Source organism: Oncorhynchus kisutch, linkage group LG26 (assembly GCF_002021735.2).
Source record: "Oncorhynchus kisutch isolate 150728-3 linkage group LG26, Okis_V2, whole genome shotgun sequence".
Lineage (NCBI taxonomy): Eukaryota > Metazoa > Chordata > Actinopteri > Salmoniformes > Salmonidae > Oncorhynchus > Oncorhynchus kisutch.
The window spans coordinates 24,819,615-24,963,793 of NC_034199.2; the positions used below are offsets into that span (position 1 = coordinate 24,819,615).

The 144,179-nt window shown below is 42.7% G+C and overlaps 1 protein-coding gene across 1 annotated transcript; it reads right to left on the minus strand.

The window, feature by feature from the left end:
* Positions 1 to 258: 258 nt before the first annotated feature.
* LOC109870918 (follistatin-related protein 1-like) lies at positions 259 to 62,467 on the minus strand. Its single transcript, XM_020461622.2, has 11 exons — positions 62,289 to 62,467; positions 62,108 to 62,164; positions 35,921 to 36,022; positions 24,386 to 24,515; positions 21,097 to 21,129; positions 20,442 to 20,572; positions 8,054 to 8,172; positions 5,931 to 6,043; positions 2,839 to 2,949; positions 2,588 to 2,682; positions 259 to 1,730 (listed from the first exon to the last, which is right to left on the minus strand). The coding sequence occupies exons 1-11, from the start codon at positions 62,289 to 62,291 to the stop codon at positions 1,689 to 1,691; spliced, it is 936 nt and encodes a 311-aa protein (XP_020317211.1). The 5' UTR covers positions 62,292 to 62,467; the 3' UTR covers positions 259 to 1,688.
* Positions 62,468 to 144,179: the final 81,712 nt, after the last annotated feature.

Sequence of the window (144,179 nt, forward strand, 5' to 3'; positions counted from 1 at the left end):
GTTTGCAATGTTAAGTGACGTTTAAAAAGGATTATCATATTACAGCCACAATATGGACCAGATGGCATTGGAACACTGCCTCTTGGACCAATACAAATGGAATGTAGGCTAGATTTTCTGTAGAAAACCACACCAGCAACATTTCTCAGATAGACAGCTCTGATGCAAAAATGTGATTCTTTTCTATTTTTTGTGTCTTAAGATTTGTATTTATTACAGTTTGAACATAAAAGATAAACACACAGGTTGAGACATTTGTAGTACTGTATGGGTTGTCTTTTATTGGCATATATACTCCTTATACACTCTGCATTCCTTTTAGAATAAAAAGTTATTAACCAAACTAGTTATGGAACTTTTACACAAACATTTAACAAGGACTAAACCACATAGCTCTAAGGTTACTATAAACATTCTGCCAATTATAGTCTTGCCCATTGCAATTGTGGTTTAAAGCTTGCTGGACACAAGGCCTCGACAGTGTGTGTCTGCAGGCCTATGTTTGGGTGTTAAAGGCACTGATTTAACCACAAATAATTCTCAGGATGAGTGGGATTTTGACAAATAAAACATAAAACAAATATGACACTCACCGCCACACACTAGTAGCTCACACTCTCTCAAAAAACACTCCCTCATCACACACACACACATTATCGGACAGGTGCATTCCCTCTGAGTTAGAGATGCATCTAAGTTATGTTAGCTGACAGCAAGGCTAATCCTTATAACTGATCTTTGATAAGCACAGGTATAGTGTTGTTGCTGGGTCCAGAGTAATGCTTTACCTGGAGGGGTTCGTACAGCATTTCATCATCATAGTCATCATCAGGCTTTGGTTTCAGTTCTCTCCCTGCTGTACTCAGTTCAGCTCTGTGCTTGGTGCTTTCATTCTATATTCTACTTGGGGTTTCACATCTAGATGACTATTGCTTTGATGTTTCTGAAACAAGCACCAGAGAGCGCTGATTGAATACAGCACAGGAGCCATTGTGACCACATGATCTCCAACTCAAGCATATAACAAATTGTACATAGGAGCAAGTGTATTTGTCAAAAAGCAGGGCATACTAACTAAATGGGATGATTCACTAAGGCCTGAAACTATGCTGCTAGTCACAGAGGGGGAAGTGCATTGGTCAAGTAGTATCATGGCAGTTCTGTAAGCAAATAAGCTTAAAGTCAAGTGTATGACATACCACTACCTTCCCCTACAATAGGTCACTGACATTGTCTTGCTCTACACTTCTAACACATCTTGAAGTACTTTCAAGATGATTTTGTTTCCTTGATGAAGAAAGTTGTCCCAACAGCTCACTCCTAACATCTGTCATCTTTCTCATTCCAAACAATTACTGCTTGCTATTTTACTAACAAGAGCCATACTGTATCTATATTGTATACATAGGAAGAAGAAGAAAACTGTAACAGTAAAAAATGGCCCCATTCCTAGTGCAGGGTGCAGTAATACAATCACAAATAAAGACAGTACTTAACACAAGGAACTCCTAAAATAATACTCCAGACTGCCCTTGCATCTAACAAACATCAACAAAAAGACAGTAAAAAAGCTATAATATTTAACATATGAGTAAATTCAGCAATAGCACAGGGCCTCAAGGTACATCAAGTATAGAGGAAGAGTGACTCTCTCGCACTCTCTCTCAAGCCCTTCTTCTTTGGGCCTCTTAGGCCTCCTTTGTGCTGACCTTCATCTTCTCCACTGTTTCCTGTGTTTAAAAGAGGGAGGGGGGGGGGGGTAGAGGGAGAGAGAGAGATGGTGTGAGAGGAGAATATTATACATTGTCATGAGAAGAGCAATATACTGTATGCCATGTAGCTCTGATTAGATAGTAACAGATTCAATACCCAAAATTCCTCTACCCAGTGTTGTAGATATTTGGTAGTAGAGTAGTGGCCTGAGGGCACACACTTAATGTGCTGTGAAATCTATTGTTAAATGTACTGTAATGTTTTTTAAATTATGTAACTTCCTTAATGTTGCTGGACCCCAGGAAAAGTAGTTGCTGCCTTGGCAGCCGATAATGGGTCGCATGATCTGTACAAGGTTAGTCATCAATAAAGAACAACTCTGCCACTGTTTCTTTCTCAGGACAACTAAACATGCTGTATTGGCATGACAAAGCATATCTCCCACTCCTGATGGTCTAGGTCAGGGTTCCAACCCTAATCTAGTGCACCTGATTCTAATAATTAACTGGTTGATAAGCTATATTAGATGCGTTACAACTGGAAATGGAGCAAAAACCTACTGGAGGGTAGCTCTCCAAGAACAGGTTTGGAGAGCCCTGGTCTAGGTACACTATTTGCATAGTCATGACTGTTCAAACCACCCTTAATGTTGTGAGATATGCAGAATAGTTACTCATGGGCTATAGTACACATCTTTCAAGGGGTGAAACAGGTGTGATAAACTCATTTGTTCTAAACTTTCAATAATATTGCAGCTAGTTGATAACTCTGTCTAGACAAATTCCAGAGCTACCCATCTGTCTGGGGAGATTGGAGAGCGGCCTGGTCTGTCCGTTGAACTTTGACCAACTGTTTCCTTTGGTGACAGGCTGACCTGGTGCTTGTTAAGCTCGGTCACACGGAGACTCCATTCCTCCTCGGTCATCTCCTGCCCCGCCTCCCCGGTCTCCTTGACAACCGCTGTCTTGTCTGAGAAAGAGATGCAAAGGATGAAAGAATTACAGGAACAATTGGAGAGAGAGAAGAACAGGTGTTGAGTCCTTATCTGTTGTGCTATATGTGGTTCAGATGACTTGTAGATGAGTCAGTGTGTCTATACAGGTGTGCTGGTGTGTCTTTCCTCACCAGTGCAGGTCATGGCAGTGCAGACCCAGTTGCCACAGGCACACACACAGCGGTTACACTCCACCTGTGTCTCGGCCCCATCTTCATAGGTCTCATCCTCCAGGGCACACTCTGCAGGGGGGGCACATAGAATTCAGATTAAAAATAGATAGAGTACAGCAGATATGGTGCCTCTCATACACCCCACATCTAACAAAGAGATATACAATTCTGTGTTTTTAAGTTAAATCAATTTATTCTGTCTAAATAGGACCATGGCAATGCAGTTGAGTAGTGATGAGTTTATACATAGTCCACAGCAGAAAGAGAGCAACAGAGCCCTGATGCCCTCTGTTAAAACACTGTACTGGGCCATTTGAAATAGCATACTGTCACGGTCGTGGTATGGAGGAGACCAAGGCGCAGCGTGGTAAACATACATCCAGAAAGAACACTGAACAAACTATCAAAACGAACCGTGAAGCTAATATGCGTAGTGCAGACAGGCAACTAAACATAGACCAAGAACCCACAAAATACCCAAGGAATATGGCTACCTAAATATGGTCCCCAATCAGAGACAACGATAAACAGCTGCCTCTGTATGAGAACCAATCTAGGCAACCATAGACATAAACACCTAGCCTTACAAAAAACCCTAGACATACAAAAAAAAACTAGACAATACAAAAACTAACAAACCACCCTCGTCACACCCTGACCTAACCAAAAATAAAGAAAACAAAGATAACTAAGGTCAGGGCATGACACATACAGTGGATTTGGAAAGTATTCAGACCCCTTAACTTTATCCACATTATGTTACGTTACAGCCTTATTCTAAAATGGATAAAATCGTTTTTCCCCCTCATCAATATACTCACAATACCCCATAATGACAAAGCAAAAACAGTTTAGAAATTTTTGCAAATGTATTAAAGATAAAAACGGAAATATCAGATTTACATAAGTATTCAGACACCTTTTACTCAGTGTTGAAGCACATTTGGCAGCGATTACAGCCTCGAGTCTTCTTGGGTATGACGCTACAAGCTGGGCACAGCTGTATTTGGGGAGTTTCTTCCATTCTTCTCTGCAGATCCTCTCAAGCGGTCAGGTTGGATAGAGAGAGTCGCTGCACAGCTATTTTCAGGTCTCTCCAGAGAGGTTCAATCGGGTTCAAGTCCGGGCTCTGGCTGGGCCACTCAAGAACATTCAGAGACTTGTCCCAAAGCCACTCCTGCGTTGTCTTGTGTGCTCAGGGTCGTTGTCCTGTTGGAAGGTGAACCTTCGCCCCAGTCTGAGGTCCTGAGCGCTCTGGAGCAGGTTTCATCAAGGATCTCTGTACTTTGCTCCGTTCTTCTTTCCCTCGATCCTGACTAGTCTCCCAGTCCCTGACACTGAAAAACATCCCCAAGGTATGATGCTGCCACCACCATGCTTCACCGTAGGGATGGTGCCAGGTTTCCTCCAGACATAACACTTGGCATTCAGGCCAAAGAGTTCAATCTTGGTTTCATCAGACCAGAGAATATTGTTTCTCATGGTCTGAGAGTCTTTAGGCGCCTTTTTCCAAGCGGACTGTTCCATGCGGACTGTTGTGTGCCTTTTACTGAAGAATGGCATGCGTCTGGCCACTCTACCATAAAGGCCTGATTGGTGGAGTGCTGCAGAGATGGTTGTCCTTCTGGAAGGTTCTCCCATCTCCACAGAGGAACTCTGGAGCTCTGTCAGAGTGACCATCGAGTTCTTGGTCACCTCCCTGACCAAGGCCCTTCTGAATGCTCATTCCCCTGAATGCTCATTTTGGCCAGGCGGCCAGCTCTAGGAAGAGTCTTGGTGGTTCCAAACTTCTTCCATTTAAGAATGATGGAGGCCACTGTGTTGTTGGGGACCTTCAATGCTGCAGAAATGTTTTGGTACCCTTCCCCAGATCTGTGCCTTGACCGACGCCTGTCCAGGAGCTCTACGGACAATTCCTTCAACCTCATGGCTTGGTTTTTGCACTGTCAACTGTGGAACCTTACATAGACAGGTGTGTGCCTTTCCAAATCATGTCCAATCAATTTAATTTACCACAGGTGGAGTCCAATCAAGTTCTAGAAACATCTCAAGGATGATCAATGGAAACAGGATGCACCTGAGCTCAATTTCAAGTCTTATAGCAAAGGCTCTGAAGACTTACATAAATAAGGTATTCCTGTTATATAATTTTTATCAATTTGCCAAAATGTCATTAAGGGATATTGTGTGTAGATTGCTGAGATTTTTTTAAATCACATTTTTAAGGCTGTTACGTAACAACATGTGGAATAAGTCAAGGGGTCTGAATACTTTCCAAATGCACTGTAAATGTTAAATTAAATATACGTCTTTCAAACTTTCTTAGGTCCATCCTACACACAAAATAATGTATAATTTATATGTAGAAAAAAGGAAATATATACAGTAATTGTAAGCCAAAATTAATGTTTCCTTCATAGACATCCAAATTAATTTCAAACCGAGCTATTCTTTCTCGTTCCTCAATAGACCGACAAAGTGTCAGGGAGGCCCAACACCACCAAATATGTTCATGATTGGATGAATAATAAAAACATTTACATTACTTTTGGTGAACAGTGTGCAGGTCGCTATTATGGGTTATGCTAGCTTCCTTATTATGCTAGCTTCCTTTCTAGTAGCTATAGCTAGCTAACTAAAATATTTATGAAAATTATGAAAAATAATATTTGATTGTCCCTGCGGGACAGGGTGTTATAACAGGTTCACAGCCTCTGCTCAACTCAGTACAGTACAACAGACTGAGGAAAAATGATCTTGTCTGTAAATAAATCATATTTAGCTGTTTTGCTTCAATGAATTTCAAGAATGTTAGGGTGAGTTACAGTAGATATGCTTGTGGTTGTGGTGAATAAGTTTGCTATTTTGATTAACATAATGTAAATCCCATGCACTTTAAATGCATACTGCAATTTACTGCATGTATTGGAGAGGTTGATATAGAGGTATTTGTGTAATGAACTGAGAAAAAAACATGTGATGTCAGCAGTAGTGTGCAATGTTGTCATCATAGAGTAATGGGGTCAAAGGTCATGTGTCTATGAGCTCACTCTTCTCGGGTGGGTTGAAGCCAGGCTTCAGGCAGTTGAGGAACTCATCGAAGCTAAGCTTCCAGTCAGCGTTCTCATCTGACAGCTCGAACAGGGCGTCCACACACAGGCTTCTGGGAACAGGACAAAGAAACACACACACAAGTTCACATCCACTGCCTGTACTCATAGTTATGTATAGCTGTTGAGATGGTTATTGGGCATAGCTTCTGACTGATAAAAAAGTTAGTGGCTGATTTTGCATAGAGAATCTTCCTACACTGTAAACAAATCTGTTGTTTCAACTTATTATTATTAAGTAACTGGTTCCACAATTTTTTTTTTTGTTTACTCAAATGTTCAGTTCAAGTGTTACCTTAACCATCTCAAAAAGTTGCCTCAAATTTAGCTCCAACTTAAGAAAAAAAACATCTACTTAAGATGTGTCACACCCTGGCCATAGAGAGGCCAGGGTGTGACTAGGGTGGGCATTCTATGTTCTTTTTTCTATGTTTTTGTATTTCTTTGTTTTTGGCCAGGTATGGTTCTCAATCAGGGACAGCTGTCTATCGTTGTCTCTGATTGGGAACCATACTTAGGTAGCTCTTGCCCACATGGGTTTTGTGGGTAGTTATTTTCTGTTTTGTATGTCTGCACCAGACAGAACTGGTTAGTTTGTGCCACTTTGTTCTTTTTTGTTCTAGTGTTCAGTTTTATTAAAAATCATGAACACATACCATGCTGCACCTCGGTCCTCTTCTTCAAACAGCCGTTACAAAATGATGTCTTTGCTCAGAAATGGTCTCATAATTTATGTTCATTCAACTAAAAATTTGTATTTGGGCATCTTAACAATAAATGGCTGTGCAACTGGTCACACACACAATGTTTTTAACATACAATATTTGACACACATTAACATTGTGCATATTCTCTTATACAGTAATTACGATTCAACATGTCCTCACTTGAGATTTGAATTCACAACCTCTTGGTTTCACGGCATTCCAGTCTTCCTGGTAGGCCACCATGTCTGTGTCGAAGACTGATTTTACCTGTATTGCTACACTTTGCACTTCAAAGTAAAATCTCAGCTTTGTTAAAAGTACACTCAATAAAAACTATTTTATTTATCATAGTGATTCAGGACTAACATTAAAACAGAATAATATGCGCCAACAACAGACAACTACACAGAAAAAACTACAATTGCTGAAATAAGTAAATCAAATCAATGATGAGAGAATAATCAGATTAACTTATAAATGACCCAGACGTGGAGACATAGCAGGAAGATCAGAATGCCATGAACCAAGAGGTTGCGAATTCAAATCCCAGGTGAAGACATGTTGAATAATAATGACTGTATCAATGCACAATGTAATCACAAATGTCAAATATGTAAGTTAAAAGCATTGTTTGTGTGTGTAACCAGTTGCACAAACTTTTTTAGTTTGAAAAATAACAATTTATAGTTGAATGAACATATGTGACAACTTGAAAAAACACATTTTAAATTGACTGGATTTTGCCTACGTTTTCTCAAGTTGGAGCTAAGTTTGGCCCAACAATTTTTTATTTTTTCCAGGTAGCATTTGGACCAAAAAAGTTGAGTAAACTAAAAGGATGTGACACCAGTGACACCAGTTACTTAACAATAATTAGTTGAAACAAATACATTTGTTTTTACAGTGTATCCATCCTTCATTTGCAAGGCCAAGAGTTTTCCCTAGTCAAGTCACATGGCCAGGAATTACTCAGGGGCCTACTCATGTGTGGGCAATATAAGCGGCTTATTTAATCAGTTTATTTTCTCCAAACCTGAAGAAGCATTGCAGCACTGCTCCAGTGAGCAGCACAGTGGAAACCCAGGCTCTGATAATGCACAGAACAGATGTCTGTGAGGGTAATAGCCACAGGAGGCCCCCGGTACAGTTTAGACTGGGTCACACAGGGTTTAAGGCTCAGAGAGAGGGAAAGTAGGGCTTAATATAGCACCAGCTCCTCAGAAGCCCTCTACTGTACAGCTGAGGATAAGATATAGATACTGTAGAGGTTTTCATAAACACTACACCAGAAATAGATAAGCTTTTTAAAGATGAAATAGCACGCAAGTACACACTCACTCACACACGCACACTGACCTGAGCAGCCTGTTGCTCTCTTGGTCTGCGTATGACTGCATGTCCACGTTGGAGTCATTATGTTGGATGAACTTGAGGAGCTCTGAGGAGTCCAGCGTGGAGTCACCATTGTCGTAGTTCTGTGTACACGCGCACGCACGCACGCACACACACACACACACACACACACACACACACACACACACACACACACACACACACACACACACACACACACACACACAGAGTTAGTAGGAGGAGAGAAGAGTTTCTCTATCAATCACTCTCTAACAATATCTCCCTTTAACTGATAAAACACCTGCTTCTAGTCTGCTAATCCAGAGAGAGGGGGGACAAATGGAAATGGAACTCTATAACAGCTATAGAGTTCTATTCTATAAAGATTGACAGACAGACATGGTGAATAGGGAGAGAAAGTGAGACAGTCTCCAGAAAGAGAGGGGGAGGGGTGCGATGGCCCTGCCAGATAAGGGGATTGAGGGGTTTGGATGCAGGGACATGTTGCCTTGGAAATAGATATGGTCTTTAATCCACGGGGGTTTCCCCACGGGGGTCCCCCAGGTTGAACCTCTATATTGCGGTGGAGGGAAACTTAAAGTCTCCATTATATCTTTAGTGCGTAGATGTGGTGGTATGTGGGACTATACTAAAGCCTCCATTTTACGTGTGGCTGTGCGTTTTGTTGCCAACCTGACTTTGCTACCTGACAACTTTACGGTTTTTACTTTTTAATTATTGTTTATATTTTTAGTTTTTCCCTCACTCAACTTTTTATCATTAAACTTTTTCACTCCGGACGCTTTATCTGGACGTGGTTCGTCAGGACCTCCAACTTCTAATTGCAGTCGCTGTACTCATAATATATAGGAGAATCGGCAGGGTAGCTGTGCTGCAAGCCCAGCTTCAGACGCAATCGTTAGGCAAGGGTCATTTCAGTGTAGGAAAGGAAACAGCGTCTGTGCCACCAGTAAGTACAGATAGTAACGTTAGTATAAATCCCCTCGCACGGTCCCCGCAGCCGGACAACTTTCTCATGGCTTCTGGAGGGAAATGCTGTAGGAATGCTCAATCGGTGTCGCTCATTCAGCCGACAGAAACTTTCAACCGGTTTTCCCCATTAAGCAGCGAGTCGGAGTCTGAGGCCGAGCCTTCTCTTGTCTCTACTCCTCCCGTTACGGGGTCTGAGACGCCGAAGCTTCCCACCATTAGCTCTGACAAATTGAAAACCCTAGTCATTGGCGACTCCATTACCCGCAGTATTAGACTTCAAACTAATCATCCAGCGATCATACACTGTTTATCAGGGGGCAGGGCTACCGACATTAAGGCTAATCTGAAGATGGTGCTGGCTAAAGCTAAAACTGGCGAGTGTAGAGAGTATAGAGATATTGTTATCCACGTCGGCACCAACGATGTTAGGATGAAACAGTCAGAGGTCACCAAGCGCAACATAGCTTCAGCGTGTAAATCAGCTAGAAAGATGTGTCGGCATCGAGTAATTGTCTCTGGCCCCCTCCCAGTTAGGGGGAGTGATGAGCTCTACAGCAGAGTCTCACAACTCAATCGCTGGTTGAAAACTGTTTTCTACCCCTCCCAAAATATATAATTTGTAGATAATTGGCCCTCTTTCTGGGACCAAGCCTGGCCTGCTGAGGAGTGACGGACTCCATCCTAGCTGGAGGGGTGCTCTCATCTTATCTACCAGGGCTCTAACTCCTCTAGCTCCACAATGAAATAGAGTGCAGGCCAGGCAGCAGGCTGTTAGCCAGCCTGCCAGCTTAGTGGAGTCTGCCACTAGCACAGTCAGTGTAGTCAGCTCAGCTATCCCCATTGAGACTGTGTCTGTGCCTCGACCTAGGTTGGGCAAAACTAAAAATGGCGGTGTTCGCCTAAGCAATCCCACTAGGATAAAGACCTCCTCCATTCCTGCCATTATTGAAAAAGATCGTGATACCTCACATCTCAAAATAGGACTACTTAAAGTTAGATCCCTCACTTCAAAGGCAGTTATAGTCAATTAACTAATCACTGATCATAATCTTGATGTGATTGGCCTGACTGAAACATGGCTTAAGCCTGATGAATTTACTGTGTTAAATGAGGCCTCAACTCCTGGTTACACTAGTGACCATATCCCCTGTGCATCCCGCAAAGGCGGAGGTGTTGCTAACATTTACGATAGCACATTTCAATTTACAAAATAAATATGAAGTTTTCGTCTTTTGAGCTTCTAGTCATGAAATCTATGCAGCCTACTCAATCACTTTTTATAGCTACTGTTTACAGGCCTCCTGGGCCATATACAGCGTTCCTCATTGAGTTCCCTGAATTCCTATCGGACCTTGTAGTCATAGCAGATAATATTATAATTTTTGGTGACTTTAATATTCACATGGAAAAGTCCACAGACCCACTCCAAAAGGGTTTCGGAGCCATCATCGACTAAGTGGGTTTTGTACAAGATGTCTCTGGACCTACTCACTGTCACAGTCATACTCTGGACCGAGTTTTGTCCCATGGAATAAATGTTGCGGATCTTAATGTTTTTCCTCATAATCCTGGACTATCGGACCACCATTTTATTACGTTTGCAATTGCAACAAATAATCTGCTCAGACCCCAACCAAGGAGCATCAAAAGTCGTTCTATAAATTCATAGACAACACAACGATTCCTTGATGCCCTTCCAGAATCCCTCTGCTTACCCAAGGACGTCAGTGGACAAAAATCAGTTAACCACCTAACTGAGGAACTCAATTGAACCTTGCGCAATACCCTAGATGCAGTTGCACCCCTAAAAACTAAAAACATTTCTGATAAGAAACTAGCTCCCTGATTTACAGAAAATACCTGAGCTCTGAAGCAAGGTTCCAGAAAATTGGAATGGAAATGGCGCCACACCAAACTGGAAGTCTTCCGACTAGCTTGGAAAGACAGTACCGTGCAGTATCGAAGAGTCCTCACTGCTGCTTGATCATCCTATTTTTCCAATTTAATTGAGGAAAATAAGAACAATCCTAAATTTATTTTTGATACTGTCACAAAGCTAACTCAAAAGCAGCATTCCCCAAGTGAGGATGGCTTTCCCTTCAGCAGTAATAAATTCATGAACTTCTTTGAGGAAAAGATCATGATTATTAGAAAGCAAATTACGGACTCCTCTTTAAATCTGCGAATTCCTCCAAAGCTCAGTTGTCCTGAGTCTGCACAACTCTGCCAGGACCTAGGATCAAGAGAGACACTCAAGTGTTTTAGTACTATATCTCTTGACACAAAGATGAAAATAATCATGGCCTCTAAACCTTCAAGCTGCATACTGGACCCTATTCCAACTAAACTACTGAAAGAGCTGCTTCCTGTGCTTGTTCCTCCTATGTTGAACATAATAAACGGCTCTCTACCCACTGGATGTGTACCAAACTCACTAAAAGTGGCAGTAATAAAGCCTCTCTTGAAAAAGCCAAACCTTGATCCAGAAAATATAAAAAAGTGTCGGCCTATATTGAATCTTCCATTCCTCTCAAATATTTAGAAAAGGCTGTTGCGCAGCAACTCACTGCCTTCCTGAAGAAAAACAATATATACGAAATGCTTCAGTCTGGTTTTAGACCCCATCATAGCACTGAGACTGCACTTGTGAAAGTGGTAAATTACTTTTTAATGGCATCAGACCGAGGCTCTGAATCTGTCCTCGTGCTCCTAGACCTTAGTGCTGCTTTTGATACCATCGATCACCACATTCTTTTGGCGATATTGGAAACCCAAATTGATCTACACGGACAAGTTCTGGCCTGGTTTAGATCTTATCTGTCGGAAAGATATCAGTTTGTCTCTGTGAATGGTTTGTCCTCTGACAAATCAACTGTAAATTTTGGTGTTCCTCAAGATTCGTTTTAGGACCACTATTGTTTTCCCTATATATATTATTTTATATATAATGTATATATAATGAAAGAAAACATAATGTTAACTTTCACTGCTATGCGGATGACACACAGCTGTAAATGTCAATGAAACATGGTGAAGCCCCAAAATTGCCCTCGCTAGAAGTCTATGTTTCAGACATAAGGCAGTGGATGGCTGCAAACTTTCTACTTTTAAACTCGGACAAAACCTAGATGCTTGTTCTAGGTCCCAAGAAACAAAGAGATCTTCTGTTGAATCTGACAATTAATCTTAATGTTTGTACAGTCGACTCAAATAAAACTGTGAAGGACCTTGGCGTTACTCTGGACCCTGATATCTCTTTTTATTATATATATATATATATATATATATATATAAAATAAAATAATTTTTTTTATTAAACACACACAAGAATGGTGTATAGGTATACAAGACAGGTATACAATTCTTATCTAAACATAAAAGCGCATTCAGGAACAACAAGACCCAGAGCCCTGGATGAAAAACAAATAATACAAAACACGACATACAAAACAAGGACACGTAGAAAGAAAGAGGGAAGATGCCCCCCCACTTATTCCCCCCCCCCCAGAATAGCTGGGATACTAGCCTGGGGTTCTGCTACATAGAGGAGGATGTCATCTGCGTATAGGGAAATCTTATTTAGAGTATCTTTAGTATTATAGCCGTGTATTGCTGCATGAGATCTAATCGTCTGAGCCAGGGGTTCGATAATTAGGGCGAAGAGCATAGGCGACAGCACACAAACCTGCCTTGTCCCCCTGACAAGGTTAAATCGGGGCGACAATGATTGGTTAGTGAATATTCAGGCACAGGGGTTCCTATATAAAAGCTGATTCCAATTTATGAACTCATCTCCAATATTACATTTCTGTAGGACCTTGAATAGATAGGGCCACTCAACTTGGTCAAAGGCCTTTTCGGCGTCAAGAGATATGACGGCAAGGTCCACGTTGGGTAACCTCTGAGAATACATAATATTGAAGAGGCGCCTGAGATTGAAGAATGAGTTTCTGTTAGCGATAAAGCCGGTCTGATCCGAATGGACCAATTTGCCAATTAAAGTGCTAAGCCTGTTAGCCAGAGTTTTTGCTAAAGTCTTTTGGTCTGTATTAAGGAGAGATATTGGTCTGTATGACCCTACCTCTTCTGGATCTTTACCCTTCTTATGTATAACTGGAATGAACGCTTCGTCCAAAGTAGAAGGGAGAGCTCCATCCTCATTGGCCTGAACCAACATTTTGTGCAGGTAGGGAGAGAGCATGTTGCTGAATGTTTTATAGAATTCACCAGGGTATCCATCTGGGCCCGGGGTCTTGCCACTCTTTAGAGATTTAATTGTTTCTCGGATTTCATCAAGAGATATTTCCTTATTCAGGAAGTTAGAATCTTCCTGGTTCAGGGCAGGAAGATTACAGTCCTCCAAAAATGTTTGCATAATTAAGGGGTTAGGATCCGCTTTAGATGTATATAGAGTCTCATAAAACTGCCGGAATCTGTCATTTATGTCTTTGGGGGAAGAGAGTAATTCCCTTAGATGCAGATTTAACTTTGTGAATCATTCGGTCACCCACATTTTTTCGAAGTTGTCTGGCGAGTAATTTGTGTGGTTTGTCACCAAACTCAAAATATTTTTGCTTGGCATAGAGAAAAGATTTAGCAATTTTAGCTGAGAGAATCTGATTATATTCAAATTTTAAAGAGGTCATTTTTTAAATGTTTCTCCATAGATGGATGGCTAGCATTCTCCCTATCCAGTAAGTGAATTTGTCCCTCCAGTTCTTCCAGTTTTCCTCTGTTTCGCCTACTCCTGGCAGCCTGAAAGGAGATGATACAGCCTCTCAGATAAGCCTTCAGTGTTTCCCACAATAATGCTGGGGAGGTCTCTGTGTTGTCGTTGGTATCAAAGAAAAATGTAATTTGGTCTTTAAGATATTCACAGAATGTTGGTTCTGTGAGGAGCTGAGGATTCAACCTCCAGACCCTCTCATTTGGTACAATGTCACCCAATCTCAGGGAGAAGGTGAGTGGACTGTGGTCCGAGATTATAATATCATGATACCTCACATTACAGGTATAGGGGAGTAGTCTAGCATCCAACAAAAAGTAGTCAATTCGAGTATAAACCTTGTGAACATGAGAGTAAAAGGAGTATTCCCTACCCGTAGGGTTAGCCATCCTCCATATATCAAATCAGTTTGAATTTTTTATGTAGGTATTCAAGAATTCGCTTGAATAGGAGGTAGGGGTTCGCCAGGTAGAGGATCTATCCAAATACTGGTCTAGCACACAGTTAAGGTCCCCTCCAATGACCAGGTTAGTATGGGAGATATCTGGAATCAGGGCAAGGACTCTTTTGAAAAAAGAGGGGTTATCAATGTTTGGCCCATAGATATTTAGTAGAGTTACTGAGGTAGAGTGGATTTCTCCTATTACGATCACATACCGACCCTCTTTATCCGCAAGGGTGGTTTTATGTAGAAAGGGAATTCCTTTCCGTACCAGAATCGCTGTGCCTCTCGTTTTGGCAGAGAAGTTAGAGTGATACACTTGCCCCACCCACCTACACTTAAGTCTGCTATGAGAGTTATTCTTCAGATGGGTTTCTTGCAAAAATATAATATCAGACGAGAGTGCTTTCAGGTGGGCTAGGACCTTGCCCCTCTTAATTGGTTCCTTTAAACCCTTGACATTCCAGGAAGTGATTGTAAGCCCCGCCTTCCTCTCGTTTGTAGTTCCTATGGTGGCCTGCATACCATGTAACTTGATAAAAAGTTAAGAAAGCGCACCAAACCATCAAGATCAGCATATGTAGCATCTACACCCGAGCAGTATCCAACCCACCCCTCCCACCCTGCAAGCACCTTTACTTCCCACCCTGTTCCCCTAATTTCCCCAACACTTACCCCCCCCCCCCCCCTATTTAACAGGCATGCACAAGCAGGAGTAAAAAAAGGAAAAATAAAAATAATAAACACATTGTCTGGCCGATGCCAAAAAAGCACGGCGCGACCTCGAACAAGAGGAAAAACAAAAATAAAATCCCAACTATACGTTCACCTCTCACTATCCTAGAACTTCTACTAACATATGAACTGAGGAGGCTCCCGCGAATAAAGTGTTCAGTTGGCATCTAATAAACCTAAATATGTTGCAACTTAAACATATTGCGCATTTAAGCGTCATCCTGGGTCAATCCCAGAGATAAGCAAGATATAGCCTCAAGATTATATTGCTAAGCACTCCTGGTCAAAAAATAAACCATCCGCAACCGACATAGTCAGCCGTACCTTTACATACTGTGGGTCAGGACATCGGAACAAGGATTTGCTAAATTAAACGTTCCCCCCATTAAACATTAAAAAAAAAAATATATATATATATATATACATACATACACATACACACATGCATACACACATACACATACATACATATATATACACATACACACATACACACACACACACACACACACATACACACATACATACATACATACCCACACAAAAAAAATCACATATAAAAATATATATTTAAAGAATATGTATATACATCCATATGCACATATACACATACAAACATGCATACCCCAGTATAACAATCTACACTGATTTAAAATATACACATACATAATACTAAAATGCTAAGAGAAAATAGTAATAAAGTACAAATAGTAATTATATGTACGCACACCTACACAGCCATATAAGCACTACAGAGGGCTGGTGGAACTCTAGTAATAGTAATTATATGTACTCACACCTACACAGCCATATAAGCACTACAGAGGGCTGGTGGGACTCTAGTCGGGAGAGCGGCCCAAGGCTAGCCAAAGGCAGAACGGCACAAAACATCAACTTGCTAACCAGGTGTCTGCGTCTGCCCCTTCCCAACCATCACCCCCAGTCCCCTGCAAGCAATAAATAAATGGTATGGTAGTAAGAATAATGTAAGGATTGTAAAATAAATAACGAAACACAACAAAAGTGGGGGAATATAAGTATATCCGTCCGAAGGTGTCAGTGATCAAACCTGGAAGTAAAAATATGCATCGCTCTGAGCACAGCCGGGATGAAAGTGAATTTAACGTTAAATGAGAGCTCTGACCGCCATCCATGTTCGGTAGCCCTTGTTGAGCCTGTTTAATACAGTTTCACCCAATATGGTATAGTATGGATTCGAGTCCATGGGCAGGCCCTAACACGCAATGACAAGGCACTCTAATCTGTACGGGGGATTGGTGTATATCCCCGGATAAACTTCTCTGCGTCCAAAACCGAGGAGAGCCAAATCTTCTCACCGGAAGGCGGGGTAATTCTTAGTCTTGCAGGGAAGAGTAAGGCTGGGCGAAGATGGAGTTTGTAGAGTTTGGTCATAACATCTCTGTAGTAGGCGCGATGCTTTGCCACATCGGGCGCATAATCCTCATATACACGGAATGGATGCCCTTTATGTGACAGGTTGCCCCTCATTCGAGCTTCACGCAGGATAAGGTCCTTGGTCTTGAAACTGTGACAACAGATGATTACTGGGCGAGGATGTTGGCCCGGTCCAGGCACTGGGACAAGGGAGCGATGTGCACGGTCCAGCTGGGGATCCGAATCCAAAACATCCGATCCCATTGCATCCTTCAATAGCTTGGCGAAGAAGTCGGTGGGGCGAGAGCCCGCCTCTACCCCCTCTGCCAGACCAACAACGCGAAGGTTATTACGTCTGGATCGGCCCTCCAGGTCCACCACTTTCACAGAAAGCTTCTGCACACTATCCTGCAATGACGTGCATAGCTTCTCTAACTCGTCGATCCTACCAGCGTTGAATTCAGAAGCTTTCTCAAGGTTCACAATACTCTGGCCATGCGAAGCGACCGTTCGAATGATGCTCTCGATTTTGGTGTCCAGTTCAGCAATAGTGGCCTTAAGATCCTCAGCTATAGCAACACATAGCTCCCCCAAAGCCCGGGTAAGTTCTGTAAGTGTCACGTTGTTGCAGGTGCCTCCCGCCATGTCTGTCTCGTTGTTTAGTGGGGAGTAGGCCTCCGCTGTGGATTTATTGTCCTTTGGTCGCTTATTACTCTGCATTTTCATATAAAAAGTTACAATCTTGTATTAGAAAGAAACGTTTGTTGTAAAAAGTGCCATAAAGTAGGTTAAATTAGAATATTTCGCAAAAAAGTTGCAGGAGCCTCTCACGCACAGCCGTTCACTCCAACATGCTAGCTCCGCCCTCCCTGATATCTCTTTTGACGAACATATCAAGACTGTTTCAAGGACAGCTTTTTTCAATCTATGTAACATTGCAAAAATCAGAAACTTTCTGTCCAAAAATTATGCAGAAAAATTTATCCATGCTTTTGTTACTTCTAGGTTAGACTACTGCAATGCTCTACTTTCCGGCTACCTGGATAAAGCACTAAATAAACTTCAGTTAGTGCTAAATATGGCTGCTAGAATCCTGACTAGAACCAAAACAATTGATCATACTACTCCAGTGCTAGCCTCCCTACACTGGCTTCCTGTTAAGGCAAGGGCTGATTTCAAGGTTTTACTGCTAACCTACAAAGCATTACATGGGCTTTCTCCTACCTATCTCTCTGATTTGGTCCTGCCGTACATACCTACTCATACGCTACGGCCATAAGGCGCAGGCCTCCTAATTGTCCCTAGAATTTCTAAGCAAACAGCTGGAGGCAGGGCTTTCTCCTATAGAGCTCCATTTTTATGGAATGGTCTGCCTACCTATGTGAGAGACGCAGACTCTGTCTCAACCTTTAAGTCTTTACTGAAGACTCATCTCTTCAGTGGGTCATATGATTGAGTGTAGTCTGGCCCAGGAGCTTGAAGGTGAACGGAAAGGCTCTGGAGCAACGAACCGCCCTTGCTGTCTCTGCATGGCTGGTTCCCCTCTCTCCACTGGGATTCTTTGCCTCTAACCCTATTACAGGGGCTGAGTCACTGGCTTACTGGTCTTCTTCCATGCCGTCCCTGGGAGGGGTGTGTCACTTGAGTGGGTTGAGTCACTGATGTGATCTTCCTGTCCGGGTTGGCACCCCACCTTGGGTTGTGCCGTGGCGGAGATCTTTGTGGGCTATACTCGGACTTGTCTCAGGATGGTAAGTTGGTGGTTGAAGATATCCCTCTAGTGGTGTGGGGGCTGTGCTTTGGCAAAGTGGGTGGGGTTATATCCTGCCTGTTCGGCCCTGTCCGGGGGTATCATCGGATGGGGCCACAGTGTCTCCTGACCCCTCCTGTCTCAGCCTCCAGAATTTATGCTTCAGTAGTTTGTGTTGGGGGGCTAGGGTCAGTTTGTTATATCTGGAGTACTTCTCCTGTCTTATCCGGTGTCCTGTGTGAATTTAAGTATGCTCTCTCTAATTCTCTCTTTCTTTCTTTCTCTCTCTTGGAGGACCTGAGCCCTAGGACCATGCCTCAGGACTACCTGGCATGAGGACTCCTTGCTGTCCCCAGTCCACCTGACCGTGCTTCTGCTCCAGTTTCAACTGTTCTGCCTGCGGCTATGGAATCCTGACCTGTTCACCGGACGTGCTACCTGTCCCAGACGTGCTGTTTTCAACTCTCTAGAGACAGCAGGAGCGGTAGAGATACTCTTAATGATCAGCTATGAAAAGCCAACTGACATTTACTCCTGAGGTGCTGACTTGCTGCACCCTCGACAACTACTGTGATTATCATTATTTGACCATGCTGGTCATTTATGAACATTTGAACATCTTGGCCATGTTCTGTTATAATCTCCACCCGGCACAGCCAGAAGAGGACTGGCCACTTGTCATACCCTGGTTCCTCTCTAGGTTTCTTCCTAGGTCTTGGCCTTTCTAGGGAGTTTTTCCTAGCCACCGTGCTTCTACACCTGCATTGCTTGCTGTTTGGGGTTTTAGGCTGGGTTTCTGTACAGCACTTTGAGTTAATGAAACTCTCAGACACAAGGCACATAGAGGAGATTGGAAGAGACACGAGAATAATGGTCTTTTGATTTCGAATGAATCTCTCTCATGTTTTCATGTGTGTGGAAGAAACTGTAACTAGTGGGGGAATAAATCACAGAGTTATATAGAGATCGCAACGTTGAATCTGTCCTATTATGGCGTCTGTGAGAGCACGGACAGCGCCATTGAGGCCATCTCCATATTCTTATTCTACTACTTCTGGTTGGTAAACAAACTGTAAGGGTGCATACTGCCACCTGGAGTGTGTTGTTTGAACAGGTATAAAGCCAAGGTTGGTGATATACTGCCATATAGAGTTATGGAATGTTTACTCATGAGTATAATTAATTGGCTAATTCCTCCTGTGATCCTTCCTTAACCCATAGGAAGTCCCATCAAGTTGACTACTTAAAAAAAAGTATTCAATGGTGTTGTCCATGCTAAAACAGACTTCTGGGCCCTAAAGTCCTCCAAACAACTCTCAGTCCCCGTCTCTGAAAAACATCCCCACAGCATGATGCTGCCACCACCATGCTTCACCGCAGGGATGGTGCCAGGTTTCCTCCTGACGAGAAGCTTGGCATTCAGGTCAAAGGAATCAACCTTGGTTTCATCAGACCAGAGAATCTTGTTTCTCATGGTCTGAGAGTCCTTTAGGTGCCTTTTGGCAAACTCCAAGTGGGCTGTCATGTGCCTTTTACTGAGGAGTGGCTTCTGTCTGGTTACTCTACCATAAAGGCCTGATTTGTGGGTTCGCCCATCTCCACAGAGGAACTCTGGAGCTCTGTCAGAGTGACCATCGAGTTCTTGGTCACCTCCCTGACTAAGGCCCTACTGCCCCGATTGCTCAGTTTGGCCGGGTGGCCAGCTCTAGGAAGAGTCTCGGCTGTTCCAAACTTCTTCCATTTAAGAATGATGGAGGCCACTGTGTTCTTGGGGACATTCAATGCAGCAGAAATATTTTGGTACCCTTCCCCAGATCTGTGCCTTAACACATTCCTGTCTCAGCGCTCTATGGACAATTCCTTCGACCTCATGGCTTGGTTTTTGCTCTGACATGCACTGTCAAACTGTGGAACCTTATATAGACAGGTGTGCCTTTCCAAATCATGTTCAATCAATTTAATTTACCACAGGTGGATTCCAATCAAGTTGTAGAAACATCTCAAGGATGATCAATGGAAACAGGACTCACCTGAGCTCATATTCGAGTCTCATAGCAAAGGGTCTGAATACTTATGTAAATGAGGTATTTCTGCTGTTTTTTTTACATTTATATATGGGGTATTGTGTGTAGGTTGATGAGGAAATTGTTTTTTATTGAATCAATTTCTGAATGTAACGTAACAAAATGTGGGAAAAGTCAAGGGGTACTTTCTGAATGCACTGTATGTGAGAGGTAAAAACTGCTTACTATTTTGTAACATTTTTTACATGTGGTCCATAGTTTTGGACTTCATAGAACCAATATCACAACTGGAACACACACACACACACACAGACAGACACACACACCTTGAAGTATTTGAGCAGGATGTCGGTAAAATTGGAGCCCTTGACAAACCAGCCGTCTGGGACCACCTCAGTCTGCAGCCACTGGATCACACGATGCCTCAACTCATTACGGTCTGCTACGTAACACACCACTGGAGAGAGGAATGACAGAGAGAGAGACAGTGGGTGTGATTGAGCGAGACAGAGAGGGAGAGCGAGAGAGAGAATGTGACACAGTCAAAACCCACAATCTAGCAGGTACTCTAGTCTTTCTGACACTCTCTAGGATGGACAAGAGAATCCACATAATCCCTGTTCTGCCCAGAGCACATCAGTACCTCCCCGCTCAGTATGAGGTCAAATGTACTGTCCTAACCCCTAACACCTGGCACTCCCTTTCAGTTAAGTATAGTGATAGGGAGTGGATAAGGTTAGAACACCTTTAAAGAAGTGTGCTTGTTACTAGAGCACTGAGAGATCAGTAGAGCACTGAGAGATCAGTAGAGCACTGAGAGATCAGTAGAGCACTGAGAGATCAGTAGAGCACTGAAAGGGCACTACGAGAGGTGTACTCTGTCTGATAAAGCCCCATTAGGACTAGAGGAGATAAGAGCAGAGAGATACAGAGCTCTGATTGGCCCAAAGCCCACAGATTCACTGTGTCACAATCACTCACCTGGGCTGGCAGCTGCTTGCTCTGCTTTCTTCTCTGCAGATGACAAAGAAAGAGAGAGCAACTTGAATTCATTATGCTTCACAGTATCTAGCATTTCTCCCTATCTAGTGTTTTTCACCATGTCATTGTCACATTGCCACAATAACAATTAATGCCCAAGGACACTGTGACATGATGGCCTCTTTGTGACACTCATACAACAACAGAGGAGTAACCGATTTATCATCAACCTGATCAATGTCCAGGCCAACAGACAGACACGAAGAGGTCATTGGGTGTACAGGTTCAAAGTTCAACACTAGGAGATAATCAGTCAGGTAAATTAAAGATGCGTATGGGACCATATGTGTCGCCTGTCGGTTCGCACATAGACTGACTGTCATGCCAACCAGAGTATATAGGCATCAGATAGAAATAGAGGTCAGTCGTGTGCTATACACCAGACCTGGGATAACTATAGTTTTAAATACGCTTGTTGGAAAGTAACCAATAGCTACATTTGAGGTGACTACAACTATTTGAATACAGATCTGAAAAGCAACTACTTAAAAAAAGACATATATTTGAATACAGATCTCAGAAAGCGACTACATTAAAAACATATTTGAATACAGATCTTAAGAAGTGACTACAATTCAGTAACTATTGGATTTGCTGCCTTCAACTAATGGCAGGCCTGTATCTGGAACAGCATGTTGCAGATAGAAATGTGATGAATAAAGCACACATTATGTCCTATACTAATCCAATCTATCTGACAGACATTTGATCTACACAATACACTTCTATCTGAACATTCTGTAAATGTCCATTCTCCTGAACAGGTCCCAGGTGTAGATAATAAAGTCAAACCAATCAACCAATGATATTGTGTACAGATAAGTATAAATACGTTGTGACAATATACTGCACAGCAAATTCTCCAGTGTAATTTAAAAACAATTATTAACACTGACAGTGTTGAGTCTGTGGACCCAAATAAACACTGGAATAGTGTTACATTAACACACTGCTTAGTGTAAAGCCTTATTCCATTATTTTAGAGAGTGTTTTTCTAGTAAATTGTAGAGTTACCACCCATGACTGTAACACTGCTTAGTGTAAAGCCTTATTCCATTATTTTAGAAAGTGCTTTTCTAGTAAATTGTAGAGTTACCACCCATGACTGTATTTGTTAAGGACAGAGGCTGTTGCATTCATCCATTTTTGGTCCTATGGACTTCACCAAGTGAGATCCGAAGCAAATATTTTATCATTATTTTTTTAAATGATTAACAAAATACCATACATGCAGTATTTCATAAGGCCCATGAAATATTTGGCAGCCATCAAATAAATATATTTTTTTGTTTCAAATAACTTGCATATATTCAAATAGCTTCAAATATTATTTGTTTTTTCTGAGAGGTATTCAAAATAAATTCAAATAGTATTAGTTTCTCTGAGACCTGTATTTGAATTTTAAAGGAAATACACTGAACAAAAATATAAACACAGTATGCAAGAATTTCAAAGTGTTCCTTAGTTACTGTTCATATAAGGAAATCAGTCAATTAAAATAAATGAATTAGGCCCTAATCTATGGATTTCACATGATTGGGAATATCACGATGGGGCGGCAGGGGAGCCTAGAGGTTAGAGCGTTGAACTAGTTACTGGAAGGTTGCAAGTTCAAACCCCTGAGCTGACAAGGTACAAATCTGTTGTTCTTCCCCTGAACAGGCAGTTAACCCACTGTACCTAGGTCATCATTGAAAATAAGAATTTGTTCTTAACTGACTTGCCTAGTTAAATAAATAAAGGTAAAAAATTCAGATATGAATCTGTTAGTAGCAGACACCTTCAAAAAAAGTTAGGGGAATGGATCAGAAAACCAGTCAGTATCTGGTGTGACTACCATTTGACTACTATCATGCAGCCTGACATATCTCCTTTGCATAGAGTTGATCAGACTGTTGATTTTGGCCTGTGGAATGTTGTCCCACTCCTCTTCAATGGCTGTGCGAAGTTGCTGGGTATTGGCGGGAACTGGAACATGCCGTTCTACATGTTGATTCAGAGCATCCCAAACATGCTCAATGGGTGACATGTCTGGTGAGTATCCAGGCCATGGAAGAACTGGGACATTTTCAGCCTCCAGGAATTGTGTACAGATCCTTGCGACATGGAGCTGTGCATTATCATGCTGAAACATGAGGTGATGGCGGCGGATGAATGGCACGACAATCGGCCTCTGGATCTCATCACGGTATCTCTGTGCATTCAAATTGTCTGTAGCTTATGCCTTCCCATATCATAACCCCACTGCCATCATGGGGCACTTTGTTCACAACTTTGATATAAGCAAGGTGATCATTTGCCCGCTGAAGTGGGTTACAATGCCGAACTGCAGTCAGGTCTAGACCCTGGTGAGGACGACGAGCACGCAGATGAGCTTCCCTGAGACAGTTTCTAGCAGTTTGTGCAGAAATTATTCGGTTGTCAGCTGTCTGGGTGTATCGTATCAGACGGGGTGAAGAAGCCAGATGTGGAGGTCCTGGGCTGGCGTGGTTACATGTGGTCTGCAGTTGTGAGGCTGGTTGGACGTACTGCCAAATTCTCTAAAACGACGTTGGCGGCTTATGGCAGAGAAATGAACGTTCAATTATCTGGCAACAGCACTGGTGAACATTCCTGCAGTCAGTATACCAATTGCACGCTCCCTAAAAACTTGAGACATCTGTGGCCTTGTATGACAAAACTTCACATTTTAGAGTGGCCTTTTATTGTCCTCAGCACAATGTGAACCTGTGTAATGATCATGCTGTTTAATCAACTTCTTCATATGCCACATCTGTCAGGTGGATGGATTATCTTGGCAAAGGTGAAATGCTCACTAACAGTGAACAGATTCGTTCACAACATTTGAGAAACAAGCTTTTTTGTGTGTATGGAAAATTCCTGGGATCTTTAATTTCAGCTCATGAAACATGGGGCCAACACTTTACATGTTGCTTTTATATTTTTGTTCAGTGTAGTCGCCAATAGTTTCCTTTACTGTATTCTCTATATTCGACTACCTTGAGTATTTGAAAAGTTGGTATTTTCAAATAAACAACAAAAGACAACTATTTTATGCCCAGGTCTGCTATACACACACAAAGTAAACAAGAAAGTGTGTGTGTGTGTGTGTGTGTGTGTGTGTGTGTGTGTGTGTGTGTGTGTGTGTGTGTGTGTGTGTGTGTGTGTGTGTGTGTGTGTGTGTGTGTGTGTGTGTGTGTGTGTGTGTGTGTGTGTGTGTTTTCCACACCCTGGCAGTGTCCATCATGAGCCACCTGGATCTTGAGGCCGGTGAGACAGGCATCTCGGTGGAGCTCACAGTGGTTGCGGTACGTCTTACTGTTACTGCCACACACTGATCGCTTGTGGGGCTTACAGCTCTGGAAAAGGAGAGGGAGAGATGTTTTAGCTACATAAATATATCATCTTGACTCTCTTAAAGCAGCAATCAGCAGTAGAAAGAATAACAAAGTACTTTCCCCGCCCTTGTTCCGTAAAAAGCTGATTGTTGGGTCTGGAGATGTACTACTCTAAAATTCATAGACAGAGCTATGGATGCAAGGACTGAGCATCCATGATATAAAAATAATCGTTTTAACCATGTTTGAGGCTATATAGTGTTTGTTTACATTTAATTTGGTTACAAACATTGGAGTAAAACAAACTTATATTTTGGGTTTTGATTAGGTATGGCAATTGAAAAAAGCTTATGAGGCATAAGGTGTATTCTTCAAGAATCAATGGGTACAATGATTGCCCCTTTAACGGTCACACTAACCATGTTCCTATCCACAGTTTTTATGCGAGTAAAGTTATACCATATAAAAAAAATCATGACAGCTGTGATGAAAACAGGACGTTAAGGAACAATTTTATCAATGCAGACAGATCATTTGTTGGTTCGACATGGTGGGATCTTTTTGTGTCTGTAAAATGTATTATGTGAGAAATGGCAATGGAAACGCCTTTATGTGTAAATATTTATATAATAACCATTATATCAAAGTAAACTTGGAATCCCACTACGACTCAGGAAACAATGCAGTTTAAATTAGGCTACAAAATAACGAAGTTATGATGAACTTCACAGGGTGGTGAAAGTGCAAGGTGATGATCTTGATGCTCCTTTCCAATAAATGTTGAGGGTCTTAATCTGGTGACATGATGATCAATGCTTGACTGCAGTTTTGACAAATAATTATCCATGATCTCTTCATGTAGACTAGCCTACCCGCACTGTCTCTATGAGCAATTGGCTGGAGCGCTGATGCCAAAACAAGAGTAGGCACATTTGCTATTTAACACAACAGTTTTTGTGACAAAACTATCAGTAGAGTTGAACATTAGATGGCAATAGATTGCAGATTTTTATCTGCATCAAGTCCACTGATTGGGAAAATGCGCATATTTTCTTTATGCAGATTTTTGAATATTTGCATGAAAAGCTGTCATTTGAAATACACTGGGCTGATCTAGACTCCAATGTATTTTCAAAATACTGTAATTTGTATTATCAAAATACCTATACCATTGTTTACAGCAGTTCAAATTTTGTGGCTCCACTTTCACCCTGCATTGATATCAGAAGTCTGATAGCACTATGGTGTGGTAAGAGGGTCTGCTAAATGAACTAAATATAAATGTTTTTGTAAAAATGTTGATAAATACTTTGTTGAGGGAAAATGTACTTAATATGATTGTGATATGTTGTCTCACCTACCTATATTAACATGAATGCAGTAATTATACGTCGCTCTGGATAAGAGCACCTGCTAAATGACTAAAATGTAAATCTAAAAATGAACAATTGCAAAGCATGCAGAGTATTATTCTAATAATCTATGCCCTGAAACAGGGCCAATAATAATATCCAGCGTGCGTTGCAGTTCATTTTGGTGTGTTCATTTTCACATATACATTTACATTTTGGTGATTTAGCAGACACTCTTATCCAGAGTGACTTGCTCAACATATCACAGTCATAGTATTTTGTAGTTTATTTCAATACATTGATTTTTATGGTATTTTGCCCATCCCTGCCTATGGAGCTAGTTAGAAACCATCAATAAATTACACATTGTATAGTGGCTTGCAAAAGTATTCATCACCCTTGGTATTTTTCCTATTTTAAAATTAGATTTGGGGGGGGGTTGTATAATTTGATTTACACAACATGCCTACCACTTTGAAAATGCAAAATATTTTTTATTGTGAATAAACTTGGCACATCTAGCCACTTGGATTTTTGCCCATTCTTCAAGGTAAAACTGCCCCAGCTCCTTCAAGTTGGATGGGTTCCACTGGTGTACAGAAATCTTTAAGTGTACAGTGTACAGCAATCTGTCACAGTCATACTCTGGACCTAGTTTTGTCCCATGGAATACATTTTGTGGCTCTTAAAGTTTTTCCTCATAATCCTGGACTATCGGACCACCAATTTATTACGTTTGCAATCACAACAAATAATCTACTCAGACCCCAACCAAGGAGCATCAAAAGTCGTGCTATAAATTCAAAAATCAGTTAACCATCTAACTGAGGAAATCCATTGAACCTTGTGCAATACCCTAGATGCAGTTGCACCCCTAAAAACTAAAAACATTTATCATAAGAAACTAGCTCCCTGGTATACAGAAAATACCCGAGCTCTGAAGCAAGCTTCCAGAAAATTGGAACGGAAATGGCGCCACACCAAACTGGAAGTCTTCCGACTAGCTTGGAAAGACAGTACCGTGCAGTATCGAAGAGCCCTCACTGCTGCTCGATCATCCTATTTTTCCAACTTAATTGAGGAAAATAAGAACAATCCGAAATGTCTTTTTGATACTGTCGCAAAGCTAACTAAAAAGCAGCATTCCCCAAGAGAGGATGGCTTTCACTTCAGCAGTAATACATTCATGAACTTCTTTGAGGAAAAGATCATGATTATTAGAAAGCAAATTACGGACTCCTCTTTAAATCTGCGTATTCCTCCAAAGCTCAGTTGTCCTGAGTCTGCACAACTCTGCCAGGACCTAGGATCAAGAGAGACACTCAAGTGTTTTAGTACTATATCTTTTGACACAATGATGAAAATAATCATGGCCTCTAAACCTTCAAGCTGCATACTGGACCGTCTTCCAACTAAACTACTGAAAGAGCTGCTTCCTGTGCTTGGCCCTCCTATGTTGAACATAATAAACGGCTCTCTATCCACCGGATGTGTACCAAACTCACTAAAAGTGGCAGTAATAAAACCTCTATTGAAAAAGCCAAACCTTGACCAAGAAAATATAAAAACTATCGGCCTAAATCGAATCTTCCATTCCTCTCAAAAATGTTAGAAAAAGCTGTCGCGCAGCAACTCACTGCATCCCTGAAGACAAACAATGTATACGAAATGCTTCGGTCTGGTTTTAGACCCCATCATAGCACTGAGACTGCACTTGTGAACTACCTTTTAATGGCGTCAGACCGAGGCTCTGCATCTGTCCTTGTGGTCCTAGACCTTAGTGCTGCTTTTGATACCATCGATCACCACATTCTTTTGGAGAGATTGGAAACCTAAATTGGTCTACACGGAGAAGTTCTGGCCTGGTTTAGATCTTATCTGTCGGAAAGATATCAGTTTGTCTCGATGAATGGTTTGTCCTCTGACAAATCAACTGTAAATTTCGGTTTTCCTCAAGGTCCGTTTTAGGACCACTATCGCTTCCACTATATATTTTACTTCTTTACCTATTTTACCGCTCCATTTTTATGGAATGGTCTGCCTACCCATGTGCGAGACGCAGACTCTGTCTCAACCTTTAAGTCTTTACTGAAGACTCATCTCTTCAGTGGGTCATATGATTGAGTGTAGTCTGGCCCAGGAGCTTGAAGGTGAACGGAAAGGCTCTGGAGCAACGACCCGCCCTTGCTATCTCTGCATGGCTGGTTCCCCTCTCTCTCCTGGGATTCTCTGCCTCTAACCCTATTACAGGGGCTGAGTCACTGGCTTACTGGTGCTCTTCCATGCTGTCCATAGGAGGGGTGTGTCACTTGAGTGGGTTGAGTCACTGACGTGAACTTCCTGTCTGGGTTGCCCCCCCCCCCCTTGTGTTGTGCCGTGGCGGAGATCTTTGTGGGCTATACTTGGCCTTGTCTCAGGATGGTAAGTTGGTGGTTGAAGATATCCCTCTAGTGGTGTGGGGACTGTGCTTTGGCAAAGTGGGTGGGGTTATATCCTGCCTGTTTGGCCCTGTCCGGGGGTATCATCGGATGGGGCCACAGTGTCTCCTGACCCCTCCTGTCTCAGCCTCCAGAATTTATGCTTCAGTAGTTTGTGTTGGGGGGCTAGGGTCAGTCTGTTATATCTGGAGTACCTCTCCTGTCTTATCTGGTGTCCTGTGTGAATTTAAGTATGCTCTCTCTAATTCTCTCTTTCTCTCTCTTGGAGGACCTGAGCTCTAGGACCATGCCTCAGGACTACCTGACATGATGACTCCTTGCTGTCCCCAGTCCACCTGGCCGTGCTCCTGCTCCATTTTTAACTGTTCTGCCTGCGGCTATGGAACCCTGACCAGTTAACCGGACGTGCTACCTGTCCCAGACCTGCTGTTTTCAACTCTCTAGAGACAGCAGGAGCGGTAGAGATACTCTTAATGATCGGCTAAAAAAAGCCAACTCACATTTACTCCTGAGGTGCTGACTTGCTGCACCTTCGACAACTACTGTGATTATTATTATTTGACCATGCTGGTCATTTATGAACATTTGAACATCTTGGCCATGTTCTGTTATAATCTCCACCTGGCACAGCCAGAAGAGGACTGGCCACCCCTCATAGCCTGGTTCCTCTCTAGGTTTCTTCCTAGGTTTTGGCCTTTCTAGAGAGTTTTTCCTAGCCACGTGCTTCTACACCTGCATTGCTTGCTGTTTGGGGTTTTAGGCCAAGTTTCTGTACAGCACTTTGAGATATCAGCTGATGTAAGAAGGGCTATATAAATAATTTTGATTTGATTTTGATTTGATTTAAGTCATACCACAGATTCTATATTGTATTTAGGTCCGGCCTTTGACTAGGCCATTACAAGACATTTAACCTGTTAGGGATAGGGGGCAGCATTTTCACTTTGGATGAATTGCGAATGAATACGAATTATTTCGTATTTCTGTTGACTCCAACATGGCGGAGAAATATTGTTACGTCTTAGCGCCGTTTTAGATTATTGCATGGTATGCTTTTTTCGTAAAGTTTTTGTGACACAGCGGTTGCATTAAGAACCAGTGTATCTTTAATTATATGTAAAACATGTATTTTTCGTCAACATTTATGATGAGTATTTCTGTTATCTGGCATAGCTCGCTGTAATTACTCCGGATATTTTGGAGGCATTTCTGAACATGGCGTCAATGTAATCCGAGATTTGTGGATATAAATATGCATATTATCGAACAAAACATAAATGTATTGTGTAACATGATGTCATATGAGTGTCATCGGATGAAGATTATCAAAGGTTAGTGATTCATTTTATCTCAAAGTCTGCTTTTGTGACTATCTTAGGCTGGGAAAAATGGCTGTGTGTTCTTTTGGATTTGGTGGTGATCTAACATAAATATATGTTGTCAAATATTTTAAAAATCGGACACGATGTGTAGATTAAAAAGATGTTTATCTTTCATTTGCTGTATTGGACTTGTCAAAAAAAAATATATATATTTTTGAATATCCCGTGCTGCCTTTTCAGCAGAATGTTGGGGGGGGGGGGGGGTTACGCTGGTGGAATACATGCAGTATAGAGAGAGGGTTTCACAGTAGAACAAATTCACTTCTTTTGACATCACAGAACTTGAAAACTATCCATGTTTTGGAGAATGTGTAAACAGTCGGTGGAGTAGCCAGCTACGACCCAGTCCGTTTTGTTTCATTTTGTGACATCATGAAAGACAATACAGCCACATAACCATAACTCATAAGGTTTGAGTCTAATTATTGTATAAAATGAAGGAGTAAAGATGAAACTATTTGTGAAATTATGTAAGGTGATGTTGAACCATTAATGTGACAGAATTGTATTCCCTCCAAAGTTTAACTTAGTCACTGGCCCGCCCCGTGAGAACAGACATGATCTGGCTAATGGGACAGCCCTTTTCTACTGTTCCGAACAAATCCCCCACCTGGAGAGATCCTCTTGAACCATGTGTACCTCGACCATCGAGGGGGCGAAGGTTTGATTAGAGACCACAAAACCTCAGTATAAGCTAAGGTTGTAATGGTTGTTGAATTCCTAACCAAACCACGTGGAGTATTGGCTACACGGCGGGAAATGGTTAAACTCTGAGACTATCGATACCGACAGAATAAGAGCAAATCTTCGATACTAATTACTAGTCTGCAGCTAGGAATTATGTTGACCTGGAATGCGAAGACCAACAACTGCCGAAACAACTATTCTATAAGAACATTTCTGAATGGGACTCTGACGTATCCATTCTAACCACGAGAGACTTCTTGGAAGCAGATGGAGAGACGAGCCAATGAACTTTCCAACAGAAAGCCATTCTGCCACAACTTTGGAAGTATGCTTGGGGTCATTGTCCATTTGGAAGACCCATTTTGTAACTTCCTGATGTCTTAAGATGTTGCTTCAAAATATCCACATAATTTTCCAGACTCATGATGCCATCTAGTTTGTGAAGTGCACCAATCCCTCCTGCAGCAAAGCACCCCCACAACATGATGCTGCCACCCACGTGCTTAACGGTTGGGGCGGTGTTCTTCAGCTTGCAAGCCTCCCTCACCCTTTTTCCTCCAAACATAATGATGGTCATTATGGCCAAACAGTTCTATTTTTGTTTCATCAGACCAGAGGACATTTCTCCAAAAAGTACAATATTTTCCCCATGTGCAGTTGCAAACTGTAGTCTTGCTTTTTTATGGCGATTTTAGAGCAGTGGCTTCTTCCTTGCTGAGCGGCCTTTCAGGTTATGTCGATATAGGACTCATTTTACTGTGGATATAGATACTTTTGTACCTGTTTCCTCCAGCATCTTCACAATATCCTTTGCTGTTGTTCTGGGATTGATTTGCACTTTTTGCACCAAAGTACGTTCATCTCTAGAAGACAGAATGTGTCTCCTTCTGGAGTGGTATGACAGATGCGTGGTCACATGGTGTTCATACTTGTATACTATTGTTTGTACAGATGAACATGGTACCTTCAGGCATTTGGAAGTTGCTCCCAAGGATTAACCAGATTTGTGGAAGTCTACAATTTATTTTCTGAGGTCTTGGCTGATTTCTTTTGATTTTCCCATGATGTCAAGCAAAGAGGCACTGAGTTTGACGGTAGGCCATGAAATACATCCACAGGTACACCTCCAATTGACTCAAATGATGTCAATTAGCCTAACAGAAGCTTCTAAAGCCATGACATAATTTTCTGGAATTTTCCAAGCTGTTTAAAGGCACAGCCAACTTAGTGTATGTAAACTTCTGACTAACTGGAATTGCGATACATTTAATTGTAAGTGAAATAATCTGTCTGTAGACAATTGTTGGAAAAATTACTTGTGTCATGTACAAAGTAGATGTCCTAAAAAACTTGCCAAAATTATAGTTTGTTAACAAGAAATTTGTGGAGAGGTTGAAAAACAAGTTTTAATGACTCCCACCTAAGCGTATGTAAACTTCAACTGTATAAAAGGTTCCACAGTTGACAGTGAATGTCAGCGCAAAACCCAAGCCATGAGGTCGAAGAAATTGTCCGTGGAGCTCTGATACAGGATTGTGTCGAGGCACAGATCTGGGGAAGCGTACCAAAACATTTCTGCAGCGTTGATGGTCCCCAAAAACAGTTTGTAACCACCAAGACTTAGACAGGGCTCTAGAGTTCCTCTGTGGAGACAACAAAGGAGTGGCAGGTAGTTTGCCCCCGGTGATGCGTTGTGCAGACCGCACCACCCTCTGCGGTTGTGGGTGGTGTAGTTGCCATACCAGGCAGTGATACATCCTGACAGGATGCTCCCAATTGTGCATCTGTAAAAGTTTGTGAGGGTTTTAGGTGACAAGCCACATTTCTTCAGCATTCTGAGGTTGAAGAGCGCTGTTGAGTTTTCTTCACCACGCTGTCTGAGTGGTTGGACCATTTCAGTTTGTCCGTGATGTGTACGCCAAGAAACTTAAAACTTTCCACATTCTCCACTGCGTTCCATCAATGTGGATAGAGGGGTGCTCCCTCTGCTGTTTCCTGAAGTCCACGATCATTGCCTTAGTTTCGTTGACTTTGAGTGAGAAGTTATTTTCCTGCACCACACTCCCAGAGCCCTCACCTCCTACCTGTAGGCTGTCTCATCGTTGTTGGTAATGAAGCATACTACTGTTGTGTTGTCTGCAAACTTGATGATCGAGTTGGAGGCGTGCATGGCCACGCAGTCATGGGTGAACAGGGAGTACAGGAGGGGGCTGAGCGCACACACTTTTGGCCCCCTGTGTTGAGATTCAGCAAAGTGGAGATGTTGTCAATGAACAGCATTCTTACATAAGTATTTCTCTTGTCCAGATGGGATAGGGCAGTGTGCATTGTGAAGGCGATTGCATGATCTGTGGACCCATTGGGGTGGTATGCAAATTGAATTGGGTTTAGGGTGACAGGTAAGGTGGAGGTGATATGATGCTTGACTAGTCTCTCAAAGTACTTCATGATGACAGAAGTGAGTGCTACGTCACGATAGTCATTAAGTTCAGTTACCTTTGCCTTCTTGGGTACAGCAACAATGGTGGCCATCATGAAGCATGTGGGGACAGCAGACTGAGATAGGGAGAGATTGAATATGTATGTAAACACACCAGCCAGCTGGTCTGCGCATGCTCTGAGGACGCGGCTAGGGATGCCGTCTGGGCCGGCAGCCCTGCGAGGGTTAACACGTTTAAGCGTCTTACTCACGCCGGCCACGGAAAAAGGAGAGCCCACAGTCGGTGGCACTGTATTATCCTCAAAGAGGGCAAAGAAGGTGTTTAGTTTGTCTGGAAGCAAGACGTCGGTGTCCGTGACATGGCTGGTTTTCTTTTTGTAGTCCGTGATGGTCTGTAGACTCTACCACATACGTCTTGTGTCTGAGCCGTTGAATTGCGACTCCACTTTGTCTCTATACTGACATTTTGCTTGTTTGATTGACTTACAGGGGGGAATAACTACACTGTTTGTATTCGGTCATATTCCCAGTCACCTTTCCATGGTTAAATGCGGTGGTTCGCACTTTCAGTTTTGCTCGAATGCCACCATCTATCCACAGTTTCTGGTTTTAATAGTCACAGTGGGTACATCTCCTGTGCACTTCCTTATAAACTCACTCACCGAATCAGCATATAAATCAATATTATTCTCTGAGGCTACACGGAACATGTCCCAGTCCGCGTGATCAAAACAATCTTGAAGCCTGGATTCCGATTGGTCAGACCAGCGTTGAATAGTCCTCATCACGGGTACATCCTGTTTGAGTTTTTGCCAATAGGAAGGGAGAAGCAAAATGGAGTCGTGGTCAGATTTGCTGAAAGGAGAGCAAGGGAGGGCCTTGTATGCATCGTGGAAGTAGCAGAGTAGCAGTGATCCAGTGTTTTGCCAGCGCGAGTACTCCAATCAATATGCTGATAGAATTTAAGTAGCCTTGTTCTCAAATTTGCTTTGTTAAAATCCCCAGCTACAATACATGCAGCCTCAGGATATATGGTTTCCATTTTGCATAAAGTCCAGTGAAATACCTTGAGGGCCATCGTGGTATTGGCTTGAGGTGGGATATACACGGCTGTGACAATAACCAACGAGAATTCTCTTGGGAGATAATACAGTCCGCATTTGATTGTGAGGAATTCTAGGTAAGGTGAACAAAAAAAACGTAGAATACCTTTTTTGTTGTTACAATTACACCATGAGTTGTTAATCATGAAACATACACCTCCGCCCTTCTTCTTCCCGGAGAGATGTTTATTTCTGTCGGTGAGACACACAAAAAATCACAGGGTCTGTACTGACTCCGACAGCATATCCCGAGAGAGCCATGTTTACGTGAAACAGAGTATGTTATAATCCTTGATGTCTCTCTGGAAAGCAACCCTTGCCCTAATTTCGTCTACCTTGTTATCTAGAGACTGGACATTAGCGAGTAATATACTCCTAAGCAGTGGGTGGTGTTGCGCCTCCGAAGTCTGACCAGAAGGTCACTGCACCTGTACATAGCTCATCTGTAAACAGCCCAACCAATCTACCTCATCCCCATACTGTATTTATTTATTTATCTTGCTCCTTTGCACCCCAGTATCTCAACTTGCACATTCATCTTCTGCACATCCTACCATTCCAGTGTTTAATTGCTATATAGTAATTACTTCGCCACCATGGCCTATTTATTGCCTTACCTCCCTTATCCTACCTCATTTGCACATGCTGTATATAGATTTTTCTATATACAGCATTTCTTATTATTGATTGTATGCTTGTTTATTCCATGTGTAACTCTGTGTTGTTGTATGTGTCGAACTGCTTTGCTTTATCTTGGCCAGGTCGCAGTTGCAAATGAGAACTTATTCTCAACTAGCCTACCTGGTTAAATAAAGGTTAAATAAAAAATACAAAAATAAAGAAGGCCACTCCATCCTCCTCTTCTGCGGCCAGGTTTTTTTGGGTCAGCCTCTGGAATCAGTTCAAATGCCCTGGGTGGTTCGGTCAAAGGATCCGCTTCGGGAAAGTCGTATTCCTGGTCGTAGTGATGGTAAGTTGGCATCGCTTTGATATCCAATAGTTCTTCCCGGCTGTATGTAATAACACTTAAGATTTTATAGGCTAACAATGTAAGAAATAATACATTAAAAAAACTCAATACTGCAAAGTTTCCTAAGGATTAGAAGTGAGGAGGCCCTCTCTGTCGCTGCCATCTTGCCTTTTGTTTATTTTCAGTAATAAGGCCTGAACTTATCCTCTGTAGCAGAGGTAACTCTGGGTCTTCCTTTCCTGTGGCGGTCCTCATGAGAGCCAGTTTCATCATAGCGCTTTATGGTATTTGCCACTGCACATGTAGAAACTTTAAAAGTTCTTGAAATTTTCTGGATTGACTGACCTTCATGTCTTAAAGTAATGATGGACTGTCGTTTCTCTTTGCTTATTTGAGCTGTTCTTGCCATAATAGGGCTATCTTCTGTATTCCATTCCTACCTTGTCACAACACAACTGATTGGCTCAAACACATTAAGAAAGAAAATAATTCCACAAACAAACTTTTAAGAAGGCAGGCACACCTGTTAATTGAAATGCATTCCAGTTGAATACCACATGAAACTGGTTGAGAGAATGCCAAGAGTGTGCAAAGCTGTCAAGGCAAAAGGTGGCTACTTTGAAGAATCTCAAATATAAAATATATTTGGATTTGTTTAATACTTTGGTTACTACATGATTCCATATGTGTTATTTCATTGTTTTGATGTCTTCACTATTATTATACAATGTAGAAAATAGTAAAATAAAGAAATACCCTTGAATGAGTAGGTGTGTCCAAACTTTTGACTGCTACTGTGTATATTTAACATAATATATGGGGGATTGGAAAATATGCAGACAATTACACTGATAGAAGCCACAATCTATTTGCAATATTAAAGCTGATCTAACCCTTTAAAAAAATGTTGAGCTTAGTGCCACTGTTGATGAGAGTCACATGAAAAAGGTCCTGACTTTTCAAACATTTTCTTGGTTTCCTACATTGCCGGGACATTCTGGTGACTTGTGGTCCTGATAATGAACACACACACACTCACACACACACGCCTCACCTCTATACACAAGCAGCTGGGCTCTCCCTTCTCAGCGACGACACACTCTCTTCCTGCTCCACAAAACACATTGGCACACACTTTACTCTTACTCTGCACCTCCTGAGGAAAGAGAAAACACACATTGTTAGTGCTGAAAACAAACACACAGCTTCGGCACATGAGCACACTGTCAGCACAAACACACACAGATGGGTAGTACTTCTGTTACATGTATTTTAAATAGGTATTATAATTACTTCTGAGTATTCTGTATGTTGTATTGCACTGGGCTGAACTTACATTCCAATGTATTTTATAAGAAGATACATTGGAATGCTGTACTTTGTATCCTATTTCTTTATAGCTAACTAAATATAAATATATTTGTAAAAATGTATAATTTCAAAGAATGCTGTGTATTACTCGAATGATCTCCACCCCAAAACAAGGCCAATGACAATACCCAGTGTGCTTTGTAATTTTCACATATACATTTAGGTAATTTAGCAGATGCTCTTATCCAGAGTGAAAACTCATTCAACTAAGGTATATAAATAACAACATATCACAGTCATAGAAAGTAAGAAGTTTCTGAAACCGTTAATGAGAATGTTGTTGCTGTTCTACAAAATACATGTATAGTAATTAAGTACAATACTTTGCAGAAGTATATTATATTTAATTTTGATACATTGGTCTTTAGGGGCATTTGCAGTTGTATTTTGTTGTATATGCATGCACACACCCCCACAAACACACACACAGGAAAAAATATGGCATTTACATGTCTCAGACACAAGGCGTCACTGTTGCCCCATTCTCAGAAGAGCCAGTGTTCTTCAGAATAGAATGAGTGGTTTCACATGTAGGGTTTGTAGGAGTTTCAGTGGGCTCCTATCACACTCCCTATCAGGATACTATCAGTTTCGCTGGCGCAATCACATGAAAGAGACAGCATAACTCAGAACCCCTCAGGAACCACAACAAAACATTCAGCAAACACACACACGCGCACAAAAACAAGCACACAAACGCACACACGCACACACTGTAACAAATTGCTTGTGAATTTACAGCCAAAAATTTACAGCTATCTACTGTAATTATATATTAATGTACAGTACTGTAAAGAGCAACACATTATGGGGGCTCAACGGCATTCCACTACACTGCTATACAATTTTACAGTAAAGCACAGTATTACCTGTTCTGCTGTATATTCACAGCAACATACTGTGCATTATGGTGTATTTTGGTAAAATGTTGTTGGAAGGGAAAGAATCGCTGGCTCCTTAACATATTTAGAGCCATGCCTTGTAAGGGGCTATATTTGTTGCACCTGTTCGTGAGAATACTGTACTAATTGAACTGATATGTGGTATTACTGGCCTAATAGTGGCAAACAAATATACAAACATGCATGCTGATAACTGCCTTACTAGAGGGGCACAATTTTTGTTACAAACTCCCAGAAGACACGGTGGCTATCTCATTGCCATGACAACGGGTAATTGTCCTTAAATGGGGCCAAAGCAGTTCCCTTCCAACAGAGCACAGACAGGTTCTCTCTATCTCTACCTGAGTGAAGGTCTCTCACATTAATTCCTGTTTGTGGCAGCTGTTAGTTACCATGTCAACTACGTCATGCTCACCTCAAGAAACGACATAGTGTAAACAGGAAGTGGCCTGTAGTAAAAGCCTTAGCCAACACAATGTGGTGATAGAGACAATTCTTATATTAGTAATAAGTCAGTTAAGAACAAATTCTTATTTACAATGACAGCCTACAAGAGCCAAACCTGGACCAATTGTTTGCCACCCTATGGGACTCCCAATCACAGCTGGTTGTGATACAGCCTGGATTGGAACCAGGGTGTCTGTAGTGACGCCTCTAGCACTGAGATGCAGTGCCTAAGACCGCTGCGCAACTCGGGAACTTGAGTGTAGTGTACTGATTCGTGATGGCATCGCTGTGGGGACCGAAATTCTCCAAAAGTCCCCACAAGGATAGTTAAACAAGGAAAATGTCTCCCTTGTGGGGCCATTTCCCACATCCCCATGAGGACAAAGGCTATTTTAAGCTGATGGGTTAGGCTTAGGTTTAAAATTAGGGTTAGAAATAACATAAGGGTAAGGGGTTAGTGGTTAGGTTTGGGTTACGGTTAGGGGTTTGGGGTTAGGGACAATATGATCTTTAATGTAAATACATTCTAGGTCACCACAAGGATAGAAGAGCTGTGTGTGTGAATAGTAGGAAAATACGAACTGTATATGTATTCTGTGGAGAAGATATGACCTCATACAGAACACACACAAACAGTCTTTGGTTTTGTTCATTCTCTTTATACTTGTAAATGTTTCTATTGCTCTTTCTTTCCATTGTTTCTCTATTTCTGTGCCTTTGTCTCTCCTGAAACAAGGGCAGTATACTTGCCAAGTCCAGTTCATTATGAGCAACAGGCCAGCCAATCACCAGCTGCCAAGCACAGCTCTGGGAGTAGCCTTACAGCCCTCCCAACTACCCCCTCCCTCCCCATTTTCACTGTGTGTGTGTGAGTGTGTGTGTGTTTAAAACAGGGTGTATCCACATCTGGAGTCTGAGCTGTGTTTTCCTTTGGGTCCGTTCCCATGGTCTATGTAATTCTTACCCCACCCCCTCCTCGGGTACCCTGTTCTTCGCTCTCCTCCCTCCCCTGTGTGTTGTGTTAGCGCGTGCGTGTGGGTGAGTCATGGAATGTGGGAGAAATCCCTGAAGGCTCCTGTGACCTGCCATCTCTCCAATCAGCCTTTAGGAAGCTAATGACAGGCTAACATGGAGGTCATATGGGGGCAATACAGCCTGTTGTAGTGTACCAACTACTGACCCTTACCTGAGAGAGAGAGAGAGGAGGGGGCTAAACAGCCTATTGTAATGTACCAACTACTGACCCTTACCTGAGAGAGAGAGGAGGGGGCTAAACAGCATATTGTAATGTACCAACTACTGACCCTTACCTGAGAGAGAGAGAGAGAGGAGGGGGCTAAACAGCCTATTGTAATGTACCAACTACTGACCCTTACCTGAGAGAGAGAGGAGGGGGCTAAACAGCATATTGTAATGTACCAACTACTGACCCTTACCTGAGAGAGAGAGGAGGGGGCTAAACAGCCTATTGTAATGTACTAACTACTGACCCTTACCTGAGAGAGAGAGGAGGGGGCTAAACAGCATATTGTAATGTACCAACTACTGACCCTTACCTGAGAGAGAGAGGAGGGGGCTAAACAGCCTATTGTAATGTACTAATGTACTAACTACTGACCCTTACCTGAGAGACAACCATTTGGTGGAAAGGCATATACACACACACACACACACACACACAACCCTGTTTGGTGTAAAAGTTAAAACACACTCACACATCCCCCTTCCACACAAACCACAGCTGAGGTCATACTATAATACTTCTTCAAATGCCTCCCTGAGGGTTGGTGGAGTAGTGGTCCATTCAGACAGTTAGCTACAGATGGCCAGAGACCAGAGAGAGGAGCCTGTTGAAACCTGCAGTCTATCTCTCTCTGATAACCCTAGCAGAGTAATGGATGTGCTGATGTTGCTTAGTTTAGTCTAGCTCCAGCTACACCTCTCCAAATATCGCCTGCAGGACCACCTTTCATTTTAGCTAAGAGAGAGCAGTTTTTGTTCCACCAGCTCTGAATGGGTAGTTTCTATGGTGACAGGGGATGTGAGGCTCAGAGAGACGCATGTCTTACTGTCCTATTGACAGGGAGAAGGTCAAGCATCACCTAGGATTACAGTCATACCAGAAATATATACATTCATATACACAACTAGCATACACATGCATGCATGCACACACACACTGAGGCTCTTAAAATATTGAGTTAAGTAATGGCCTTTGTTTATTTGAACTGATAACGTAAAACACAATCTGTCCAATCTGAGCCAATAGCAGCCAAGAGCTGTCTGGGTGATTAATGATTGGCCAATAATAAACCCCCAACTGAGCCAATCGGAAATCAGAGCTGTCTGAGTGTGATTAATGATTTGCTTATGAATGTATATTGATCAGCCTTTAAACATTTTGAGGCACTACAATCTCACTAGTCCCTTCCTTCATATCTCCTTTCTATCTCCAGGTGAGGGAAGTGTATTCAGACATCACAGCTCTTCTCTACCATTCTCCGTCACTCTAAGCCATGTAATACATTTTTATTAGAAATGAAAAGCTGAAATGTCTGGAGTCAGTAAGTATTAAACCCATTTGTTATGGCAAGCCTAAAACAAATTAGGACTAAATATTTGCTTAACAAGTCAAATAATAACTCACACCTATTTATCCTGATTTTTTAATGACTACCTCATCTTTGTACCCAACATGTACATTTATTTACACATAAAATATTGACACGGTCTCTCAGTCGAGCAGTGGTTTTTTAAATATATCTTTCTCCCCAATTTCGTGATATCCAATTACGATCTTTTCTCATTGCTGCAACTCCCCAACGGGCTCAGGAGAGGCGAAGGTTGAGCCAAGCATTCCTCGAAACACCAAACCGCTCTTTTGAACACCCGCCCGCTTAACCCGGAAGCCAGCCGCACCAATGTGTCGGAGGAAACACTGTTCAACTGACGACCGGTATCAGCCTGCAGGCGTCCGGCCCGCCACAAGGAGTCGCTAGAGCGCGATGAGCCAAGTAAAGCCCCCACAGCCAAACCCTAACCCGGACGGTGCTGGGCCAATTGTGTGCCGCCCTATGGGACTCTCGGTCATGACTGATTGTGACACTGCCCGGGATCGGACAAAGTTTCAACCACGAAGACCATGGAGTTTTTCCAATGCCTCACAAAGAAGGGCACCTATTGGTGGATGGGTAAAAATAAAACAAAATCAGACATAGAATATTCCTTTGAACATGGTGAAGTTATTAATTACACCTTGCATGGTGTACCAAAACAACCAGTCACTACAAAGATACAGGCATCCTTCCTAACGAAGTTGCCGGAGAGGAAGAAAACCTCTCAGGGATTTCACCATGAGGCCAATGGTGACTTAAAAATATAATGCCTGTGATAGGCAAAAACTGAGGATGGATCAACAACATTGTAGTTACTTCACAATACTAGTCTAATTGACAGATTGAAAAAAATGACGACTGTACAGAATAAGAATATTCCAAAACATGCATCCTGTTTGCAATTAACACCAAAGTAAAACTATAAAAAATGTGGCAAAGAAATGTACTTTATGTCTTGAATACAGAATACAAAGTGTTATGTTTAGGACAAATCCAACACAACACATCACTGAGTGCCACTCTTCATAGGAAGAAAATTACTGATGGGAGAAGGAGAGGACAGAGAGGGAGAAATGATAGGAATTGAGCCGTAGAAAAAGAGTCAGAAACTGGAAGAAAAAGTGGGGATGGGTGAGAGGTCTGAACTTGACTTTATGTCCTGAACACAAAGAGTTACGTTTGGGGCAAATCCAATATGTCACAGAGTACCACTCTTCATATTTTCAAGCATGGTGGTGGCTGCATCATGTTATGGGTATTTTTTTAAATTAACTAGGCAAGTCAGTTAAGAATAAATTCTTATTTTCAATGACAGCCTAGGAACAGTGGGTTAACTGTCTTGTTCAGGGGCAGAATGACAGATTTTTACCTTGTCAACTCAGGGATTCAATCTTGCAACCTTTCGGTTACTAGTCCAACACTCTAACCACTAGGCTACCTGCCACCCCATGCTTGTCATCGGCAAGGACTAGGGAGTGTTTTTAGGATAAAAAGAAACAGAATAGAGCTAAGCACAGGTAAAATCCTAGAGGAAAACCTGGTACAGTTGGCTTTTCAACAGACATTGAGAGACAAATTCACCTTTCAGCAGGGCAATAACCTAAAACACAAGGCTAAATATACACTGGAGTTACATACCAAGACAACATTGAATGTTCCTGAGTGGCCTAGTTACAGTTTTGACTTATACTGAAACTCTATGGCAAGACTTGAAAAAAAAAATGCTGATATTGTACAATCCAGGTGTGGAAATCTCTTAGAGACTTATCCAGAAAGACTCACCTGCTGTATTCACTGCCAAAGCCCATTCTAACATGTAAGTACTCAGGGGTGTGAAAACTTATGTAAATTAATTATGCTGTATTTCATTTTCAATACATTTGCAGAAATGTCTAAAAACATGTTTTCACTTCGTCACTATGGGTTATTGTGTGTAGATGTGTGAGAAAAAAAATATTGAATACATTTTGAATTCAGGTTGTCATGTAATAAAATGTGGAATACGTTGAGGGGTATGAATACTTTCTGAAGGCACCGTATGCCCATATAAAACATATAAGTAATATACATACAGTACCAGTCAAAGTTTGGAAACACCTACTCATTCCAGAGTTTTTCTTTAGTTTGACTATTTTCTACATTGTAGAATAATAGTGAAGACATCAAAACTATGAAATAACACATATGGAGTCATGCAGTAACCCCAAAAATGTTAAACAAATCTAAATATATTTTATATTTGAGATTCTTCAAAGGAGCCACCCTTTGTGGGGCATCAGTCTTCATAATAATGTTCATTGATGAAATGTGCAACCCCATGAATAGCAAGTGTTGATGTGTGAAGAGGTCATCTCTGTAGTAATGTTAATGCATGTATGAATTAATAATGAATATTAACATTTACTCTTCTCATTCCAGTTGTGGATTTTCTTCTTTTTTTGCAGAGTTCACAACCTACTACACTTGTGAGAAACAAGTTTTGGTTTATTTAATAAATAAATAAATACATGTTAATTGTCTTATATTTGGAGTGCTCAGTGTGAGCAATGAGACTCTGTCTGGTTTCTCTGATAATGTTGAGGGAGCACGCTCCTGAGCATGTGTCTGATTTCTCTGTCCTGATAAAGTTGAGGGAGCGCGCTCCTGAGCACGCATAGCAGTACCTGGCAAACTGCTCGGAAAATGTTTGTTTTTTAACATCCATAGCGAATTATAATATATTATAATTAGAGTTCCTCACAGTAAGCTATTTAAAAATAATATGAAAAAAAACAACCATTCAGTTTTCAAACAATTAAGTATGTTTTCAAAATGCATTTGGCTTCAAGCTCACATTGTAAAGTGGTGGGTAATGCGCTGATAGTCTGTTGCATGCACTTGAATGGTGAACGAGCCAGGCTTCAATTACCAGTTGAGAAATAACAATAGTAGGCCTAGCTTTTTTTAACCGTGCACCAAAACAGTTTTCTAACACAATTGCATTCAGAATGGTTGCCAATGAATGAGCTTATAAAAGCACATCTTTTATTCCAGCAGCAACAAGCTGAGGAGCTGCAGGAGAAATCCAGCTCAAAATAGGCTCTGTATGCTGTGCACATGTGATAGTTGTGTTGGATCAATGATACATGATGACTAACGAAAATACACACAGGCCAATTTTATTACAATATATTATGCAAATTGACCTATAGATCGATAAGCATGATGGTCAAATGTATTTACATCGACTGGTATTTACATCGATGAATAAAAAGCATTATTTTGCATTGGGATTTATTTTTCACCTGGTCATTTTTTGGCCGGCAACAGTTTTATTTATCGGCTAAAAATGTTTTTCTCTAAAAGCCAGCAATTGCCGGCTAACGGAAACCCTGGCGGCCTGCGAGCCTGCAAACACAGATCATTAGAGCAGGAAGTATGATATAACGTAGCACCATAATAGCACCGTATATGGAATGGGAGGTGACATAGTTAGAAGAAACCAGTGTACACCCACACTTCACAGTGGGGGTTTAATTTCATAAAATGGGATTACTTCTGCAACTGGTTTACTTTCTCGTTGGACGCGTGCTTCCACGTGCACATTTGTGTGTAATGATCCACTTAGTCAGCAGTTCGATTGATGCTTCCTGTTGTGGGGTCACTTTCCCACCTCCATTAGTCCCTTCCCAGGATGCACCACTGCACTCATTAGCATACAGAACATTGATAGCCAGTTTAAAGCAAGGATAAAACCCATCCCCCGACTCCTTCTCTGCTCTCTCTCTTTTCACCTGCAACAGAATCTGTAACTACCTTTAAAACAACAGTATTGCTAACCGCAACCACAGTAAAAGGCCAGTGAGATTAGTGTTAATCAATGCTATACTTAAGCAATAAGGCATGACGGGGTGTGGTATATATGGCCAATATACCACGGCTAAAGGCTGTTCTTACGAACAATGCAACGCGGAGTGCCTGGATACAGCAGTTAGTCGTGGTACTGTACATTGGCCATATACCACAAACCCCCAAGGTGCCTTATTGCTATTATAAACTGGTTACCATCGTAATTAGAGCAGTAAAAATAAATGTTTTGTCATACCCATGGTATACGGTCTGATATACCACGGCTGTCAGCCAATCAGCATTCAGTGCTCAAACCACCCAGTTTATAATTTGAATTAACAAACCAATGCCCATACACATACACCCCTTTACAGAAATGTGTAAGGGGAGTTTAAACATAATGGCTCACAGACTCTCTACAGCCCATGGATGACATCATGCCTATACACCCCTCCCAATGAAACATTCATAGCTCTCAGACACATGTTTCTTATTAAACTCCAACAGGGGGGAGGGGGGTGGAAAGGAGAGCGAGGGGAAAAAAGAGCATGAAGGAAAGGTACTGTACATACTGTAGGGAACAAGAGAGGGTAAGAATATGAATAAAAGGGAGCGTGGCAAAATAATCTGAAGAGAGAGGGAGAAAGAGGAAGGGAGGGAGGAAAAGAGTCAGACCAAGAGGGGAAGAGAGAACAAGTAGAAATTGGTTGGGTGCTCAACTGTGCCTCTGTCAATGTCTATTGGGGTTTCTCCGGAGCCAAAATCTCATAAATATCTGGGTAAGAGGGACGTTCCCCCAAACTCCCTCCTCCGTCCCCGTTTCCTATATCCCTCCCCTCCCTGCTTCTCTACACAACTCCCAGCCTCCCCAGGGTTGTCCTAGCCTATGCACACAACTCAGACCCAGTCCAAACCAGGCCAGAGAGAGAGAGAGAGAAGAGAGGAGAGGACCTCTGCTCGGCTAAGGGACACATTGGAGGATAGCCCAGAGGAAAAAATACTTTACAGTTTTAATTAGAACGTTTTATAATCATTTGGAGGAATATTTGTTTTCAACGACAGCTCCTTAATTTCTAAATGTCTACTTATAATTATCCTGAAACTGACCTGTATCCTACAAAGACTGCATATCGATCTTCACACTTTTGAGCCTAAGTTCCAACTAATCAGGCTTTCATCATACCTTTACTCCACTGAGTTCTTTTTAAAGGAGTTATGGAGGGAACCCCTGCTGAGCGACCAGTAGTGAACTGAAATGACTTGCAGTGCATTAGACACCACACTACAGCATGACAGGGATTTCTCATCCTCCTCTGAGATGAAACGCCTGGTTCCTATTCCATGCATTTATATTGGAGTGAGAGAGGAGTGATGTAGCTGTGATGAGGAAACAGGGTAATATAGGAAACAGCTACAGAGAGAAATGACATCCATACACACAGGCTCTCTGGTCGTCTTTGTTCCATACACATTGGCCGTGTCTGAATACTTGTACTTGCGTTCTAAATAGCAGGCATTTTGGGTATCTGAAATAAAACATTTGAAATGAAATGCATTTTTTTCAGTATGTGTCACGTCTACTCCCGCTCCTCCCCTCTGGTAGTCGATCTCCATCGGTACTGGCATCCATCATTACGCGCACCTGCACGTCATCATGAGGCACACCTGGACTCCGTTTCCTCACTTATTAATGTCCCTATATCTGGCACACCCTTAGGTTCTCTCCCCATTCAGTATTGTGTCTGTGTCTAGGTTAAGACGCCACTACGATGTTGTTTTGGTCCATGTTTGTTGGTTTATTAAACCTGCTTCTCGACTCTTAGCGTCTTCTTTACAATACGCTTTAAATACCAGGATGTCATACTCATTTAGGCTTTTCAGCTAGTAGAATTCACTGGACATTATTGAGGAAGGGAATTGTCTTTCCAGACCCACATGTTTTACAACAGCTGATTATCTGATTATCTTAAAAAAAAACAGAATGCCAGGAATCAACGCAATTGCACAATTGACTACACATCTCAGTATGTATGAGACAGTATGTTGACATTTTTTTGCTTACTGCATTCGTTTTTACTAAACAATACATTCTAAATAGTATGCAGTACGATTAGTACATAGTATGTCATTTTAGGAAGTAGTAGGCGAGACAGACTTCGGACATGGCCACAGACCGGTGTTTGTGTCTGGTTCTCTGGCCAAATGGAGCGAGAGAAAATACCATCGTGTATTGATCTGTATTTGTTTCTTGGAGATGTTGTTTTCTTATGCACGTATCTGGAATGGAATCCTGTGTGATGTCATTATAAAGCTGCACATTCCATATCCCTTAAGTCCATGAGATTCAAGATCGTGTCAAAAAGGAACAGAAAACAAAGACAAATGGAGAGAGAGGGTGAGATGGGGGAAAGAGAGAAAGGGTGAGAGAGGTAGGGTGAGAGAGCAAGAGGGAGGGAGAGAGAGCAAGAGGGAGGGAGAGAGAGAAACAGAGCAAGGGTGAAAGAGAGAAAGGGTGAGAGAGGTAGGGTGAGAGAGCAAGAGGGAGGGAGAGAGAGAAAGAGGGAGGGAGAGAGAATGCGAGAGAGATGAAATCAGGGAGAGAGAGCTGTAGAAAGGGATAGAGAAAAAGAAATAGCAAACGAAACACTGAGAAGAAAAGAGTGAAAGAAAAAAAATAATGAAAGCTGTTAGTCAGGAAGTTGTCATGGCCTGAGCTTATAGGCACATCTGCTGGCTGTTACAATGTCACCAAGAAAATAAAGTCCCTAGAACAGAGTGCCACCAATTGGCCCATCGTCGTCCGGGTTAGGGGAGGGTTTGGCCGGCAGGGATGTCCTTGTCCCATCTCGCACCAGCGACTCCTGTGGCAGACCAGGCGCAGTGCATGCTGACACGGTTGCCAGCTGTATGGTGTTTCCTCCGACACATTGGTGCGGCTGGCTTCCGGGTTAAGTGGGCATTGTGTCAAGAAGCAGTGTGGCTTGGTTGGGTTGTGTTTCGGAGGACGCAAGGCTCTCGACCTTCGCCTCTCCCGAGTCCGTACGGGAGTTGCAGCGATGAGACAAGACTGTAATTACCAATTGGATACCACGAAATTAGGCAGAAAAACAAAATCAGAGTGCCACCACTGCCCAACCTAACCCAGTGGGCACATGGCACAGTCAGGACAATGACACCTCTGTCCTGTTGCCTCCATTTCCATTGCTAAATCCAAGGAGGAGGCTTCTCTTTCTTTCTCTGTCCATCTCTCTTGTGCTGATTTTGTGTCGAACTTTCATTATCCATACCCTCACCTTTCCTTCTTTCCTGTCTCCCTCTTTATGTGAAAATCTCTTATTTTTGTTGTAAATTATCCTTTCTCTCCTTCCCAGCCCCCCACCTTGCCCCTCTCTCCCTTATCCTCCCTTCTCAATCCCTCTCTCTCTCCCCTTCTCTCCACCACACTTCTCTCCCTGCCTGTTCTTGGCAGCCCTCCAGTCTGTCTGGGTGGGAGGGCTCAGACCCAGGCCCAGACCAGAGGAATTGGTAGTTTCCCTGCCCCAGACACTACTCCCTCCATGGGGCCACAGTCAGGGCCAGTGGCTGAAAGTGTGTTTGGCAAAGGAAGTGGGCCTGTTTGCAGACCTCTACAGTATAGGTTGGAATATGTAGAATGGACAGCCATTTTGGGGACTGGAATGTTCAGATGCATGTTGGAGACCACGGTTATCATCAAAGTTCAATACACTGTGTCAATTCAAGTGTTCCGCCGAGTCGGATAGGTCCGTGTTCATTTTCTACATTGAAGTATTGTGTCATAAACCATTTCATATTGAAGCTGCACTGAAATTAGGCTGTGTGTGTCTCCCAGGGCTCTGCTTGGTATTAATTGCCCGCCAATTTGGGCCCGATGTTTGGGCATGCTGCCAAGTGCTATCTTTGTGCCTGGTCCTATCCCACGACACACACACGAGATGGAGATAGCTACAGAAAAGAGAGGCTGGAGAGAGAGAGAGAGAGGATGGTGTTATAAAGCAACCATAGGAGGCAGTGAGGCATGACGTCTTTGTACCGCGTGTGTTTCTGTGTCTCTGATGAGGATAAGAGAGCAGTACAGCTGGTTAATGAGGATTCCTTTCATGACTAGACAAGAGTGAGGAGATCACACAACATGGCCATAAAACACTGGCACACACTCTGTCTCTCTCAATTCAATTCAAAGGGCTTTATTGGCATGGGAAACATACGTTTACATTGCCAAAGCAAGTGAAATAGATATCAAACGAAAGAGAAATAAACAATAAAAAATGAACAGTAAACATTACACTTACAAAAGTTTCAAAGGAATATTATGTCTATGTACAGTGTTGTAACGATGTGCTAACGTGACCCGATTCAGGAAACTAGGCATATGTCGCAAGTCATGACTTCACAGGAGAGCTGTTTGAACATAAAACATTTATTTTTATCAAAATGTGTTTCTTGGCAGAAATGCCTTCTCGAACATGTGAAGTTCATGTGCCTTAATATCAAACTTGTATTCCATCTGTAAATACAAATACAATTGTTAAATTACGAGCCTAGTTAGTTTAGTTTCAGATATGACACATTTCTAATTTTGACAGAACGTGGCCTAATTTCAAGTGTACTGTTAGCTAGCTAACGTTAGCTGGCTGGGTCGCTAGGTAACGTTGTGTATGATCTTATTCTTCGTATCTCAGACACATTTGCTTGACTAGTTATAGCCATAGAACCTAAATGCAGATTCAGGTAGGGTAGTAACATCAAAGGGTAGTAACGTCAAGAGTTGTGATCATGGTCCATTGTTTAGCTAGCTAGCTACATGTCTTAACAAAAGACATGAACGCTCAACACCAGTTGAATATTTATTTGCAAGTTGAGAACAAGTTCTCATTTACAATTGCGACCTGGCCAAGATAAAGCAAAGCAGTTCGACACATACAACAACACAGAGTTACACATGGAGTAAAACAAACATACAGTCAATAATACATTAGAAAAATAAGTCTATATATAATGTGAGCAAGTGAGGTGAGATAAGGGAGGTAAAGGCAAAAAAAGGCCATGGTGGCGAAGTAAATACAATATAGCAAGTAAAATACTGGAATGGTAGATTTGCAGTGGAAGAATGTGCAAAGTAAAGTTAGAAATAATGGGGTGCAAAGGAGCAAAATAAATAAATGCCGTAGGGAAAGAGGTAGTTGTTTGGGCTAAATTATAGATGGGCTATGTACAGGTGCAGTAATCTGTCAGCTGCACTGACAGCTGGTGCTTAAAGCTAGTGAGGGAGATAAGTGTTTCCAGTTTCAGAGATTTTTGTAGTTCGTTCCAGTCATTGGCAGCAGAGAACTGGAAGGAGAGGCGGCAAAAGGAAGAATTGGTTTTGGGGGTGACCAGAGAGATATACCTGCTGGAGCGCGTGCTACAGGTGGGTGCTGCTATGGGGACCAGAGATAAGAGACCAGCTGAGATAAGGGGGGACTTTACCTAGCAGGGTCTTGTAGATGCGCTGGAGCCAGTGGGTTTGGCGACGAGTATGAAGCGAGGGCCAGCCAACGAGAGCGTACAGGTCGCAGTGGTGGGTAGTATATGGGGCTTTGGTGACAAAACGGATGACACTGTGATAGACTGCATCCAATTTATTGAGTAGGGTATTGGAGGTTATTTTGTAAATTACATCGCCGAAGTCGAGGATCGGTAGGATGGTCAGTTTTACAAGGGTATGTTTGGCAGCATGAGTGAAGGATGCTTTGTTGCGACATAGGAAGCCAATTCTAGATTTAACTTTGGATTGGAGATGTTTGATGTGAGTCTTGAAGGAGAGTTTACAGTCTAACCAGACACCTAGGTATTTGTAGTTGTTCACATATTCTAAGTCAGAGCCATCCAGAGTAGTGATGTTGGACAGGCGGGCAGGTGCAGGCAGTGATCAGTTGAAGAGCATGCATTTAGTTTTACTTGTATTCAAAAGCAATTGGAGGCCACAGAAGGAGAGTTGTATGGCATTGAAGCTCGCCTGGAGGGTTGTTAACACAGTGTCCAAAGAAGGGCCAGAAGTATACAGAATAGTGTCGTCTGCGTAGAGGTGGATCAGAGACTCACCAGCAGCAAGAGCAACATCATTAATGTATACCGAGAAGAGAGTCGGTCCAAGAATTGAACCCTGTGGCACACCCATAGAGACTGCCAGAGGCCCAGACAACAGACCCTCCGATTTGACACACTGAACTCTATCAGAGAAGTACAGTGCCTTGCGAAAGTATTCGGCCCCCTTGAACTTTGCGACCTTTTGCCACATTTCAGGCTTCAAACATAAAGATATAAAACTGTATTTTTTTTGTGAAGAATCAACAACAAGTGGGACACAATCATGAAGTGGAACGACATTTATTGGATATTTCAAACTTTTTTAACAAATCAAAAACGGAAAACTTGGGCGTGCAAAATTATTCAGCCGCCTTAAGTTAATACTTTGTAGCGCCACCTTTTGCTGCGATTACAGCTGTAAGTCGCTTGGGGTATGTCTCTATCAGTTTTGCACATCGAGGGGCTGAATTTTGTCCCCATTCCTCCTTGCAAAACAGCTTGAGCTCAGTGAGGTTGGATGGAGAGCATTTGTGAACAGCAGTTTTCAGTTTTTTCCACAGATTCTCGATTGGATTCAGGTCTGGACTTTGACTTGGCCATTCTAACACCTGGATATGTTTATTTTTGAACCATTCCATTGTAGATTTTGCTTTATGTTTTGGATCATTGTCTTGTTGGAAGACAAATCTATCCGTCCCAGTCTCAGGTCTTTTGCAGACTCCATCAGGTTTTCTTCCAGAATGGTCCTGTATTTGGCTCCATCCATCTTTCCATCAATTTTAACCATCTTCCCTGTCCCTGCTGAAGAAAAGCAGGCCCAAACCATGATGCTGCCACCACCATGTTTGACAGTGGGGATGGAGTGTTCAGGGTGATGAGCTGTGTTGCTTTTACGCCAAACATAACGTTTTGCATTGTTGCCAAAAAGTTCAATTTTGGTTTCATCTGACCAGAGCACCTTCTTCCACATGTTTGGTGTGTCTCCCAGGTGGCTTGTGGCAAACTTTAAACAACACTTTTTATGGATGTCTTTAAGAAATGGCTTTCTTCTTGCCATTCTTCCATAAAGGCCAGATTTGTGCAATATACGACTGATTGTTGTCCTATGGACAGAGTCTCCCACCTCAGCTGTAGATCTCTGCAGTTCATCCAGAGTGATCATGGGCCTCTTGGCTGCATCTCTGATCAGTCTTCTCCTTGTATGAGCTGAAAGTTTAGAGGGACGGCCAGGTCTTGGTAGATTTGCAGTGGTCTGATACTCCTTCCATTTCAATATTATCGCTTGCACAGTGCTCCTTGGGATGTTTAAAGCTTGGGAAATCTTTTTGTATCCAAATCCGGCTTTAAACTTCTTCACAACAGTATCTCGGACCTGCCTGGTGTGTTCCTTGTTCTTCATGATGCTCTCTGCGCTTTTAACGGACCTCTGAGACTATCACAGTGCAGGTGCATTTATACGGAGACTTGATTACACATAGGTGGATTGTATTTATCATCATTAGTCATTTAGGTCAACATTGGATCATTCAGAGATCCTCACTGAACTTCTGGAGAGAGTTTCCTGCACTGAAACTAAAGGGGCTGAATAATTTTGCACGCCCAATTTTTCAGTTTTTGATTTGTTAAAAAAGTTTGAAATATCCAATAAATGTCGTTCCACTTCATGATTGTGTCCCACTTGTTGTTGATTCTTCACAAAAAAATACAGTTTTATATCTTTATGTTTGAAGCCTGAAATGTGGCAAAAGGTCGCAAAGTTCAAGGGGGCCGAATACTTTCGCAAGGCACTGTAGTTGGTGAACCAGACGAGGCAATCATTTGAGAAACCAAGGCTGTCAAGTCTGCCGATGAAGATGTGGTGATTGACAGAGTCGAGAGCCTTGGCCAGGTCAATGAATACGGCTGCACAGTACTGTTTCTTATTGATGGCGGTTAAGATATCGTTTAGGACCTTGAGCGTGGCTGAGGTGCACCCATGACCAGCTCTGAAACCAGATTGCATAGCGGAGAAGGTATGGTGGGATTAGAAATGGTCGGTAATCTGTTTGTTGATTTGGCTTTCGAGGAACTTAGAAAGGCAGGGTAGGATAGATATAGGTCTGTAGCAGTTTGGGTCAAGAGTGTCCCCCCCTTGAAGAGGGGGATGACCGCAGCTGCTTTCCAATCTTTGGGAATCTCAGACAACACGAAAGAGAGAACCAAGGGCTATATCTGTTCCTGGTTCTAAATTTCTTGAATGGGGCATGCTTATTTAACAAAAGGCTAAACTGTGTTTCACTATATTTCACTTGTGATTTCATGAATATGAATATTTTCTAGTAATATTTTTGGGCCGTTGCGCTATGCTAATTAGTGTAGTTGATGACAATTCTCCCGGATCCGGGATGGGTAGTTCTAAGAGGTTTTAAGCATGTCCCAGTTTAGGTCGCCTAGCAGCATGAGCTCTGAAGATAGATGGGGGGGGCAATCAGTTCACATATGGTGTCCAGAGCACAGCTGGGGGCAGAGGGTGGTCTATAGCAGGCGGCAACGGTGAGAGACTTGTTTTTAGAGAGGTGGATTTCAAATTGTTTGGGTACAATACTTATTTTCCTCCATAATTTGCAAATTAATTAATTAAAAATCCTACAATGTGATTTTCTGGATTTTTTTTTCTCATTTTGTCTGTCATAGTTGAAGTGTACCTATGATGAAAATTACAGGCCTCTCTCATCTTTTTAAGTGGGAGAACTTGCACAATTGGTGGCTGACTAAATACTTTTTGCCCCACTATATATTCTTAATCCATTCCTTACTTAGATTTACGTGTATTTTGGGTATATGTTGTGAAACTGTTAGATATTACTTGTTAGATAAAACTGCACTGTCAGAGCTTGAAGCACAAGCATTTCGCTACACCCGCAATAACATCTGCTAAACATGTGTATGTGACCAATACATTTGATTTGGAAGGAGGTTAGGAAGTGCAGCTCTCTCTCTCTCTCCATGTGTGTGTCTTTGCGTGCATGCCTTCCTGCGTGTGTTTGTGTGGGTGTGTGTGTGAATGTAGAACTAGAACAATTAGAGCATTCCTGAGTAAAAATGACAGAGGACAGGCTGTACTGTACCCCATGTTCCAGCTCTGTTCACTCCTCCTTGGCATGGTATTTATAGCCCAGGCAGCACCTTCCAATGAGAGAACAGTCATCAACAGCTACACAGCATGGTGACATGGAGGCAGCCACTGTCAGCTCTAGTAAGGATATTACAGCTTGTGAGGCAGTTCCTCTACTTCGACTATAAAGTAGCCTGCTAAATGTAGTTTTGCACATTGCTAGTCACTAACATTCGTTAAGTGATTCTATGACCAATAAACACAAGAACATGTATTTGTTTATACAGTAGATCAAGTGAAAAACTAATTGCAAACCATCAGTATTCTAACATTTTGATCCTATGTCCTACATCATGTCCTTCAACTTTGAGAGTACACACTAAGAAAAGAGGATTCGTCAAGGGTTCTTTGGGAATTTGAGCCCTTCAATGGTTCTTTGCAGTTCACAAAAGGGTTCTTTGCTCTTTTAGTGATAATTAAAATATAGGGACGGCTGCTCATTGGAATAATTTGGGCCGTGTTTAGCACAAAGCTAAAAAAGCTTTTTGTGCAACCGTGATTGCGAGTGTCATTCCAGTTTATCTAATCTGTTATGTTATGTGATTGCATGCTATATATGACAATATATAGAGATGGTGTCTTGGGTAATACTCATGTATGGCCTTGTGTTAATTGAGAATGGTTGACAATATCAATGGTTCTCAATTCTCTCCTCGGGAATCTCCAGCAGTTCAAGATTTAGCACACCTGATTGAACTTGTACATTGCCATAACAATACCTATGGAATTTTAACAACATAATATGGATAACCAGCCCAAAAAAATGTGGGATCTTCAAAAGGATCTATAAAGAACCTTTGATATTGAGAATGGTTCTATAAAGAACCTTTGATATTGAGAATGGTTCTATAAAGAACTTTTCTTGCTAAAGAACCCAAAAGGGGTTGTAACCATAGCGGAACCCTTATTGGTGCTATTTAAACTCAGCAAATAAAGAACGTCCCTTTTTCAGGACCCTGTCTTTCAAAGATAATTGGTAAAAATCAAAATAACTTCACAGCTCTTCATTGTAAAGGGTTTAAACACTGTTTCCCATGCTTGTTCAATGAACCATAAACAATTAATGAACATGCACCTGTGGAACGGTCATTAAGACACTAACAGCTTACAAATGGTAGGCAATTAAGGTCATAGTTATGAAAACTTAGGACACTAAAGAGGCCTTTCTACTGACTCTGAAAAACACCAAAAGAAAGATGCCCAGGATCCCTGATCATCTGAGTGAATGTGCTTTAGGCGCTAAAGGGAGACAGGACGGACAGCTGATCATCCTCGCAGTGGCAGACCACGTGTAACAACACCTGCACAGGATCGGTACATCCGAACATCACACCTGCGGGACAGGTACAGGATGGCAACAATAACTGCCCGAGCTACACCAGAAACACACAATCCCTCCATCAGTGCTCAGACTGTCCACAATAGGCTGAGAGAGGCTGGACTGAGGGCTTGTAGACTGTTGTAAGGCAGGTCCTCACCAGTCATTACTGGCAAAAATATTGCCTATGGGCACAAACCCACCGTCGCTGGACCAGACAGGATTGGCAAAAAGTGCTCTTCGCTGACGAGTCGCAGCTTTGTCTCACCAGGGGTGATGGTCGGATTCGCATTTATCGTCGAAGGAAAGAGCGTTACACCGAGACCTGTACTCTAGAGCGGGATCGATTTGGAACTGGAGGGCCCATCATGGTCTGGGGAGGTGTGTCACAGCATCATCGGTCTGAGCTTGTTGTCATTGCAGGCAATCTCAACGCTGTGCGCTACAGGGAAAATATGCTCCTCCCTCATGTAGTACCCTTCCTGCAGGCTCATCCTGACATGACCCTCCAGCATGACAATGCCACCAGCCATACTGCTCGTTCTGTGTGTGATTTCCTACAAGACAGGAATGTCAGTGTTCTGCCATGGCCAGCGAAGAGCCCGGATCTCAATCCCATTGAGCACGTCTGGGACCTGCTGAATTGGAGGGTGAGAGCTAGGGCCATTCAGAAATGTCCGGGAACTTGCAGGTGCCTTGGTGGAAGAGTGGGGTAACATCTCACAGAAATAAATGGAAAATCTGGTGCAGTCCATGAGGAGGAGATGCACTGCAGTACTTAATGCAGCTGGTGGCCAAAACAGATACTGACTGTTACTTTTGATTTTGACCCCCCATTTGTTCAGGGACACATTATTCAATTTCTGTTAGTCACATGTCTGTGGAACTTGTTCAGTTTATGTCTCAGTTGTTGAATCTTGTTATGTTCATACAAATATTTACACATGCTACGTTTGCTGAAAATAAACGCAGTTGACAGTGAGAGGACGTTTCATTTTTTAGGACCTTTTTAATGGTTCTTTATAGCACCATACCTGTTCCATTTAGAACCTTATGAGCGTGGTTCTTTATATAACCTTCAAAAACATGTTATATATATAGCACCAAAAAGGGATTCACTGTGGTTACCAGTCAAATAGCCCTTATTTGGCATTAGACAGAACCATTTATTTTTTCCACTTTGTTGGGTTACAGCCTTATTCTAAAAATGTATTAAATTGTTTCTCCCCTCATCAATCTACACACAATACCCCATAATGACAAAGCAAAAACTGTTTTGAAATGGTTGCAAATGTAAAAAAAAAGAAAAAAAAATGAAATATCACATTTACATAAGTATTCAGACCCTTTCTTCAGTTGTTGGAGCACCTTTGGCAGCCTCAAGTATTTTTGGGGTATAACGCTACAAGCTCGGCACACCAGTATTTGGGGAGTTTCTTCCATTCTTCTCTGCAGATCCTTTCAAGCTCTGTCAGGTTGGATGGGAAACATTGTTGCACAACTGTTTTCAGGTCTCTACAGGTTCAAGTCCGGGCTCTGGCTGGGCCACTCAAGGACATCCAGAAACTTGTCCCAAAGCCACTCCTGCGTTGTCTTGTCTGTGTGCTTAGGGTCGTTGTCCTGTTGGAAGGTGAATCTTCGCCCCAGTCTGAGGTCCTGAGCACTCTGGAGCAGGTTTTCATCAAGGATCTCTCTACACTTTGCTCCGTTCATCTTTCCCTCATTTCAATCTTGGTTTCATCAGACCAGAGAATCTTTTTTCTCATGCTCTGAGAATCCTTAGGTGCCTTTTGGCAAACTCCAAGCGGGCTGTCATGTGACTTTTACTGAGGAGTGGCTTCCGTCTGGCCACGCTGCCATAAAGGCCTGATTGGTGGAGTGCTGCAAAGATGGGTGGCCTTCTCCACAGAGGAAATCTGGAGCTCTGTCAGTGTACATCAGGTTCTTGGTCACCTCCATGACCAAGGCCATTCTCCCCCGATTGCTCAGTTTGGCCGGTCGGCCAGCTCTAGGAAGAGTCTTGGTTGTTCTAAACTTCTTTCCATTTAAGAATGATGGAGGCCACTATGTTCTTGGGGACATTCAATGCTGCAGAATTTATTATAGTATCCTTCCCCAGATCTGTGCCTCAACACAATCCAGTCTCTGAGCTCTACGGACAATTCCTTTGACCTCATGGCTTGGTTTTTGCTCTGACAGCACTGTCAACTTATTATATAGACAGGTGTGTGCCTTTCCAAATCATGTCCAATCAATTGAATTTACCACAGGTGGACTCCAATCAAGTTGTAGAAACATCTCAAGGATGATCAATGGAAACAGGATGCATTTGAGCTCAATTTCGAGTCTTATAGCAAAGGGTCTGAATACGAATGTAAATAAGTTATATATGTTTGTTATTTTTAGAAATACATTTGCAAACATTTCTAAACACTTGTTTTCGCTTTGTCATTATGGGTTATTGTGTGTAGATTGATGAGGAAAACTTTTATTTCATACATTTTAGATAAAGCCTGTAATGTGGAAAAAGTCAAGGGGTCTGATTACTTTCCGAATGCACTGTATTTCGACTGTGTGTGAGTACAGAGGTTGTCTATCCACTGTGTGTGAGTACAGAGGTTGTCTATCCACTGTGTGTGAGTACAGAGGTTGTCTATCCACTGTGTGTGAGTACAGAGGTTGTCTATCCACTGTGTGTGAGTACAGAGGTTGTCTATCCACTGTGTGTGAGTACAGAGGTTGTCTATCCACTGTGTGTGTATAGAGAGGTTGTCTATCCACTGTGTGGGTATAGGGAGGTAGTATATCCACTGTGTGTGAGTAGAGAGTTAGTATATCCATTGTGTGTGAGTAGAGAGGTTGTCTATCCACTGTGTGTGAGTAGAGAGGTTGTCTATCCACTGTGTGTGAGTAGAGAGGTTGTCTATCCACGGTGTGTGTATAGGGAGGTAGTATATCCACTGTGTGTGTATAGGGAGGTAGTATATCCACTGTGTGGGTATAGGGAGGTAGTATATCCACTGTGTGTGTATAGGGAGGTAGTATATCCACTGTGTGTGTATAGGGAGGTAGTATATCCACTGTGTGGGTATAGGGAGGTAGTATATCCACTATGTGTGAGTAGAGAGGTAGTATATCCACGGTGTGCGAGTAGAGAGGTTGTATATCCACGGTGTGTGAGTAGAGAGGTAGTATATCCACGGTGTGCGAGTAGAGAGGTTGTATATCCACGGTGTGTGAGTAGAGAGGTAGTATATCCACTGTGTGTATTGGGAGGTAGTATATCCACGGTGTGGGTATAGGGAGGTAGTATATCCACTGTGTGTGAGTAGAGAGGTTGTCTATCCACTGTGTGTGTATAGGGAGGTAGTATATCCACGGTGTGTGAGTAGAGAGGTTGTCTATCCACTGTGTGTGAGTAGAGAGGTTGTATACTGTGTGTGGCGTTGAGCGCCATTGTTCGGTTTCTTTCCTGTATTTTCAAAGCCCGATCCAGCCGTGTTTCTAATAACTGAATGATCTACTGTGTTATTACACCGGCCAACATGGGTAATGCAATAACACAGGATGCCTGGAGAACAGAAAAGTGTGAGCGTGTGTGTGCCCCCACACACAGCCTTCGCATCTCACTCTCACAGTGTGTGTGTGTGTGTGGGAAACGTCCACATCATATTCACCAGATGCATCTCTCTCCTCAGTCTTCACATAGCCAGAGAGAATAGCCGTGAGCCCAGCCGTACTATATGCAAACACAGCCATTTCTTGCCTTAGGAAGTACCCAGAGGCATTCTCTCCTTCATAATAAATCTGGAGCCAGCTTTCACATTTTAATATCTTAGCATTCATATGTCAGCAATATAAAGAGCCATCAAACAGCAACACACACACACACACACTCTCACACTCGCACACACAAAACACATACACCTGAGGTACAGTATCCGCAGCTAAACTAACTAAACAATAGGGATTGAGACTTGAAATAATCAGTGAAGACCGCCATGCAGTGCAACATTTTAGTCTGCCTTCAAGGCACTGCATGGTCAATCTGACATCTGCATTCATACTAATTGCGCTTCACGGAGCAGCGTATAGCTGTTGAGGAGAGCTGTTGTGAAGGAAGTTGTCAAGGAAATGAATGTGTTTATACAAACTGCCCCCACCTACCAACAACCAATCATGTCAATGCGGAGCTATGCGGAGCCCTCTGCATTGTTAAAACATTTGGGAGGCGCAAGGCAATGCGGTACAGAGCTCAATTTGGCCTCTGCATGTCCCCGGAGGCGCTTCAATTGTGTCACACCCTCTATACAGAGCCTTCCGATCACATTTTCAGATCAAGCATAAATTGGTCTATAGTAAACTTTAAACTATATACAATACCAACACATTGTATAACTAAACAATCCTGAAGACCGCCTTAAGACGGTGTACTAGCAGGCCACTTTAACATTCCTACTGGGTCTGTCAATAGGCTGTATATTAGCAGGGTAATTACCCTTAAATTATATATGTCTTTATAATGCCTCTCCCACATATTCCACAGCCACATTCCACAAACTCTGGCCTGTACTCAGTCTTCTCAGTGCCAGATGTCACCAATGAGAGAGGTCACAGATCCAATAAAGACCCACACAAAGGGCCTTTTATCAGCAGGCAATGACAGGGGCAGCACTCGGAGGTCAGCAGAGGGCCTGGAGGTAGTAGCGCTGGTACTGATAGTGATGACTGTCTGGACATGTAATGCCAATGAGTAGAGGCTGACTTAGTTCACCCTGCAATCTCCCGCAAGTCTAGAGACAGAAATACAAAGAAACCTCAACCCAAAAGCTAACCTCTCCCAAACCTTGACCTATAATCTTAATCCAGAAATGAGGGTATTCCTGAAAAGCAAAGTAATTCCAAAGTAGCCTAATTCCTGAAAATCCTTGGAATTCCACAGTAATTCCTGAACATATTTGGAAATTCCAAAGTGTTTTCCACAATCTAACCCCGAAGCCCACAAGTGTTTGTCAGGGTTGGTGACAATTCTAATTGGTGTCAACTCAGGAAGATTTTTTTGTTATTCTTTTACATGAATAAATATATTTTGAATTTATTGAGAAGTCATTGAAAATAGACAACCTGTGTGCATGTGTGTGTGACAGTTCTAACTGTGTGGTTTCAAGAGACCTCACCTCCAACCACTTTAGGTTCAGTGTTTACTCAGGCATTACTTAGCACCACAGTGTGTGAGACCCACCCGGGTGAGTGACACACACACACACACACACACACACACACACACACACACACACACACACACACACACACACACACTGACCACCCAAACCCAACCCCAGCACAGCGAAAAGTCTTCCTGATCCCTGTATAGTTAGCTCAGCTGTCTATTAACCCTCTACACTCATACCCATATACGGTTGAAAGTTGCAGATTTGGACACTGATAAGTGCCTAAATTGGAATGTAGTGGCTGTATAGTAACATGCTAAGGGTGTCCGCTTCACAGGTCTGTATGAGTTTTGACTGATAGACATTCTGAACTTGAGCCCCTCACGCGACAAGAAGTTGCACCATCCCTCCCGATAATTGTGCAACTTTTTTGTTTTCTGAGTTAGGGAATTGCTGTAAATTACGAGGACTAGATATATTTTGAAAGATGAGACATTGAGGATTATAATAAATATCGCTTTGATGTCATACAAGCAAGTCAAACACCCGAGAGTCCAAAAGTGCACCGCACATTTCCATATCATCAAACTCATGTAATATACCGTGTCAACGTTTATGATCACTATGCTGGATGTCCAGTTACAAGACGACATGGCGTCATACCCTCGGTTGTCCTGTATTATGAAGAAAATTTGCCACGGACCACGCAAAATTACGATCTGCTTCTCCGAATTGCCTTGGGAATATTCGTATCATGTTACTGAATGCATAGTCAATGTAAATGCACATAACTTTTCTACAAACTGTTCCCCTTTACACTGAATAAAAATATAAACACGACGTGTAAATTGTTGGTCCCATGTTTCTTGAGCTGAAATAAAAGATCCCAGAAATGTTTCATATGCACAAAAAGCATATTTCTCTCATATTCTATGCAATATAGAATATCCCTGTTAGTAAGCATTTCTCCTTTGAAAAGATAATCCATCCACCTGACAGGTGTGGCACATCAAGAAGCTGATTAAACAGCATGATCATTACACAGGTGCACCTTGAGTGCTGGGCCACTCTAAAATGTGCAGTATTGTCACACAACACAATGCCACAGATGTTTTGAGGAGCGTGATTCCCTTATATGAACTGTAACTCAGTAAAATATTTGAAATTGTTGCATGTTGCGTTTATATTTTTGTTCAGTGTAATTTCTACCATTGTTATGCATTTCCATATCTCTTCTGCAAAATACAATTAAATGTACCCCTATCCATTTAGGCCAATTCCCACGAGTGTAAATAGTTAACTCTGTTTGATACCCATGGAGCCAAAGATAATAAAGAGTATCCTCGTTTGCTTGCAACAATATCACTTCATCAACTTAACAAACACTGAAAGAGGAAATTCACAGGATAGTGTGTGTTTGTGTGTGTGTGTGTGTTTGAGTGTGCGTTTGTGTGTGTGTGTGTGTGTGTGTGTGTGTGTGTGTGTGTGTGTGTGTGTGTGTGTGTGTGTGTGTGTGTGTGTGTGTGCGTGTGTGTGTGTGTGTGTGTGTGTGTGTGTGTGTGTGTGTGTGTGTGTGTGTGTGTGTGTGTGTGTGTGTGAGTGTTTTTCTGTTCCATCTGTGTGGTCCAAAACACTGTCAAAAATACCAATCCTTGCCCTATTTCCATCAGAGATATAGAGGACACATTCACATCTGTGCTGTTTTAGGATAGTCCTACAAACCATGATGATAAAATAATATGCTGTGTGACCATCATAATCTACAAACAGATTTGGAAGAAGATCTTCCAATTAAAATGCAATTTTCGAATTGTCTCCATAATGAAGTCTAGTGTGCAATGTCCCTTGGATAATGCCATGTTAATCGTTTCTCCCTTGAAAAGAAAACCTTCCGTCCATCATGAAAAATAAAAATCTAGAATAAATCCAGGCTTTTAATTATTAGGCCCAATGTTTGTCACAAATATAACTAGACTAGTCTACATTCTAAGCGCTCCAGCTGTGCCACGAAAAGCTGGGCTGCATTAGAAAAATCATAGGCCCCGGGGCTTAGATATTTTATAGGGGCTTAGATATTTTTTGATGAGCCTAATATTAAACACGTAATTTAACTGTGAAAATGTTTTCTCTGCTTCAAGGGCCCCCTTACTGGTTTAGGCCCTGGGGCTTCAGCCCCTGTAAGCCCCTGCAATAATCAGGTCCTGCCTAAAAGCACCAAAAAAACATAAAGCCAGTAAAGGGAGCAGAGCCTTTCACGTTTAATATAGAAGTAACCTATGTCAATCATAATATGTTGTTTGGCTTTGCATTGATTACCATTTAACAAAACAATCTGAAGTCCAACTTACCTCGGTTTGACAGAGCGCTATGGCCAGCAATAGGAGGAAGGGGACACTTTGCAACATCTGGGAAGACAGAGGCAAGGAAGAGAAAAAATATACGAAAATATACGAAAGTTGAAAAACGCATGTTATTGGTTAATGTCAAGTAAAATAGTCAAATAAATAACGAGCAATATTAGACAATTACCATTTTGAAAAGCGGCTCTGTTCAGACGTCTGTTGCGAGGAGGAGGTGGGCGCAGAATGTATCGGTAACCGAGGCGAGCGAGAGGTCTGTGATTTCAGGAAATTTGAGGAGCGCTGAGGAATTCCTGGTCTCGAGTCTTGCCCCCGATATGGCGTGACCAATGAAAATCTCCGGAGCGCAGGAACGTTATGGAGCGTTCACTTGCTAGTCGGAACTACGAAACTCAGAAATGTCCTACTTGCTAAATGGTTGTACCCAGTGGACATACAACGTGATGAAGACGTATTTTATTGGTTTAAATATGGTCGGGACTTCTTATAACCAGATCACAAGCAGATTAAGATGTATTTTTCATGATTTCTATTTCCCCTGTCTTATTTCGGCTGATATCTAGTTGTTACTGAGCAAATATCTAAATGCTACTCAATTAATAGACGTAAATCTATATAATCATTATACAAATTGGAGTAATGTTATTTTTTAGCAGGGTTTGCATGATACAGCTTAGCACACTTGACAAACAACAGCTGGCAGAGCGCACCAAAGCAGGTTATGGTCTCATGGCTTACTGTACCCACACTGAAACAAATTGCTGTACATTTATAGCAAAACACTTACCTTCTATATTACAGTACAGTACTGTGAAGAGGAGTGCATTATCAGGGCTAAATGATATTCCACTACAATTCCTCTACAATGCTGTAAAATTGCAATTTCTGTCATTTTACAATGTAAATTTACAATAAAACATTGTATTACCTGTTTTGCTGTATATTTACTATGAATTAGGTTGCATTGTGGGAAATGTTGTGGGCGAGGAACAAATCTGTAGCTCATTAACACATTTTGAGGCGTGCAGTGTAAGAGGCACTATTTGTTGCATCCGTTAGTGAGAATGCTGCACCCCAAAGAAAATAGTACCATACTGTAAGTTTGGAATCTAAAAACCTTGTCCTGTAAAACTAAAGTAACTTACTGACTACTGTGCAGCCAGTAATTTACTGTAATGAAATAACATACTGTGTTTTTGGAATCTAAAAACATTTTCCTGTAAATCTACAGTAATTTACTAGCTACTGTGCTGCCAGTACTTCACTGTAATTCCATACCAACCCCACAGAATACAGTAACATACTGTTTTTTTGGAGTGCCAAAAAACTTTTGAACACTAATGGGTCCATGGTAGTGTTGTTTCTGTCTCATTTATATATTTTTAGGCATGCCTTGTAAGAGGTTATATTTGTTGCATCGGTAACTGAAATGTGGAAGTAGTTCACAAACAATTGAATGTGTTTAGGGGACTGATCAGAGTGGCAGCTAGCCTCCATCTTTTAATGGTTGAGTGTTCAGCCATGTTTTGAACCTTTTGTTTTGCCCTCTAGCCACTATCAGTTGAAAAGCCTTTGTTAAGGACTCTACAACTGCAAGTGATATAAAACCCCAAATATTCAATGGTATAATGTAATATATAATTACATACTCACTGTTAGCAATTGCTGTAATTTTATTACCATACAATTTAACAATAAAGTACTGTATTACTGTTTTTCTGTTTATTTACTGCAGTGTTCTATAAATTACGGTCAAATGTTGTGGGCTGGGAAATAATCGCTGGCTCATTAATATATTTAGAGGTGTGCCTTTATTGTGACTATATTTACTACATGAAATAAACACCAAATACAGTATTTGTAGTACTGCAACATACAAATAACTAGCAGCCAACCTGCTTGCACCAATCACATGTACGTACAGTGAAATGCAAATATTTAAATGACAGTAGCATTTACTTTCTCACAGTATAGTAGGTACATTTTACAGTATTGTGCTGTGTCATTGCTCTGATATTACAGTCACAGGAAACTGGTAGCAATTTACTGAATATTACAGTAACGTACTTGGCACCAACCAGAGATGGGCAAAGATACAGCAAAAGGTATCTCCTAACAAATACAATATACCTTGAAGACCAGTGTATCTTTAACTACAACAACATGCTCAGGAACAGTTACAGAAACGTTTTACCTGATATGACATGGTTATTTAGCAGACAATCTTATCCAGAGTAACTTACAGTCAGTTCACTAAACTAAGGTATATAAAGAAAGACATATCAAGGCAACAGCTGAATACTTTGAAGAATCTAAACTATAAAATATAGTTTGACTTGTTTAACACTTTTTTGGTTACTACATGATTCCATATGTGTTATTTCATCGTTTTCATGCCTTCACTATTATTCTACAATGTAGAAAATTGTAAAAATAAAGAAAAACTCTTGACTGAGTAGGTGTGTCCAAACCTTTGACTGGAACTGTAAATATGATATTTCAGTAAATGTGAAATTCCTCTTTGGAGTCAACGTCTTTATACAGCATATTGATCATTGAGAGAGGGATAGACAGCCCTTACAACACAAGATGGCTCCGCATGTAGTATACTTCAGGAAAAATATGTCTGCCATCGAGCTTTATTGTCTGGAAAAAAAGGATAATACTTCCCTGCACAGGCATTTGTTGAAATATATCAGCACAATGTTCATGGGACTCATTTCACTTTGATTATTTGTCCCTTTCCTTTATTAGCCATGGATGGAGATAGGGATTTGGACTTGCGGTTTTAAGTCATTCTCCGTACTGGCCAATGATTAGAACAGTGATTCGGATCCAACCATAAATTCATACATTGTGCCCCTGGCCTGAAAGTATGGACGTTCAAGATCAAATAAAATAAAATAAAATTTGTCACATACACATGGTTAGCAGATGTTAATGCGAGTGTAGCGAAATACTTGACCGTGATGTGTACGCCGAGGAACTTAAAACTTACTACCCTCTCCACTACTGTCTCGTCGATGTGGATAGGGGGGTGCTCCCTCTGCTGTTTCCTGAAGTCTACAATCATTTGTTTTGCTGACGTTGAGTGTGAGGTTATTTTCCTGACACCACACTCCGAGGGCCCTCACCTCCTCCCTGTAGGCCGTCTCGTCGTTGTTGGTAATCAAGCCTACTACTGTAGTGTCGTCCGCAAACTTGATGATTGAGTTGGAGGCGTGCATGGCCACGCAGTCGTGGGTGAACAGGGAGTACAGGAGAGGGCTCAGAACGTACCCTTGTGGGGCCCCAGTGTTGAGGATCAGCGGGGTGGAGATGTTGTTACCTACCCTCACCACCTGGGGACGGCCCGTCAGGAAGTCCAGTACCCAGTTGCACAGGGCGGGGTCGAGACCCAGAGTTTCGAGCTTGATGACGAGTTTGGAGGGTACAATGGTGTTAAATGCTGAGCTGTAGTCGATGAAAAGCATTCTCACATAGGTATTCCTCTTGTCCAGATGGGTTAGGGCAGTGTGCAGTGTGGTTGCGATTGCGTTGTCTGTGGACCTATTGGGGCGGTAAGCAAATTGGAGTGGGTCTAGGGTGTCAGGTAGGGTGGAGGTGATATGGTCTTTGACTTGTCTCTCAAAGCACTTCATGATGACGGAAGTGAGTGCTACAGGGCGGTAGTCGTTTATCTCAGTTACCGTAGCTTTCTTGGGAACAGGAACAATGGTGGCCCTCTTGAAGCATGTGGGAACAGCAGACTGGGATAAAGATTGATTGATAGTGCCCTTAAACGGCCTCCCGGGTGGCCCAGAGGTTAAGGGCGCTGTACTGCACCGCTGTCGTAACCGGCCACGACCGGGAGGTCCGTGGGGCGACGCGCAATTGGCCTAGAGTTGTCCGGGTTAGGGAGGGCTTGGCCGGTAGGGATATCCTTGTCTCATCGCGCACCAGCGACTCCCGTGGCAGGCCGGGCGCAGTGCGCGCCATCCAAGGTTGCCAGGTGCACGGTATTTCCTCCGACACATTGGTGTGGATGGCTTCCGGGTTGGATACACGCTGTGTTAAGAAGCAGTGCGGCTTGGTTGGGTTGTGTATCGGAGGACGCATGACTTTCAACCTTCATCTCTCCCGAGCCCGTTTGGGAGTTGCAGCGATGAGACAAGATATGCATGGTCTGCGCATGCTACTAACAATTGGATACCACGAAATTGGGGAGAAAAAGGGGTTGAATAAAATTTTAAAAATAATATGTCCCTAAACACACCAGCCAGCTGGTCTGCGCATGCTCTGAGGACGCGAGGGTTAACACGTTTAAATGTTTTACTGACATCGGCTGCAGTGAAGGAGAGTCCGCAGGTTTTGGTTGTGGGCTGTGTCAGTGGCACTGTATTGTCCTCAAAGCGAGCAAAAAAGTTATATAGTCTGTCTGGAAGCAAGACATCCTGGGCCGCGATGGGGCTGGTTTTCTTTTTGTAATCCGTGATTGACTGTAGACCCTGTCACATACTTCTTGTGTTTGAGCCATTGAATTGCAACTACTTTGTCTCTATACTGACGCTTAGCTTGTTTGATTGCCTTGCGGAGGGAATAGCTACACTGTTTTTATTCGGTCATGTTTCCGGTCACCTTGCCCTGGTTAAAAGCAGCAGTTTGCAGCTTTCAGTTTCACACCAATGCTGCCATCAATCCACGGTTTCTGGTTTGGGAATGTTTTAATCATTGCTGTGGGTATAACATCGCTGATGCATGAACTCGCTCACCGAATCAGCGTATTCGTCAATGTTGTTGTTGGACTAGATGTAGGCCAGATGTAGTAGTCTAATGTTAATTTTAGCCATTAGCCTAGGACAGCAAAAACTAAAAGCACGTATTGTATCATGACAAAATCATAGACCGTTTAGACAACATGAAAGAGAAAGCTGGCATTGGTGTTTCAGGAGCCTGAAAACATTTTGCATTGGCCCTCAGATCCTCAAAAAGTTCTACAGCTACACCATTGAGAGCATCTTGACTGGCTGCATAACCGCTTGGTATGGCAATTGCTTGGTAAGACACGATAGAAAGTAGTGTGCATGGTCCAGTACATCACTGGGGCAAAGCTAACTGCCACCTAGGGCCTCTATACCAAATGGAGTCAGAGGAAGGCCCTAAAAATGTTAAAAGACTCCAGCCACCCACGTCATAGACTGTTCTCTCTGCTATCGCACGACAAGGCTGGAACCAAAAGGCGCTTGAACAGCTTCTACCCACAAACCATAAGACTGCTGAAAAGTTAATCAAATGTCTACCCTGGTTATTTGCATTGACCCCTTTTTTATTTGCTCTGACTCTCTTGCACCGTTTCAATGCACACTCACTGGATACTACCCACACACTCACACATACTACACTGACACTTCAACAAACACAATACATATGCTCACACACACAAAACACACACACTCACACATACTACACTGACACTCCAACACACACAATACATATGCTCACACACACAAAACACACACACTCACACATACTACACTGATACTCCAACACACACAATACATATGCTCACACACACAAAACACACACACTCACACATACTACACTGACACTCCAACACACACAATACATATGCTCACACACACAAAACACACACACTCACACATACTACACTGATACTCCAACACACACAATACATATGCTCACACACACAAAACACACACACTCACACATACTACACTGATACTCCAACACACACAATACATATGCTCACACACACAAAACACACACACTCACACATACTACATTGACACTCCAACACACACAATACATATGCTCACACACACAAAACACACACACTCACACATACTACACTGACACTCCAACACACACAATACATATGCTCACACACACAAAACACACACACACACACACACACACACACACACACACACACACACACACACACACACACACACACACACACACACACACACACACACACACACAGACAAACCATTAAAAAAAAGATAATTAAGCATACCACTGATTTCAATGGCTGGCACTTTTATAATTTGGCGAAATTGTCCTCAATTGCAGTTCCTAGGGCTTCCACTAGATGTGAACAGTCTTTAAAAAGAGTTTCAGGCTGGTTTTTGGATAAATGAGGGAGAAGAAGGCATTTTTCTAAGGGCTCCCATTTTGGCTGTAGTGTTTCCAAGCGCATGGCCGAGAGCGCATTCTTTTTGTTTATCTCTGGTAAAGACAATAATGATTCGCCATCTTAAATGCAATTTTTTATTTACATATTAGGGTACCTAATGTTTGATTATAAACGTTGATTGACTTGTTTATAAGTTTATTGGTAACATTTGGGATTCATTTTGTATGCATTTTGAGGGAGTGAAAACGAGTGGTTTATTGACAGAAGCGCGCCAGCTAAACTGAGTTTTATGGATATAACATTAAAAAAAGAAGAAGAAGAATAAGAAGAATAAGAATAAGAAGAACATTATCGAACAAAAGGACCATTTGTAATGTAACTGGGACATTTTGGAGTGCCAACAGAAGAAGATCTTCAAAGGTAAGGCATATAATATATTGCTATTTCTGACTTTCGTGTCGCAACTCCCTGGTTGAAAATGATTTGTTATGCATTTGTGTGCTGGACGCTGTCCTCAGATAATCGCATAGTTTGCTTTCGCCGTAAAGCCTTTTTGAAATCTGACACCTTGGCTGGATTTACAACAAGTTAAGCTTTATTTTGATGCATTGCACTTGTGATTTCATGAAAGTTTAATATTTATAGTAATTTAATTTGAATTTGGCGCTCTGCAATTTCACCGGATGTTGGCCAGGTGGGACGCTACCATCCCACCTATCCATAAGAAGTTTTAAGCTGAGGAGTATTTCTGTGTGTAATGAAGCCCTTTTGTGGGGAAAAACTAATTATGTTTGGCTGGGCTTTGCTCACCAGTGGGTTGGCCAGTCTCCCATGTGTGCCCTCCCAGGCTCCCCCATGACTGTGCAACTGCCCAGTCATGTGAAATGAAAAAGATTAGGGCCTAATGAATGTATTTCAATGGACTGATTTCCATATATGAACCGTAACTCAGTAAAATTGTTTAAATTGTTGCATTTACATTTTTGTTCAGTATATATAGTCTCGTTATTGTTATTTTGTGTTACACATTCCTTTTTTATTTTTAGCAAAGTTTTCTTAGTTTTTAACTCTGCATTGTTGGGTAAGTGCTCATAAGTAAGCATTTCACAGTAAAGTCTGTTGTATCAATCACGTGACAAAATGTTATTTGATTTGGATGTAGCTAGCTATTATTGTGTCTCACAGAATAAGCTATTCAAGTTAGCTAGCTAACATTAGCTAGTTAGAGTTGTGAGCTAGCTAGTTAGCCCACATGTTTTTCAAATATTCCAAGATAACTAAGCCTCAATGTGTCCTACACCCTTAAACTAATTAACCCTATCAGTCCTGATACCCCAGCAATAATTGGCTATTCATTTATCTGACTTTCATTAATCTGTGTTTCCCCATTTTCTTTTCAGGACAACCAGGGCTAAAAGTAGAACACACAACTTGACATAAATAGTTGCATTCATGAGTTTTATTGACAAATGTTAAAAATGAATTTATATGAATGCTGGAAGTACAGAAATGGTTTGCTCACTGGGAAATTAATATCAAACTAGTCAATGACAACTATATGGAGTTTGTGACAGAAACTGTGATGTTACTGTGAGCTTATTACAGTATCATAGGATTTCCTATGATCTATGTAGAAGAACTCCTTACATTTTAACGACGCTTGTGGGCATCATAGAGCAAAACATGTACATGTTCGTGAGAGTCTCAGCTTTTCATAAATAGCTCAAACTATTCAGACTCTACAGACATTTGTGACTCGTTTAAGGAAAATAGGCGTATGTCGCGGGTCACTACTTCACAGGAGAGCAATTTTAATCAAAATTAGTTTTTGGGCAGAAATGCCTTCTGGAACATGTGAACTTTCACGTGCCTTAATAACAATCTTATTATTCGTATCACAGAGCCATTTGCTTTGCTAGTTATAGCCTAATGTTAGCTAGCTAACATTGAACCAGGTTGGTTAGCTACCTGCAGATTCATGCAGGGTAGTAATGTCATGAGTTGGGATTATGGTTAATTGTTTAGCTAGCTAGCTAGCTACATGGCTTAACAAAAGACTCCACTATGGTAGTATCCATTTCAATAGAATGTCACTGCGACAACTGTTGATAGACATAGCTGGTAAATTCGCTCTGGCTATCTACTCCAATTTCAGAACACTTTAATCTGTGTGTGCCAGAGCGCAGAATAACTGACGAATTTACGAACACTCAACACCCATTGAATATGTCAAGTGTCAGTAAACTTTGCCAAAAAAGTGGAAATTGTTGCCAGCAGCACAGTTGCAGTCACCAACGCTCTGGATAACATAAAACAGCCTAACCAGCTCTGCTAGGGCGAGTAAGATGATCAGTGAGCTGTTCTCTCATTTGTGTCTGGAAGTAGCTAGCAAGGTAGCCAGCGTTAGCCAGTTAGCTTTAGTGCTTGACTGCAGTTGTTAGGGCAGAACGTTTGGAACAACAAAAAGATGGGTGGGGCTAAAGCTTAAGAGTGTGTGAACGATGCTGAATGGGTGTAGACAAAGAAGAACTCTTCAGTAGTGATAAGAGAATTATGTTCTCCAGGTACATCACCCAATTTAATTATATTACTCTGTCTGCCAACCAGAATGTGTAAGTTCCTGGTCGAATGAAACAGACGGAGGCCCAGCTAAATAGACAAAAAGGTTTATTCACGGAACGTTCTAAAATCAAGAATACAAAACAATTCATTTTATACTGACTTCTCACGCCCACACATTCACACAGCCATACACACACACACAAACAGACGCACATACACACATACCCACACACACATGCACACAAAGAGAAGCACACACATGTCCTGCTATGCACACACTGTCTGTCTCACTACCCAGCCGACAGAGATAGTGAGCTTGTCCTTGAGACGTACTCCCCGTTCTCTCCCAAATCTCTAGTCAGGTCGGCACCAAGCTCAGACAGTCTGTGTTTAAAATACCATAAAAACATATTGTTTTACCCTAATTCTGACTAGGACTACACATTTATTGATTATGGTTTTATACATTCTAATAAATTCCATACAATTATATGTTTCAGGGCGGAATATTCTAATCATTAAAATAACAGACAATTCTCACCTATCAAGTAGGTACCAAAACATTCAAAGGCCATTTTCTCAAAAGTGATATACCATTTTGTAGCTCTGTGTCTCTGCTTTTATCCAATGTAAAAAAAAAACGATTTCAAATTTTGCTACATAAGACCGAATCTAGGTGGTCTGTCACATTTTTGTAAAAATACCTTTTGGGATCCGTCTTTGTCTCACAAAGACTGCTCTAGCTTAGCCCCTGTTAATCACACAGACTAATGTATGGTATCTACGGCTGCAGAAGAAATAGACAAATCCAATGGTACAACCCAGAAGTCAATGTTTGAAAGGGGTGCTTAAAGGGGGTTAGAGGTCCAAATCACACCTGCTACTAATGGTACTCATTGGGTTAAATAGTGATAAGGATGGTCTTCTCTGCCTGGTTTAGCAACAAAAGATTGCACACCCTTAAAATCAGAATTTAAATTAGATGAAAAATTAATCTTTCCAGTGTATGTTTGACATTATAGATGATCCTATCGCTCTACGGATAGCTATACCTGTTTAAATAGATGCAAAGACCATACAGTGCCAACCCCCATGGATCTACACATGTATTTCGAGTGATTTTCATTCTTGAAGCGTGGCTTGCTCATTGAAGTGCGAAGAAGCCCCTCTTGCACATCTTCATGACGACAAGCACCGTATTATCAGACAAAATCCAAGCATTTTCACCTTTTCATAGTACCATTTCCATTTTTCACCGTTACTAAATCACACTTCCCCCAACTGGATGTGTGTATTTGTTTTTTATTCCCCCCCCCCATCTCCTGTACTCAGAGAGTGACCTTTCACTGGCATGCAGGGATATGAAACCAAAACAAGGGAGAGCTTTTCCCTCCAAATGGATGTGAGATTAAAATCAGATGTAGACTTACAGCACATAACGGCTTAGAATGTCTTGGTATCCAAGAGGGATACACAAACAGTGACAAACCATTGGAAAATGCAACTGTGAAATGAATCAACAATGTACCCTGCTAGCTAGTACACAACAAGGCTTGTTTTGTTGGATAGGTCTAATGACTGAGAGATGGCTGGCTTTTCGTCACAAACATTGCTTTTCCCTTACTTTAAGCCTTTTACTCACCAGGGGCTGGTGGTGAGATATAATTTTAATGAGCAGCTTGAAAAGGAACAACTGTAAAATGTAGGCAAGCGGAACAGATCCAGCATGCAGTTCAGCAATTAATTAATGCTCCACTCCACTGAGCCTGCCACAAGGTGAGGACCTCCCTCCAGCTACAGTGGGGAAGAGAACAGTAAATATGCACACACATATACACATGGCCGTCTCCCGGCATAAGCAACATAAGCGGTCGGGTAACATATTTTTTTACTTACTATTGAGAGTAAGAATAGTAGAACATACCAGGTGCAATTTAGAAACTTTGTTGTGCATCATCAGTTTTTCCCTTGTTAGTGCCGGTCACTCAATTAGCTGACAATTAGCCATGTACATTTTTAGAGTAGTAGTTAGTCTAGCCAGCTATCTAAACTTAAATTAATCATGGCCGAATACCGACCGGGCACATATGGCACGTGCCCAGGGGCCCTGATCTCCAAGGGGCCCACATTGAGTTTGTTAGTCATTCTCACTCAGATATTATATGAAGATGGCATAAATCATGGCAAAATGTGTAGAATAAATAAATGAACATAGAACAAAACAAGAGTAGCGTACAAACAGAGTCAATAACACCTAGCGAAAGAACCAAAGGGAGTGACATATATAGGGAAGGTAATCAGGCAGGTGATTGAGTCCAGGTGAGTCTGATGAGGCGCTGATGCGCATAACAATGATGATGGGTGTGCATAATAATGAGCAGTCTGACGAACTTGAGCGACAGAGAGGGAGTATAAGTGACAGCTATTAGCCCAAAGAAACGCATTGAATAAGATATTCATACATGGAAAACAGATACTAAAATGTTTTATCAAAAGGAAGTGTGTGTTATATCTGAGAGATGTATCTTATATAGTTATTCTCAATGGAATAACTATAAAATAACAGGTTATTGGTTTGGGATGGGGCAGTGTAACAATTACCTAGAAGGAGGCAGAGGCTGAAGTAGAGTACACAATTATAACTTTTATTCAAAAAAATGTATATGCCCTTAAAAACAATGTCTACAGAAAAAAAATATAGAAAATGTAGAAAAACAATTCCACAGGAAAAATAGTAACTTTCAAAAGACAGTTTTACTCCACCAGATGGTGCCACAGTCGAGTCCAAATTCACAGAGCCGGATTAGCGATCTAAACACAAGAGAATATAGAGTCAGTGCCTCGTTCCGCACAGCACTCCAAACGTACACTCAGAAAACGTTTTCTCTATGGCTTGGCCGTGTTTGAAAACTACAACTGGACAAAAAATAATCACAAATGTTTGAAAGGTTAACTGTGCAAACAATGCTAAACAAAACACTCCACATAACTCTTTGTGCGTCTCTAACTCTAAATCAGACCAGGTTACATACGATTTTCCCAGGTCGCAGTCTACAGCCTACTGGACCAGTGTGTAATGTGAGTCACCTTTAGATACACAATGCTGTTGCGCTTCAGGCTCTCCGAAATCTGGCTCGTTCCAGCAGTTTCAGCGGCCAAAGGAAGTGTTGGCTTTGGAGATGACCAGTGAAACATACCTGCTACAGGGGGGTATTGCAATGGTGACCAGTGAGCTGAGATAAGGCATGGCTTTACCTAGCAAAGACTTATAGATGACCTGGAGCCAGTGGGTTTGGCGCCGAATAGGTAGCGAGGGCCAGCCAACGAAAGCATACAGTTCACAGTGGTGGGTAGTATATGGGGCTTTGGTGACAAACAAATGGCACTGTGATAGACTGCATCCAATTTGCTGAGTAGACTGTTGGAGGCTATTTTGTAAATGAAATCGTCGAAGTCAAGGATCGGTAGGATAGTCAGTTTTACGAGGGTATGTTTGGCAGCATGAGTGAAGGAGGCTTTGTTGCGAAATAGATGCTTAATGTGAGTCTGGAAGGAGAGTTTACAGTCTAACCAGACACTTAGGTATTTGTAGTTGTCCACATATTCCAAAACAGAATCGTCCAGCGTAGTGATGCTAGTCGGGCGGGCAGGTGCGGGCAGCAATCCGTTGAAGAGCATGCATTTAGTTTTACTAGCATTTAAAAGCAGTTGGAGGCCACGGAAGGAGTGTTGTACGGCATTGAAGCTCGTTTGGAGGTTTGTTGTCCAAAGAAGGGCCAGATGTATGCAGAATGGTGTTGTCTGCGTAGAGGCGGATCAGAGAATCACCAGCAGCAAGAGCGACATCATTGATATATACAGAGAAAAGAGTCGGACAAGAATTGAACCCTGTGGCACCCCCATAGAGACTGCCAGAGGTCCGGACAACAGACCCTCCGATTTGACACACTGAACTCTATCTGAAAAGTACTTTGTGAACCAGGCGAGGCAGTCATTTGAGAATCCAAGGCTATTGAGTCTGCCGATAAGAATGCGGTGGATGACAGAGTCGAAAGCCTTAGCCAGGTCGATGAAGACGGCTACACAGTACTGTCTTTTATCGATGGCGGTTGTGATATAATTTAGGACCTTGAGTGTGGCTGAGGTGCACCCATGACCAGCTCAGAAACCAGATTGCACAGTGGAGAAGGTATGGTGGGATTCAAAATGGTCGGCGATTTTAGAAAGGCAGGGCAGGATGAATTTGTCTATAACAGTTTGGGTCTAGAGTGTCTCCCCCTTTGAAGAGGGGGATGACCGAAGCAGCCTTCCAATCTTTGGGGATCTCAGACGATATGAAAGAGAGGTTGAACAGGCTAGTAGTACGGGTTGCAACAATTTTAGCTGATCATTTTAGAAAGAGAGGGTACAGATTGTCAAGCCCAGCTGATTTGCAGGGATCCAGATTTTGCAGCTTTTCAGAAAATCAGCATCTGGATTTGGGTGAAGGAGAAGCGGCAGGGGCCTTGTGCAAGTTGCTGCAGGGGGTGCAGAGCTGTTGGCCGGGGTAGGGGTAACCTGGTGGAAAGCATGGCCAGCCATAGAAAAATGCTTATTGAAATGATTGATTATCGTAGATTTATCAGTGGTGACGGTGTTTCCTAGCCTCAGTGCAGTGGGCAACTGGGAGGAGTTGCTCTTATTCTCCATGGACTTTACAGTGTCCCAAAACGTTTTGGAATTAGTACTACAGGATACAAATTTCTGTTTGAAAAAGCTAGCCTTAGCTTTCCTAACTGACTGTGAAAAGTTGCATAAAAAAGAAGAAGTTCCTAACTTCCCTGAAAAGTTGCATATCGTGGGGGCTATACGATGCTAATGCAGAACGCCACAGTATGTTTTTGTGCTGGTCAAGGGCAGTCAAGTCTGGGGTGAACCAAGGGCTATACCTGTTCTTAGTTCTACATGCTTATTTAAGATGGTGAGGAAAGCACTTTTAAAGAGCAACCAGGCATCCTCTACTGACAGGATGAGGTCAATATCCTTCCAGAATACGCGGGCCAGATTGATTAGAAAGGCCTGCTCGCTGAAGTGTTTTAGGGAGCGTTTGCAGTGATGAGGGGTGGTCATTTGACCGCGGACCCATTACAGACGCAGGCAATGAGGCAGTGATCACTTAGATCCTGGTTGAAGACAGCAGAGGTGTATTTAGAGGGCAAGTTGGTCAGGATGATATCTAAGAGGGTGCCCATGGTTATGGATTTAGTGTTGTACCTGGTAGGTTCCTTGATAATTTGTGTGAGATTGAGGGCATCCAGCTTAGATTGTAGGACGGCCGGGGTGTTAAGCATATCCCAGTTTAGGTCACCTAACAGTACAAACTGTGAAGATAGATGGGGGGCAATCAATTAACATATGGTGTCCAGGGCACAGCTGGGAGCTGAGGGGGATCTATAAAAAGCAGCAACGGTGAGAGACTTGTTTCTGGAAAGGTGGATTTTTAAAATTAGAAGCTCGAATTGTTTGGGCACAGACCTGGATAGTATGACAACTCTGCAGGCTATCGCTGCAGTAGATTGCAACTCTGACCCCTTTGGCAGTTCTATATTGTCGGAAAATATTGTAGTTGGTGATGGAAATGTCATGATTTTTGGTGGCTTTCCTAAGCCAGGATTCAGACACGCCTAGGACATCAGGGTTGGCGGAGTGTGCTAAAGCAGTGAATAAAACAAACTTAGGAAGGAGGCTTCTGATGTTAAAATGCATAAAACCAAGGCTTTTACAGTTACAGAAGTCAACAAATGAGGGCTCCTGGGGAATAGGAGTGGTGCTGGGAACTGCAGGGCCTGGGTTAACCTCTACATCACCAAAGGAACAGAGGAGGAGAAGAATAAGGGTACGGCTAAAGGCTATAAGAACTGGTCGTCTAGTGCGTTCGGAACAGAGAGTAAATGGAGCAGATTTCTGGGCATGGAAGAATAGATTCAGGGCATAATGTACAGACAAGGGTATGGTAGGATGTGAGCACAGTGGAGGTCAACCTAGGCATTGAGTGACGATGAGAGAGGTTTTGTCTCTAGAGGCACCAGTTAAGCTAGGTCACCACATGTGTGGGGGGTGGGACAAAAGGGCTATCTACGGCATATTGGGCAGGGCTGGGGGCTCTACAGTGAAATAACACAATAATCACCAAAACAGCCATAGACAAAGCATATTGACATTAGGGAGATGCACGTGTACCCGAGTGATCAAAGGGTCCAATGAGTAGCAATAGGTGAGACAGGGAGCCGATTCAGTAGTCGCTACTACGCTAGGCAAGCTGGAGACACAGCGATTCAGACAGCTAGCGGGCCAGGGCTAGCAGATGGGCCTTCGGCGACTTCGCAACGGAAAAGCCTGTTGAAACCACCTCGGACAATTACGTCGGCAGACCAGTCGTGATGGATCGGCGTGGCTCCGAATCGGCAATAAAGGGTCCAGGCCAATTGGCAAAAGAGGTATTGTAGCCCAAGAAATTAGCTGGTGGACCAGCTCTTCGGCTAGCCAGGAGATGGGCCTAGCTCGAGGCTTGCTCAAGGATAACTGGTGCTTGCTTCAGGCCAGAAATGTTAGCCAGGAGTAGCCACTAGGATTGCAGCTAGCTGTAATGCTCCGGTGTAAAGGTTCAGAGCTTGCTGTAGAAATCCGGAGATGTGATAGAGAAAAAGCAGTCCGATATGCTCTGGGTTGATATCGCGCTGTGTAGACTGAAAGGTATTCACCGAGCTGAGGCTGGCTGGTGTCCGAGTTAACGTTGAAGGCCGCTAGCAGTGGCTAACTGACTACTAGCTAGTAGCTAGTTAGCTGGCTAGCTTCTGATCGGGGATCCGGTTGTAAAGTATAAAAATAGCAGATCCGTACCACATTGGGTGAGATGGGATGCAGGAGAGTATATTCAGTCCATAGATGGAAAGTGAGATTAAAATACATATATACATATATATACGAAAAAAAATGAGGAAAACTATATTTACACGGGACATTACGGGACAAGACAAAACACACGTCCGACTGTGTAAGTGAGTAAAGTACTGAGTAAAGGGTCTGAATAAATTTACAAAAATGTTTAAAACCTGTTTTTGCTTTGTCATTATGGATTATTGTGTTTAAATTGATGTGGGTAGCCGGGGCGGCAGGGTAGCCTAGTGGTTAGAGCTTTGGACTAGTAACCGGAAGGTTGCAAGTTCAAACCCCCTGAACAGGCAGTTAACCCACTGTTCCTAGGCCATCATTGAAAATAAGAGTTTGTTCTTAACTGACTTGCAATGTAAAATAAAAAATACATTTTAGAATAAGACTGCAATACTTCCCGAATGCAATGTATCCTGTGGGAAACATGCAGGCAGCACCCACAGTTCAGATTCAGGCAGGGTCTAGTTCATCAGAGTCGATAATCCAGTGGGAGGCCCAGGAAGTAAATTCAGAGGTCGTCATCTGCATGGGAGTATCCCAACAACAGAAGCATGCAAAAATACAAACGTGATAGAATTCTCAAATTGTCTAAAACAAATGTAAGGAATAAATATCCTTTCAAAGGTCAGTCTTTCAATTCCACTGCAAATCATAATGTCTTCATGCAAAAATGAAGTGATCAGCAAACAGTCCACAGCAAACGTAAGAAAAGGTCAAAGTTATCATGCAACATTCCAGCACCATGGCAAATGTACATGCAAAACCAGATTTAAAAAAACAATTCTAAAAATGTAACCTTCAGTAGAGCTGGGAAATAATGATGGGCGTGGTTTTGATGGGACTGTTTGATGGGACAGGTTATTTTACACCACTGAGTGTTCATTTTATTCTTACAGGGTGAATTTAACTCCTGAATCAGCACTGGAAATGCAACACTGAAAAATGTTGCTGTGCAATAGAATGTTTTGCCGCGAGGTAGGGGTCCCCCCAACCAAATCTCACTTAGAGCCTCCAAAAGACTTGAGCCAGCCGTACACACACACACAAACACGAACACACACACGAACACACACACACACACACACACACTTTTGCACACAGAAAAAGGAACCTAAATTTGTATTCACCATAAGGGGAGGGGGTCCTCTCTCTACCCAGTATGAGGTGAGGGACCTGGGGTAGAGGAGCAGGACAGATGGGCAGAAGTTATCTCATTCCCCTTCATCATTATTTAAACAGTACCTGCACCACTCACCTAACACCCAGGGACAGAAATGTTAAACAAGCATGCCTGTTTGTATGTTTTTATTCCATTGAGAAATTAAGAAAGAAAGATAGAGAGAGCAAAAGTGAGAGTGTGTATGTGTGTTTGTGAGAGAAGAGAGAAAGGTGGGGAGACAGAGGAAGAGAGCTTGTTTGACAGGTTGTCTGCTTTTCTCCTGTGAGGTGTCTGTAGGAAGACCATATCTCTATAAGCCGCCAATCTTTCCTGAGCCGTCAGTCATCCAGGACCTGCCAGAGCCGTCAGTCAGCCAGGACCTGCCAGAGCCGTCAGCCAGCCAGGAGCTGCCAGAGCCGCCAGTCAGCCAGGAGCCGTCAGAGCCGCCAGTCAGCCAGGAGCCGCCAGAGCCACCAGTCAGCCAGGAGCCGCCAGAGCCGCCAGTCAGCCAGGAGCTGCCAAAGCCATCAGCCAGCCAGGAGCTGCCAGAGTCGTCAGCCAGGAGCTGCCAGAGCCGCCTGTCACCCTGGCGATGCCGGAGTCTCCCTCCTGTCCGGAGCTGCCAGAGTCGCTCCTCAGTCCAGAGGCACCTTTCCGTCCAGTGACGCTCTCTACGATGATCTTCAGTCCGGGGCCCGCTGCGAGGGTCCCCGCTCCTGAGGCGCCACCTAAGTGGGCCAAGACTGAGGTAGAGCGGGGTCCACGTCCCTCAACTGAGCCGCCGCCATGAAAGAGGCCCACCCGGACCCTCACCTTTAGATTAGGTTTTTGCGCCGGAGTCCGCACCTTTGTGGGGGGGTACTGTCACGCCCTGACCTGAGTATTCTTTGTTTTCTTTGTATATTTTGGTTAGGTCAGGGTGTGACATGGGTGATGTATGTGTTTTTGTACTGTCTAGGGGTTTTATAGGTTTATGGGCTTGTTTACCATCTAGGTGTTTATGTTTGTCTATGGTTGCCTAGATTGGCTCTCAATTAGAGGCAGCTCTTTATCGTTGTCTCTGATTGGGAACCATATTTAGGCAGCTTCCTCTTTGGGTATTTGGTGGGTTATTGTCTATGTGATGTTGCATGTTTGCACTCAGTTTTGATAGCGGTCACGTTCGTCTTGTTATTTTGTTTGTTTAGTGTACTTCGTGTTTTTCGTCTTTCATTAAAAAGATGTATTCACATCACTTTGGTCTCCTCACTACGACGACCGTGACAATACTGGAGAGAAATAAGAAACATGTCTCCAATGTGAAAATATGATATTATGTTTACGTACTGTATGTGTTATGTGTGTTAACTAATGGAAGAAAACAAAGATATTGTAAAAAAAATTACACCACATTCTATTCAAGCATGAAAATACAAGCTAACAGGAGCAAGATACGTTTTCAGATCTGTGTGTATTCTCTCTTTGAGGTTCGTGCTACATAAAGGTTCTCTCTGCTTGGCTTGATATATGTGAACATTTGGAATACTGTTAATCTCCAAGCTGTCAATGTAAAGCAATCTGTTCTTATATTGATTGAAAACCGCACATCAGGCAGGGATGGGCAAAAATGACAAACCACAATGACAAAATACAGATACAAAATACCATAAAGATCAATGTATCAAAATAAACGACAAAAGTGTATTTTGTCATATATTTAATTGAGTGTGATATGTTATTTAACTTCCTTAGTTGAACAAGTCACTCTGGATAAGTGTGTCTGCTAAATTACCAAAATGTAAATGAATATTTGAAAATGAACATGCAAAATGAACTGCACACTGAGTATTGTTTCGGGGTGGAGCTCATTAGAATAATACTCAGCATACTTTGCAATTGTTAAGTTGTACATTTGCATTTATATTTAGTTCCTTTTGCAGACGCTTTTATCGCTTTTATTATTCCTGAGAGCTCCTCATGCAGTGTTCAGATTGTAGAGGAGAGCAGCAGCGGTATTACTTTCCTCTTTCCTGTTGTTGAGCCAGTGGTTCCCTAGGAAAACATCTAAAATATTCACAAACAACCATCAGTGTCTGACAGGACCATAGACGTGCCATGATCTGAGCAACATTGAATTGCACGCATGCACACTAGAGGATATAAAGTAACAGCACAACCAGGAAAAGGCTTACTCATTCTTTTGCATTTTGAGCATGCAGTTTTAAAATATGTTTTCTGCAGTTCTACACATTTTGCAATGGGGTAGAGAGAAAAATTTGCAATTTTATAACAAATTACATGCGATTCTACTCATTCTGCCATTGGACAGAGATACATTTTTGACATTTTAAAGCCCATTTACTGCAATTCTACACATTTGGCTATGATTTATGCCATTTTTATTATACTGTGTCTGATTGAGAGTGACTAACAAAATTAATGGGGGCCCCCTGGAAGTCAGGGCCCCTGGGCCTGTGGGTACGTGCCCGGTCGGTATTCGGCCATGATTACTACAAGTTTAGATAGCTGCCTGGGCTAACTAACAGTACCAATCTAAAAATTGTTAGCTGACATGGCTAATTAAGTGACTGTCAGTGACTGACAAAACAAGAGAACAACAGCTGATGCACAACCAAATTTCTAACTTATTCTACTATTCTTAATTTTTTGCTCCCCACTGCAATGCAGTGTCTTAGACCGCTGCGCCACTCGGGTAGCACTATTCTAACACTCAACAGTAAGTTGAGACTCTGACTAAGTATATATTATTATTATTATTATTAAGCAGCCGGGGGCCCTAAGCGACCGCTTATGGTTCTTATGCCTGGAGATGACCCTTGGAGTGTCACTGTGAATTTAATATGAGCACTGTCTGCAAAACACTGGAGTGAAACTAAGGAGGGAAAACAGTCGCTAGAGCAAAATGGGACAAGAACATCCCAGCCGGTCGATATATATAAAAAACTGCTGATAATGGTTTTCATACACATATCTTGTCCATAATGTAGAGGCCTATGGCATATTCATTGATGAGGAAAGAGGTAAATGTAATCTGCACACCAATACCAATAGACATATCTTTGAATGCCTCCTTGTCTGTATATCGGCAGACAAAGACACACACGTGAGCAGCTCAGTCTTCTGCACCCAAGCTTTCAACACATTCTTAGCCTACATATTCTTACCTCTTTGTTGATTTATATCCATTGAATTGTATCTATTTTCTGTTTTAAAAAGATTTGCACAAATATGGAAAGATAGATGGTTTCATCATGAAACAATATCAATTTAGATCATTGTTATAACTTGACTTTAACATTAATCTGAAGACTGTTATTTATCTAATTACCTAAATACGTTAAATTGTTACCAGATTAAATTAATCATGTAACAATGAACTCTTTCATGACATAACAAAATAACACACAATATGAGATTAGTGTTCTATAGATCACCTCTGACCATTCCCCACGTTCTATGTTAGAAATATTGTTCCAGTAGTTACTTTTGAACGAGTTAGAGTTTCGGTGGGAAAAAGTATTCTTGAAACAAAGAACATTTGTTGAGTGAATTTGGAGAGGGAGAGCTGAATGTTCTGTCCTTCATTTACAACAGGGTGTGAGTTATTAACCCCCACCAGTTCCCTCCTTCCCCCTCTGCAGGTGAGAGGGGGTCTGGTTGAAGTCATTCATTGCAAATCTGATCTGACCTATTTGGATCCTCACAGGACACTCACGACAGCGACAGTCCCCCTCAGGTGGGTTCAATCTTGGAAGGAGTCTGCAAGTTGCAACCCACCACATGAATGACCACAGGGTGTCCTGGTTTGTGAATCATCATGACAGTCCCCCCTCTGATGGTTAAACCTGGTAGGATTTCTGCAAGCTGCAGACCCCCACAAGAATGGACATGGTTGTGGATCGTCAATCCAGACCCGTTGTCCAGGCTGGTGGATCTACACAGTAAGTTAGACAGACGTTAATAACGGACAACACTCATGCAATACATCATTACATTTCTTCCCCAAATTAGCGGTGTTTTGGTACTAACTGGTGGTTGTAGCGGTGTGTTGCTTAGGGCCTAAGTTGATAAATATATGATGAGTCTACAGCTATAAGGCACTAGCTTCGAACAGTCTACAGGGATGACCTATGGACCTCTTGGTAGAAAAGGGTGATTAACGTAGCTGTAGAGTCAAAGGGGCTTCTGGGTCTATTTTCAACTTTACCAATACTGGTATTTTGCTCTGACCCTTTGTATTTTGCTCTGATCCTAGTATAAATCCTCATTAAAGGTTCCATTGTGCACGTGTGTTTATGCTTGCACAAGTGTACATGCCAAGGGCAAGAAAATCAAGTATCCTGGTAGGCTGCAACCTGGGCCGAATGAGTCTGACATCATCAGATAATGTCCATGTCAATGACCGTGTGTCAGTAAGAATGGGTGCCGACCTCAAGCCATATGCCAAGGGGACCTTTAGTGGTTTTACTACAAGTCAATGTGTCTTACACAGAAGTACTCTATAAGGACTGAACCAGTCGTATGCGGTGAGATCATGGTTCATGACTTCTAAAAACTTTACTCCTGAATGGAGGGTTCTATTTATTAGCGGCATGTGTGTTAACCATCAGAAGAGTGTTTTGGAGATTCCCTTCCACGTTGCAATCTGAGTGACTACCATCTTCTCTGTCGCTGTTATCAAGGACAATTTGACTTGTTAGGTCTCTAACCTTCTTGCTGACTGTCGCTGGACTGACAGTTGCTGGCATTGGTACTGTTACCCAAGGAGACCAGCTACCCTACCAATTTATGCCGAAATGTTATCCTACTGGAACACATGATTAGAGCATTTTACTAGTTGCAGTGTGGTTGAGACTACACATGGCAATAAATAATTATTGTTACTATTTTTGGGGGGGTAGGCGGAAAGTCCACTGGACGTCTTTTACGACCAGTGTGGGACACCTCAAGATTTATTCTAAGGTTATCCCCATCGAGGGGCTTGTCCTCTCTGTTCTCGTGGGGATGTTTACAAATGTATTTGTTTCCTGATCGGGCGGCCTCATACAGTGTTGCACGTAGCCTTGACCCCCGCACTGGCCTCGACAAGGCTGTCATGGGTCTCGGCTAGGATTCCCCGGTTGATGCGGTTGATGTTTGTGTCCAAGGCACAAACTAAAAGATTGTGACCTTTGTACGAGTTATCAGCAGCCGTGTTGTTAGTAGATCGGTTGTAACCTTTCAAACAAATCTAAAGCTGTACGTGCTTCAAAACGCTCAGTGGCTGTTGTGGCCTGCCATACACCACAGCGTGCGCGTGTGGCAACCGTTCCTGTACTTGCAAACTGAGACGAGGATATGTTTCGGCGATATCGCACAGTGTTTCACCAGTTGGAGTCACCGGGTCAGTGACGGGACTGACTCCGTTAGTTCCATTTCAAGGTGTTTCAGTCCCCCTCAAAGCGGAAAATGTATCATCAGAGGCAGAGTCCACTCTGAACTTTGATGCTTTGTTTCCTGATACGGCCGCGGTGCTAGTGGAAGTGTCTGAAGGACAAGAGAAGTTAATCTTAGCTACAGTATTGCATGACTCCAAGGAGGAGGAAGTTGCTCACTCACAGAGACTGTGGACTCAAAATCATGAAAATAATAATCTACCATGTTTGTTGATTGTATGTGCCGAGATATCGTAATATCTGCTTGAGTCAGATTCTGCACGAAGAGGTATCGAAAAGTATTTATCCCAAGGGGTCCTGTCGACAGATACGCCTTGTGGATGACTTTGTTGCAGCCAGCATTAGGAGAAGACAGTGTGGTCTGTGGAGACAGCACGGTTACTTGTGACAAAAATGGGTTGTTTATCCAATCCATCAGTGGGACCAAACGATCCATCAAGTCTGCTCCGAGTAGCGGGTATGAAGTTTTGAGGCTCGTAACCATACACAGGGTGAACAAGCGATATGTTTTGGAAGTGTAGTTTCAGCATGAGTCTCAATGTGAGAGGTGAGGTAGTTTGAGTGAAATCTCAGTTTAGTGTTGCATCGTTCTGTTTTTATCCAATGTTAAGCTGGGTTCACAGCCCTTTAGAGATCATTGAACAATGTTTGAGAGATGAGCGATATTGTCGAGCCTGAATCAATTAGCGCATCACGGTTTAAGCAGTCCTCCAGGATTGTTTCCAGGTAGCAACTTTCAGAGTTACGTTTTGTGGTCATATTCCCCACAAAGTGGAGTGGTTGTTCGCAATAATGTGATGTGTCATTTGTGTTCATGGTGAAAACAGATCAACTTATCGGAGTTTGAGTGGAATTGGCTATTGTGATGTGGTTTACCTTCAGCGTCGCAACATTTGTATCTGAGTCTATAGTCGATGCCTGTGGGCTTGTTTCTTGATCGAGCAGGCCAGCATAGGGTTTTGAGTGAGAGCGGGGGTCATTTGAATGTTTACGTCCTCGCAAATTGTATTCATTTCGGCAGACTTGTTCTCCGGAAAATCCACGCCTAGTCATGGAAAATCATATTTTTCCTCTTTGTCAAATTTATGGCGCTTTTTTACTTCTCTTAGCAGAACTTCTATAGAACATCGGTCTATGTTTTGGTCGTCATTGAACCCTTTGTCTCTCTTGTGCCCTGACCGTTTGTGTGGGTTGGGTGCAGGAACGTAGCGATCAGATTGATTGTAGCGGTAGTCATTTTTGCCGGCAATGTTCTTTGTAGTTATTTTGACCGTGGTGGTTATTCGTATCGTGGTTTTGTGGTAGATGCCGCTGTTGAGCATCATCTCTCACCGCTACTATCCCTGATTATGCTCCCTCTAACTGGAGTGGGTGCTCCTGTTAAGTATTGAAAACCGAGATGTCAGGGCTCTTTGCGTGGCTCACTCTTGATGCCTCAGAAGCTGTGCACACAAGCTCTCTTAGTTCTGAGATTGGCAAACCAATGTGGGCTGTAGGGCTCAAGTAGATAATGAAGTTGGGATACATGTTCGACAGAAACATTTGTTTGAATGGTAATTCCATTCCTGTTTCAGTGAGTAGGCCAAAGTAAGCTAAACGAAGCCTATAAAAGTATGCTTGTGGGTGTTCATTCTGTACTTGTTTGACAGTGTTAGCCAGCGAACTGTTGTGTTTGCGAGTTGCAGAAACACTGAATTCCATTTTCAAAGCCGTGGCGAGTTTTGCGTAGTCGTTTTGCATGTGTTGCTGTTGTAGATGGATGAACCTTGTCACGTGTCTATTCAACGTTCACTTCAACAGGTAAAGACTGTCAGTACCCGTAGCGTTCAGGTAGCCATCCAAGGTGTCCTCGATGTCTGCTAGGAACGTCTCAGTGTCGTTTGTCTTCCCTGGAATGGGGTCAAATGGGGTCAAAAAAAATTCTGGATTGGAGATGCTTAATGTGAGTCTGGAAGGAGAGTTTACAGTCTAACCAGACACCTAGGTATTTGTAGTTGTCCACTTATTCTAAGTCAGAGCCGTCCAGAGTAGTGATGCTGGACGGGCGAGCAGGTGCAGGCAGGGATCGGTTGAATAGCATGCATTTAGTTTTCCCTGCGTTTAAGAGCAGTTGGAGGCTACGGAAGGAGAGTTGTATGGCATTGAAGCTCGTCTGGAGGTTAGTTAACACAGTGTCCAAAGAGGGGCCAGAAGTATACAGAATGGTGTCGTCTGCGTAGAGGTGTACCAGAGAATCACCAGCAGCAAGAGCAACATCATTGATGTATACAAAGAAGATATAACTCTGTCCCGAGGATGGCCAAGAGGAAAAGACCGAGGGACACAGAGAGAGGCAACGTCTGAAACCTTCTGTCATCTTCACTCATTTTTGTACCGAGCTACGGTTGAGAGCTTGGTTGCTTTGTTGGGTAGTCACGCTGTAGCTCGTGACTTTTCTGGAGTTCCTCCAGATGGTACCTAAGGGTGGTTTTCACTTATTAGCGGGGGAAGGATGGCCACCCCCTCTGATAGCTTGCTCATTATTATATTTATTATATAAGTTTGGGTTTTGACTCATTGGGAGCTGAAAAAAGATTTTAATAAATTTATTGGCATTAATGAATCATCAATCCTGGATCAGTAATGTTGGAGTTGGACTTCAATGAACTTGCAAAAGCAAGTTTATTAACTGATTTAGCAATGTTAATGATTAATCATACCTGTGTAGGCTATTTGGGAAATAAACTTCAAATAAACTGAAAGCGTCGCTGGAAAAGTTTGAAATGTCTCATTGGTTGGAACAAATGAATTTGGTCCTTATCTGAATTATCAAACTGGTAAAGATGTTTGTTAGGCAATTTAACTTCCTTGTTAAATCGAATGATTAAAGATATCCAATTAGATGATTTTGGTTGGATATTATAAGTGTAACCAGTTGTTACAGATGTGAGAAGACGTTTTGCCCTCACATTGGACATGATGTTTTTCAAAAACATTTCAGGGGTGATTCTTCACCACAAGGGGTCACTTACCCTGAAAGTTGAAACATTCTGTAGCGATTTCGACGGCATTAGAGCGCAACGTATGTTTGTTGCTGTTGAACGCTGTCGAACGCCGAAACTGAAACCTGTTGAACTTTGAAACCCAAACTAAAGACCTTGGTTTAAAAGCTGACAGTGTTTTTATGTACTTAAATTTTATTTTGAATCCTGCGGCTCTATTGGGCTAAATTGCTGTGAGCGCTGCCATCTGTCCCGGGATCCTGCCAGATTCCAAATATAGGGCGAGAGACGCGAAAGACCAGCTAGCCTAGCTGGCTCAGCGGTCTCAATTGGAGGCCACTATTGAACGTTTTCAATGTTGCAGGAGCTGCGTTTATTTTGCTTTGTTCCGGGACAATGTGGACCGCGTTGACTTTCAATATAGCAACTGCTTGCTTGCGGGGGAGTACAGGAGCGAAGTAGCTACTCTTAGCAAGCAAGTAGCAAACCTACATAAGCTACTGGGGAACACACACTGTAGCCGGACGGCACTCTGGTCTGGTGGAAGTGTCGCCGCCATGCCGGCTCTCCACAGCCGATTGGCCGGTGCTAGGCAGGGTTCCATCCCCGAAGGGGTCTCCTTCCCTGGAGAACGGAGCTGATCTCGACCCAACTAACAAGCCATGGAAGTACGTCACTCGCCATGGAAGTCGAAGAAGGCATCCTCTGGCAATGGGGTCTCCAAGGAGATGTTGAGCCCAGATCTGACACAGACCAGAAACAGCTTTGCCGCCTTGGATCTAGAGGTTCGCCTTCGTCCGTGGTGGCTTCCCAATCAAAATTGTATCTGGAGGTACCTGTGTCTTCCTCCTCGTCTCTGTCTCCCTCTCCAGTGGCTTCTACCTAGGGTCCAGATCCTTGGAGCTCCCAGCCTAACCAGACTGTGAGGCTGCCTGAAAGACCGGCCCATTAAACATCACAAGCTGTCATCATAGGCAGCTCTATGGTGAAAAACATCTCGGTCCCCAAGGAAAAAATTATTGTTGTCTATCAACAATGACAAGCCACCAGGGTCTGACAATCTCGATGGAAAATTACTGAGGAAAGTAGCAGACGATATTGCCATTCCTATTTGCCACATCTTCAATTTAAGCCTACTAGAGAGCGTGTGCCCTCAAGCCTGGAGGGAAGTTAAAGTCATTCCGCTACCCAAGAATAGTAAAGCCCCCTTTACTGGCTCAAATAGCCGACCAATCAGCCTGTTACCAACCCTTAGTAAACTTCTGGAAAAAATTGTGTTTGACCAGATACAATGCTATTTTACAGTAAACAAATGTATACAGAATTGCAGCATGCTTATAAGGAAGGACACTCAACAAGCACAGCACTTACACAAATGACTGATGATTGGCTGAGAGAAACTGATGATACAATTATTGTGGGGGTTGTCTTGTTCGACTTCAGTGCAGCTTTTGACATTATTGATCATAGCCTGCTGCTGGAAAAACGTATGTGTTATGGCTTTACAACCCCGACTATAATGTGGATAAAAAGTGACTTGTCTAACAGAACACAGAGGGTGTTCTTAATTGAAGCCTATCAAATATAATCCAGTTAGAATCAGGAATTCCCCAGTGTAGCTGTTTAGGCCCCGTGCTTTTTATATTTTTTACTAACGACATGCCACTGACTGAGTAAAGCCAGAGTTTCTAAGTATGCGGATGACTCAACGCGTCAGCTACTACAACACTCAACAAAGAACTGCATTCAATTTTAGAGTGGGTGGCAAGGAATAAGTTAGCCCTAAATATTTCTAAAACTAAACCACTGTATTTGGAACAAAACACTCACTAAACCCTGAACCTCAATTAAATATATTAAGAAATTATATGGAAATTAAGTAGGTTGAGATGACTAAACTGCTTGTAGTAACACTAGATTGTAAACTGTTATGGTCAAAACATATTGATGCAGTAGTAGCTAAGATGGGGAGAAGACTGTCTCTAACAAAGCGATGCTCTGCCTTCTTAACAACACTATCAACAAGGCAGGTCCTACAGGCCCTAGTTTTGTCGCACCTTGACTACTGTTCAGTCGTGTGGTCAGGTGCCACAAGAAAGGACTTGCAATTGGCTAAGAACAGGGCAGCACGGCTGGCCCTTGGATGTACACAGTGAGCAAATTTTTATAATATGCATGTCAATCTCTACTGGCTGAAAGTGGAGAGATTGACGTCATCACTACTTTATTTATGAGAGGTTGAATGCACCGAACTGCCTGTCTCAACTACTGGCACACAGCTTGGATACACATGCATACGCCACAAGACGTGCCACGAGAGGTCTCTTCACAGTCCCCATGTCCAGAAAAGACTATGGGAGGCACACAGTACTAAACTCAGCAAAAAAAGAAATGTCCTCTCACTGTCAACTGCGTTTATTTTCAGCAAACTTAACATGTGTAAATAGTTGTATGACCATAACAAGATTCAATAATTGAGACATAAACTGAACAAGTTCTACAGACATGTGACTAACAGAAATTGAATAATGTGTCTCTGAACAAAAGGGGGGTCAAAATCACAACTAACAGTCAGTATCTGGTGTGGCCACCAGCTGCATTAAGTACTGCAGTGCATCTCCTCCTCATGGACTGCATCAGATTTGCCATTTCTTGCTGTGAGATGTTACCCCACTCTTCCACCAAGGCTCCTGCAAGTTGCCGGACATTTCTGGAGGGAATGGCCTTAGCCCTCACCCTCCGATCCAACAGTTCCCAGACGTGCTCAATGGGATTGAGATCCGGGCTCTTTGCTGACCATGGCAGAACACTGACATTCCTGTCTTGCAGCACAGAACGAGCAGAATGGCTGGTGGCATTGTCATGCTGGAGGGTCATGTCAGGATGAGCCTGCAGGAAGGGTACCACATGAGGGAGGAGGATGTCTTCCCTGTAACGCACAGCATTGAGATTGCCTACAATGACAACAAACTCAGTCCAATGATGCTGTGACACACCACCCCAGACCATGACGGACCCTCCACCTCCAAATCGATCCCGCTCCAGAGTACAGGCCTCGGTGTAACACTCATTCCTTCGATGATAAACGCAAATCCGACCATCATCCTACCGCTTCCCCGAGGACTAACTGTTCAGATTTTTCTTTTTTTGCCTCTCTCTGTTTTGCCTGCTATATAGTTCTGCTATACTCACAGACATGATTCAAACAGTTTTAGAAACTTCAGAGTGTTTTCTATCCAAATCTATGAATAATATGCATATCTTATATTCTTGGCATGAGTAGCAGGAAGTTGAAATTGGGCACGCTATTTATCCAAAAGTGAAAATTCTGCCCCCTAGCCCCAAGAGGTTTTAAGTGGGATAATTGTCATCAGCAACCGTTGAATAGCATAGCGCCACAGTCAAATAATTTTACAAAAAAATATTCATATTCATGAAATCACAAGTGTAGTATTGCAAAACACAGTTTAGCCTTTTGTTAATCCACCTGTCGTCTCAGATTTTGAAATTATGCTTTACAGCTAAAGCAATCCAAGCGTTTGTGTAAGTTTATCCATAGCATAACAAAACATTATGTACACTAAGCATTAAGTAGCTAGGTCACGAAAATCAGAAAAGCAATCAATTAATCGTTTACCTTTGATGATCTTCGGATGTTTTCACTCACGAGACTCCCAGTTACACAACAAATGTTCCTTTTGTTCAATAAAGATTATTTTTATATCCAAATACCTCCGTTTGTTTGTCGCGTTATGTTCAGAAATCCACAGGAAAGAGCGGTCATGACAACGCAGACAAAAATTCCAAATAATATCCATATATCCATGTCCACAGAAACATGTCAAAGTTTTTTATAATCAATCCTCAGGTTGTTTTTAAAATATATATTAGATAATATATCAACCGTGAGTGTAGGTTTTTCAATAGGATCGGGAGAAACAATGGCCGCTTTACTCTGTTACGCAAAACTCACTCTGAGAGCCCAAACCTATTCACTTACGCAATGTGATCTTTCTCGCTCATTTTTCAAAATAAAAGCCTGAAACTATGTCTAAAGACTGTTGACACCTTAGGGAAGCCATAGAAAAAAGGAATCTGGTTATCCCTTTAAATTGAGGATAGGCATGCATATGAACTGCAATCGGGGACGATTTCGCCCTATTATAAAAGTGCCAGGCATTGAAATCAGTGGTATGCGGAATTTTCTTTTTTTAATGGTTTGTCCTTGGGGTTTTGCCTGCCAATTCAGTTCTGTTATACTCACATACATTATTTTAACAGATTTAGTGTTTTCTATCCAAATCTACCAATTATATGCATATCCTAGCTTCTTGGCCTGAGTAGCAGGTAGTTTACTTTGGGCACGCTTTTCATCCGGACATAAAAATACCACCCCTATCCCAAAGAAGTTAACGACCTTTCTGCAGGTGCATGTTCATTAATTGTTTACGGTTAATTGAACAAGCATGGGAAACAGTGTTTAAACCCTTTACAATGAAGATTTGTTGAAGTTATTTGGATTTTTACGAATTATCTTTGAAAGACAGGGTCCCGAAAAAGGGATGTTTCTTTTCCATAAAGCCATGACTAACTGGAACTCTATTCCACATCAAGTAACTGACGCAAGCAGTAAAATTAGATTAGATTTAAAAAACATCTTATGGAACAGCGGGGACTGTGAAGCAACACAAACATTGGCAGAGACACATGCATACACACGCACACACACACTATAACATACGCACTATACATACACATGGATTTAGTACTGTAGATATGTTCATAGTGGTGGAGTAGGGGCCTGAAGGCACACAGTGTGTTGCGATATCTGTGAATGTATTGTAATGTTTTAAAATGGTATAAACTGCCTTATTTTTGCTTTGGCAGCAGCTAATTGGGATCCATAATAAATACAAATACAAATCATATGGGATTCGAGCAAAGGCGGCTTCTCTCGGTTTGCTAGCTTAGCTAATGCAAAGCAAGTTGTTCTTGTACAAGAATGTTCGCTTCAAGCACAAAACGGTCCTCTTCAATTGGGGAACGGTGGTTTACTAACGACGTCTCACGTTCAACCCAAACAGTCTTTCTTGCTATAATGTTACAGGAATACACGGTAACATAAATATATACTCGCCGTGTCTACTCACGCTCCTGAAGCGCGCAAGAGAGAGGTAATACTTTGCTTCGGCCAAACAAATATATCTTCTCAAATTTCTTGAAATCGGCTGACCCTTATGTCGTAGCTCTCGAAACTTAATAATTCCCCCTACACACTCTGCCCTTTTGTCAGGTATTCAACAACAGAGTCAATTTCTCCCTGCTATCTGGTTGAAAGGAAACACACACACACTCAACGACAATCCTGCCTATTGCTCTTTCTGGGTATAATTTCATTTGCGCCACCATTCATGTAGAGGACTAATTCAGCATTAAGGCCTAATTCTGTTTTAGATGCCTTGCATAGGGCACCAATATGTCGTGATTTGACTTTAACATTAATCTGAAGATTTATCTAATTACCTAAATATGTTTAATTGTTACCCGATTAAATTAATCATGTAACAATTATCTCATTGGGATCTGGGGCACCACGAGAGCGGTTCTTTAAAGAGTTACCATCTCCCGAATGAAACTCTAAAGGTCTTTACTTATCACATCTATAAACAGTCAATTCATCATATCATGATTCTGAACAGTCGTAACCTACTTGCATCTGCAAAAACCCAAGCCTTACTTATGATTCAGTATGGCACAAATGAGTTTAATTATTTATTTACTTGCTAATTAAATGGTAACACAGGATAAACATACACAGTCCCTAGCTGATTGACAACAATACTGCTGCTTGTTACAAAAGACATGGAGATAGTGAGAGAGAGGGACAGAGACAATTAACATTGACACATGTAGAAACTACTCTCACTTATAGTACTCTTATACTTTGCACATGAATCGCCACCCACTTGAAGTAAGAAATCATGAATGTATTTACGTGAAATGCCTTGGTTTCTCTCAGTGGACAGGGCCTTGGAAAGGGGGTTGGGCCTTTTTGCGGCAAGCTTGTAAGGCTCTAATTGTCCCAAAATGGTTCCAACAAGTCTTCTACAGTTGTTCTTCTCTGTAGTTGTCTGGTATCCGGTGACTTGTCGTGTAGTCCTGAACAGAACTACAGAGTTGATTTTCCTTCCATTCGCTCCTGAAGCTGCCTCTTTGAAGATATGCTAGCCAGCCGTGTCGATGGTTCCCAGTAGTGTGATGAGAGTAGCGTAATACGATGGTTTGAGCAGAGTAGTAGAATGGTCCCACTTCAATTCCCTTTTCTAGATACTTAGGACAGCTAATCAGCCGTACCAGTGATTGTACCAGTGATTGTTCAGGAGATGAGTTTGTAGGGGGTGAGTTTATCATCTCTACCTCGTGTTGAGATTCAGAGTTCAAACCACTTTAAACGTAAAGCTGCAGCTCAACGTCTCTCTGGTCTGGTATGTTAATTCTTAACCCATCATTATATACAGTTTGTTCAAAAGATGCGGTTCCGTCAGGCTGACACACACTCCACACACATATCAATACAACTTATATCATGTTATGTAATTGCCGTGTTGTTCTCTATGATCAATGTTTTGTTTAATCTCTTTTTTCTTTGCAGGTCTCCATTAGAGGAGTGAGAGGCAGATTCAGAGATAAAGAAACTGAGCAGAGCAGTCAGTCTGGGTCTGCACCACAGGCTCACACCAACATCTGTCAGATGTGTGTAGCGTTTACCAACTGGGTCTCACTGCATGCTTTGTTTGTGCTTGTGTGTGTTTGTGTGTGTACTCATATCTATGTTCTCAGTGATCACAGAACTTTAAAGTATTATGGAGTCCTATTTGCAAATGAGTATGTGTGTGTGGGAAAGGGGATGCCTAATCAGTTGCACAACTGAATTAATTCAACCAAAATGTATCTTCAGCATTTAACCCGTACTCCAGCACTCCATACAGAGGGAGGACACGCTGGGCCAGACAAGGCCAGGTTTGCTCGCCATCCGGCTCTACTCTGTGTTTAATGTAGCTGGAACTCTCCTCTCTCTTCTCTAGGTGTGTGTGCTGGTGAACATGCCAAAGGAATCTGTGACTGTAGCACACATTCATTCATTTAACATGAGAGAGAGAGGGGGATAGAGAGAGATAGGGAGAGCATGATTATAGTGACCATAATCAAGGTCATATATTACTGTAAGACATACATCAGAGGCCTGATATCTACAAAGCTGGCTCAATCACACATGCATGCATGCACAATCACACACCTATCCCAACACCATAATATCATTGGCAGCACATTAAGCACATCCAAAAAGAATGTCAAAAAGAGAATCAGAATGAGAGAAAGATAATTACAATAAGAGAGACAGACAGACCTACACCACATCACCATGGAGACACAACTTGGCAACGGTACACCCAGGCGACATTTCCTCTAGGGGAGAAAAGACTGACGCTTTGCTAATTAACTTTATTCCCTGCATGTCAAAGCTGAACGCTTCCCAATCCAAATAATTCCATTAGACACCCCCCCACACAGACACACGCACACAGTAGACACACCATAGAGAATGATAGGCCCCTCTAGTGGCCATAAGTGTATTTAGCATGGGCAGCACCATTGAGGGCTTCCACCTTTTTAGTGTAGTCACTGGGTGGGACTTCCAACTTCTTAGGCTTATCCTTCCTGGTGACCCTGTTGGAGTCATGTCTAGGGTTGCACATTTTGGGGAATATTCAGAGGTGGAAACGTTCCGTGGGAATTAACGGGAATATATGGGAATTAATGGAAATGTATGCTAATTAACATTAATACCATTTAAAATGTAGATGTTTTTGCATTGGATACATTTACCATATCATATGGAGACAGAAACATTACCCTTATCATAAGTAGACATAATTGCAAATGTTTTTTTTAAATTGTTACAAATTGAACTTTCATTAAATGAGTTGACTCTTCTCGTGGGATGATTTCACTAAACAACAAAAGAAAGGGAATATTGAATGATCCCCAATGATCCATCACATCTCCCAAAAACGTTTTCAACATACAGTACATCTGTAAAATGATAATCTTGAAACTAAAGCTTTGTTTGTCTTCCTCTCAGGCTTCCATGTCTTCTCCCTGGACCTTCTCAATGTCCACCTCTTGAACATCAGACTCTGATCCCTCATCTTCACTGTCACTTTCCAACCTTTTTGAGGATGGCTCATTGTCAGGCTCAAAAAGCCTCAAATTTGCCCGGATGGCCACCAATTGTTCAACCCTTGTATTGGTCAGCCTGTTGCGTGCTTTAATGTGTGTATTCCCAAACAAGGACCAGTTGCGCTCTGAGGCGGCTGATGTTGGTGGGATTTGGAGGATGATGGAGGCAACAGGGGAAAGAGCCTCAGATCCAACAAGTCCCTTCCACCAGGTGGCTGATGAGATATGGTGGCACGACTGCCATATTGCATCTCCATCCCAAAGCCCTTGCTTGGAAGTGTCCTTCACCAGACTGCCAAGAACCTTGCCCTCATCCAGGCCAAGAACCTTGCTCTCATCCAGGCCAAGGTGGCGAGACACGGTAATGATGACACAATAGGCATTGTTGAAATCTGCATCAGACAGGATGCTCTTTGTAGCATACTTTGTGTTCAACATGTACACTGTGGCGTGTATGGGCTTCAGGCAGAAGTCTTCATGCTTTTTGATGCATTTCAGAACTGCAGTTTCCTCTGCTTGGAGCAGCAGTGCTATAGGTTTCAGGAGTTTCAGGCTGCTTACCACTCTCTCCCAAATTACATCATCCAGGAGGATCTTCTTAATGGGGCTGTCGATATTGTCAGACTCTGATATGGCCATTTATTCGAGAGACTCCTTCCCCTCCAGGAGACTGTCAAACATGATGACAACACCACCCCAGTGGGTGTTGCTGGGCAGCTTCAATGTGGTGCTCTTTTCTTCTCACTTTGCTTGGTGAGGTAGATTGCTGCTATATCTTGATGAACCTTCACATACCTAACCATTTCCGTGGCTCTCTTGTAGAGTGTATAAATTGTTTTCAGTGCAATGATGTCCTTGAGGAGCAGATTCAATGCATGAGCAGCACAGCCAGCTTTAGATCAAGCAGCCTTCATGTTTGCAGCATTGTCTATCACCAGTGCAAATACCTTCTGTGGTCCAAGTTCATTGATGACTGCATTCAGCTCATCTGCAATGTAAAGACCAGTGTGTTGTCCCTTGTGTCTGTGCTCTTGTAGAATACTGGTTGAGGGGTGGAGATGATGTCGTTAAATAATTCCTTGCCCACAAACATTCGACCACCCATCAGAGATGATTGCAATACAGTCTGCTTTCTCTGATTTCCTTGCCCTTGAACTCTGTTGAACTCTGCATCCAGCAAATTAATAGATAAAGCATGTCTGGTTAGAGGGGTGTATGCTGGGTGAAGAACATTCAGAAATCTCTGCAATACACATTGTCTGTGAGCATCAGAGGTGAACCACTTGCATACACAGCTCGAGCAAGACATTCATCAGCATTTCTCCTCCTTTGAGTTAAAAAAACTTCTGATTCCAGGAGGACCATGGGCTGTTGCTATCGATAAGGTGTCTGATTCATCATTTTCACCTTGAATAGAAGTAGAGGGACTTTTGTCTGAGGTTGCTTGTTTAGAGTGCTGAGGGAACTTTATGCACTTGGCCAGATGATTCTGCATCTTTGTTGCATTCTTCACATATGATTTGGCGTATTAGTTGTAAATATATACAGCTTTTCCTCCTACATTAGCTGCAGTGAAATGTCTCCACACATCAGATAGTGCCCGTGGCATTTTCCTGTAAGGAATATAAATAAAGGAGTAAAACAACACCAAATACAATTCCATGTACAAATAAATAGTTAAACAGATAGATTAAACTACTCCTTTGTAAGATAAATGTTTTGAAGTGAAACATGTATGGAAACAGGTGAATTAACACTCCTCAAATCAAATCAAATGTTATTAGTCACACACGCCGAATACAACAGGTGTAGACCTTACAGTGAAATGCTTACTTATGAGCCACTTACCGACAGTGTAGTTTCAAAAAATATGGATAAGAACAAGAGATAAAAGTAACAAGTGATTAAATAGGAGCAGTAAAAAATAACAATATATACAGGGGGTGCCTGTACAGAGTCAATGTGCGGGGGCACCGGTTAGTTGAGGTAGTATGCACATGTAGTTAATTGAAATGACTATGCATAGATGACAACAGAGAGTGGTGTGGAGAGGTGAGGGGGGAAATGTGAATAGTCTGGGTAGCCATTTGACTAGATGTTCAGGAGTCTTAACTTCTTATGGTATAGGGGATGCTTGCGTCCCACTTGGCCAAAAACCATGGAAAATGCAGAGCGGCAAATTCAAATAAATTGATATAAAAATCAAACTTCCATTAAATCACACGTAACAGCTTCCAAAATGCGCAACGTCACTACAAAATATTTTTGAAACTTTGCCAAAATATTAGAAACTTTGCCAAAATATTAGAAACTTTGCCAAAATATTTCAAACTACTTTTGTAATACAACTTTAGGTATTTTTAAACGTTAATGATCAATCAAATTGAAGACGGGTCTATCTGTGTTCAATACAGGAACACAACAAACCAAGCTACTTTTCAAGTCTTGCGCAATTCTCAACAGTGTTACGCAGTTCCTAGTTGGCCCTACTTCTTCATTGCACAAATGAATAACATCAACCAATTTCCAAAGACTGGTGACATCCAGTGGTAGCGGTAGGAACTGGAAACAAGTTCCTAAGAAATATTGTTTGCCAATGAGAATTCAGTGAACAGACAGAGACCTCAAAAAGAAAATGAACGGTTAGTCCTCTGGGTTTTGCCTGCTACATAAGTTCTGTTATACTCACAGACATGATTCAAACAGCTTTAGAAACTTCAGAGTGTTTTCCATCCAAATCTACTAATAATATGCATATCTTATATTCATGGCATGAGTAGCAGGAAGTTGAAATTGGGCACGCTATTTATCCAAAAGTGAAAATGCTGCCCCCTATACCTTAACCTTGGGGGTAGAAGCTGTTTAGAAGCCTCTTGGACGTAGACTTGGCGCTCCGGCATCAAATCAAATCAAATTTATTTATATAGCCCTTCGTACATCAGCTGATATCTCAAAGTGCTGTACAGAAACCCAGCCTAAAACCCCAAACAGCAAGCAATGCAGGTGTAGAAGCACGGTGGCTAGGAAAAACTCCCTAGAAAGGCCAATACCTAGGAAGAAACCTAGAGAGGAACCAGGCTATGTGGGGTGGCCAGTCCTCTTCTGGCTGTGCCGGGTGGAGATTATAACAGAACATGGCCAAGATGTTCAAATGTTCATAAATGACCAGCATGGTCGAATAATAATAAGGCAGAACAGTTGAAACTGGAGCAGCAGCACAGTCAGATGGAAGTTGAAACTGGAGCAGCAGCATGGCCAGGTGGACTGGGGACAGCAAGGAGTCATCATGTCAGGTAGTCCTGGGGCATGGTCCTAGGGCTCAGGTCAGTTGAAACTGGAACAGCAGCATGGCCAGGTGGACTGGGGACAGCAAGGAGTCATCATGTCAGGTAGTCCTGGGACATGGTCCTAGGGCTCAGGTCCTCCGAGAGAGAGAAAGAAAGAGAGAAGGAGAGAATTAGAGAACGCACACTTAGATTCACACAGGACACCGAATAGGACAGGAGAAGTACTCCAGATATAACAAACTGACCCCAGCCCCCCGACACATAAACTACTGCAGCATAAATACTGGAGGCTGAGACAGGAGGGGTCAGGAGACACTGTGGCCCCATCCGAGGACACCCCCGGACAGGGCCAAACAGGAAGGATATAACCCCACCCACTTTGCCAAAGCACAGCCCCCACACCACTAGAGGGATATCTTCGCTTGCCATGTGGTAGCAGAGAAAACAGTCTATGACTAGGGTGGCTGGAGTCTTTGACAATTTTTAGGGCCTTCCTCTGACAACGCAGTCCTGGATGGAAGGAAGCTTGGCCCCAGTGATGTACTGGGCTGTTCGCACTACCCTCTGTAGTGCCTTGTGGTCGGAGGCCGAGCAGTTGCCATACCAGGCAGATATGCAACCAGTCAACTCTCGATGGTGCAGCTGTAGGACCCATGCCAAATCTTTTCAGTCTCCTGAGGGGGAATAGGTTTTGTCGTGCCCTCTTCACGACTGTCATGGTGTGCTTGGACCATGTTAGTTTGTTGGTGATGTGGATGCCAAGGAACTTGAAGCTCTCAACCTGCTCCACTGCAATTCCGTCGATGAGAATGGAGGCATGCTCTTTCCTCTTTTTCCTGTAGTCCACAATCATCTCCTTTATCTTGATCACTTTGAGGGAGAGGTTGTTGTCCTGGCAGCACATGGACAGGTCTCTGACCTCCTCCCTATAGGCTGTCTCGTCGTTGTCAGTGATCAACTTACCACTGTTGGGTCATCGCACCCCTGATGGTTCCCTGTGTTGAGGATCAGCATGGCGGATGTGTTGTTACCTACCCTTACCACCTGGAGGCGGCCCATCAGGAAGTGCAGGATCCAGTTGCAGAGGGAGGTGTTTAGTCCCAGGGTCCTTAGCTTATTGACAAGCTTTGAGGGCACTATAGTGTTGAATGCTAAGCTGTAGTCAATGAATAGCATTCTCACATAGGTGTTCCATTTGTCCAGGTGAGAACGGGGAGTGTGGAGTGCAATGGAGATTGCATCATCTGTGGATCTGTTAGGGCGGTATGCAAATTGGAGTGGGTCTAGGGTTTCTGGGATAATGGTGTTGATGTGAGCCATGATCAGCCTTTCGAAGCACTTCATGGCTACAGACGTGAGTGCAACGGGTCTGTAGACATTTGGGCAGGTTACCTTAGTGTTCTTGGGCACAGGCACTATGGTAGTCTGCTTAAAACATGTTGGTATTACAGACCTGGACAGGGAGAGGTTGAAAATATCAGTGAAGACACTTGCCAGTTGGTCAGTGCATGCTCGCAGTACACGTCCTGGTAATCCGTCTGGCCCTGCGGCCTTGTGAATGTTGACCTGTTTAAAGGTCTTATTCACATCGGCTGCAGATTGTGATCACACAGTCTTCCAGAACAATGGGTAATGGGTTGCAAGCTCTGTCACATCCAATGAGTATCAGAGCTGGTGTAGTACGATTCAATCTTAGTCCTGTATTGATACTTTGCATGTTTGATGGTTAATTGGAGGGCATAGCAGGATTTCTTATAAGCTTCGGATGTTGCCTGTAATCTATGGCTTCTGGTTGGGGTATGTACATACGGTCACTGTGGGGACAACCCCATCAATGCACTTATTGATGAAGCCCATGACTGATGTGGCGTACTCCTCATTGCCATCGGAGGAGTCCCGGAACATATTCCAGTCTGTGCTAGCAAAACAGTCCTGTAGCTTAGCATCCGTTTCATCTGAACACTTTTTTATTGATCTAGTCACTGGTGCTTCCTGCTTTAATTTTTGCATGTAATCAGGAATCAGGAGAATAGAAGTATGGTCAGATTTGCCAAATGGAGGTCAAGGGAGAGCTTTGTATGCGTCTCTGTGTGTGGAGTAAATGTGGTCCAGAGTTATTTTCCTCTGGTTGCACATTTAACATGCTGATGGAAATGGATTTAAGTTTCCCTGCATTAAAGTCCCCGGCCAATAGGAGCACTGCCTCTGGGTGAGCGTTTTCTTGTTTGCTTATGGCAGAATACAACTCATTCAATCCTGTCTTAGTGCCAGGCTCTGACTGTGGTGGTATGTAAGACCTCATAGTGGCCTGATGGACTGTCATCGAAGACAGGTTCATAAGGCATTCATAACCCACATAGGCTTCACGTTGACTTTAGAGGAGCAGGCAATGTGTTCCTATGGGGAGAGAAGTCATTGTAATCTGTGAGATCAAAAAACCCTGATTTACTGTTAAGGGTTAATGCCACACGGTCAAGGTTAGGCTTGCACAGATCGGGAGGACCTCAGGAACGTACCTGAGGTCGAATTGTGCTTCTCACCCTAACGGAATTGTGCTTCTCGAATTGTGCTTCTCACCCAAAAGCAAATTACATTTAGGGCCAGGCTTCATTTTGGGCCTTCTTTTTTCAAGGTCGCTGCACTCAGAGCGAGCTACGGTCAAGCGGGGCATCTTGTTGAACTCGGCACGGCCTTGAGAATATGGAAATGCCATTGTAGGCTCTGTGTGTCTTTGAGCACCGCACTTTGTCACTCCCTCCTTGCTGTGTGTGTGTGTGTGTGTGTGTGAGAGAGAGCTTTTCTTTGACATCTGTTGGGAGAAATGACTGACTTACAGTTCATGAGGGTTGCCTAATCACATATGAAGTTTTGAAAAGATCTGACCTTTTTAACCCTTTGAAACAGCACCTATGACACAATTTTAAGGCACTTCCGGTTTACACAGAAAGCTGAAAGTTAACATATATCCTCCTTGGGGTAGGCAATTATAGAATCTTGAGTTTTAAGTCTTTATGTTAAGAACTGACTTATTTACGGAGGGTTTAGTGAGTGTGTGTTATTTCAGAAAAATCACAGAAATCTCGCAGAGCTCCAAAGCACACTTTAAAAAGATTCTTATGAACACGCTGCAACTGGATCTGTAACGTTTTTTTAAATTTTTTAACTATTTTTGAACATCACCAAATCGACATTGTACGATTTCTCTTAAATGACGGTAGATAAATGGCTGGTTATTTTTTTATTGACACCGTAGGTTCCTTTACTTTGACGTGAAGTGGAACAATTATTGCTCTATTTTCATTTTGGACCTTATATCACAGAAAAATGGCCATAACTCAAAAAACGTTGAGGCCTAGACACCATCTTGTTCTGGGCCAACTGCCCATTATGCCAAACCTATGCTCACCAAGTTTGGTGAGTCCGAGAGAGTTTGTTTGATGACTTCCTGGAAGATCCGGCCCTGCCGCACGGCCTGACACCGTCTGCGAATTTTACAAACGTTTTCGGACGTCTAGTAAGGGTGTAACGACGTTCGTCTGTAGAAGGAGAAGCGGACCAAAATGCAGCGTGGTGGTTACTCATGTTCTTTAATGTAAAAATTAACGATACATGAAATAACTAAATCTACAAAACAACAAACGGAACGTGAAAACCTATACAGCCTATCTTGTGACAACAAACACAGAGACAGGAACAATCACCCACAAACACACAGTGAAACCCGGGCTACCTAAATATGGTTCCCAATCAGAGACAACGATAATCACCTGACTCTGATTGAGAACCGCCTCAGGCAGCCATAGACTATCCTAGACAACCCTACTCAGCCACAATCCCAATACCTACAAAAACACACCACAAAATAAACCCATGTCACACCCTGGCCTGACCAAATAAATTAAGAAAACACAAAATACTAAGACCAAGGCGTGACAGAACCCCCCCCCCAGGTGCGGACTCCCGGCCGCACACCTAAACCCATTGGGGAAGGTCCGGGTGGGCGTCTGTCCACGGTGGCGGCTCCGGCTCGGGACGTGGACCCCACTCCAACCAAGTCTTAGTCCCCCTGTAACGCGTCCTTTGATTGCCGACCCCCTTGGCCTAATAACCCTCACCAAGGACCCCACTGGACTGAGGGGCAGCTCGGGACTGAGGTGGAAGCTCGGGACTGAGGGGAAGCTCGGGACTGAGGGGAAGCTCGGGACTGAGGGGTAGCTCGGCACTGAGGGGTAGCTCGGCACTGAGGGGAAGCTCGGCACTGAGGGGAAGCTCAGCACTGAGGGGAAGCTCAGCACTGAGGGGAAGCTCAGCACTGAGGGGAAGCCCAGTACTGAGAGGAAGCCCAGTACTGAGAGGAAGCCCAGGCAGGTAGTAGGCTCTGGCAGATCCTGGCTAGCTGGTGGTTCTGGCAGATCCTGGCTGACTGGCGAATCCTGGCTGACTGGCGGACCTGGAAGATCCTGGCTGACCTGGAAGATCATAGCTGACTGGCGGATCCTGGCTGACTGGTGGCTCTGACTGCTCTGGCTGCTCCATGCAGACTGACAGCTCTGGCTGATCCATGCAGACTGGCAGCTCTGGCAGCTCCATGCAGACTGGCAGCTCTGGCTGCTCCATGCAGCCTGGCAGCTCTGGCTGCTCCATGCAGACTGGCAGCTCTGGCTGCTCCATGCAGACTGGCGGCTCCATGCAGACTGGCAGCTCTGGCTGCTCCATGCAGACTGGCAGCTCTGGCTGCTCCATGCAGACTGGCAGCTCTGGCTGCTCCATGCAGACTGGCAGCTCTGGCTGCTCCATGCAGACTGGCAGCTCTGGCTGCTCCATGCAGACTGGCAGCTCTGGCTGCTCCATGCAGACTGGCAGCTCTGGCTGCTCCATGCAGACTGACAGCTCAGGCTGCTCCATGCAGGCTGGCAGCTCAGGCTGCTCCATGCAGGCTGGCAGCTCAGGCTGCTCCATGCAGGCTGGCAGCTCTGGCTGCGCTGAACAGGCAGGAGACTCCAGCAGCGCTGTAGAGGAGGAAGGCTCTGGCAGCGCTGAACATGCAGGAGACTCCGGCAGCGCAAAACAGGCGGGAGACTCCAGCAGCGCTGTAGAGGAGGAAGGCTCTGACTGCGCTGAACAGGCGGGAGGCTCCGGCAGCGCTAAACAGGCGGGAGACTCCGAAAGCACTGGAGAGGAGAAAGGCTCTGGCAGCGCTGAACAGGCGAGGCGCACTGAAGACCTGGTGCGTGGTGCTGGCACTGGTGGTACTGGGCCGAGGACACGCATAGGAAGCCTGGTGCGGGGAGCTGCCACCGGAGGACTGGTGTGTGAAGGTGGCACAGGATGGACCGGACCGTGAAGGCCTACTGGAGGGCCTGAGAGCAGGACTGGCACAGGACGTGCAAGGCTAGAGAGGTGCACAGGAGGCCTGGTGCGTGAGGCTGGCACAATCTTCACCAGCTGACTAACACGCACCTCAGGACGAGTATGGAGCGCTGACCCAGGTGCCATCAAATCCCCGACACGCTCCGTCGGGCGAATATCTTGCATACTACGCCAAATCAACTGCTCTCTCTCTTCACTCTCCTCCAATTCTATTAACACCTCCTCGAGTGTCTCCTCATCTCCCATCCGTGCACTCTCCTCCATTCTGTCCAATAATTCCTCGACCCTCTCAGACTCAGCCCTCAGCTTCGCCGATAGCTCCGATAACATCCCTGGCTCCTTACGGTAAACAGGGGGAGTTGGCTCAGGTCTGACTCCTGACTCTGCCACACTCTCCCTGAGCCACCCCCCCAATACATTTTTGGGGCTGACTCTCGGGCTTCCTTCCGCGCCACCGTGCTTGTCTCTCCAACTCCATTCTCCTATAACCCTCTTCGCACTGCTCCAGCGAATCCCAGGCAGGCTCCGGCACTCTCCCTGGGTCGACCGCCCACCTGTCTATTTCCTCCCAAGTAGTGTAGTCCCGATATTGTTGCTCCTGCTGCCGCTGTTGCTTCTCCTCATACCAGCACCTCTCAGCTCTTGCCGCCTCCAGTTCTTCTTTGGGGCGGCGATATTCTTCAGGCTGATCCCAGGGTCCTTCTCCGATCAATTCATCCTCCCATGTCCATTCCTCTCTTTGTTGCTTCTGCTGTCGCTGCCTGTCACCACGCTGCTTGGTCCTGGTGTGGTGGGTGATTCTGTAACGACGTTCGTCTGTAGAAGGAGAAGCGGACCAAAATGCAGCGTGGTGGTTACTCATGTTCTTTAATGTAAAAATGAACGATACATGAAATAACTAAATCTACAAAACAACAAACGGAACGATAAAACCTATACAGCCTATCTTGTGACAACAAACACAGAGACAGGAACAATCACCCACAAACACACAGTGAAACCCGGGCTACCTAAATATGGTTCCCAATCAGAGACAACGATAATCACCTGACTCTGATTGAGAACCGCCTCAGGCAGCCATAGACTATCCTAGACAACCCTACTCAGCCACAATCCCAATACCTACTAAAACCCCAATACAAAAACACACCACAAAATAAACCCATGTCACACCCTGGCCTGACCAAATAAATAAATAAAACACAAAATACTAAGACCAAGGCATGACAAAGGGACTGTACATTTACAATGTGGACTTTCTCACTAACCATATGGCAAATGTCAAAATGTTCCCTTATGTATGGAAGGAGTGGGGGTTTATTCGAGGACGGACAGATGATCGTCCTCGCAGTGGCAGACCACGTGTAACAACACCTGCACAGGATTGGTACATCTTATTAACATCATACCTTCGGGACAGGTACAGGATAGCAACAACAACTGCCCGAGTTACACCAGGAAAGCACAATCCCTCCATCAGTGCTCAGACTATCCGCAATAGGCTGAGAGAGGCTGGTCTGAGGGCTTGTAGGCCTGTGTAAGGCAGGTCCTCACCAGACATCACCGGCAACAGCTTTGCCTATGGGCACAAACCCACCGTCACTGGACCAGACAGGACTGGCAATAAGTGCTCTTCACTGATGAGTCAAGGTTTTGTTTCACCAGGGGTGATGGTCGGATTCGCGTCTATTGTCGAAGGAATGAGTGTTACACCAAGGCCTGTACTCTGGAGCAAAATTGATTTGAGGTGGAGGGTCCGTCATGGTCTGGGGTCGGGTGTCACAGCATCATCGGACTGAGCTTGTTGTCATTGCGGGCAATCTCAACACTGTGCGTTACAGGGAAGACATACTCTTACCTCATGTGGTACTCTTCCTGCAGGCTCATCTTGACATGACCATCCAGCATATACTGCTATATACCAGTCATACTGCTTGTTCTGTGCGTGATTTCCTGCACGTCAGGAATGTCAATGTTCTGCCATGGCCAGCGAAGGAAGTGGCAGTTACTTCCTCTGACCTGAACTCAAGGCCTTTCTACAAAATGTATTTAATGTCTATCTCTGTTTCCAATCCAGGGCAGCACCTGAAAAGTACCCAACGCGAGATAGCAAGTGAAAGAGGAAAAGATACAGGGAGAAAGACAGGGATGGAGATGAAGAGTGACCATATTTTTATGTATCATGGAAATTAAAATAATATGAAGTTTACATATAGAGCTTTCGCAGCCTTTAAATTACAAACAGTATCTGACCCATTCCACATTACATAAAGAGCAGGAGACAAACAGATCTTATCAGGGCTGAACTATCTGAACTCTTGATTGCGTAATGGAATGGAATTGATGAGTGCATGTTCCAAAATAGCACCTCAGAGTCACACCATTAACACTGTGGTATTTCCTCTGAACACAATACAGGATATATATATATATGTGTGTACAGTGCCTTCGGAAAGTATTCAGACCCCTTGACTTTTTCCACATTTTGTTATATTACAGCCTTATTCTAAAATGGATTAAATTTAAAAAATCCGTAGCAATCTGCACACAATAAGCCATAATGACAAAGGAAAAACAGGTTGAAATTTTTGCTAATTTATTACAAATACAAAACAGAGTACATAAGATTTCAGACCCTTTGTTACGTGACTCGAAATTGAGCTCAGGTGCATCCTTTTTCCATTGATCATTATTTAGATGTTTCTACAACTTGATTGGAGTCCACTTCTGCTAAATTCAATTGATTGGACATAATTTTGAAAGGCACACACCTGTAAATATTAGGTCCCACAGTTGACAGTGCATGTTAGAGCAAAAACCAAGCCATGAAGTCGAATGAATTGTCCTTAAGAAGACTTTCCAACATTACAAACAGTATCAGACCCAATCCACATAACAGCAGGAGATGAACAGATCTTATCAGCATGAGCTGAATTCTCTGTACTCTCCATTAATAAATATAATGGAATTTATGAGTATACATACGTTCAAAATAGCACCTCACAGTTACAGCCTGTGGTATTTCCTCTTTCGATACCTCTCGCTCTTTTCAAGACCAAACACATCCTGTATCAGTTTCACACCCACACTCCAGCCTCCCACTCTTTTGCATGGCTGTCTCTCACCATCTGAATCATACAGTTGAAGTTTACATACACCTTAGCCAAATACATTTAAACTCAGTTTTTCACAATTCCTGACATTTAATCCTAGTAAAAGAAAATCCCTGTTTTAGGTTAGTTAGTTAGTTAGTTAGGATCACCCCCCCCCCCCCCCCCTCAATAGTGATCAACTATCGAAGATTGTGGGGTGCAATCGGGCGATGTAGGCTTGTACACAATCGCCCAAACTTGTTTTAGGAACATCAGGCAGGATTTAGGCTACCAACTGCCTATCCAGTTGTAGCTCAATCTTGGGATTAATGATCACGATCTTGGGTGCAATGATGACTGTGTGGAGGCTCATTGATTTAACGTTACGCTAGCCTACATGATACACTAGTAAAGTAATATAATACATACCTTACACCTTATTAGCCACGACTTACCATTCTTTGTGCAGCTTCAAATGTCGAACAAAGTTGAACATTCTTGCGCCTCCGTCTGTAATTTTCTTCCCGCATGTTTTGCAAGTTGCAATCCATTTTTTGTTGATACAGCGTTGTCTTTATATCCGAAAATAATAATTTTGGGTATCATCTTTCCAAGGGCTCCTTCTGAATTCACCCGCCGACGTTCCTCTGCACTGCCACCCACAACTTTTTCTCAGCTGGCACAATTTTATTGGCTGCTGTCCGATTCAAACTGTAATCCATTAAATGAAGAGTTGATGTGCTGCACACTTTTTTAATAGCATCTTTTTAAATATTTGGGCTTGGGGAGGGTATCAAGTCAGGTCGAGTCATAAGGCTCAAGTCCAAGTCAAGTCATTGGTGTTAAAGTCAAAGTCGAGTTGCAAGTCATCATCTTTGTGACTCGAGTCTGACTCTAGTGCAAGTCATGTGACTCGAGTCCACACCTCTGCTGAATGGCCCCGCAGCAACGTTCCAACATCTAGTGGAAAGCCTTCCCAAAAGATTGGAGGTTGTTATAACAGCAAAGGGGGGACCAACTCTGTATTAATGCCCATGATTTTGGAATGAGATGTTCGACGAACAGGTGTCCACACACAGGGTATTTGCATATGTCATACACTAACAAAATAACCAGAAATTGAAAGAAATGGTCATTCCTGGGTCAACTTATGAGTTGATCATGTGGTACGAATTCGACCAGTTACACCACTTCTTAACAGACATTGATGGGGGATGGGGGATTAAATTAATTTGGATGTTTTGCATGTTTTGGATGTTAATTCAACTTTGAAATCAAACTCTGAGCACACAGTCAATCACTCAGTAATCACTGCCGAATGGGTATGTGTGATGTCTCTGAGCTCCATGGTTGTGAGGTTTTAAACATCTCTGTGCTTCTCTCTAAGACGACCACTTCCTTGTTTCTCCGTCCTCCTCAGCCTGAACAGTGGTATGGTTCCTGGTTAGCTAGCTGTGCCACTGATCACTAACTCTAAAGTTCCACTCCACTCTGTCCGTCTCTCTCTGTCAGTCACGTCCAGGGTCTTCATGGCGACTCTCCTGTCCTGGGATTTGGTTTCTGTGGTCATCACGCTGTTCCTTGTCTACACAGGTAAGCTACAGTACTATGTGTGTGTTTGTGAGTGTGTGTGTGTGCGTGCGTGCGTGCATGTCTGCCTGCCTGCCAGCAATCCTGCCTATCTGCCTACTTTTTTAGGGGGTAGATCAGCTTTAATATTGCAGATAGATTGTAGCTTCCATCAATGTAATTGCCTGCATCATTTCCAATCCCCCATATATGTTTGTATTATATAATATATATATATAGAGATTTTAAAATATATATTCCTTTATTATTTTCCCTTAAAGCTACCATCCCTCCCCTAATTGGAGTAAACTAATGGACAACAACAATTAGGCTTCTACTTCCAGTTTATACATACTATATTAATTTTATGTACACAGTATATTTTACAATAGTTATCTTTTGTTTGTTTTAGTCCTATCCTTCAGCTCCACTCAGCCCCTCCCATCTATTGCCGAACACCAGTTTTTATTTAGATTTTCCATATATTTTTCAATTGTGCTGTGATGTTTCACAAAAGTTCTGAACCTTTCTATTCTCATTGATTCTACATATTGTAAGTTAAAGATAAACAATTTTTCTACGAGTTTTACTATATTATTTATTGATTGACTAAAACTTTTTAAATCACCCAGCAGTGTAATTTGCAGAGTTATCTCCAGGTAAATACTGCAATTCTTCAGCCACTCCTGAACCTGCGACCAAAAACAAGCTACATATGGACAGTACCAAAATCTTCTAATGACTAACTATTCACAGAAAAATCTGCAGAGCTGGGATGGTTGTATCCTCCATATACAGTACCAGTCAAAAGTTTGGACACACCTACTCATTCAAAGGTTTTTATTTATTTTTACTATTTTTACATTGTAGAAAAATAGTGAAGACAACAAAACTATGAAATAACACAAATGGAATCATGTAGTAACCAAAAAAGTGTTAAACAAATCCAAATATATTTTATATTTTTGATTCTTGAAAGTAGCCACCCTTTGCCTTGATGACAGCTTGCACACTCTTGGCATTCTCTCAACCAGCTTCACCTGGAATGCTTTTCCAACAGTCTTGAAGGAGTTCCCACATATACTGAGCACTTGTTGGCTGCTTTTCCTTCATTCTGCGGTCTAACTCATCCCAAACCATCTCAATTGGGTTGAGGTCGGGTGATTGTGGAGGCCAGGTCATCTGATGCAGCATTCCATCACACTCCTTCTTGGTCAAATAACCCTTACATAGCCTGGAGGTTGTCCTGTTGAAAAACAAATGTTGCTGTGGTAGCCATGCTGGTTAAGTGTGCCTTGACATCTAAATAAATCACTGACAGTGTCACCAGCAAAGCACCCCAACACCATCACACCTCCTCTTCCATGCTTCATGGTGGGAACCTCACAACCGATCAACCGTTCACCTACTCTGTGTCTCACAAAGACACGGCGGTTGGAACCAAAAACCTCCAATTTGGACTACTCAGACCATTGGACAGATTTCCACCGGTCTAATGTCTATTGATCGTGTTTCTTGGTCCAAGCATTCTTGAACATGGGGTGAGACATTGTTATTAATCTGCTAGAGAACCAGTTCGGATTTAAGTATAACTTTTGTATGACTGAAGCCTTTAGTGAGAGCTCTAATGCTTTAATATTTCAACATTTCTGCCCTCCGAATTTATATTAATTATATAAATAGGCCCATTTAATTTTATCTGGCTTGCCGGTCCAAATCAAATTGAATATGTTTTGCTCATATAATTTAAAAAAACAAGTCGCTAGGTGTAGACAAGCCATAAGGAAATAGGTAAACTGAGATATGAATAAATAGTTAATAAATCATTAATCATGGGGATTTTTCAACAGACAGGTATTTTCCTTTCCACCGTAACAAGATCTTGTCTTTTATTGCCAACTTTCTATTAAAATGTATTGTAGTGAGATAATTTCTTTCATTCGATATATGAATTCCGAGTATATCCACTTCACCATCAGAACATTTTATTGGCAAACTACACGGTAATGTTAAAGTTATATTTTTAGTGATCCAATATGTAATATAATACACTTATCATAATTTGGTTGTAATCCAGAAAGGTTAGAAAAAATATCTAGATCATCTATGATGCTGTGGAAGGATCCAAAGTGTGGATTTAAAATAAAACATGAATAATCAGCAAACAATGACACCTTCAATTATAAGCCCTGGATTTCTAGGCCTTTGATATTATTGTTAGAGCTAATTTAACAGCTAACATATAGCCATAATAAATAGATATGCCAATAGTGGACAACCTTGTTTAACTCCTCTTGATGGATTAATACTTTCTGAGAAGTAGCCATTATTTACTATTTTACACCTGGAGTTACTATACATAACTTTAACCCATTTTATAAGAGCTTCTCCAAAATTGAAATATTTCATGCATTATAATGCCAGTCGTACTTTATCAAAAGCCTTTTCAAAGTCAGCTATGAATGAATACCAACCTGGGTTTCCCAGATTATTCATAATGTTCTGTTGTTTACAGCACGTGTTTTATATTCTCTTCAATGTATTGTCCATGTAAAAAACCTGTCTGATTAGGATTAATAATATCCAACCATACCTTTTTAATTCTATGTGCTATGCACTTTGCTAGAATGTATGCATCACAACACTGTAGTGTAAGGGACCTCCACTTTTTTAAATGGACTGGATGTTTATATTTACCACTTGGGTCCTGTTTCAGAAATAATGAATTCAGAACTTCTTGTTTAATATCTGATCACCCTGTTGTCTATTTGCCTACCTGCCTGTCTGTCTGTAAACTTTGGCTTTGTTCTTTTCTCTCCCATAGAGTCAGCGACAAACATTAAAACAAATAAATCAGCTTCTTTGGGAGAAGATGTTTATTTGGTGTGCAATGAATCCATGACGAACACAACTAATCAAGTCATCTGGAGAAAGGACACTGTTCTTATTCTCTCTCATTCCAAGGGGAAAATAACTCACAGAAACTTCACCTCAGGCAGGATGAGTGCTGACTCTCTTACTCCTACAGAGCTTATTATATCTATTGTAGAGCTAACTGACACCGGGACCTACAACTGTACTGTCACAGATCGAAGGGGTGTTAAGACAATAGAGTGGAATTTGACTATCACAGATAACCTCATAGGTAATGATTGTGATTTTCTGTTGATACTGTAACATATGGAGAAGAAACCATATTCTGTAACACTAGATATAAAGTAAAGTAGAATTTTGACATGAACAAAACTGCCCAGGAAAATTGTCAGTGTTCATATCCTGGTGTTAGCAGTTTTGGTGTTGATATGGTTTTGGTGTTACTTTCTGTTACTCTGAATGGACTGAACGCCGGCTGGTGTTGCTTTTTATGCTGGTGTAAAAAAATATCAGGGTGTCAAATTGGCCAGTATTACCTAATGTAGATTTTTCTGTGTAATATTTGTTGTTTTGATTCAGGTGTTAAATGTACTCTGTAAGTCTTAAATTAACACGTATTGGTGTAAAAGAACCCAAGTGTTGGTGTTAATAACCAGTGTTAAACCAGCATGCTCTATTGCAGTTAGATTTTTTTGAATCGTTTGTTTCACTATCTATGTTTTTGCATGTATATCGATTGATTCATTCATCTTATGCTTATATAAATAACATCAATTTTTCCAGAATAATCCAATCTTTTAAATGGATTTATTGCTCCCTTTACTGAAATGGTTGTTCCAGTATAGATGCTGAAGGTAGTCTCATATCTTAATCTTTTAAACCGAGCAGAGTCATTCTGAATGCAGGTTGCGGTGAATACATTTCCACTGGTTGGCTATTATTTTATTTAACCTTTATTTAACTTGGCAAGTCAGTTAAGATCTCATTCTTATGTACAATGACAGCCTATGACAGCTATTCCCACTCTGGCTGGATTCCAATAGGAATTACACATCACTTTGCAAACCAGCATAATGTGACTTGCATGCCTTTGTATTAGGTTAAAACTAGGCCCTCAATGTCTCATGAAGTACCTATGGTAATTGTGTTAAACAATTAGATTGTAATGATAACATTCACTTAGGATCTCACTTACTGAAGGCCACAGGACTGAAAATGGATGAATGCAACCACCATGTCTTGTCACTAACAAATACAGTCATGGGTGGTAACTCTACATTTCACATTGAAAGGCACTCTGGGAAATATGCCAATAAGGCTTTACACTAAGCAGTGTGTTAATTTAATACTGAAAAGTGTGGACCCAGTGTGGACACAGGACCAGTGTTAATTTAACACTGGATAATTTGCTGTGAAGGTATCAGCTGTGAAGGTAACACCATAACAGTGTACCTTTAACACTGACCTTGTATAAATACAAGGTAGTAGGGAACACCATAACAGTGTACCTTCAACAAAGAGTTAGTGTAAAATGATGTTGCAAAGTATCGGTGTATAAAAGAGCAACACTTTGAAAAGTGTGAATTCAACACTTTCTGGTGGTTCTCATATAAACACTTTTGAAGTGTTATATTGAACAGCCACAGTGTTCAATTTACCAATCAAATGTTGTTGTGTGGACATTATTGTGATTATTATTGCAAACAATTAATATTGAATGTTATTCCCCCAATTTAATATGTTGTTGTAAAGCAAAGGAATATGACACTCATTTTAGATCTTTGAGACTTTTCTGATAATCCCAATTTTTTTGTATGTTTGACTTAACACAGATAATGCTGAACATGGCCTACAGATGTTGTTGGTCTTCACAATTCCGTCTGCTATTGGAGGAGTGGCTCTGTGCATTGGTATCTGCTGTATGGTCTGGCTGTGTAGGTGAGTAAACTCAAAGGGCTCCATCTGATCATTGGTCTATTATAGCACGTTTGGCATTTATTAAAAGGTCATTTCCGATTGAGCCGACATACGCAGCATTTACTGTGATAGTGGGCTCCACTAATGCTGAAAGAGTGCCTTTTAAAGGTGCAACGCCCAAAAAGCACGATTGGATTGAATCCCAGCCCTAATACATGTTACCTTGTTTCTGCAGGAAAATAAAAAAGGAACAGACAAGTCATTGTGAAAGCCGAGGAGAGGTCAGTAGCTGAAAGCACTTGATCATTTTTCTAAACGGAATGGCTGCTCAACCTGTGTTCGTCCTGCCCCCAGGACACCATTTCACGTTTTCTAAAACTCGTGTTTTTCACGTTTTCCTTACACACTAAAACCTTTACACATCCTACTTATGTTTATGTTGTTTTTAAAAAGTAAAGTACGTAAGGAGTTTTAGAAAATGGGAAATGTCATCCTGGGGGGCTGGACGAACACAAGTTTGCACATCCTCTGCCTTTTTCTAAAACCAGGGATGTTGTCTTCTCTTAATCAGTTGAAACATGAATTATTATTCATGTCCTTACCTGGGATGGGAACTCACAACCTCTTGGGTCACAGAATTCCAATCTTCCTGGTAGGCCACCATGTCTGTGTGGATAACTGATTTCACTTGTAGTCCTACACTTTGGACATCAAAGTAAATCTCAGCTTTGTTAAAAAATACACTTTAGAAAAACTATTATATTTATCATAGTGATTCAGGAGTAACATTAAAACAGAGTAATATGGCCCACCAACATTAGACAACTATACAGAAAACTTTAATATTGCTGAAATAAGTTAAAGAAATCAATGATGTGCGAATAGTCAGAATAACTGATAAGTAAGGTCTCCATTGAATCTGTTATTGCTGAAACGTTACAGATTCTGCGATAGAAATGTAAAAGTATTATCCGATTGAGCCGACATATCCAGCATTTACCGTGAATGGAGTCTCCAGGAACGCAGAAACATTGCCTTTAAAAGCTGCAATGCCTATGACCTTGATCGGATTCAATTCTTGCCTAAAATAGGAGTGCAGATGGCACTCTTTTGCTAAGTGCAGAGATGTATTACAGGTAATGAATGTGTAGAAGAATGCTACAGTCTTTGTGGTGCAGCAGAAAGATCAGTGTACTTCACATTCAGAGGTTATGAGTTCAAATCAAAGGTGGAGTCATATTTTAGCTGAACAGCAATTACTCATGAAATGACACATGAAAACATCTCATCACATGTGAAATGTCACTTGACGTGTTCAAACAACTAATGTTTCCACATGATTTCACATGTGGAATGTCACGTGAAGTGTTCCAAAAACATGTTTTCACATTATTTCGCATGAAATGTCAAATATGAACAGTTCCAGAAACAAATGTTCAAATGTGAAATTTCACGTTAACGTTCACGATAAGATGAAACTACACAGTTGGCCATTGTTGTTCATTTTGAGATATTTTTTTCATTTTACAGTAAATTTCTACAGTAACAGGATACTGCATTAGTGTTTTAGCTGTACAGCGATAACACATGAAATTACACATGGAAACACGTTTTCACGTGAAATGTTGCGTTAAGTGTTCATAAAACAAATGTTTTCACATGATTTCACATGTGAGATGTCACGTGAAGTTTTCCAGAAACACGTTTTCACACGTGAAGTGTTACAAAAACACCTGAAACGTGAAATTTCACTTGAAATAATTTGATTTCTCACTTGTGAAATCATATGATTTAATATGTAATATTTAATATTTAACATGAAACTACACAGTTAGTCGTTGATGTTAATTTAGTGATTTTCTGTCATTTTACAGTACATTTACGGTAATAGGATACTGTATTAGTTTTGCTATATATTTACTGTCAATTGCAATGCACTTGAGTAGGCAAATTTTTGGCCTGCAAATTAACTTGGCATGCCTCACTTGCATTTGCATTTAAACTTATATGATACTTTAGATGCACATATTATGTTATAGTAGGTTACCAGCTACTGAGTTGAAGTGAAAATAGTGGAAATAACCTTTTATGTATTTATACACCTGAACTGCATTTTGTCAGTAAATATAGAAAAACAAATTATATTCAGGAAGTACACAGAAATTCTAATTCTAATTACAATTAATTTCAATACCTGAAAGTTAGGAGTTGGAATTCGGTTTACTTTCTGAGTTGAATGAAACATAAATGGAATTGACCTCAACATTGGTTAGCACACTTGGGACGCAACCACACCTGGGATTTGAATCACAACCTTTGAGATATAAGCAACCAGAATTTCCAGCTTCGCCACCAGGTCTGTGGCCAAAACAGAAATCGGCCAAAGATTTATTGGCAAGAACACATTTCTGCACTTTGCTAACAGTTGCCCGAAATCAAGTCAATAATTATGTGATTATCTGACCAAACCAAACTGAAAAGTAGCAGTACTCAGGGACACTTGACATTAAGGCATAGATTCAATCAGGTGTAACTGCATTAGAGCGGTCAAATCGGTGAGCAGCTGCTCGTGTGGTCATTGTCACGAAGCCACACCCATCCTTTCACGCTTTAGAAGGTCAGGGGGCTGGAACATAATAATACATTATTTGTAGACTGCAAATTCACTGCAAGAATCCCAAACAGATATAATATTTTACAAAAACATAATCATTTTAAACCATGCTTACATGTGTATACAACCACATACACAGCCTCAGAAAGTATTCACACCCCTTCACTTTTTCCACATGTTGTTGTGTTACAAAGTATCAAATCAAATTTTATTTGTCACATACACATGGTTAGCAGATGTTAATGGGAGTGTAGCGAAATGCTTGTGCTTCTAGTTCCAACCATGCAGTAATATCTAACAATTAATATAACCTAACAATGTCACAACTACCTTATAAACACAAGTGTAAAGGAATGAATAAAAAAATGTACATAATATATGAATGAGCGATGGCAGAATGGCATAGGCAAGATGCAGTAGATGGTATAGAGTACAGTATATACATATGAGATGAGTAATGTAGGGTATGTAAACATTATATAAAGTAGCATTGTTTAAAGTGGCTAGTGATACATTTATTACATACATTTTTCATTATTAAAGTGGCTAGAGATGAGTCAGTATGTTGGCAGCAGCCACTCAATGTTGGTGATGGCCACTCAATGTCAGTCTGATGGCCTTGAGATAGAAGCTGTTTTTCAGTATCTCGGTTCCCGCTTTGATGCACCTGTACTGACCTTGAAGGCCTTCTGGATGATAGCGGGGTGAACAGGCAATGGCTCGGGTGGTTGTTGTCTTTGATGATCTTTTTGACCTTCCTGTGACATCGGGTGGTGTAGGTGTCTTGGAGGGCAGGTAGTTTGCCCCCAGTGATGCATTGTGCAGACCTCACTACCCTCTGGAGAGCCTTACGGTTGTGGGCAGAGCAGTTGCCGTACCAGGCGGCCCAACAGGATGCTCTCGATTGTGCATCTGTAAAAGTTTGTGAGTGTTTTTGGTGACAAGCCAAATTTCTTCAGCCTCCTGAGGTTGAAGAGGCACTGCTGCGCCTTCTTCACTATGCTGTCTGTGTGGGTGGACCATTTCAGTTTGTCCGTGATGTGTACGCTGAGGAACTTAAAACATCCCACCTTCTCCACTACTGTCCCATCGGTGTGGATAGGGGGCTGCTCCCTCTGCTGTTTCCTGAAGTCAACGATAATCTCCTTTGTTTTGTTTACATTGAGTGTGAGGTTATTTTCCTGACACCACACTCCAAGGGTCCTCACCTCCTCCCTGTAGGCCATCTCGCCATTGTTGGTAATCAAGCCTACCACTGTAGTGTCTTCTGCAAACTTGATGATTGAGTTGAAGGCGTGCATGGCCATGCAGTCATGGGTGAACAGGGAGTACAGCAGAGGGCTGAGAACGCACCCTTGTGGGGCCCCAGTGTTGAGGGTCAGCGGGGTGGAGATGTTGTTACCTACCCTCACCACCTGGAGGCGGCCCGTCAGGAAGTCCGGGATCCAGTTGCACAGGGCGGGATCGAGACAGAGGGTCTCGAGCTTGATGACGAGTTTGGAGGGTACTATGTGTTAAATGCTGAGCTGTAGTCGATGAACAGCATTCTTACATAGGTATTCCTCTTGCCAGATGGGTTAGGGCAGTGTGCAGTGTGCAGTGTGCAGTGTTGGGTCGGTAAGCAAATTGGAGTGGGTCTAGGGTGTCAGGTAGGGTGGAGGTGATATGGTCCTTGACTAGTCTCTCAAAGCACTTCATGATGACGGAAGTGAGTGCTACAGGGCAATAGTCATTTAGCTCAGTTACCTTCGCTTTCCTAGGAACAGGAACAATGATGGCCCTCTTGAAGCATGTGGGAACAGCAGACTGGGATAAGGATTGATTGAATATGTCCGTAAACATACCAGCCAGCTGGTCTGCGCATGCTCTGAGGACGTGGCCGGGGATGCCGTCTGGGCCAGCAGCCTTGCGAGGGTTAAAACGTTTAAATGTTTTACTCACATTGACTGCAGTGAAGGAGAGGCCGCAGGTTTTGGTAGCGGGCCGTGGCACTGTGTTGTCCTCAAAGCGAGCAAAGAAGTTGTTTAGTTTGTCTGGGAGTAAGACATCGTGGTCCGCGACGGGGCTGGTTTTCCTTTTGTAGCCCGCTATTGACTGTAGACCCTGCCACATACCTCTCGTGTCTGAGCCGTTGAATTGCGACTCTACTTTGTCGCTATACTTTACGCTTAGCTTGATTGATTGCCTTGCGGAGGGAATAGCTACACTGTTTGTATTCAGTCATGTTTCCAGTCACCTTGCCCTGATTAAAAGCAGTGGTTCTAGCTTTCAGTTTTGCTCGAATACTGCCATCAATCCACAGTTTCTTGTTGGGGAATGTTTAAATAGATGCTGTGGGTACAACATCACCAATGCACTTGCTAATAAACTTGCTCACCGAAGCAGTGTATTCATCAATAATATTGTCCGACGCTATGCGGACCATATCCCAGTCCATGTGATTGAAGCGATCTTGAAGCGTGGATTCCGATTGGTCGGGCCAGCATTGAACAGACCTGAGCACAGGCGCTTCCTGTTTTAGTTTCTGTCTATAGGCTGGGAGCAAAAAAATGGAGTCGTGGTCAGATTTTCCGAAGGGACGGGGACGGGGGGGGCTTTACAGTATATGCGTCGCGGAAGTTAGAAAAACAATGGTCCAGGGTTTTGCCAGTCCGGGTCGCGCATTCGATATGCTGATAAAATTTAGGGAGCCTTGTTTTCATATTAGCCTTGTTAAAATCCCCAGCTACAATAAATGCAGCCTCAGGATATGTGGTTTCCAGCTTACATAGTGTCAAATGAAGTTCTTTCAGGGCCCTCGATGTGTCTGATAGGGGCAGGATATACATGACTGTGATTATGATCGAAAATAATTATCTTGGTAGATAATGCGGTCAAGTAAACAAAAGGACTTGAGTTCCTGTGTGTTGTTATGATCACACCACATCTCGTTAATCATAAGGCATACACCCCCGCCCTTCTTCTTACCAGAGAAATTATTGTTTCTGTCTGCGTGATGCGTGAAGAAGCCAGATGGCTGTACCGACTCTGATGACGTATCCCGAGTGAGCCATGTTTCCGTGAAACAAAGAACGTTACAATCTCTGATGTCTCTCTGGAAGGCAACCCTTGCTCCAATTTAGTCTACCTTGTTGTCAAGAGACTGGACATTGGCGAGTAGTATGATCGGGAGCGATGCGCGATGCGCCCGTCTATGATCCGATATATTGTCCTGAATGGTGGACCAAACAGAGGATCTGATTCGGGAAATTTGTATTCCTGGTCGTAGTGTTGGTGAGTTGACGTTGCTCTTATATCCAATAGTTCCTCCCGACTGTATGTAATAAAAACCTAATATTTCCTGGGGTAACAATGTAATAAATAAATCATTTAAAAAAACTAAATACTGTATAGTTTCCTAGGAACGCGAAGCGAGGCGGCCATCTCTGTCAGCGCCGGAAGTTTGTATGTAATTGTATTTGCACAAAATACTCAAATTCGGTGGAAGAACAAATCTAACATTTGAAAATAAAAATGTTTTATATACAGTACCAGTCAAATGTTTGGACACACCTAGTCATTACAGGGTTTTTCTTTATTTGTACTATTTTCTAAATTGTAGAATAACAGTGAAGACATTAAAACTATGTAATAACACATATCCAATCATGTAGTAACCAAAAAGGGTTAAACAAATCATTTATTTTATATTTGAGATTCTTCAAAGTAGCCACCCTTTGCCAGCTTTGCACACTCCTGGCATTCTCTCAACCAGCTTCATGAGGTAGTCACATGGAAGGCATTTCAATTAACAGGTGTACCTTGTTAAAAGTTCATTTGTGGAATTTATTTCCTTCTTAAAGCGTTTGAGCCAATCAGTTGTGTTGTGACAAGGTAGGGGTGGTATACAGAAGATAGCCCTATTTGGTAAAAGACCAAGTCCATATTATGGCAAGAACAGCTCAAATAAGAAAAGATAAATGACAGTCCATCAATACTTGAAGACATGAAGGTCAGTCAATCTGGAACATTTCAAGAACTTTGAACGTTTCTTCAAGTGCAGTCGCAAAAACCATCAAGCTCTATGATGAAACAGGCTCTCACGAGGACCGCCACAGGAAAGGAAGACACAATGTTAACTCTGCTGTAGAGGATAAGTTCATTAGAGTTACCAGCCTCAGAAATTGCAGCTGATATAAATACTAACAGACACATCTCAACATCAACTGAGACTGTGTGAATCAGGCCTTCATGGTCGAATTGCTGCAAAGAAACCACTACTTAAGGACACCAATAAGAAGAATAGACCTGCTTGGGTCAAGAAACACAAGCAATGGAAATTAGACCGGTGGAAATCTGTCCTTTGGTCTGATGAGTCCATATTTGACCATTTTGGTTCCAACCGATGTGTCTGTGAGACGCAGAGTAGGTGAACAGATGATCTCTCCTTGATGACTGTTTGAAAAGCATTCACGGGGAAACTGGTTAAGAGAATGCCAAGAGTGTGCAAAGCTGTCATCAAGGCAAAGGGTGGCTACTTTGAAGAATCTAAAATATCAAATATATTAGGATTTGTTTAACACTTTTTTGGTTAATACATGATGCCTTGTGTTATTTCATAGTTTTGAAGTCTTCACTATTATTCTACAATGTAGAAAATAGTAAAACAATTAATTAAATGGAATTAGTTGGTGCGTCCATGTTACGGCTTTCTAGTTGTGATGAAGGAGAGTCGGACCAAACTGCAGCGTGTCGATTGCGATCCATATTTATTCAAACAAACGTAACAATGAATAAACACTAAACACTACAACACAATAAACGTAATGAAAACCGAAACAGCCTATACTTGTGTCAACTAACAATGCGACAGGAACAAAGACACTAAGGACAATCACCCACGACAAACTCAAAGAATATGGCTGCCTAAATATGGTTCCCAATCAGAGACAACGATAAGCACCTGCCTCTGATTGAGAATCACTCCAGACAGCCATAGACCTTGCTAGATAACCCCACTAGCTACAATCCCAAATATTTACACACCAAAACCCCAAGACAAAACACACCACAATACAAAAACTCCATGCCACACCCTGGCCTGACCAAATACATAAAGATAAACACAAAATACTTTGACCAGGGCGTGACAGTCCAAACTTGACTGTTACTGTATGCATAATCTATAATTCCAAAAATAGATGTAGCAACTACAGATTGCACCTTTAAGTCTATCAAAAGTGTGCAAGTTTGAGAATGTGTCCATTAGGCTCACGCTCCAGATCCCAATCACGTGAATTCTAATCACCTGTTCACACACCTGTATGTCATTATCACACACTATTTAGTTCAGTTCTTTGCACCCCATCACTGTGAGGTATTGTTTGTTTTGTGACGTGCGTCTTTCAGAGTGCTGGGTTTCCCGTGATGTAGTCCTCCAGTGCATGATAGTTTTTGCTTGCCTCACTAACGATGCTAGCCTTTACCCTGCCTGTACTGTTGCCCTTTTGGACCCCCTTTTGGACCCCCACCTTCCTCCTCCTGTTGTCCTTTGCAATAAACGCGCCCTGCGCTTGAAACCTCACCAAAAAACAACAGCGGAGCTGCAGCTATGTCTGGCCCTACAAGAGGAACGAATCGATGCGCCCTGCGCTTGAAACCTCACCAAAAAACAACAGCGGAGCTGCAGCTATGTCTGGCCCTGCAAGAGGAACGAATCGATGCACTCTGCGACCTCCTTTGCCAGTCCATTCATGCTTCACCCATATCAGGTGCCACAGCCTCCTCTCGTTCATCTCCCCCATATCCATGCCTAATATGTCAAGGATTTATCATGCAGTGTAACCTGTACATAGACCATCACCCCGCTGACAAAGACAGGGTGGACTTCATCATCTCCCTACTCACAGGCAAAGCTCTGGATTGGGTCACAGCCCTATGGGCCGCTCAAAGTTATGATCTGTCCTCTGAATCACGTTTCCACGCCCTCTTCAAGGAGGTGTTCGACCATTCAGTTTCAGGTCATCACACTGGGGACCTGTTATGTGAGCTGCGACAGGGCCGTCGCTCCACCACTGATTATGCCGTTGAGTTCCGTACCATGGCTGCCGGCAGCGGATAGAGTGAACTAGCTCTCCTTACAGTCTAGCGGAGGGGTCTTATTCGGGAGTTAAAGACCGAGCTGGCATGTAGAGGTTTAGCTTCTTTGGGAAAGGGGGTGGTATTTTGACATCCAGATGAAAAGCGTGCCCAAAGTAAACTGCCTGGTACTCAGGCCCAGAAGCTAGGATTTGCATATATTGGTAGATTTGGATAGAAAACACTAAGGCTTCTAGAATCGTTAAAATAATGTCTGTGAGTATAACAGAACTGAAATGGCAGGCGAAACCCAGAGGACAAACCATCCCCCCCAAAACAATGAATTCTACCACTGATTTCAATGGCTGGCACTTTTATAATAGGGCGAAATCGTGCCCGATTGCAGTTCCTAGGGCTTCCACTAGATGTCAACAGTCTTTAGAAAGAGTTTCAGTCTGGTTTTTGGAAAAAATGAGCCAGAAATTGTCGTTTTTCTAGGTGGCTCCCATTTTGGCTGTAGTGTTTCCAAGCGCGTGAATGAGAGTGCGTTATTTGATATTTTTCTCCGGTAAAGACAATAACGATTCTCTGTCTTAAATTTGATTGTTTATTTGCATATTAGGGTACCTACGATTTGATTCTAAACATTGATTGACTTGTTTGGATAAGTTTATTGGTGACGTTTGGGATTCATTTTGTATGCATTTTGAAGGAGGGAAACTGAAGCGTGCCAGCTAAACTGAGTTTTTATGGATATAAAGAAGGAATTTATCGAACAAAAGGACCATTTATAATGTAACTGGGACATTTTGGAGTGCCAACGGAAGATCTTCAAAGCTAAGGCATATCTTATATCGCTATTTCTGACATTCGTTTTGATACTCCCTGGTTGAAAATGATTTGTTATGCATTTATGTGCTGGGTGCTGTCCTCAGATAATCGCATGGTTTACTTTCGCCGTAAAGCCTTTTTGAATTCTGCCATGGCTGCAAGATTAACAAGTGAAGCTTTATTTTGAGGTATTGCACTTGTGATTTCATGAAAGTTTAATATTTATAGTAATTTAATTTGAATTTGGCGCTCTGCAATTTCGCTAGTGTCCCACTGATCTGCAATAAGTTAACAGACCTATACCAATACATCCAGATGTCCATATCCATTGGCAACCTGCTAGTGGACCGCAGACCTATACAGTCGTCCATGGCCTGCGAGTTTTCCAAACCCTTCTCTCGTCCACCAAGGTCCAATAGCCCCAAACCCATGCAACTCGGGCACACCCCTCTTACGCCTGCCGAGAGACACTAGAGGTTACGTGAACCTGTGCCTCTATTGTGGAGAGAGTAACCACCTACTCAATAGCTGTCTGATTCGCCCCCCCACGAAGCGGTGACCACAACCCCTCCACTTCCGCCCGGGTGAGCAACTCTACGTTTTTGAACATTACCAAAAGGCAGTTTGGGATCTCGGATCTTCTTTCCGCTAATGGGGTCACTCAGTTTATGGAGGGACTTGGGAGCTGCAGGAAATTTCATTGACGAACAATTGGCACAACAGTTATGAGTCAAGCTAATCCCTGTTAATCCTACCTTTAGGACTAATGCACTGGATGGACAACCTCTCGGAACTGGTCGTGTGACTCGCATGACTGAAAGTTTCACCCTTCAGATTTGCCTCCTTCACTCTGATGTCAATCAGTTAAAACAGGTCAACATTAACAAGGCCGCAGGGCCAGACGATTACCAGGACGTGTACTCCGAGCATGCACTGACCAACTGGCAAATGTTTTCACTGACATTTTCAACCTGTCCCTGACTGAGTCTGTAATACCAACATACACACACACGCACGCTCTTCTCTTCAGGAAACACAAACGACTCATTGTCGGAATCCTGGGGTGCTTCAAGAATTCTGGGAACTTTAGACCTTTTTTTCCCCACTTTGAATAGTTTTTCTACGACCACCAAAGCAGACCACCAAAGACCCTGTGCCCATGAACACTAAGGTAACCTACCAAAATGACTGCAGACCCGTAGCACTCATGTCTGTAGCCATGAAGTGCTTTGAAAGACTGGTAATGGCTCACATCAACACCATTATCCCAGAAATCCTAGACCCACTCCAATTTGCATACCACCCAAAAGATCCACAGATGATGCAATCTTTATTGCACTCCACACTGCCCTTTCCCACCTGGACAAAAGGAACACGTATGTGAGAATGCTATTCATTGACTACAGCTCAGCATTCAACAACATAGTGCCCTCATAGCTCATCGCTAAGGACCCTGGGACTAAACACCTCCCTTTTCAACTGGATCCTGGACCTTCTGATAAGGTGATAAGGGTAGGTAACAACACATCTGCCAAGCTGATCCTCAACACAGGGGCCCCTCAGGGGTGTGTGCTCAGTCCCCTCCCGTACTCCCTGTTAACCCATGACTGCATGGCCAGGCACCACTCCAACACCATCATTAAGTTTGCAGACGACACAACATTGGTAGTGCTGATCACCGACAACGATGAGACAGCGTATAGGGAGAAGGTCAGAGACATGGCCGTGTGGTGCCGGGGCAACAACCTCTCCCTCAACGTGATCAAGACAAAGGAGATGATTGTGGACTACAGGAAAAGGAGGATAGAGCACGCCCCCATTCTCTTCGACGGTGCTGTAGTGGAGCAGGTTGAGAGCTTCAAGTTCCTTGGCATCCACATCACCAACAAACTAACATGATCCAAACACACCAAGACAGTTGTGAAGAGGGCATGACAAAACATATTCCCACTCAGGAGACTGAAAAGATTTGGCATGGGTCCTCATATTCTCAAAAGATTCTACAGCTGCACTGTTTGCATCACTGCCTGGTATGGAAACTGCTCGGCCTCCAATCGCAAGGCACTACAGAGGGTAGTGCGTACGGCCCAGTATATCACCAGGCCCAAGATTCCTGCCATCCAGGACCTCTATACCAGGCAGTGTCAGAGGAAGGCCCTAAAAATGATCAAAGACTCCAGACACCCTAGTCATAGACTGTTCTCTCTGCTACCGAACGGCAAGCGGTACCAGAGCACCAAGTCTAGGTCCAAAAGGCTTCTGAACAGCTTCTAACCCCAAGCCATAAGACTCCTGAACAGTTCATCAAATGGCTACCCAGACTATTTCCATTGTCCCTTTCCCCCACCCCCTCTTTTACGCTGCTGCTACTCTCTGTTTATTATCCATGCATAGTCACTTTACCACTACCTACATGTACATATTACCTCGACTAACCGGTGCCCCCGCACATTGTCTCTGTACCGGTACCCACCTGTATATAGCCTCGCTACTTTTATTTTACTGCTGCTTTTTTTATTTAACTGCATTTTTGGTTAAGGGCTTGTAAGTAAGTATTTCAGTGTAAGTTCTACCTGCACCTATTGTATTCAGCGCACGTGTGACATACAATTGTATTTGTCCGCTAGAATCTAGCCCTAAGTGTGCATAAATGCTGTCGGGATTTGAACTTGCAACCTTTTGGCCTGGAGTGTATTAATGTTTCAGCAATTTCTTCAGATGCCACATAACAACAGCAGTCTTTGGATTTTATATGGCGGTTGGCAACCAACTTTAAGGTGCATTAACACCACCAACTGGACTTGAGTATGGACCTCAGTTCATCTTTCAATCACCCACATAAATACCAATGAGGAGATGGGAGAGGCGGGACTTGCAGTGCGTCAAGCGTCTCAAATAAAACCACGTTCTATTTTAGTGTCTGGCTACGCAGACGCTTGCGATCAGCGTGGGTGCAATGACTGAATAACATGTACAGTACCTTGCGAAAGTATTCGGCCCCCTTGAACTTTGCGACCTTTTGCCACATTTCAGGCTTCAAACATAAAGATATAAAACTGTATTTTTTTGTGAAGAATCAACAACAAGTGGGACACAATCATGAAGTTGAACGACATTTATTGGATATTTCAAACTTTTTTAACAAATCAAAAACTGAAAAATTGGGCGTGCAAAATTATTCAGCCCCCTTAAGTTAATACTTTGTAGCGCCACCTTTTGCTGCGATTACAGCTGTAAGTCGCTTGGGGTATGTCTCTATCAGTTTTGCACATCGAGAGACTGACATTTTTTCCCATTCCTCCTTGCAAAACAGCTCGAGCTCAGTGAGGTTGGATGGAGAGCATTTGTGAACAGCAGTTTTCAGTTCTTTCCACAGATTCTCGATTGGATTCTGGATATGTTTATTTTTGAACCATTCCATTGTAGATTTTGCTTTATGTTTTGGATCATTGTCTTGTTGGAAGACAAATCTCCGTCCCAGTCTCAGGTCTTTTGAAGACTCCATCAGGTTTTCTTCCAGAATGGTCCTGTATTTGGCTCCATCCATCTTCCCATCAATTTTAACCATCTTCCCTGTCCCTGCTGAAGAAAAGCAGGCCCAAACCATGATGCTGCCACCACCATGTTTGACAGTGGGGATGGTGTGTTCAGGGTGATGAGCTGTGTTGCTTTTACGCCAAACATAACATTTTGCATTGTTGCCAAAAAGTTCAATTTTGGTTTCATCTGACCAGAGCACCTTCTTCCACATGTTTGGTGTGTCTCCCAGGTGGCTTGTGGCAAACTTTAAACGACACTTTTTATGGATATCTTTAAGAAATGGCTTTCTTCTTGCCACTCTTCCATAAAGGCCAGATTTGTGCACTATACGACTGATTGTTGTCCTATGGACAGAGTCTCCCACCTCAGCTGTAGATCTCTGCAGTTCATCCAGAGTGATCATGGGCCTCTTGGCTGCATCTCTGATCAGTCTTCTCCTTGTATGAGCTGAAAGTTTAGAGGGACGGCCAGGTCTTGGTAGATTTGCAGTGGTCTGATACTCCTTCCATTTCAATATTATCGCTTGCACAGTGCTCCTTGGGATGTTTAAAGCTTGGGAAATATTTTTGTATCCAAATCCGGCTTTAAACTTCTTCACAACAGTATCTCGGACCTGCCTGGTGTGTTCCTTGTTCTTCATGATGCTCTCTGCGCTTTTAACGGACCTCTGAGAGTATCACAGTGCAGGTGCATATATACGGAGACTTGATTACACACAGGTGGATTGTATTTATCATCATTAGTCATTTAGGTCAACATTGGATCATTCAGAGATCCTCACTGAACTTCTGGAGAGAGTTTGCTGCACTGAAAGGGGCTGAATAATTTTGCACGCCCAATTTTTTCAGTTTTTGATTTGTTTAAAAAGTTTGAAATATCCAATAAATGTCGTTCCACTTCATGATTGTGTCCCACTTGTTGTTGATTCTTCACAAAAAAATACAGTTTTATATCTTTATGTTTGAAGCCTGAAATGTGGCAAAAGGTCGCAAAGTTCAAGGGGGCCGAATACTTTCGCAAGGCACTGTATGTGTAAAGGTATTTTGCAACGCTCGCGCACCCGGTGCTCGAGCACGCGACGGAAGCTGTGTGGTCAGTATGTTAGTAAACTCACTTCAATCATGCAGTACAGTGTAAAGAGCAGTTTAGCAGTTACACTGGCGGGTCCCGGTGGCAATAAATTAATTCAACCAAAAGCTTACATTGACTTGGAAGAGTTCCAGTGTTGGATAGCCATAACCAGCTAGCTAACATAGCATCCCTCTCTGTTTGAGCTGGGGTGTTTGATAAGGCTAAGCTAGCAAGCTGCATTCGCTAGCTAAGTAAGTGAAAGTGAAAAAATACATCAAAACATAGCTAGCTCGCTCTCTCTCACTTTTGCTCTTGCTTCTCCTTCATTTTTTAAGAAATGTATTTGTTCATAACTGTTCAACTATTGTTTTTCTATCCCGTTGAGTCAACTACTCACCACATTTTATGCACTGCAGTGTTAGCTAGTACTAGATTCATTCTCTAATCCTTTGACAACATGTGGACAACATGTCAGTTCATGCTGCAAGAGCTCTGATAGGTTGGAGGACGTCCTCCGAAAGTTGTCAAAATTACTGTGCAAGTCTATGGGGATGAGAACCATGAGCCTCCTAGGTTTTGTATTCAAGTCAATGTAACCAGAGGTAGATGGAAACTAGCGTTCCTCCGGCTATACCATGATATTCTTCTTGGTATTGACCAAGAAGTTAAGTCCCAATTGTCATCACAGTTCAAGATTTTACAGTAATTTCAATCAGAATACAGTAGCAAACTGTTAATTTAAAGGAATAACACCTTCATGATTTTGTATATATCTACTTTATTTTTACTGCAACATTAGGAAAAGCACAAATGTATTGTTGCCAATAAATATATACTCTATCACCATTATGACCACAGACCTGGTGGCACAGCTGGAACTTCAGGTAGTTAGCAACCAAGAACTTGTTGGTTCAAATCCTGGTTGAGTCCCAAGTAAACATTATACAGCAGCATACTGTCCTTCAGTATTAACACCTTAGTTTAGCTGTAAAAATAGGGTCTAACTCATGGGATCATATGTTGAAATTTTGCCTCCCATTTTGTCATGTTTATTTCACATGAGATCATGTACTAAGATGTTGTCATGTGTAGTTTTGTTATCACATGTTGCTTTATATGTCGTCACGTTTCTTCACGTTGTCACATTAACTTCTCTTTTTGTCTTACATCTTTTAATTCCCTCCTTTCATCCCCCCTTTTCACCTCTCATCTAACTCTTATCTTCTCTCCTTCTTTCCTTCACTCCTCTCTTCTGCTCACCTCTCTTCTCTCCCCTATAGGAGAGCAATGCCCCATCTCAAGGTCACACTGCCCGAAGAGCACAACGCCAGCGGAGTCAGTACTTCGAAAGATTCAACTCAGTCTACGGACATTACTGAACACATCAGAAGTTGAATCAATAACAAATCACTCCCCACCCGTTTTGGTAAAAATCTGAGGGATGAGACTGGAGAAATGTAACCACTCTCAAATTCCTGGACAGAGCTATGGATGCAAGAACTGCTTATATAACAATTATAGTTTTGCCATGTTTTGAGGCACCATGTTTGTTTACATTTAGTTTGTTTGTAAACATTGGGGTAAACATGCTTATATATCGGGTTCTGACAGGGTAAAACAGCTGAACTAAGTTCATGAGGCATTTATAAGTTATATTCTTCAAGAATCAATGGGTACATATCACAAATTTATAAATTGACAAAGCTACTTCAGATTTTCCTTATAAAGTGAATTCACCTATACCTCAAAGACCTTACTTCATGTAAATAAATTAGGAATGTGTGTAAACCTACTCTCTCCTCTGGCTATGGAATTACACTCAAATGTACAGTAAGTGTCACGGCCGATGAAAGTGGACCAAGGTGCAACGTGGTGAGCATTCATTTTCCTTTTTATTTAAAATGTCGCCAACTAAAATTCTAATAGTTTGCCTAATTTCAGTTTATGTGACAAAACAAGCAGTAATTGTGTAGAGAATCATTGCACTGAAATTGGTAATGACACTGAACTGCAGTCAGGTCAAGACCCCGGTGAGGACAACGAACACACAGATGAGCTTCCCTGAGACGGTTTCTGACAGTTTGTGCAGAAGTTCTTCGAATTACAGACTCAATCAGGGACATGTTGAAAATGTCAGTGAAGACACCTGCTAGTTGGTCAGCACATGCCCAGAGCACACATCCTGGTAATCCATCAGGCCCTGCAGCCTTGTGTATGTTGACCTGTTTAAAGGTCTTACTCACGTGGGCTATGGAGAGCGTGATCACACGTGGTCGTCCGGGACAGCTGATGCTCTCATGCATGCCTCAGTGTTGCTTGCCTCGACGCAAGCATAGAAGTGATTTAGCTCGTCTGGTAGGCTTGTGTCACTGGGCAGCTCGTGCCTGTGCTTCCCTTTGTAGTCTGTAATAGTTTGCAAGCCCTGCCACATAATACGAGCGTCGGAGCCGGTGTAGTGTGATTCAATCTTAGCCCTGTATTGACGCTTTGCCTGTTTGATGGTTCGTCGCAGGGCATAGCAGGATTTATTGTAAGCTTCCGGGTTATAGTCCCACACCTTGAAAGAGGCAGCTCTACCCTTTAGCTCAGTGTGAATGTTGCCTGTAATCCATGGCTTCTGGTTGGGGTATGTACGTACAGTCACTGTGGGGACGACGTCCTCGATGCGCTTATTGATAAAGCCAGTCACTGATGTGGTCCTCAATGCCATCGGAAGAATCCCGGAACATGTTCCAGTCTATGATAGCAAAACAGTCCTGTAGTTTAGCATGCTTTATCTGACCACTTTTTTATAGACCGAGTCACTGGTGCTTCCTGCTTAAATTTTTGCTTGTAAGCAGGAATCAGGAGGATAGAGTTATGGTCAGATTTACCAAATGGAGGGCGAGGGAGAGCTTTGTACGCGTCTCTGTGTGTGGAGTACAGGTGATCTAGATTTTTTTCCCCTCTGGTTGCACATTTAACATGTTGATAGACATTTGGTAGAACTGATTTAAAATTCCCTCCATTAAAGACTCCGGCAACTTAATTGGAAGTGAAAGTATGTTACCCTGCAGACTAAAATGTAAGACTTATCTTCACATTTCACCTTCTTAGATTGTTACAGGTTTTGGTTTTTCCATTTGTTTTGAGTTTGGACTTTAGCACGTATAATGCACCAATTGGTGTCACCTTGTTAGTAGGTATGTGTTACACCTGCGCTGGCTTGTCCATCTTGTTAGTTGAAAGGTCTTTCAGCTGTGCTGGCCCAGTGATCCCGTTGTCTTGAGAGATGTGGAGTGTCAACACTGTTTAGTTGGCTTTCCCTATTTGATTTGTAGAAAAACATTGCTTTGTCTGATCTTCCCTGTTTTTAGATTTCCCTAACTTTTTGGTTTACTTCCTGTCTTTAAGTTTGGTTTGTGTTTTTATTTTGTTTGCCTCTTAGTGGGTACATTAGTGGGTGCTCAAGGTGGGTTTCTGGTTCCAGTTGTTGCTCGTCAACTTTCAGTGGACAGCCCACGAGTGTCTTTCAGAACCCCTCCTAAAACCCGACCTGTTTCACTTTGGTTGTTGTCAGTGACTCTTTGTTAGTGTTAGTACCCCCTTCTGTTCTGTTTGAGCAACATTTTGGGTTTTCTTGCTGGAGAACGTAACAGATTTCAGAGCTTCACATCCCTGAAATGTGATTTCTTGAATAAAAAAATCACTTGGTAAATGAGGTTAGTGGGAGACTGGAGTGAGTGTTGAAAGGGTCTGCCGGAGGCATAAGAGGAATTCAAATAGGATTGCTCTGTAATTTCAAGTCCATTCCCGCATTTGAATTGATTCTAGATCATCCACTTTTGACATAATGCTGGAAAAATGTCTTATTGCAGGCAGTCAGTCATCCATGCTAGATCAAATGATAGAGTGAAGAACACCGTATGGGTGGAGAGTGTCCTGAATATAGAATTGTGAAGGGGTTAAAGGTCCAATTAGGTCTTTTTTAAAGGCCATAATGGCAATAGTAACATATGTAGGTGAAATACCCTATAATTCACTAGAATGACTGATTGCATTATCAGACAAACATGTAGGCATGCATTATCATAATAGTATTCTTTATTATGGCAATATACAGAAATATTGAAACTTGATGTTTTCTGCTACCTTGGTGGTCTGCAGCACCAAGGACCATTCTCAGATGATGTAGTAGAACATATCAGAAAACATTTTGTTACTGTTGTCGCGTATTATGCTTTAAGTCAAGCATATACACATGCTATTTCTCCAATTTGGTCAAAGTAGGCCATTGGCTAACCACAACTTTTCATACAGTGTCAAATATGCTCACGAACAACAAGCACTAACTTGAGGATCTGACAGTGTGGAGCAGAGACATTGGAACTAATGAGTGAAAAATGAACCGGATCTTTTCTGTGCATGTGCTGGTCTTAAAGCGAAACGGTATACAAACATACTATTAATGCATCCAGTCTCTGTTTATGGGTGATACTTTCCATTATGCCCATTGTTACCTTTGACCCCTTGGAAATGGGCTTACATTTTAATATTCAGTGTGACATCCTGCTGAACTTTGTTCTCGTATCATTGTTTATATAGCATGACTGTTTTTTCCCCAGCACTTGTCCCATGTTGGCTGGCCTACTATGCAGTTAAATGGAAAGGTTCTACATGATGTAGGCATGAAATGTGAATTGGGATGAAGGGAAATGTAAATCACTGACCATTTAAATGTATCATATATTCTACATATCATTCACTATACATGTTCATGTAGACATCATTTGGATAAGTATAATATGTGAGTGAATTATTTCATTTGAAGTCATTCTTATGGTAACATGACTATACATGAGTATAGAGGACGGTATCATAACTACATATTGTTTTAAGATCATTTGGTAGGATGTGTTATAACATGTGATTCCATCAAACTCTAATTTCTCCTGAAGGACACACATGCACTATTCCCCACAAATGTAAAAGCATTAGATTGGCGTATGCATGGCCTAAAAGGAGTTTCCACCATATTACCTGTTCATGCAGAGAACAGATGCACTTTGGAAGAACTGAGATGTTTGGTATGAATTACTGAGCAACTGCTTCCTCCCTCCTTAAAGTAATCGCTGCTTAGACAGGATTGGGCAGGTGAAGCCAAGGGCTCCATTACATGGCTTTTACCTGTCTAGTCATTCCTAATAAGTGATTACTTCTAGGGAGGGAGAAAGGAGGGATGTATGTAAAGATTGTGCGAGCCACTTTCAGTTGCACAACCCAATCCTGTTATTTGCATATAAGACTTTTGACCTCTGACCTGTATACTGTCTGTAACCATTCCACAGATATATTGTACAGTGGAAACACTTGAGCCTGTGCCTCATCCACGTCAGCGACAACTGCATCACTCCTACTCCAGGTAAATTCCTGAGATATTATCTAAAAAATTGTATTGCATTTTAACTAGGCAAGTCAATTAAGAACAAATTCTTATTTACAATGACGGCCTACCAAGACGCAAACACTTGTTTTCACAAGGGCTATTAGCAGGACAATAGACACGATGTGGTCCCAAAAACACCTCTCTGACATAGGGTCCAGCATATCTCTTGATGATGTCATCGAATGTCTCGCCAGCTTTGATTCATGCCTGGGCCTGGGGTACGCAAAGTTCTTTTTGTCAGACCAATCATTGGGTCGAAACTACAGAACAGTCAAAACAAGAGAACACACATGGTTAATGTTCTGGAAAAATACAAATAATTTTATATTATGTACATCTCCGGTCAGAACCAAAACCTGCCCAAACTTGTTCAGTGCAGCAGCACATTTTACTGCCTATTGGTTATATCTTGATATTGTAATAGTAATTACTCTTTCTTTGCCGTTCTGTGTTCTATACCCTCAGCTACTACAGATTTTTTTTTTTGCAGGCCAGTAAAACTCAACAGTTACATCCCTGAGGTTAGCATCCAGCGTAGGAATGCCAAGGATCATCCCTCGTGTAGCCAGTGACCCAAGTAATCTCAGCTTTCTCCCTGACATTACACCACCACCCATCCAGGAGCTGGTCCAGGCACATGTCAGCTGAGGGCTACGTATGAGTGATACGATAGTGTTTTTAAAGAGTACGGTCAAACGGAGTGTTGAGATGTATCTTTTCCTCCCTCTCCCTAGGATCTGAACAGCTACAATGACAGGAAACCCCATGTCCATACACACTGAATACCAATAGCTAACTATTAGCTCCTATAGTTTCTTGTAAATAACAATTACAAATAACCATTATGTTATTGTTCAGTCTCATCTACTCAAGTAAATATACAACATTTTCCTCATGTTATTGATAATATTTTATGCAGTCCCCTCTACTCAATCCACCTATAAATATACCTTATGAATACTTTGTCACTTATTAATGTTGTCTTATGTCAAAATAAATGTAGTTAGTCTTATTTGTTCTATGATTGTTTCAAAGTGCACTTACACTATATTCAACCTTTGTCTAACATAAGTTGTTTTTATTAAACAGTGCTTTAGCTAACACATATACAAAAATAACCAAACAAAACCGTTCAAAATACATGGACAATTCTTTAGGTCAGTCTGCAAGGAGTGAATCCTTTATACTGGCCATTAGGGTCAGGGAAAGTGTTTCTGATGCGCAGCAGCTTGGAATAACAATTCTGTGGCCCTGCCGAAAGCGTGCCATGCTGCCAACAGATTAACTGCTGGTAGGCAGTATGCCTGTACACTGCATGGTCTTCTCCCTGTTTTGTGCTCTCATCCAGGGCTAACAGATCATTACTATCAACCCTGATGTTTCCAGCCTCCAGGCAGTAAGTGTATGTGCAGCATTGTACTGATGCAGGTATTTGGCCCCCCACCACAGCACTTTTCCATGTCAGTTGGCATTTCTTAACACCTGCCACAGGTGCACCAAAAAGGGCCTCCTTCTGCACCTCCACCACTTCCCTGGATGAGATGAACCACATCAAACTGCTTCTGGTGTCCTCTCCAGCATCATCAAGACACCACGCCTCTTTCTCTCAAACAGCTGTTCAAGATACACCTAAAGTGAATTTAAAAAATATATATATATTTCCTGGTTGACATGAGAACCAGAGTTGAACCAGAGTCTGGTCTAGATTTTGTTTAGACTACTCAGACATGGTGTAATGTGGTGTACAAACCTTCACCTGTGCAAGTCTATCTTGAGGATGATGATCAACTCTCTCCCTGTCAGCCATGGATATTTCCCAGATTCTGCCTCTCCCCCTGTTCCCTCTCTTGGCCCTGTTTGATCCTCTTGCCCTGCCCTCTACATGGGCCCTTCTTTACACTGGGCCTCAGCAGTCCTCCGCGGACCCTTGGACCTCTGCCCCTTGCTCTATGTGTGCCATGTTCAGACAGCTGATTCTCCTAAAAGCACTCATTTCAAGAATCAGGATCACCTTTTATCTGCCAAGTACATTTGACCTGTGTCAGAAATTTGACCCTGGTGAAATGATGCTGCAGCAATTGACAGAAAATATACTCTATGTAAGAATAGCAATTAGATGGTAATATTATTCGCTGTAAATATTTCATAGACTGACAGCTAACTTAGCTACAACTATTGATACATTCATATGGTCATTAGATATTATCTATATTACCTCGACGTGATCTGACATTTCTGATAACGTTAGCTCGTTGGATTTTTATGTTGTGGAAGACAAACATGTTTTGCTAATACATTTAATGAAAACAAGGATTTTTGATTTCGACGAGCTTAAGGTTAAATAACAGTTATTTTGCTAGCTAGCTAGCAAGCTAACTAATTTAGCCAGCTAGCTACTTGTCACGCAAGTATTTTGTGTTTATCTTCATTTATTTGGTCAGGCCAGGGTGTGGCATGGGTTTTTGTATGTGGTGTGTATGTATTGGGAACCATATTTAGACAGCCATATTCTTTGAGTGTGTGGTGGGTGATTGTCCTTAGTGTCCTTGTTCCTGTCTCTGTGTTTGCACCAGATAGGGCTGTTTCGGTTTTCGTTACGTTTCCACGTTTGTTGTTTTTGTAGTTTTTGTATTGATTCGTGTTTTACGTTTGTTGATTAAACATGGATCGCAATCTACACGCCGCATTTTGGTCCGACTCTCCTTCACCACAAGAGAACCGTTACAGAATCACCCAGCACAACGGGACCAAGTGGCGTGTTAACAGGCAACAGCAACAGCAGGAGAAACATAATAAGGATTTCTGGACTTGGGAGGAAATCCTAAACGGAGAAGGACCCTGGGCTCAGCCTGGAGAAAATCACCGCCCCAAAGAAGAACTGGAGGCGGAAAAAAGCGGAGAGGCGCCGGTATGAGGAGGCAGCACGGAGACTCGGAAGGAAGCCCGAGAGTCAGCCCCAAAAATGTATTGGGGGGGGGCTCAGTGAGAGTGTGGCAGAGTCAGGAGTCAGACCTGAGCCAACTCTCCCTGTTTATCGTGAGGAGCCAAGGAGGAGACCAGAACCAAAGCCGGTGTTGGAGGTGAGCGAAGCAGAGACTGTGAAGGAGTTAATGGGGAAATTGGAGGAGAGAGAAATGAGGGAGTTGCTGTGTTGGTGCCTTTGGCATGGAATTCGCCCGACGGAACGTGTCGGGGATTTGATGGCACCTGGGTCAGCGCTCCATACTCGTCCTGAGGTGCGTGTTAGTCGGCTGGTGAAGTTGGTGCCAGCCTCACGCACCAGGCCTCCTGTGCACATCCCTAGCCTTGCACGTCCTGTGCCAGCACTGCTCTCAAGATCTCCAGTACACCTTCACAGTCTAGCCCATCCTGTGCCACCTCCACACACCAGCCCTCCGGTGGCAGCTCCCCGCACCAGGCTTCCTGTGCATGTCCTCAGTCCAGTACCACCAGTGCCAGCACCACGCATCAGGCCTACAGTGTGCCTCGCCTCTCCAGCGCTGCCGGAGTCTCCCGCCTGTTCAGCGCTGTCGGAGTCTCCTGCCTATCTAGCGCTGTCAGAGCCTTCCTCATCTCCAGCGCTGCCGGAGTCTCCTGCCTGTTCAGCGCAGCCAGAGCTGCCAGCCTGCATGGAGCAGCCAGAGATGTCAGTCTGCATGAAGCAGCCAGAGCTGTCAGTCTGCAGGGAGCTGCCAGTCTGCATGGAGCAGTCAGAGCTGTCAGTCTGCATGGAGCAGTCAGAGCTGTCAGTCTGCATGGAGCAGCCAGAGCTGTCAGTCTGCATGGAGCAGCTAGAGCTGTCAGTCTGCATGGAGCATCCAGAGCTGTCAGTCTGCAAGGAGCTGCCAGTCTGCAAGGAGCTGCCAGTCTGCACGGAGCTGCCAGTCTGCACGGAGCTGCCAGTCTGCACGGAGCTGCCAGTCTGCAAGGAGCTGCCAGTCTGTAAGGAGCTTCCAGTCTGTAAGGAGCTGCCAGTCTGCAGGGAGCTGTCAGTCTGCAAGGAGCTGCCAGTCTGTAAGGAGCTGCCAGTCTGCAAGGGGCTGCCAGTCTGCATGGAACCGCCAGAGCTGCTAGTCTGTAAGAAGCCGCCAGAGCTGTCAGCCTATATGGAGCAGCCAGAGCCGCCAGTCAGCGTGGAGCAGCCAGAGCCGCCAGTCAGCATGGAGCAGCCAGATCCGTCAGTCTGCCAGGATCCGCCAGTCAGCCAGACTCTTCCAGATCTGCCAGTCAGCCAGACTCTTCCAGATCTGCCAGTCAGCCAGACTCTTCCAGATCTGCCAGTCAGCCAGACTCTTCCAGATCTGCCAGTCAACCAGACTCTTCCAGATCTGCTAGTCAACCAGACTCTTCCAGATCCGCCAGTCAACCAGACGCTTCCAGATCCGCCAGTCAACCAGACTCTTCCAGATCTGCCAGTCAACCAAACTCTTCCAGATCTGTAAGTCAACCAGACTCTTCCAGATCCGCCAGTCAACCTGACTCTTCCAGATCCGCCAGTCAACCAGACTCTTCCAGATCCGCCAGTCAACCAGACTCTTCCAGATCCGCCAGTCAGCCGGGATCTGCCAGAACTGCCAGTCGGCCAGGATCCGCCAGTCGGCCAGGATCCGCCAGTCGGCCAGGATCCGCCAGTCAGCCAGGATCTGCCAGATCCAGTCAGCCAGTCAGCCAGGATCTGCCAGTCAGCCAGGATCTGCCGAAACCACCAGCCAGCCAGGATCTGGTAGATCCATCAACCTGCCTGAGCTTCCTCTCACTCCTGAGCTTCCTCTCACTCCTGAGCTTCCTCTCACTCCCGAGCTTTCTCTCACTCCCGAGCTGCCCCTCAGTCCCGAGCTGCCCCTCAGTCCCGATCTGCTCCTCAGTCCAGTGGGGTTCTGGGTGAGGACCACTAGGCCATGGTCGACGGCGAGGGTGGACTATCCAGGGACGCGAAGAGAGGGGACTAAGACATTGATTGAGTGGGGTCCACGTCCCGTGCCGGAGCCGCCACCATGGACAGACGCCCACCCGGACCCTCCCTATTGTTTTGAGGTGCGTTCGGGAGTCCGCACCTTAGGGGGGGGGGTTCTGTCACGCCTTGGTCAAAGTATTTTGTGTTTATCTTCATTTATTTGGTCAGGCCAGGGTGTGGCATGGGTTTTTGTATGTGGTGTGTATGTATTGGGAACCATATTTAGGCAGCCATATTATTTGAGTGTGTGGTGGGTGATTGTCCTTAGTGTCCTTGTTCCTGTCTCTGTGTTTGCACCAGATAGGGCTGTTTCGGTTTTCGTTACGTTTCCACGTTTGTTGTTTTTGTAGTTTTTGTATTGATTCGTGTTTTACGTTTGTTGATTAAACATGGATCGCAATCTACACGCCGCATTTTGGTCCGACTCTCCTTCACCACAAGAGAACCGTTACACTACTAGTATCTGCCTAGTGTAGCCAACAACCGGCAGAACACCGCTAAACACTACAGAACATGGAGAACAGGTTGGCAGAAACAAGCTATTTTCCAAAACACAACAAAGTACAATATAATGGATGATGGCTAATAAAAAATTGTACAATATAACAGGTGATGGCTAATTACATAAAATAATTGAATGTTTTATTCCAAAAAGTACTCTTACCAGTCTCTTTGGTTATAAAATTTTACTGGATTGACTGCAAGACTAACTAGCACTATGGCAGTGACAGTTGAGTAGTAAACGTCACTCAGCACATGAGCAAGATGACATTTTGGCTACACGAGCCCTACATCATCATGTCACCTGGCTGAGAAATCAGCTGCAAAATGTAAACACACCTGAAGGGGGAAATGGAAATAAAAAAACTCTGGTATTTCCAGTGCTGTGGCACTGAACAAGTAAAATGAAGACTTCAAATCTATTATTTTTGGGATATAAACCAAAATTGAAAATGCTATATTTTATATTGTACTAACTGAGTCTAGCTTTAAAGCAGGTAGTGACTTCAATCTTCAGGTTTTACAATTTTCAGATTTTTTTTTAACTGTCCACGACCAACAAATGCTTATTATCATTTTCATGAACAAACTGTCTTTGTCACATTCATGTCCAAATCATCTCTTGCATAAATTGTCAGTGAATGATTTCACCTGGAATTTAAAGGCAGTGGCTAGTTAAACAAAACAATTAACAATCGTGGATTTGACTATTGTGTGGAATCTATATAATGTCCAGAGTTCTAAAGTAACTAATTACAACTAGATGGTAATTTTACATTAAGTTAAACTGTGGGAACTTGTTTTAGCTCTTAAAGTATTTTTGTGGTAGTGGAGGAAGTGTTCTAATTTATAAATAGCAGAGAAGTAGATACAGATTTTTTACGCTCTAAGTTTGTCAAGCTTTTTTGGAAAGTAGTCAATATCAGTTATTTGTAAAATGGACAGAAAATGTAGTTGCTGCAGTTACTAAAATGGCTATATCATTTGATTGGTAGAAGTTATTTCTGTTCTGGTTTCAGATATGAATAGCAGAGATGTCGACTAAGTTTTCATGCAATCTCAGTTATTGTCTAAGACTTTGAGAAAGTGGTGAAAAGTAGCAGATTTTACAGTGCATAGAGTGTTGGAAGTCATGGGATCTTTAGAATGTTGAAGAAATCCCATTTATTAGATGAAGAGGAACAAAAAGGGCAAGCACAATAGTTTAAAAAGTATAAAAGATATCAAAGGTTGTATACAAGCAACATATTCCAGACTGGTCTGTACAATTTAAAGTTTGAATGACATTTCCCGCTTAAACTGTACTAGAAATTGCATGCTGAAGTATGACAAAGATTTAGAATGGGACTTTTGCTGTGGCAAGTCCCACCAACTACTCTCGGTACTGTTATTAAGTAGCTTTTACCAAATAGAAATATTTATTTATAGTCTGGAAACTTTGATAATGCAATGTAATTTCTATAGCTTTTATCAATTGCTTTGTATGTTTAATTTCTTTTCAAATGTTAATAGTTATTGGACAAATCCTGAGGGTTTTTTGGACACACAGAAAGTAAAATTAACTTAGTTCCTACAGTACATTTGTTACATCTCCCTTACATTTTATGTATGGAAAAGATCATGTGTGACATTTCAGGTAACCATAGAAAAATGTGTTTATAGTCAAGGTCAATGTTAAATTGTTTAAATAACTTCATTACTTTTACTCCAAGTACTTTAAAATAGCTACTTTTTACTTGTACACCAGTCATTTTACCACTTAAGTAAAATGTCATTAAAATAACTGTACTTTTACCTTAGGATATTTCAGTACTCTTTGCACCCCGATAATGTCAAATAATATTGTAATACTCGACTGTAGGAGCAGGCATAAGTGAAGGACAGTGGATTTCAGTAGACTTATGTTTTCTTGGGATTTCTGTTGTTGTAGGTTGTCTGACTGTTGAAATTGAAGTCCAGGTGTCACATGGAATGGCGCTGGAGAGACGAAGTGACAGTAGCCTCCTCCTCTTGGGGCACCACTCGACGTCCCACCTGGGTGAACCGTCCGAGACATGGGCGCTGGGCAAGCTGGTTGGGACTTGGGAGCCCAACGAATCGGCAGGAGCGTGATAGCCTGGTGAGCCGGCTGAGGCATGGAAGCCAGACATTCCGGCTGGGGCAAGACGCTTGTCAATCTCGCTGCAGCGAGGGAGGCGTGATTCAGGACAACCTGACGCCCTCGAGCGCCAGGGGGGGAAGAGTGTGAGCAGATGTTACATTACCCCCCCTCTTGGGGCACCCCCCGGCATCCCACCTGGGTGAACCGGCCGAGACATGGGCTCTGGGCAAGCCGGTTGGGGCGTGGAAGCACGACGAACTGGCAGGAGCGTGAGAGCCAGCAATCCAAACGGAACGCCAGTACTCCCTGATTCTTCGTATAATGGCTTCTGCATTCTGTCACATGGGAATGACACTGGAGAGATGAAGCAGGTACGGGGAGTAAAACATTTAATAAATAACGGACATGGAACGAGACAGGAACAGCGTAAAAAATACGGGAAACAAAGACAAAAGACAAATCAATGCAGAAGCGGGGAACAGAGCTGGGGAACTGACAAATATAGGGAAGGAAATAAACAGGTGATGAGTGAGTCTAATATCGCTGATGCGCGTGACGAGGGAAGGCAGGTGTGCTTAATGGATAGCAGGAGTGCGTGATACAGGGCATTCTGGCGCCCTCAAGCGCCGGGGGGCAGTGGGAGCAGACATGACACCAGGTCAAATTCCCATTTGCCTGTCAAGCCCTCCATAATGATATAAAGTCATTGACTCTTGATGAATCTAACGTATTGGAAGACAGTGCTAAATGTCTTGGGTATGATTATGATAAGTTATACTATCCTGACTGTATTAGTCCTCTTACCATCTCAACCATATGGTTTAAACATTCAGTATGTCAAACTGCACCTAGGCTAATTGTTATTGGCTTCTGTAACTCAAATGACGTAGTAAATATATTTTCTGTTTAGTTCAACCATGTTTACTTTTTAAAGCCTATGGTGAATGCCTCATTGACACAAAGTCCTAATGCTTAAACATGTTTTTTAGTATTGAATAAAGTGCGAAACTTGTAATTAAATAAAGGGATGTAAGGAAACTATTATGGGCTTGGTTTAACTAGGCCTAGTCATATTTCTATAGCAGAAGGGGAGGTTTTAAATGACATTTGAGAATGTCCACTGCCCATGGTAGTTACTGTCCTTGTCACTTCATGCAGCTCACTTCACCCATCCCCTAACGGCGCCAGAGAAATGCACGTCAGACCAGGCCACTGAGGTATTTGTAGTGTAGCATCATGGGTCAATGTTGATCATGTCTATTTTGGACCCAGTGTATCAGCTGTTTTGTTAACAAACGTTTTGAGCTTCTGCCAATGCTGTACAGCTACTGTAGTTTGGAGAGTTAATGTGAGATGGAAATGTATCTACCGTAATAAAGCACTAGGGCTGACGTTATACAAGTATTACAAATGTGTTCTATTGCGTGATGCAGCTTGTGGGGGGTGAGACCAAATTATGGTCTGGAAAAGTTAGTGGTATCAGTGACACCAGGGGGAAATGTTTGTCTGGAGCCCTGGGTTTACATATTACATTTGTGCCCAGCTAAGAGAGAATGGTCCGAGCTGCTTAAAATCCAACAAATACGTAATGAATGTTTCTTTGGCTCTTCAAGAATTAGTATCTTCAGATGAAGACGAGACCACCAGCTCCTTTGAAAATGTTTACGTATTACAAATGGATTATAAATATATGCCATATACACTTTTGCCATGCTTCAATTGCTTTTGAAACATGGATGAGTTCATTATCATGGATATTTTACTGATAACGTTAACGTTAGCTAGGTCCCACAGCTGACAGTGCATGTCAGAGCAAAAACCAAACCATGAGGTCGAAGGAATTGTCTGTATAGCTCCGAGACATGATTTTGTCGAGGAACATATCTGGGGAAGGGTACCAAAACATTTCTGCAGCATTGAAGGTCCCCAACAACACAGTGACATCATTCTTAAATGGAAGAAGTTTGGAACCGCCAAGACTCTTCTTAGAGATGGCCGTCCGGCCAAACTGAGCAATCGGGGGAAAAGGGCCTTGGTCGGGGAGGTGACCAAGAACCCGATGGTTCTCTGTGGAAAAGGGAGAACCTTCCAGAAGGACAACCATCTCTGCAGCACACCACCAATCAGGCCTTTAAGGTAGACTGGCCAGACAGAAGCCACTCCTCAGTAAAAGGCATGTGACAGCCAGCTTGGAGTTTGCCAAAAGGCCCCTAAAGGACTCTCAGACAATGAGATACAAGATTCTCTGTTCAGATGAAACCAAGATTATACTCTTTGGCCTGAATGCCAAGCATCTGGAGGAAACCTGGAACCATCCCTACGGTGAAGCATGGGGGTGGCAGCATCATGCTGTGGGGATGTTTTTCAGCGGCAGGGACAAGGAGACTAGTCAGGATTGCAGCCTGTAGGCTTATCTACCACATTTAGGCTACTTAACATAACGTTCCCAATAGAAAACATCACTTAAGGCCTCCCGGGTGGCGCAGTGGTTAAGGACGCTGTACTGCAGCGCCAGCTGTGCCACCAGAAACTCTGGGTTTGCGCCCAGGCTCTGTCGTAACCGACCGGGAGGTCTGTGGGGCGATGCACAATTGGCCTAGCATCGTCCAGGTTAGGGAGGGGTTGGCCGGTAGGGATATCCTTTTCTCACCACGCACCAGCGACTCCTGTGGCCGGCCGGGCGCTGTGCACGCTAATCAAGGTTGCCAGGTGCACAGTGTTTTCTCTGACACATTGGTGCAGCTGGCTTCCGGGTTGGATGCGCGCTGTGTTAAGAAGCAGTGCGGCTTGGTTGGGTTGTGTATCGGAGGACGCATGACTTTCAACCTTCGTCTCTCCCGAGCCCGTACGGGAGTTGTAGCGATGAGACAAGATAGTAGCTACTAAAAAAAACTATTGGATACCATGAAATTGGGGAGAAAACGGGGTAACATTTAAAAAAATGTAAATAAAGAAAACATCACTTAGGCTACTTGCATGACTTCTGAGAATTTAATTGCTGTGACGATCGTGGGCATCTTTTATTGTGGTTGGTTGGTCGAAATTGACCTTCCGACAACAAATATCATAAATAGTTGTGTATATAAAAATATATACACACAAAAATTACAAGATAAGGTCTGGTGTGGCCAAAATTCCAGGGTGGAATTTTTGTCCCAGTCCACCTCTGACTATCATGCCTATGCTACACTCAACCTAAGTAGGTTTAATAATCTACAGGATGGGTGTCCCTATACCGGGACGGTTAAGCTAACGTGCGCTAATGTGATTTACATGACAGTTGTAAATAACAGCAGACTTTCCAGGACATAGACGTGTGTTATATTGGCAGAAAGCGTACATTTGTGTTAATCTAACTGCACTGTCCAATTGACAGTAGCTATTACAGTGAAATAATGCCATGCTATTGT

Coding starts and splice junctions, on each gene's coding strand:
- LOC109870918 (XM_020461622.2), bottom strand. Junction 24,516..35,920: donor CCAGCTGCTTGTGTATAGAG/GTGAGGCGTGTG, acceptor CTCCTTTTCCAG/AGCTGTAAGCCCCACAAGCG. Junction 21,130..24,385: donor TCATGATGGACACTGCCAGG/GTGTGGAAAACA, acceptor TGTCATCTGCAG/AGAAGAAAGCAGAGCAAGCA.